The sequence below is a fragment of the Camellia sinensis genome, chromosome 5, assembly GCF_055761805.1.
Source record: "Camellia sinensis isolate YWXY chromosome 5, ASM5576180v1, whole genome shotgun sequence".
NCBI lineage: Eukaryota > Viridiplantae > Streptophyta > Magnoliopsida > Ericales > Theaceae > Camellia > Camellia sinensis.
In genome coordinates, this window is record NC_138965.1 from 158,306,328 (window position 1) to 158,450,506 (window position 144,179).

Here is a 144,179-nt window from a genome sequence, read left to right on the forward strand (position 1 = left end):
GTTCCATAAGGAACCTCCAATACCGGGCAGCTAACATATACCACATAATATTAAGAGTCACGAGTACATATAAGAGGTTGAACACTTAATCAGTATACAGCATGTAGCATTTCAGAAAACAAAACTTATTTCGTGACACAGGACATGGATACAGTTGCACACGACTTTACTGTAGTAGTAATCACACTACTTATATCAAGTACTTATTGGGGTTATAGATTGCACTGGCCCCATTTCATAAGTAATTTCCCCCGTTAAGTTACAGAGATTCAATTCATTCACTTCTGAGTCATTCATCTGGTCTTTGTTCAATTTGTCCCCAATTCGGTAATCCATCACAGTCAGTCCAGTTCATTCAGGAGTTATTGGAAACATAAGGCGAATTTGTACATTACTCCCATTACAGTAGGCAGGGTTCTGAAGTAATCATTCACATACTATTCATCAGTTTCAGTTCTTACAGATTCGATCATACTACGTATTAATACGGAAGCAGTCATACTGATTTCATATACTTCCAGATAGTGAGGGTTTATAATCAAGACTAGTTTGCTGTCAACAAATCCCATCAGTTCTGAAGTACGGTAATCGCCAAAACAATCATTCCCTAATCAAACAAGTTCATAGTTATATGGTAATACCGGGTGATTAATCACATGGCATGTACCCAGTTTTCCCCATATTGGAAACAAATCAGGTAATAGCTCTCAATAAGAGTTTTCTCAAGTCGATGAAAGTTCGACTAGGTCATTTCAGATACAAGTTCTGTCCAATCATAATAAGTAAGAGTTCAAAGCACAAGCATCAAACAGAAGTTCTATTAGTTACACAAAGGGTTTCATCAACCCACGGTTCTATCAGATCAGATCAGGTAGCAGTTTCATTCTTATCATTTCCAGATGAGGTACAGAAGTTCATACTCCAGTCATTTCAGTACATAGTCAATAGTTTCGCAATTAGTCTGAGTCCATTTATTGTCAAACTTACATCAGGGTCTGGTATCATTATAATTCATATCGAAGCAGTACAGATCATATACAACGTGTTCCTCCCATTAAGTTTACAGGCAATGCAGTTATTCACATCGAGAGGTAAACATCACAGTCAGTATAGCAACTTCCAAATAAATCTTTCATATAGGCATATGGCATACAGTAATACATTACGCGAGATTCTCGGACACATAATAGGGAGTTACCCTACGAGGGTTCCAAATCAGTCATACAGTCACTAGAGCATAGGCTAGCAGGTCTATTCAAACAGGCATGTCAATTTTCCACAATCACGATTCACAGTCAAGAGTTTATTAGTCGGGGTCTTTATTCAGTCATACAATTCTGGAGTCATAGTCCCAATGGTTAAGTTATCGACAAATTATATACCAATCAGTCCGAGCAAAGGTACAGTCATATATGTGCACTTTCAGAGTCTACTAATATTCCCAATACGGATTCACAAGTTCAATGTACAATACACAATAGTTTTCCCCAGATACGATAGTTAAGGTAGAAAGTCATAAGTCTACCCAGTCTAGTAACATCCTTAAGCAAAGGTATGCGAACATGTACATGAGTTCAAACAGTTTTCATAGTGTAGGTAATTGTTAACATAAGGCGTTACGGTATTGTACATAGTCCGCATCAAATAGTAAATCTTGAAAGATTCATTAACCACAGTCCATTCCTGACAGTCCTAATCGTATTACAAGCATGGGAACATATGTACAGGTGTGAGTCTAAAATCAATTATCTTGTGAGCATTCGTTCGCAAATTCATACGCAGTAGTTCATCTTTACAAACTAATATGGGTTCTTAATTTCAGAAGTCTCATACACAAACAGTTCACGTATATAATTCGAGTTCAAGGGTCCGTTCATTCAATGATGTCCGTCAATATATAACAGTTCAGTCCGAATCATAGCTGTACAGATTTCTCGAATTACAGTCAGTCATAAGGTGTTCCCACGTTCAACAGTTCTAGCACAGTTCAAAAGGTCATGCTTAATAGTTCACATTCAGTTGTTGCAATACGATACAAGGACCTAACTCAGCAAGTTCTCGCTGTTCACAAGTACTAACAATTCTCATAGCATAGGGTTCATAATTTCAGTAATTCAGTTGGTTCCGTCAGTATATTCACAGTCTTATCGGATTAAGGAATGTACGATTCCCACACAAATGTTCGTATAGGCAATTACACATAGTTAAGGTAATACCCGCGTCAGTCATTTCAGGGTTCCGAGCATTCTCTGGAGCTAGGGTCTAGATTTAGACTTAATGTCGTTCGGTTGAGTTCGTGGGCAAGATTTAGGCAAGTGTCCTTCCTGTCCACGTCTAAAGCAAGTTTTCGACAGGCGGTGGCAACGCCCCAATGTTATTTCCCACAATCGGTACAGATAGGTATATCATTGGTCAAGGCTATTGCCCGAGGTTTTCCATTCACAGTGGTCATTTTCACTTTCTGTTACTTCCGTTTCATTCTTTCTGATTCGGTTGACGATGTTGATTTGGATATTTCAATGCTGCTATGTTGTCTCAGGCATTAATACTCTATCCAGGACATCTACATGCTTTGTTGGGTTTTAGCACGTCAATTCAATCAAACACATCTAGGTCACGCCCACCTTCAATTCTTTTCTATTCTTTTGTAGACAGTATCTAACATGTGGGGTGCCTATCGAATTAGCTGGGTAAATTTTACCTCGTATTCGACCAGCGTCTTATCACCTTACTCAAGTTGTTCAAACTTGGATACTTCCCTATCTTGGATGCATTGAGGGAAAGTATTTTTCGAAGAACACTTCACCTATTTTCTCAGTTTCTGAACCCAGGCCTCAGTTTTAGTGGTTCAGTACTTCCCAGAAATTTCGGTGGTTTCAGTTTGTTGGGTTTCTCTATCAGTGTCATCAGTTCATATTCAGTTGGTTCAGGCACATATGTCTGCCTTTATTATCTCAGATTTTCGATTAAGGCTTCAATCATTCATTCTAGCCTATTAATCCTCAGATCAGAAGATTCAGTTTCGTTCACAATCCTCGCCCTTTCCCTTGTTTACACACAACAGGGTGATTATCAATCCAGGAGAGGTTCTTACTGACTTCACGTTTTATTTCATATCAGACGTGTGTATGCTTTCAATTCAACTCAGGTACGGTCACATGACCCTTTACTACCACACGTCCATAATCACATGGATTCCATATTCGGTATTAACATTCACATTGCATGTTATACCACTTAACTTCTTTAAGTATGCATATAGGTTGCGTTCATTTCACCATAGACAGTGCGGTAATCATAAGCATAGACAGTTGCATACTTAAATACATTAACACATTTATTCAAATCATGGCCACACACTTCTCATGTTCATGCAATGTCCTAATTACTTTTCTAGGACATCCCATAGCTCACTTGGACACGTGTGTGCAGTATAACTCGTGGTTAAGTATTGCTCTGATACCACTCTGTCACGACCCAAACCCGGCCCTATGGGTTTAGCACCGTAACCGGCCAGTAATCCGAGATTACCGAAGGCCTGCCTAATAGTAAACCAGTAAAACAGAGTACAGGGCCTGGCGGAAGCCAATATAGTAAATGAACAATGTCCAATGAGCTGTGACAGTCTACACATACATGTACAATCATTCAGAACATGGATCTAATCCCTATTAAACGGTACAGTAACAGTCTATACAGTCTATACAGTAAACAAAACAGTTACAGGGACAGACGGGGAATATTAAAACACCCCAAAGCCGAAGCTTGAACGGCTTAGAACCTCACAGTGAGGCACAGTGGTTGGCTGACAAAACAAAAGCTTGCCTGACGCTCCTAGCAGCGGTCCAGTGCCTGAACACCTACATATATATATGAGCAGTGAGCTAAAGCCCAGTGAATAACATAATGTGTAAAGGGTTATGAATGAATGCCTTTTCAAAATTTAAACAGTTCATTGATTCAGTATATCGGTCAGTCAGTTTGTGGCTCATATTGATGCCGTAACAGTCATTTAGGAATCATAGTAATCGTACATGGCACATCCGTTAGCAGTACTAGTAGCAGTGTCAGTACAGTAGCAGTACAGTAGCAGTAACGGTAACAATATAGTAATAGTACAGTAACAGTACAGTAGCAGTAACAGTAACAGCAACAGTAGCCGTACAGTAGCAGTACAGTAGCAGTAACAGTAACAGTAACAGTAGCCATACAGTAGCAATACAATAGCAGTAACAGTAACAGTAGCCGTACAGTAGCAGTAGCAGTAACAGTAACAGTAACAGTAACAGTAACAGTAACAGTAGCATTTTAGAAAACAGTACAGTTCTTATGGACTCAAGAGGTGTCTCGCACGGACTCTAGAGGTGGCTCACTCTGTAGCACTTAGTTCCGTGCAGCACTTTGCTCCAAGTTTCACAGATTATAACAGTCATATGTGGTACATCCAATAGCTAAACAGTACAGTAGGTCTTAACAGACCAGGTCTTAATAGACCAAACAGTGAATGATGGCCATCATATCAGTAAACAGTAGTGGTTCCAACATGGGAACCGACAGAGATCTCTGTAACAGTAGCTGTCAGTAACAGTAGTTGCTAAGGATGCCACAATACAGTTCAGAATATAGGTCATACATTCATTCATTCAGTTAACAATACCGTTCAGAAACAATTCAGTTTAATTGTTCAGAAGATAATCATTTTGAACATATCTTTACACAAATGTTACTCACAGAGTTCTGGGCTATAGTAAGCTAGAGCGTCTCCTCGGAAGTCAACCCTACACAGTCAACAGATCGAACACACACTAAGCTACACAGTTGGGAAAGATAATAACTTAACCCCTAATTTGCCTTGGTGTGTTCTACATCTATGTCCTCATTAAGATGTCTTAAACTAGGCCTAAGAATGCCTAGAATGGGAAGAGGATGCAAAGATGCACTCAGAAAGCATTTTCAGAAAATCAGAGCTCCCGCTCGAGCGTGGGTTTCCCCGCTCGAGCGGACATACTGACAAAGGTCTCCGCTCAAGCGTACATTAATCCGCTCGAGCAGACTGTAAAACAGTGCAAGATGCTGGGAGCTCGAATTCCCCGCTCGAGCTTTACTTTCCCCGCTCGAGCGGGAGGCCAAAATCTGGAAAATCCAGATTTGAACTCCAATGCTCAAATCAAGTTTCAATGCATCAAATTCGATCCTTTTGGGCTAATTTTCTGGAAAACACTTCAAAACTCATAATATAACATGTTTCAAAGATCAATTTGAGAAATCAAAGCCCAAAGGTAGTTCAATTAAACATGATTTCAAACCAAGTTTCAAGAACAACAATTCACATGTGACATGCACGGCTTTAATCAACAAAGCTCCAAAGTAAGTTCAAATGAGTCTAAACTTCCAAAAACATGATGAATTCATGATCTACTCTCAAGACATGAACATGCATGTGAGGAATTATGAACTACAACCTCAAAACTTAGCGATATAAACATGCATGCAACAATTAAGCTTCAATTCAACATTAAGAGGCCAATTCCTGACTCAACTCTTCAATTAACATGGAACATGCAAAAACTAGCTTGAATACAAGAATGAGAAGATAAAATCCTTACCTAAGTCTTATACATCAAGAGTAGAAGCTTAAATATGAAATCTATACTTCAATCCCCTTAATTTCCAAACAAGACCAAGCAAAATGAGATGAAATCCAACTCTCTCCCTTATCTCTCTCTCTCTAGTCGGCAAAGGCAAGGAATAAGCTGAGCAAATGTGTACTTAAGTGTATACTAAGGCTCAAAGGTTGATCATGTAGTGGGCCACTAGAGTGGCAAGTTAGTAAATAAGTCAAACTATGGAATTGGCTCGTTTAATCTACTTTAATCATACCTAATCAGTTTTCAGATAATTACACTATAAAATCACATAAATTATGATGATCATGAAACACTAATCGGTTTCTGGTTCGGCCGCCGATAAGGCCTTCAATTCGCAATTTAAACATTAAAACATGAACAGATAGTTCGACAGTCAAACAGATAGACATGCATTTAAACAGATACCGTCGATCGATTAGTTTCAGAATTCAGTCAGTCTCAGTTTAGCAATAATCAGTGATAGTATCAGTAATCAATGGTCAATCAGTGATCAGTGATGAGAGTTGTTACATGTGGGGACTAACTCTCCTCCCTCATTCTCAACAACAGTGATGCCCGATTTTTTGGGCACCACTTGTGTGGGACTCACCCACTTGTTATCTGAGATGGGGTATATGATACCCGCATCTAACAATTTCAAAACCTCCTTCTTCACCACCTCTTTCATGTTAGGATTCAGTCTCCGTTGCATTTCGCGAGAAGGTTTGGTATCCTTCTCTAGGTGTATATAATGCATGCACATGAAGGGATCTATCCCTTTGAAATCAGGCACTGGCCACCCTATAGCACTCCGATGTGCCACGAGAACAGTCATTAACTGAATCTCCTGCTCCGCAGTCAAGTCAAATGCAATGATAACTGGTAAAGTCTCCTGGGGCCCTAAAAATGCATACTTGAGTGTGACCGGAAGTGACTTCAACTCAAGTGTAGGTGGTGTGACCAAAGATGGTGCGGCAGGCTCTCTCGACAGAGGAGGAAGTGACTCAAACCGGGCTTTCCATGGAGGAAAATCCGGTGTAGAAGAAGAATTAAGCAAGACATTCACATCCTCAACTAACCCATCTATATCAAAATTTTCAAACCCAAAATGAGCTAGACAAGCCTCTAAAGGGTCCTCTACAAGAATGGAGGGCAAAGCCTCCTCGACAATCTCATCCACAACATCCACTAATAAGCACTCCTCTCTCTCGTGAGGTTGTTGTGATGCTTGGAAAACATTAAGTTTCACTTGCATGTTACCAAATGAAACTTCCATAACCCCGGTCCGACAATTAATGCATGCATTGGCCGTAGCCAAGAAAGGTCGACCCAAAATCACCGGGATTTGTTTCCTCGAACTGGCTACCGGTTCCATATCTAAAACCAACAAGTCAACAGGGAAGTAGAACCTATCAACCTTAACTAGCACATCCTCAATCATGCCTCGTGGCACTTTGAGGGACCGGTCGGCCAACTGAAGAATAACAGTAGTGGGCTTCAACTCGCCAAGCCCAAATTCCTCGTACACAGAGTACGGCAACAAATTTACACTAGCTCCTAAATCTAATAAGGCCCTATCAATGAAATGGTCCCCAATAATGCAAGCAATGGTTGGGGCACCTGGGTCCTTAAGCTTAGGAGGTGTGTCATTCAACAAGATGGAGCTTACTTGCTCCGTGAGTAGGACCTTTTGGGACACATGTGTCCTAGATTTTCGCTTTTGCGTACAAAGGTCCTTCAGAAATTTGGCATATGATGGTACTTGCTTAATCGCCTCCAACAGGGAGAGGTTGATTTTTACTTGTTTAAAGACCTCCATCATTGCCTCCATAGATGCCGCCTTCTTATTAAAAGGGGACGGTGTATCAAGGCACTGGGGAAAGGGTGCCTTAGGCACATATGGTGCCTTAGGCTCAAATGAAGTGCTAGGGACTGAGTCATCCCTCTTAAGTGTTTCCCCCTCACCCTTACTCTCATTAGATGAACCACCGTGGTCACCCTTCCTAACTCTAGTTGCATCAGACACAACTGACTGAGGCTCTAGCTCCCTACCACTTCTCAAAGCAACCACCGCCTGCACTTGCTCATGTTGCTTACCATTCCCACCCGAACTCTCTGCCCCATATTGTCCCTTAGGGTTGGCCACAGTTTGACTTGGTAATTTTCCCTCCTCTCTCCGATTCATGTTGTTAGCCATTTGACCCAATTGGGTCTCTATCTTGGCAATAGAGTGAGTGTGGGAGTGAACTATTGGTGCTAACCCTTAAGTTCTGAGAGAACTTCCAACACCTGAGTCTCAAAGGCAGAGTTGCCCTGAGGAACAGGCGGGGGTTGTGGTTGTGGTTGCCGGTATGGTTATGGGGGTCTATAAGGTTGCGGTGGTCGGTAAGATGATTGGTTGGCAAAATTATTGAAATTCTGCCTTGGTGGTGGAGGATTATAAGAAGTGCCTTGTGAAGGGGGTCTCCATGAGAAATTAGGGTAATTCCTCCATCCCGGATTGTATGTGTTGGAGTATGGATCATTACCCGGGTTGGAGAATCCTTGAGCTGCATTTACATGCTCTTGGACTAACTCCGGAAATTGTGATGCCAAAGGGTACTCACTCAAGTCATGAGCAGGGCTTGCACAAATAACACATGCCCTCGTGAAATTGAGGCTGAACTTGTTGGGTAGGGGCATGTCCCGTAGCTAATAATTGGTCCATCTTGCGGGACAGTACCTCTACTTGTTGGGCTAACTCTAGGTTTTGCCCGACCTCATAAATGCCCCCACTTTTCGGGGCTCCAACTACGGGTTGCCGGGCTGCGGAGGCATGGTGAAAGGAATTATCACTTAAGTTCTCAAACAATTGCCATGCCTTGGCATCATTTTTAGACATAAATGTCCCACCACAAGACGAATCCACCATTTGGCGGTGTGGCTCAGTTAAGCCATAATAAAATGTTTGAACAAGTTGCCAATCAGGCACTTGGTGGTGGGGACACTGTTGGAGAAGGTCTCTAAGTCTTTCCCACGTCTCATGGAATTGCTCGCCATCCATTTGAGCAAAGTTTGTGATGGCTCGCCTAAGTTGGTTGGTTTTACCTATGGGAAAGTACTTCTCCAAAAACCGTTGCTGTAATTGGTCCCAAGTTGTGATTGAATTAGCAGGTAAAGAATTTAGCCAGTGTTTGGCTTTTATCCTTTAACGAGAATGGAAACAATCGCAACATTAAGGCTTCATTTGTGAAATTCTGGATCCTCACCGTCGAGCAAATTTTCAGAAATTCATTCAAATGCTTATAAGGATCATCATGACTTAGTCCATGGAATGATGGAAGCATTTGTATGGTGCTGGACTTAATCTCATAATGAGCAACAGTGGTATTAGGTAATTGGATGCATGATGGTGATGTATATGCAGTGGGTGTAAAATAATCCTTAAGTGTCCGGTTGGGCACATTCGGGACATTAGGATCTGCCATCTCTAATGGCTCAATGTATGAATATTCAAGCCTAGGAATATGGGTAGAGGTCCTAAGTCTCCTAAGGGTCCTTTCTAGTTCAAGGTCCAAACTCCACAATTCAGGGCGACAAGAACGACGCCCGTGCATACACTACCCAAACACACACAACAAGTTCCGACGCTGTGCAGTAAGTATGAAAGCAAAATACCAAAGGAAGAAATACTCACAGCAGTTTAACGAAAACGCTTTATTCATCTTGCGGATGCTTGACGTGTAGATGTTGTTTCCAACCTCTGTTTGAGCTTTGACTTTTGTTTTAGCACTTTGGTGCTTTGCTTGTGAGTGTTTGCTTCTGTTTACTCACTTTAGTGCTGCGGTTTTTATTTAAGCTCGGCTGCACTCCGCTTGCACTTCAATAATAGCTCTAATTTCAAACGCTCTGCACACTTAGCAACACCAAAAGCATAAAATCCTAAACTAAAAATTAAAATAAGAATGTAACTTTAAATTAACTAATTTTGCCAGAAGTCCCCGGCAACGGCGCCAAAATTTGGTTGGTCGTTGAACACACCAAATTTTAAATACTAAACTATACCAAATTCAATCAGAATAATGGCAAGTCCAGGTATCGATCCACAGGGACTATTGTGAAATTAAATTAATTCAATCGCAAAATTCCTAAATTAATTTTGATTAAAACGATAAGATTGATTTTATACCTAAACAGCAATTAAATAAAATTGAAGAATTATATTGACAATCAAAATCTAGGGTTTGAGATATTAATTTTCGGGAAAAAATCCTAGGGTAGAGAATTCACCACTAACCACATGAATGAGACTTAACATCAACCATCAATCGCAATTCGGTTTGAATTATCCAATATTTCACAACTACAAGTTTGAAATATTGATCAAGAGGGTTGTTGCATTCAATGTACAAGCACGAATCATCCCGAGTAGTACGAGTCGTTTGCTCTAAACTATGTTAGCAAAACGACCCGTCTTTCATAGCATAACTCGTCTCGTACTTTGAATACAAACACAAAGAATACTAATGTATGGAAAACATTAAACAATCACAGAGAGTAAAATGCTTGAAGAGAAGAACGAAACAATTATTTATAAACTTCTAAAACATCCATACATTCATTTAAACCAAGTTACAATGAAAGCTCGTGAAGAATTCCATTACATGGCTAGGGTTTCATCAAAACCCTAGAAAAGACGACTAGCCACTCATGGAGAAGTGGAAAGAGGAAGAAGATGAAGAAGAAGCCCCCATGGAAGTGTTTTCCAAGCTTTGGTAGTGTCTCCCACTTTGGAACCCTAGCCTCTCTCTATTCTGTATTCAATTTTTCGAACCCTAACTGTGACTGATTTTCTGTCTTTTATTCGGAGCAAAATAGACCAAAAAGTCCGTGCACGCATCCCTAGGTTGGCCGCTCGTGCGGTGGTGTTGGCCGCTCGTGCGGTGGTGGACCACACGTGCGGTGGAACTTGGCCGCACGTGCGGTGGTCTGGTGGACTCGGATTTTTCACGTCTCGCTCGGAGAATCTGATTTCGCGCCCCCTTTTGATTGAATTTTCATATTTCCTGTCAAATCTGTACAAGTGCACGAAACACATCATCTCCACCAAATAAATAAAATTAAAAGACAAGAAATGTATCCTAAGTGGCCTAAATGTGGTACCTTTCGGCCTACATCAAGCCGCTTCATTAATGAGTCCCAGACCACTTGCGGACTCGGAGCTTTCCGGGATCTACGTACCAGAACTATGGGCGTAATGGAGTCCGAACAAAGGACCTGATCCCGAGGACGGTGAATGGAGATAAATTCACTCTTCGGTTAAACTAGCCTATGCCCGGGTAGAGGTGGTATTATCTAGGGGTCCCTGAGACTCGGCAATATTTGCAGCAGGACATTCTCTTGAACTACCCCTGACCCTTCTGCGGCAGGACGTCCTCTGGGACTACCCCTGACCCTTTGGGATGATTGGAGATCATTGGTTAGGTGTGGCTAAGAAAAAGGGTTTGCCGAGAGGTTGATCTCTTCTTCGGGGCTACCCTCATCCTCGGACAAGGTTGTTAGAGAGAATATTTTCCATGTGCCTTGCATATGGGCTCCATCCTACATCATGAGGTGTCTATAAATAGCACCCAACCATAGCTTTACAAGGGAAGGATTTTGGAGAGATAACTCTTGGGAAAGAACTAATTTCCCTTCTCCATTATCAACCTTGAGAGTAAAAGTGAGAGATCCATGGGAGAGCCTTGCCATTATTCTCTCTTTAGCTACTTTGCCTTCTTCTTCACCCAACCTCTTATCTCCATCATCTCTTTACTTTTGTGTTTTTAGTTGAGACTATTGAAGAATTTAAGCTTCTCATCATCTTCTAGAGAATTCGAATTTTTCTTCAAGGATCTTCGAAGATTTTCGAATTTTCCAACGACGTTCTTAAACTCTCTCATACACATTGTAACATCTTATTCCATGTAAAAACATTTTTCACTCAATCAAAAATAGACTAAAGTCAATGGAGCTATCCTATACTTCACTATATCTGCTGTGTTCTTGGTCCAAGACAAGACATGAGCATGTTTCAATTTCGTTTGAACATTTTGTCAAACACGCGTGAGCACAAGGATGGAAATATATATATATATATATATATATAAGTATAAACAAATTTCCTTTGTAATACTTAAAAAGAAACCCAAAATCATTGCACAAACAAGGGAATAGCAACTATTAGCCACAAAGTTTCCAATGGGAACAATTTTTTCTACTGAATTTTTCATTTGAACATATAATCAAACACTTGGTGGGCGATAATTTTAACAATTGTAAAAAAGAAGAATATCACCCGAAAGAAGAACAATATGAAATGTGAACATTCAAACTAATTGATAGAAAAACCAGAAACAGAGCACAAACTCCTCTTTCCTTTGATTTATCCAGTCGAATGTGGGTTTCAATCAATCGATTGAACAAATTTGTAAGCCATCTCATCTGTTCCTTCGATTCAAATCCCCCTATTTTCCTTTGATTTCTGGCTAAAATCATAACTATGACAGGAAAAAAAAAACAAAACAAAAAACAAAGCACAAACTCTGAGTCGTCATCTTCTCTCCTACAGGAATGAAACTGTACTGCAACGAAACACCATCACAAACTCTGTGTCGTCGTCTTCTCTTCTATAGGAACAAAACCCTACCACAACAAAAACAGAGGGAAATATGTATATCATTCTTGTATATAATATATATCAATAATAGATATAAAGGTATAATAGTCTAACAAAAAATATAAATCAGGGAAAAAGGACCTTATGGAATAAAAGTATAAACACATGGGACTAACTAGGTTATAACTTTCCTTTATGGACTTATTGAGATAGAACACCTCTAAATTAAATTTATCAATAAAAAACCCTTTTATTTTTGGTGGTGATAAATCAAATTTTAAGAATAGAAAATGATTATTCATTCAATTTTTCTAGACAATCTCAAATAAATTTCAACCAAACTTAACTCAAAGATTTTTATACATTAAAGATTTGCAAATTTTAAAATAGATTCAAATTTAATTTATTTACATAATCAACACATCTAAAACAAAATTTTATCAAATCAAGCTCCAATAAAAACTCTTAAACTGTGTTTAGATTATGAATTTAGGTAAAAATTTAAAAAAGAAAAAAAGAAAGTTAGTAAAATATAAATACAATCACTCTGTTTATTTCCAGTTTTCAAATTTTATTTTTTTAAAAATTCTACTTTTTCGTTTGTCATATTTTTTCGTTTTCACTGAATTTTTTTAATATTTTAATTAATTTAATTTTTAAACACATCTAACATAAATACACTTAAAAAATATAATATTTATGAAAAAAATATTTAAAAAATTCACTAAATACCAAAAATATAAAAAAAAAATATGAAATTCAATATAATTTTCATATTTTTGTACATTTATTAATTTTTTAAAATATTTTTTCACAAATAATTTACTGTTTAAATACATCTAAGCAAAGTACATCTAAAAAAATATAAAAAATTGCTTAAAATTTAAAAAATATTCACTGAATATAAAAAACAAAAAAACACAATTTTCAAAAAATTAAATTTAGAAAGCTGAAACCAAACACATTGAATATAACTATTTCACACTTTTTTTTTTTTTTTCTTTTTCTATCAAAATCACAATAGAGCACCGCATGCCACATTATACTATATCTATAGGATAGGGCATTGACAAAATAAAAATAAAAGATTAAACGTGCATTATCATCTGGAAGGAATGAATTTTCTTTCGGAGTTCATTTTCTCGATAAAATAGCATGACCTCTGTAATCTTTGAATACCAACCTGATTTAGCCACTAAAACAACAAAAAAAATATTCTGAATCAGAACTACATCTCAAATCATATAGGGTAGGGGCATTTCATGACCAACCAAAACAATTGTACCCACCACCAATCCCCTGAACCCTACAACAAAATGAAAAATATTAAAACATAAAATTGTAACCAAAAAAAAAGAAAAAAAATCTTATTCCCTGGGTTGAAACTATATATATGTTACAAAATCCTCATCAAAAAAGGATTTTTTAACCTACCTACTAAAACTCAACAGTGCTAAAATCCACCGACACCACCAATCAACAAGCGTTTTTTAGCATTGAACTTCCCGAGAGAAACCTAACGCGACTACACTGTTTCAACTTCGCGAGCGCTTCTTGTGTCTTCCCAATCATGAGATCCACGTAAATGGCAGTAACAATTGCTTCTGGGCTATCGGGTATTGACAATAAAGCTTGAAACACAGACCGATGAGCCTGCTCGAGCTCTCCCTGCAAAGCAAAAATTGCAGCTTGGTTTGCATAAAGAGCTCCACGTGCCTCTTCGGGGTTGAGAAACATGACATCTTGTGATTCATCAAGCGAAGAGTTCTTTGAAAACCCGCCATTCAACTCCTCACAATCCAAGTTTTTAATTACTCGCCATTGTTCGCAGTCCTCTTTGCTGTACGGTAATTCAATGTTGTTATCACCGGACAAATAGATCAACAATTGCTCAGCGGCTTCCTTTGGCCGGTTTAGCAAGCAGAGAGACTCGGCTGCATACACGTTGCCTAGAAAAATGTAAATTCTAGAACATTCTGGAAGTTCTAAGAGACATCGTGCCGTTGACAGTGCCTTCAAAGGATTTCCTAATTCCAACTCAATGTATGCCAAGTCAGCAAGAAGAGCTTGCTTGATCATCAGATTCTCTCTTTCACAAATCTCTTCATAATCCGATATCGAGCTCGGTAAAGCGGCATTCGGACCGTTTCCATTTCCACCCTTCTGTTCTTTAGCATCCCCGTTTCCATTGATTTGACCCGTGCCGACCATCAGATTAGATGCCTTGGGATCACCACCAGACCCACTTCTGTAATTAGTATTATTCGACGATGTGACCTCTCCTGATTCGTTTTCCTCCAAGGTGGAACTATGAGGGGAATCAGAATTTGAACACTTCGACTCAGAACGGTTCAACAAGTACAGGGCATTGAACAGACACTGCCGGGCAAGTGACAGCGAGAGATTAGGCTGTTTATCATCACCCAAAAAGCAATCGTCTGTTCCAACAAAATCCACCTTCCCATTACGCGAAACCCCATCTTCCACAGCAAGTTGTCTCCATTTTCCCATTCCGACCACGTGAACTTTAACATCAGATCCATTCAATTGGGCTGGACCGGATTTCAAAAGTCCCTTCTCTAGTGCCATTAGACAACATTCAGCGATTCGGAACCACAGGAGAGGCCGGTTGTAGAAAATTAAACTCGCCTTGTGGAAACAACGAGCGGCAAGTATTGGTTTCCCACAAGCCAAGTACTGAACACCACAGTTGTATATAATTTGGAGTGATTTGTCCTGTGAGAAAGTCGAGAGCTTTAATGGTTTTTCCTTCCGAAGAGATGAACTATTACTCAAAGCCTTGGAAAAGAAGATTGTTGACGTATGATATTTTCCGAGTCGATAATAGATGCACCCCAAATTGTTGTTGTATATGCTTGAAATCCCTATTTCTGTCCGATTACTCGATGCCATCAAGAGCTTGATGGCTTTACGGTAATTTCCACGTGCATACTCAAGCTGGGACTTCAAGAGGAGAGCCATGGAAGAATCTTTCCCCCGTGCTACGTTCATAGCCATAGCCATCTTAACTTCACGCTTTGCTGCCTTGAGGTTCCTAGTGAGAAGCAAAAGCCGAACCCTGTAAAGTTGCAACTTCAATCTCAGATCACTGGTTGAAATTGAATGATCAGCTGGAGTTCTTGAAAGATCATTGGTCGATACGCCTGATGGTCTTGCTAGGTTCTGTCCACTCATGTCGATACTTGAAATTAGGCTTTCGAGATTTTCCTCTGATAAAGTTCTAGAAAAAGGACTTTCTGAGGAATTTGAATTAGCTACTGAATCAGAATTAGAAACATCCGTGGCGTTTGAATTGCTTGGAAGCGAAGAAGATTTCACCACCAGGTTAGAAGATTGTTGTGTCGTGGAGCTTCCATTGTCACTTTGACTGATCAAATTACTGAAACAATAAGCTTTCTCCACATAATTAATTACATCCTGGATAAAAAAGAACCACGACAAAATTATTCCGGTACCTAAGCATAAATTTAAAACATACAAACAGAAAAAAGAATATGTAAAATTTCAATCATGCTGTCAATAAATGTGAAGACTAAAACACTGCATAGAAATTCCAAAAATATGTAAAAAAATAAAAATAATAATCACTATGACGCATTGACCATTGTATAACATGATTATTGAATCTCATACAGGACCAAAAAAATGCACAAAATACTAGTGGGCTTTCAGACCTAATTCAAGCAAAGTAACAATAAGAAATGAAGTCAGAAAAATGAAATGGGTAAACCCTACAGTGTTTGGAACCAAACCCTTTTATTAGAAATGGGATTTCAAAATGGGAAAGGAAAATAACGGAGTTCTAAGGACATCCCTTTACTAATTGGAATTAAAAGGAAAAAATTCCATTTTCTGTTTGGTTTGATGAGGAATTGGAAAGTAAACAAAATTGAAGGCAATGATGCCCCTAGGAGAGACATTAGTTTGTAGAGAAAGACAGAAGAATGGGATTTCAAGATGGTTTTTTTTTTCTTTTTCCCCCTTTCAAATCCCACCAAATCCAAAACCCATTTTAAGTTCCATCCATTCCGAGCATATCAAATGCCATTTTCAACTATAGTTCCACCAAATTCCTTCATCCCAAACACACTAGGCACTAAGTCTACAAAATGGTTACAATTACAAGAGAAAATAGCTTTCCTCAAAGCACAAGAAGTAAATAACCCACAAATGGTTATTTGAGCTTTTGGCACCATAATCCACAATTTACAACAATCCCCACTCATGCACAAAACTGGGCATCCCATAAAATAACTAAAAATAACCACTTCAGCCTTCCAAACAACCAAGCTAAAGGAGAACAACCAGAAAAGTACCCAAAAAAAAAAAAAAAGAGAGTAAAGTAAAGCTATAATGCATCTCTACTTAAAAAGAATTTAAATGAAAAACAATTCACAAGCCCAATCTCTCTCTTTTGAACATGCATTTCAATTGGAAGAACAATCCTCAGCTTACTAAATGAAAAATAACTAATATTTAGCTAAAAAGAAAGTCCAGAATCAAAGAAACAGAAGTCCTCTAAACAGACCAATAGCGGAACTTCACAACTACTACCTTATCCAGCATAGCGTTAAAACATTTCATGCAGAAGGCTTTATTTTGGAGATTTCCATATCAATACAACCTCCCTATATCCCTACATATTCACAATACACATTTTCTGAAAAAAGAATTTAGTTACCATCAACTACCTGTCATGAATATATATACATATATATATAACCACACAATTACCCACCACTCACCCATTTCACATAATTGACCACCAGGTCTCTAAGCTTTAGCAATCAGCTACATCCAAACAGCACTCAAAACCAAAGAAGATGAAACTGCAATTCTTCATTGCTACTCTTAAAAATTTCTTCCAGTCCTTCCCACCCACATGTAACCATATAATGGCTAAAACAATGACACATTGTGACAGAACTTTCCAACTTTACTTTGCCAAAGATGAAAAGAACATTGGAAAGGATCCATATTCAGGCAACCAACCTTCCTTCACAAAGCCAAACATCATTTGCAACAATGTACGAGTCCACAGATAATGCAAAAGAATAGGTAAAATATTCATCCCTTTTGAAAACACAAAATGGAGAGCAGTTCCTGAGGAGGCTGCACCTTCCGTGAGCTAGAATCCAAGCATTTCTCCTCAGTGGGATAATCAGATTATCAAATAATCTTTGCAGTGAAAGAAGAGGATTACTAAGAATTTAGGATAGTCTAAGAAGCATGGACGAGCTCGAAAACACAAACAGGACACAGATATAACACAATACAGACCTGCCAACACGTCGATTTCCAAAAATCTCAAATACAACAAGGCCGATACGACAAACGTTAACAGTAAAAGAAGAGGATTACTACGAAGTCTAAGAAGCACGGACACAAGCATGAAAACAGAAACACGACACAGCTATAACACAATATGGATTGCAAGCACAACAATTTCCAAAAATCCCAGATACAACAAAGCAGGGTACAGCCAGTGTTGTGAAAAGCGCGCCTAGGCGCAAGGCTGATCGAGGCGCAGGCTGTGCGCCTAAACTAGTCCCAGGCGAGGCGTGTTGAAGAAGTCGCACGACTTGAAGCAGGCGAGAGAGGCGCAAGGCTCGCGCCTAGGCGCGATTGATGGTTTATGCCCTAATTCTGATCTAACGACTGTGGTGTGTGTTCGAATGGCTCTAACCACAAAGGATTACAGCTTATATACAATACAACCCAATGCGACTGAAACAAAATCCCTAATATGTGTCGTCTCTTCCTCTCTCGACTTCAATTCGACTTCGACTTGGACTGGGCTACGACTTCGACTTCGACTTTGACATTCTAGGTGCGGTACGACTTCTCCTTCTTCTTCTTCCCCCAATCTATGTCGTCTTTTTTTTTTGTTTTTTTGTTTTTTCCTTTCGGTTTATTCGACTTTGACTCTCTCTCTCTCTCCTCCCTTTCTTCTTCTTCTGCCTTAATCTGTGTCTCTGTTTGTTTTTTTTGTTTTTCTGACTTCTTCAACTTCGATCGTCTCACCCTCTCTCTCTCTCTCCTTCTACTTCTTCTTCTTCGACATTTTCGGGCTCTGCGCCTGAACTGGTCTTTTTTCTTTTTCTTCTCTCCTTCTCTCTTCTTCGCTGATTCCGTCTCTTCTGCTCTGCTCTGTTTTTTTTTTTTTTAATTCAATTATACCTTTGAGTCTTTGTTAGAAAAAAAAAAAAAAATAGAAATACAAAATAAGACTTATCTTATTGATTGATTAACTAAAAAAATACACTAAATTTTTTTTTCAAATAATTAATTAATAATTATTTTTTAAATTGACACATTACATTACATTGTTTTCCATTACATTACATTACACTGAGTGTAATTTTTCATTACATTATTTTCCATTACATAATTTAAATTGACACATTACATTACATGTTTAGTGTTTATGTTTTTGTTTTTATTTTTATTTTATTGAATGTGGATTATTTTATCTTTGAAAATTGAAATGTTATGTAATATGCACTTTCATGGCTTTGAGAATTATTCTATATTTTATCTTGGATCTTGATTACTTTTTATTTTTTAAAAATTGTCTTAATACTATGAATGATTAGTCTATGTTAATTTTTTTATTTTTTACTAAGAATGTGTGCCTTACTTCAATAAAGTCGGCGCCTCGCCTTGCGCCTAGGCCCTGAGACACCTTCAGCGCCTTAGTGCGCCTTAAGCCTTTACAAACACTGGGTACAGCAAATGAATATATATTTTTATACATATCATATACAACAAATATATTTTATAAATCTTTTCACTTGTTATATACATACAATCTTTTCTCTTGGCTTATAAATAGGTAGTTAGGACCTTCAGTAATTAGTTTTAAAGAAATTTTCATATTGTGATTAGAGTTTTAGCACTTAGTATCCCAATTTGGGACTCCCTCTCTAATGACTTCATAACCCTAATTTTGGTTAAATCACACAGTGCTTCTCCAAAGATAGTGGATTGGCAAAAGGCTTTGCAAGTGAATTCACCATGGAGTAGCATCTAGTGTTAATGCACTATAAATATATATATATACATATATATAGAGAGAGAGAGAGAGACGTGCAACAAGATTGAGAAGAGAGGAAAGGTTCTAACCAAAATTCCAAGAAAGGAAAGAAATTAGAGAAATGCACATGTCAAGTACTGTAACCCTGTCTAACAGCACAATAGATTAAGCAAAGGATTCTCCTCCCAAAATAAATAAAATAAAATAAAAAATAAATCTCACCGCTTCAAATAACATGCTCATTTGAGCATGCCTAATGAACTTTAGAAATACAATGATTTTCCCCAGTCGCATAGTTGTCAACCTACCCATTGTGTTACAATACACTTACACTTTTACTACACAACACTAAATAGCGCAAGTAATATCTTTGAGATGCAGTTTATGATTAAACTTGGAAAAGACGACAGATTTGAAAAAGGCACTGCCTCTACGATAGAGTCTCTCGGATCCAAACCCTCTTAAAAGGAATGACGACACCTTGACACCTAAGGCATTGTTTCATTAAGGAAGATTTGATATAGAAATGGGAGGGGTTAGATATCCATTCATCAACCGCTTTATAGTATGGCACCTACTCAGATGGATTTTAGCTTCGTCATCTTCTTTAATGCATATTAGTATTACCAGACAACGCCAATGTCCTACCAATTTACGTTTTGGAACACACTTTCTGAAACATGATACACTTCTGTTCCATAAAATGCTGAATTCAGCCGTCCAAAGAGATTCCAAAATTTATTCCTATTCTCTTAAAAATCTAATAGGAGGAAAACATCAAATATAATGAACTAAGTCTCCATAGAGTGGAGTTTTGGAGGGACATAAAGCTTCCAGAATTATGTTTTACATGATCAATTTACTCAACACATTAACAAGTAGCCAAATTCTAACGGTGTAATTAGTACAAGCCTACTACCCCTAATATCATAGCACATTTTAAAGCATATAGCATACCAAGTTCTTGTTCTCATTCCCGTTACTAGAACATCCATGTTCCAAGTAACACAGATGCAAATACCAGCTATGGACTTACTAGAGCTACTAAGCATCCTAGAATTGGGGGAAGGCGTCTAGACGCCTAAAAGAAGGACAATTAGAAAGATGTGACCAATGAGACACTAGCAAGGTTTTCTTAATTAGTTTTGCAAGGGTCCATATTTACCCTAGCTTCTTTCTCAATGTTTTTTAGTGTTTATTTATATTCTGTTTCTAGGGCAATAAGCATGCATGTGTGCATGGATGGGTGTGTGGAGAAGCCATCGGGTGGTAGCTAACTTCAATATTGTAGCATTGCACCTTTCTTTTTCATCAGTGAAAGGTATAGCTCATCCCTCTTGTCTATACTTCTTCATTGCCTTCATTAATAAATTTTTCTACAAAAGACAATTCATCTTCTACATTTCCATTGTACATGCAACTTTTCTTTCACAATGTTTGTCAGGCTCGCACTTTTAAATTCTCAAAAGAAACAAACTAATAATTAGTAATGATGACTAGAACCAATGACCAAATGCCAAAAAAAAAAAAACCAACCTTCAATCAAGGAGAGACCAATAACACTATCCAGAGTTTGGAATCACCAAAACACTGTCTAGCTTCTTGAAACCAGACTCCAAAGCAATACAAGTGTAAAGCAGGAGTGACCAAAACATAACCCAAACAATTCATAATTTTGTCCATAAATTTTTTTTTTTCCTCACTGTGTTGCCTTATCAAGAAAAGCATTTCCTACTCAAGGAGCTTTTGAATTGGATTGTGTTAGAATAGTTATTTTTGTTCTATTGTTAATCTTTACTTAAGTTGAGGGTACGATGGCCATATTGCAATATTAGGGTTTGTATATATATTTTGCTAATTTACTAATGTAGGGTTGAGCACAACATTATAAGATATATAAAAAATTCCTTCCTCTTCTCTTCTCTCTTCTTCTTCCTAAACCTAAATTTCCTCATTTTACATTCTAACTAATTGGATGTGGGGTTAACACAAAAAAGATGGTTCCAATTTTTGCCCTCAAAGCTAGAGAAGACCAAACAGTTGTGTTGAAGAAAATTGGTATCGTTTTGTGGTTCCAGCCAAATAGAAAAGGTGCTCGCTTTACATATTAGTATAGATATCAAGCTATGAAGCACGTGTACTCCAAAAATGTTGCCGTACAAGTACCGGATACTTACCGGGTACGCGTACACGTACCAGTACAGCTGCACGCGTGGCAAAAACACACCGGGTACATTTTATACAATTTGTAGATGCCTGGTACACCATGGGTACTCCATGGGTTCGTTTTTGGGTAGACAAGGTAAAAAACAAGATTTTCAACAATTATAAGGGTACCTGAGCAATTTTTTCTTGTTAACTTTAAAAAATTAAATAACTTTAGGGTTCTTTTGTAATAATAAAAACATAACACAAATTGAAATTAGGCCTATTGTTTTGATTCAATTCTCTTTGACGAAGAGCACAATCAACAAGTTTGAAGAAAGAACACAGTCCGCAATTGAACTCTTCTTCGAAGACGACAGTGCTAGTCGACGGCAAAACTCGATATTCCAGTGAGTTTCTCTTAGTTCCTCTGCTTCAATTCTTCCTCTTCTTCCTCTTTCTTTGAATTTTTTTCTTCTAGATCTTCTCTCTTTTTTCGCAGCAAATAAGCAGATCTGTCCAACATCTGATTCTTGTTTCTGGTGAATTTTCTTACCTCCTCTTGCAGCCAATCTACTCTTCTTCTTTTTTTTCTTTTTTTGAGAAATAGCCAATCTACTCTTCTTTGATTATCATTTTTTCTGATCTTCCCAACATCTAATTTTTTTTTTTTTCTAATATAGTTTTGTAGCAAACACAATCATAATTATATAAAATAAAAGATAGAAAAATTTAAAATCTAAGAAGAAAAAAGGAAGGAATATTTAAATTTAGGGTTTCATAATTTATCCCAAAAAAAAAAAATTAGGTTCATAATCTGATTCTGATGTATTTATTTCATTGTAATTACTTTCATAATATTCATGGTTTTAATTTATTATTTGAATATTTGAAAAATTATATACTCGAATGAAGTGAAGGAATTCACAAATTATTTTGGTTTTGTAATTTCTCTTTTTAATTATGATATTAAATTTTGATTTGTACGTTGGATGTTTAACTATAAATTATAATAAATAAATAATTGGCGTAGCCCAGTCATACCCATACCCTACTTTTTAAAAAATTTGCCATATCGGCATACCCATATCGTACCCATACCCGTATCCATACCTGCACCCCGTGCTTCCTAGATATCAAGCCTTGTATCATATGAATCAACTATCTAAGATCAAAAATTACTCAATCCACTAACAGTGTTTCTTGATTCTCATTATCCTTAGCAGACTGTACACAATTTGTACTTTCTCATACTTTCTAGAAGGGGTATAGCACCATTTTTTTTTTATATATACATTCTAGAAAGGGTATAGCTTTTGTTTAGTCTAATACACTTTTTCGCATGTGAGGGACCTCATTTGGCATTTGTAATGATATTCTTACCTATAAGATGGAAAATCATAAAAATAAAATAATAATCCTGCAAATTTGTATTTTTTACATCTCCTTGATGCTTAGTTTTCTATAAATTTTTATTTATCAAAAAAAAAAAAAAATTAATAATCCCTGCAACGGAAAAACACCTACAGAACATTTAGACTAGAAAATACATGCAATATATCATATCTACCAATCTCTATTGAAGAGAACAAACAAACACATCCCCACAAATCAGGAAATGTAATACCTTTCCAGCTTGGTCTCTGATTGTACCGAAATCTAAAATTTAATATGATTTAAAAGGATACACGATCCAGATGTCAAAATAGATTTGATTCAAGGTTCAATTATTTTCAAATAAATAAATAAGATATTGTAAAGGTACATTTACATAAAACATGGATATCTATAGTGCACAAGTTACCAGAAAGTTTCCTGATGAAGATTAGCCTCATTAATATCACTCAAATCATAATGTCATAAACTAGATCCAATGGGGAGCAAGCATGTAGCAATTAAACATATGGAACGAAGATTTTTTGTACTACTATTGTAAAGGTACAAGTTTCACAGGTTTTCCCAATTTATTTTGAAAATTTTAAAAAGATATGGAAACTGGACAGGCAGGTTCAACATACATCACTATATGAAAGCTAATAAGAAGAGGGGATAAAAGAGAGCCAATTTTTAAGAAACAAATAACATGTATCTAGTAAAGCTCAATGCTTAATCAATTATATAAGCTGGAGACCATCTATTGAGATCTTAAAAGGAGGAGGATTGTATATATCAGATTCCAAGGAAATATATCTGCCTAGTCCTCTTGAAAGGGTAAAGGTAAATAGATCTTGACACAATTTTGCCTATGCTATGTCCAAAAATCTGGTGATGGAAACCTAGAGAACCAACAGATCATACATCCAGGAGCGATTTTCACGGAGTGAGTGATTTCCATAATTAGACGCGATTTCCGATGGTTTGAGAGAGTTACCTTGAATGTTTCCGGCGAGCGTGGAGGACAGGCCGTGATGACCGATTCTTTTCCTTGGGGGTCGATCCTTTGAGTTTCAGGAGGCATCACTTGACTCCCGAGGCCATCGACAACTAGGGATTGTGGAACGTGGATTAGGTTTACTGCGAGAAGTGTTATTAGTCGGCTTTGAAGTAGTTTGGATTGTGAAGAAGTTACGGGAGGCTTCAAGTCTCATTGGAACCCTATCGTTTCTGGGTCGTTTGGATGGGAATCGTTGGAGTGTGGCAGTTTGGATCCGTGGCGAGGAGGACGGTGGGGCTTCGTTTCAAGTTGTGGCCACATTGGATGTTAAGCGGTTCTAGACTTTTATCCCTGCTTCGGAGTTTGGGGATAGGTGGGAGGGTGTGGCTCTAGTCATCGAGGGTTTTGCCAGGAGAGAGGGTAGGGTTTCGAAGACTGGCGCTATGAACGAGGCATCAGTGGTGCACAAGGCTGTTTAGGTGTAGGACAGAGGTTTGGCTCCCATTGGAGACAATGGCCGGTTGGTTTAGGGCGTGGCGGAGGAGGGGTGGTTTGGTTTGGTTTGTTGAATAGGGCTTTGGTGGGAACTGTGGGACAGGTCTTGGGTGCGTTAAGAAGTATGCCTGGGGACAAGCCCCCGAGGCCGGATGGATTTTCAGTTGCTTTTCTTCAGCATTGTTGGGGTTGGGGTTGGGGTTGGGGTTGGGGTTGGGGGGGGGGGTTCAAATGGGAGGTGTTGGATGTGTTTGAGCAGTTTCATCAAACTGGGCAATTTGAGAGGAGTCTGAATGCAGCTTTTATTGCTTTGATTCCCAAGAAGGGAGGACGGAGGATATCCAAGACTTTCAGCCTATTAGTCTTTTGGGCAGCATTTACAATTTACTGGCCAAGGTTTTGGCTAATAGGCTTCGGGGGGTGTTGGAAGGAGTGGTCTCAGAATCTCAGAATGCTTTTATAGGTGGGCGATAGATTTTGGATGCTGTTTTGGTGGCTAATGAGTGCATGGCTTCGCAGTTTCGGCAAGGGAAATGGGGAATTGTATGCAAGTTGGATATTGAGAAGGCTTATGATAATGTCAATTGGAACTTTCTGTTATACATGTTTGCGAGGTTGGATTTTGGGGCCCAGTGGAGGCGGTGGATACATTTTTATATTTCCACTGTTCGGATGTCAGTGCTGTTTAATGGGACGCGAGTTTTTTCCCCGCTTGGAGAGGTTTAAGCAGGGAGACCCACTGTTCCCATTGCTGTTTATTTTGGTTATGGAGGCATTGAATCGTCTGATTTCTAAGGCGGTCCAAGGAGATTTATTATCGGGTTTTGTGATGGGGGAGAGATCAGCCTCTTTGGTGGTCTCTCATCTATTCTATGCTGATGATAAGTTGATTTTTTGTGATGCAGAGGCTACTCAGATTGGTCACTTGCGATGTATTTTGCCATGTTTTGAGGCAGTGTCTGGGCTGCGGGTTAATTTGTCCAAATTAGAATTGATCCTTGTGGGTCAAGTGGCTAGTTTACCGATGTTGGCAGCCGTTTTGGACTGTAAAGTGGCCAGGTTGCCAGTTTCTTATTTGGGACTTCCCTTGAGGGTTTCTTTTAAGGAGACTCGAGTATGGGATGGGGTAGTGGACAAAGTGCAGCGGCGGTTAGCAGGGTGGAAGCGCCAATACTTGTCCAAAGAGGGGGCAGATTACTTTGATCAAGACTGTTCTTTCCAGCATTCCGACGTACTTTATGTCTGCGCATGTAGTCCCTGTGGGGGTGGCAAAGAGGTTGGAGAAGTTGCAATGGGAGTTTTTGTGGAGTGGGAGTGGGAAGGGTTTTCATTATCATTTGGTGGCTTGGGAGGAGAGGGTTTGTACTTTGAAGGAGGAAGGGTTTGGGTGTGCGAAAATTGGTGGTGTTTAATGGGGCTTTATGAGGTAAATGGTTGTGGCGTTTTGTGGGGGAACGGGACAGGTTACGGAGAAGGTTGGTGGTGGCCAAGTATGGAGAGGAGAGGGGGGGTTGGTGTTCGCAAAGAGTGGCTCAACTTTATGGTCGTAGTTTGTGGAAGGAGATTTGGTTGGAGAGGGCGGAGTTTTGGAAGGGTTCGGTTTAAAGTGGGGGTTGGTGATCGGGTTCATTTCTGGCGAAATCGGTGGTGTGATGGTTTGACTTTGGCCGCCTTGTTTCCTTTGATTTATGCTATTGATGTTGATGGGGAAGAATTGGTTGCTTTGGTTAGGGCGACACACGAGGACTCAATTGTCTGGAATGTTTGTCTTCATCATGATATACAAGATTGGGAGGTAAGACCAATTGGTGGATCTTCTAGGCTTTCTATATGGCTTGCGGAATGGGGGGGATGGGTTGGATTCTTTACTTTGGGATGTCTGGAGCTCTAAAGGTGTTTTCTCCGTGTCTTTATTTTATGGGGTACTTGTAGAGGGTGTTGGTGGTGTGTTTCCTTGGAAATGTATTTGGGCCACGGGTTCTCCTTCTAAGGTCGCTTTCTTTGTTTGGACCACAACTTTGGGACGTATCCTCACTATTGATAATCTTATCCAGCGGCGGCATGTATTGGTGAATTGGTGTTGCCTGTGTTGCAGGGATGCGGAAACGGTAGATCATTTGCTTCTTCATTGCCCAGTTGTGTCCAAACTTTGGAATTTCCTTGTTGCTTTGTTTGGCTTAGTGTGGGTGCAACCGGAGTCTTTACTGGGAGTGTTACAGAGTTGAGGTGGGGCTAGGGTGGGGAAGAGGTGTCGAAAGGCTTGGGTGCTTGCTTCCCATTGTTTGCTTTGGTTGATTTGGTTAAAATGGAATAAGCTAGTGTTTCAGGATAAATGTCATTCCGTTTTATGGTAAGAAAATAGGTTGTTGTTGGTGCTGCATAGTTGGGTTACGGGTACAGTCGATCCCATTGTCTTGGTCTTTGTTGACTTTGTGGAGGATTTGATTAGTTAGTTTTGTTTAGTCCGTTTGTGGGTGGTTTGTTTGTATTCTTTGCATTGTCTTGATGCATTCTAATAAAGTTCTATTATTTATCCAAAAAAAAAAGCTCAATGCTTATCTTTCCATATCATTCTATCAAATGTTCCAGAAACATAATTTCATGCTCCACCCAACTACCTTATGAGAGAGAGAGAGAGAGAGAGAGAGGAATAAATTGGATGACTAAAAATTCAAATCCTAAAACAAAAGTTTGCAACATTTCAGTTAGACTGAAGAGCAATGATTCCCTGTCCAAAAGCACAGAACAATAAACCTCATCCACTCTCTAAATCAGAAGTCTCCTAATAATGGAGCTGTACCAATGGTAGAAAAGGCAAGAGAACGAATATAGCACAAAATGTCAGGCTGAAGACTCAAGACACATCATTTAAAATAATAAATCTCAAGTAAAACTTTGAATGAAGACAATTAGTCAAGCTCCTAGAAATTGAACTTACAACAAATTTCCACGGATCATGGGAAGCTAATGCAGCATCCAGGAACAAAAGGCAAATATGAAGAGCTGTTGCCTGCAAATACATAATTACAAAGACATTACACAGAGGAATTTGAATAACACTGTCTCATCATTGTTTCTTTTTTCTTGGGTGGAGGGTTATAAGGCACCATAGCATAACCCTTGCAGCTTATTCCATCATACCTCATCTATTGGTTCAATCTTTTGATATAAAGAATCAAGAATGGAATAGGCCTTCGCATATTCATGAAGATGAAACCAGGTAACTGCCTGTGTATAGCCATTTTGAAACAAACACCAATCCAAATTAAGCGTCAGAAAAAAAAAAAGGGGGGGGGGGGGGGGGGGGGGGGAAGAAAAGGAATCAAAACCATTACAACAAGCCACCAATAAATTAACTAAACACAGTATCAATTGAACATACTATATTTAACATTGTCAGAGAAGTGTCAAATTCATCGCCATAAACATGTGAACTATTTGCACTGGAAAATTGATGTGCCACACTATTGGTTCCTTTAGATCCCAATGCAATTTTGTTGCCCAAATTGCCAACCGCATCTGCATTTTCGCTGGATGCATCAGCAAGCTCATCACTTCGTTTCTAAATCAAATTAAAGAATATAAAACAAAATGTGAGAACAAAGGAAACCAAATAAAAAATAAACCTTATATTCCAGCACCAAAGAATTTAACACAGCCAAAAGGTAAATGGCATGCATATTATAGCACATATATAAATACCAAATATCAAGAATCTTATCATGCTTGTCAGTGCAAAAAGCTACAAAATTTCGTAGGGAGTAATTAGCTCCTTGTGTCGCGTGTCCATGTCCGTGTTAATCATATCTTTTTTTTATATAAGCATCAATATATCTAGTTAATATCCTTTCCTCTGCAATTACATACTACATACAAAGGAGGTTCCCCCTTTATGGTTCTTTTATTATTAAAAAATATTGAGTTCCTAAATACCATACAGTGTGTTTGATTTGAGTTTTCTGGATTAAGTTTTTTGAAAATTGACTTTTTTGGTTTTCGTGTTTTTTTGTTTTTAGTGAATATTTTTTAAATTTTAAACATTTTTTTTTTACTTTTTTAGATGCACCTTTCTTAGATGTATCTAAAAAGTAAAAAATTTGTAAAAAAATATTCTAAAAAATTAATAAATACATAAAAATACAAAAAATGTACTGAATTCTTATATTTTTTTTTTTGGGTATTTTTGGTATTTATTGAATTTTTAAAAGTTTTTTTTTACAATTTTTTTACTTTTTAGGTGTATTTATGTTAAGTGTGTCTAAAAATAAAAAAAATTGCTTAAAATATTAAAAAAATTCAGTAAAAACAAAAAAACACGAAAAATAAGAAAGTAGAATTTTCTGAAAAGTGTTTTTTAAAAAGTGAAAACAAGCAAGGTGATATGGATTCTTCTTCTTCTTCTTCATTTTTTATTTTTTTATAAAGAAATTTGCATCAATCACCTTATAGCTTCCCCAGTTAAAATATCAAGCAAAAATACATTTGGATTCTCTAATACATTGTTTTAAAAGGCGTGCGCGCGAGGCGCAACAAAGCGCAACTTTGGGCTTCAAACAGGTCGAGGCGAGGTGCAGCGCAATACACAAGGCGCAGCTTAGGCGCTAAGGCGAGAGCTTTTTTTCAAGCCGCGAGGCGCGGTCTTCATGGGCTTTACGTATTTTTCTACTCCAACTGTTGATTAAGTGCTTTTTTTGTGGGCATATCCATAGGGAATCAAAACTCTTCAATATAAAATGACCAAACGTGATCAAAAGAGAGTAGAAAGTGATTAAAAAAAAAAACTTAGGTGAAGAAGATTAAAAAAACGATCAGAAAATGAGAAGACGACACGGCTTTGGCTTCTTCTGTAGGTTTTTATCTTCTTCTCTTCTTCTCTTCTTCTTTGATAAGTTCTCTTGGTGGGTTATTTCTCTGTATCTGTTTTTTCTTCTTCTTTTCTTATTTTCTTCTCTTCTTCTTTTCTTATTTTTTTCTTCTCTTCTTCGATAGGTTCTTTTCACGGGCCTGCCTTTGTTTTTCCTTTGCTTATTTTTCTTCTCTTCTCCTTTTCTTATTTTATACTTCTCTTCTTCTTTTCTTCTCATGCTTCTTCGCCGGGTTATCTTTCTGTTTTTTCTTTTATGTTATGCTTCTGAAACTTGCTTTATGATTTTTGGAATTCGATATAAATTTGTTACATTGAAAAGTTTGCCTAGTTATAGTTTTTCTTTTCTTCTACTACTTGCGAGGCGCAACCCTTGCCTTGCCACGCGCTTAGGCTATAGAAGACCTTATCATCTTGGTGCGCCTAGAGCCTTTTAAAACACTATTGTAATAGCATTGATTCAATTTAAGCTTAGCTCAAATTACTTGATCCAATGACTGCATAAGTTTAATTTAATTCCATAATAGTTGGTTCAACTTTGAATTATCATCATTTTCTATTACAAATTTTTTGGTCATCTTGTTACGTGAGTCTATTAATGATAAAATACGAACTTTTTTTCCCAACAGAACAAATTAAGGCAGTGTTTGGGAAGCTGTGGGGTAGGCTGTTTTACAGTGAGGCTATCCAGCTGGATGCCACTAACAGGTAAAAAGACTATTTTACCCTTCAGTTACACATCCGCCTCATCCCAACCTCAGACCAACCTGCACTTTTTTTTGAACCTAACATGTACTTTTTTTCATTTATTAGAAACAAACTGGGCGGTGGCAGTGTACTAACTGCCCCAGCATTGACTACATCCCTTTTTTTAATTTTTTTGTAGGGACACTTTGGTCATTTTGCATTACACAATCATTTCAAACGCATTTTTTAATACAACAATAACAAAAAAAATTCATCCCATCTTCTCAAACACAAAAACTAAAATAGCCAATTAAAATAGCCAAATAGCCAAAAAGCCTAAAAAATAGCCACTTTCCAAACACCAACTAAGTAGGGGAAATCGCTGTTCAGTGAAGGTTGGGGGGGAAATAAATGAGTTGCACTCCCCACAACTTTTGACTTACACCCCACCACATAATGTAAATTTTTTTTTTCTGCTCCACCTGTGTTGTGATGCATAGGAATATCTTTTTGCTAGGGTTTCCTTGTCTAAAACTTTATAAAACTCCAAATAGTCTAGTTGAATGCTAGATGCTTTAGCAGATGGGCTTATAACTAGCACCAGAAAAGTAACGATAGACTGATGGCTCAAATATAATCGTGTGTCAGCATCACATATACACTTTTTGTATTAATTGTGCTTCTCCCATATCTAATTGCATTAATATCATTCTATCTCCCTTTTTTTAACTTACACATCTTCCTTACCATTCTACCTATGACTATCCCCATCCCCTACCCCAATTTTGTAATTGTTTTGGCCGTACATCAACTTTATATCCTATTTTAATGATTTCCCATGATTCTTCTCCAACTTATCTCCTTCCAAAACTTTCAAGGATATAAATGATAGACTAGTGGAGGACATGATAGAGAAATCAAGGCTCTGTTTGGAAAATTTTTGGAATTGTAATTCCACCTCTCAGTTTGCACGTGGTGTTTGATTGTAAATTTCAAAAATTAATTCCACACCCACTTTTGAAAACTCCTTTCCAGGCGGGAAAATTTGGCTAATCCTGTCGTCCCCCCAGTTGACCGGAATAGTGTAAAATTTTTTTTTTTTTCACACCTGTTATTTTTATATTTTAAATAAAAAATATTTCCAGAATTTTTTTAAAATTTTTTATGAGCTTTGAATAGGATTTTGAGTTGTGTGTTTGATTATGAGTTGTAAGTTTTTTAATTAAATATCATATGTCACATCATTCATTTCAAACTCAATTCAAAACTCTTTTCAAAACTCATAACCAAACAAATTTTCCACACTCAAATCATAATTCCAAAACTCACAAACTCAAAATACAACTCCTATTCTTAAATCATATTTAGAAAACTCTACCAAACGCTACCCAATATATTCCACTACCATGAAGCATTAGCCAGCATTTTAACACATACCTTGACATTATTAAGAACTTCAAGTAACTTCTTGGGATCTGAACAACCGTGTTGAAAGTACCTTGCAATAGCAATATTGTGAAGAATCTGAAAATACATCACACAATTCGGAACATCAAATAATATACAAGACTAAAAGGAACAAACTTTTTTGCCATTTGAGTAAAATAAAAGTTGCATAACTTTTCAAATTTGTAATGCAGTAAAGGGACTTCTAATGTGCTTCAGATCAAAAGACATTATACTTTCAAACAGGATTTTAAATCAAGATCTCTACAATAAAATCAATATTTTTATTATATCAGAAAATAATCTTAAAATATTAAGAGTGCTAGGCATGCATAGACCCTATTCATTCAAAAAATAAAAAGAATGAGAATAAAATATTAAAGTGGGCTAGGCACACACAGACCCTATTCTCTAACTGAAAATTTGACAATACAGATCCTAGGCCCCGTTTGTTTTGGGTTATAGCAAGGGGATTAGGATTACTAGTACCTTGGGATTAGTATATGGGGTGTTTGTTTTGAGAGATAGCCTTGGGACTATTAATACCTTGGGACTAACTAATACTTTGGTATTACTAATATCTTGTTTGTTTTGAGAGATAGGGAGGGTATTACTAATACCCTTGGGGAGGGGATTCATAGTGAGGAGGTAGAGATGGTATTAGAAAAATAGTGAGGGGATTAGAAATTTTTTTATTTTTTTTATTTTTTATATATTGGAAATTTTTTTTAAAATATAATTTTTAATTTTTTATATTTTTTTATTTGTTTTATTATTTTATATAAAAATAATTTAACAATTCCTCACTACTAATCCCCTCACTATCAATCCCCTCACTACTAATCCCCTCACTATCAATCCCCTCACTACTAATCCCCTCACTATCAATCCCCTCACTAACAATCCCCTCATTATTAATCCCCTCACTATCAATCCCCTCCATTCTATCTCTGGAAACAAACGACCCTCACTAACAATCCCCTCACTATTAATCCCCTCACTATCAATCCCCTCCATTCCATCTCTGGAAACAAACGGGGCCCTATTCTCTAACTTCCAAAAACAGCCCCCAATCTCTAACTGAAAAAAAAATGGCAATACCATAATTGTACTGGACTGATCTTGCCTAACCAACTTGCAGTTGTCATAAGTTTATGCTATAAAAAAATTGGCGAAACTAGATTTGTAATGAGTTCAAAGAACGTAGTGCTGTGAATTATGTCATGCAGATATCTTCCTGCTAACTCACTCCAGAGAAGTCAATATCCCCAATTTCAGAGTCACACGGACTCAAACTTAGCAAATATATCACCCACCAATGCCATGACTTACCCTTGGTCTGCAAGTCTAAACAGTTTCAATAAGCTTTCCCAATCTCATCACCTGTCAAAGTTCTGCCTAGTCTAAACAGTTTTAAAATTACAAATATTATCTAAGCATTGTGTTGTGAACCCTAACAACAACAGAATTTACAATATCAATACAATATCCCACAATCATGCTCATCTCCAACCTTTTAAAAATTCCAAGTAAATAAAGATGCAATTTTGCAAAGGAATTGCAAGCTATTCTAACTCATCCAAACCTCAAAGTTTTATATTGAGTATCTAAGAATTACTAAAATACGAATCAACCGAACAGCATTATACAACCATTTCTTCATTTCATTGACTAATTAAACAATACAATCAACACATCAAACAGTTCAGATACTTAAAACGAAAAAGGTTAAAAAAAAATTTAAAAAAAAAGAAGAAGAAGAAGTTACCTTTGGATCGTCATCTTTTATCTGCAAGAGCTGATTCAACAAATCGACGCATTCCAAGAACTTGCCCGAATGAAAGGCTACACTGGCGTCCTTCGCGAGCCCCGCGGTAGCTGACAAAACTCCATCGTCTTCTGCCGCCGCCGACGACGCCGCAACGATTGAATTCGACGAAGAATCCTTCGAATCCATTCACAGATCGACCAATCGAACAACACGAGTATCACCAAACTCAAACGCACTATCAAAATCCAAAAACCCTAACTTTGCTCCAACACTATTATGCCCTAAGTCTCTATCTCTCATTACACACTCGAATTCAGATAGATTGAAGAACAACAACACTTGCATATATATGTATATAGATATATGTATGTATAGATTGCGATGCGTTGATTTTAGAGAGAGAAATTTGGGAAATCTCTCGCTCTTTTTGGACACTTCTTTGAGTATGAGTCTTGAGTGTTGTTGTGTTGCGTGGAGTATGAGTGAGCTGTGTGTTTTATGAGATCAGCCGCGAGTTGTGTGGACTATGTTGAGTTTGATTAATTGAACGGTGATCTATTGGTTGAGGTGGTACGCGAGAGGAATAGAGTAACAGTGAGAGTCATCGAATTTTGAGTAATTTGGGTTGGACCCATTTTCATGATGGTTCGAACACTTTAGCCTGACTGGTGTTGCATCGTGGTTTTTGACCTTTTTTTGATCCCCATTCAAAATTTGAAACTTCAAAATGGTTTTTTTTTATTATTATTATTAATGAAATTGTGAATAAACAAATGTTGATTAAATAGAAATAAAAGGGAAAAATAGTAAATAATTTATAACAAAATTTTATGGAGTGAGGGTCAATATTGAAATTGAATTTTCAAGATTAATATAAATTAGCAATGGAGATTATGTCAATCATCAACACAAACCAAAAGAGATAAGATTTAAATAAATAGTAATGAGTTCAATAGAGAAATGAGAATGAGATCATTTTAGAGTTAGATTTTAAGATTTTTTTATTTTAGATTAAAAAGGCTAACAAAATAAAAACAAATTAATGTATGAAAAAAGTAGGTGTTTGGATTTTTTTTTTTTTTTTTTTTTGACTTTTTAAATTGTATATAAAAATGTGAAAAATTGATGTAATCTAATTACTTTTTGTTTGAAATGTTCATTTTATCATTGGTTTAGTTGTATAGAAAAAGTTAATGTAAGAGTATGTTAGTCTTTTTATATTGGTAGAAGTCAATTTTTTTCTGTTTGGGAAGGGGGTTGGCTTTTTAGCTATTTTAGCCTAGGCTAAAAAGTTTGGTTTGGGAAGAGTTTTTTGACTTTTTGACTTTTTTGACTTTTTTTGTGAAAGAATAATGTAATGATTATGGATTGGATGTGATGTTTTGTTTGTTGTGGTCAAAATAGCATATTTTGTCTTTTATGGTTAAAATAGCCAAAAAAAACTCTTGCCAAACAGATACATGGCAAACATTCTAAATTTTTTTGACTCTTCAATCCTTGTAATCCGAACATAATCTAGAATTGATTTCCAGTGTTCATTGTGAGCAAATTTAATCACAAATGCTCAAAGGAAAAATTGAATTTCAAAAGAAAGAGAGTGTTCATAATTGAGTTTATTTAGCTAATCATAATTAGGCTATTGTTTGGATGTAAATCTTGAAGTGGTTTTGGGAATCTCACTACTGGTAATAAGATTCATATGTCAATTCTATTCAAGCGTTTAGTTTATTCAAGACTTCTGTATGACAAAATAATAAAATAATAAAATTTTAAATGTTATGAATCTAATTATTATTTTTTACTCTTAAATGACTAAAATTTCTCTAAGAATGTGAGATTGTTGTGAGAAGTAGGGAAATTAGATTCCTACTTAGGTGGAGTTTAACAATTGCTATTCTTTGCTTTTTCCAAAAAATCGATACTCTCAGTAATTGTTAAAAAAAAAAAGACTTTTTGAAATAAATAAATAAATAAAATTTACCTCAAGCCAAACATTTTTTTGCTTTTCGACTTATTTCCCAAAGCCAACTTTATTAGCCAACGGCAAACAGTTGTTAAAAATGTGATTCCTTTGCGCTGTATTTGGTTGGGAGATTTGGAAAGGGATTTAGAAAAGGAAAGGAAAAAGGTGTGTGAAACTAGGTGAAATATGGGCATGTTTTATTCACATTTCACCTATCTTTTCTATTTCCCTTTCCAAATCCCTCTTTAAATCTCCCAACCAAACACAGCATTAAAAAATGACACTCACTTATCTATTCTGTTTTGTTTCCAATGCTAGAATCATATTCTCATTCTCCCTCAAATTCCTGTCATCCAAACTAAGCCTTATCGTAACTGTCATCATAAACAAATTCACTTGAAAATTTGAACTAGCAAAACTTCAAAACTAATTTCCTTCATTGTCATAACCCTTTAATAAATACAAAATGGGTTCAAGATGTATATATACATAGAAATCTAATACTTGCTTCTTCAAATAAGCAACAATTTCTGATTTACATACCTAAGCTCCAACCATCATAAACTAGTATCAGATTACACATTCAAGAACCAAATGAAATAACAAACGCAGTCTGATAAAAATTCACTCAGCAACTGTCCTCAGTCCTTTCAGATGAACACCTTCCTCAACCGTGTCAAAAAAAATTCTCTGTTCCGCAAACCATGAGATTATATTCCTGCTTCACGTCCATGGTCCGTAGTTTGATTGACCCTTGAGCACGGACTCGTTACAGCTCTTCACAAAACAGTACCTATTGTTCAAGTTCTTCACCAGACAATTTATCTCTTGTTACAGTTCCTCAACAGACAGCATCCATTGTTCCAGCTCCTCAGCAAACTTTTCATCATCTTTCGGTTCAAAGTTTTCGTCATCATCCTGCTGTTCAAAATGTTCATCGCCTTCCTGTTCAAAGTTCACATCATCTTTCCATTGTCCAAAGTTTTCGTTGTCTTGTGGTTGTTGAGGTCCTTGGTCATCACGGTGGTCCAGCCCCGTTTGCTGACAAAACAATTCTTTCTGGACATTCCAGTCTTGCACAGTCTTCTCCACCACATCTCCGATCAGTCTCTTAGTTTCTGTTATGTGCTTTATGTTTTGGACATCCATGACCTCACTAGCATCTTCAACAGGAAAAACAAGTTGAAAGAGACTACTAATGAACACAATTGACGAAGAGACATTCAACTAAACAAAATAAAAAGTCCAAGTAGGCCAGATGGAAATAACATGCTTGAAACTATCTTGGAAATAGTTTTAAGTTCTAGTTTCAAAACTAATTTACTTGAACTTTTAAAAATATTTATGGTAGAGGTTAACAATGTAACAGATTTTGGGTAATCAAACAAAAAAGCATAATGGAATTGAGCCAAAAATATAATAACGAATAATTTGGATGTTATTAACTCATTCATGAAATATATATCTATATATGCAAACAAAGTATTTTATTTTGTTGAAAACATTTGGATTCAATTTTGAGCTTCCCTTCCTTATCTTTGGTATTGGAGTAAAAGGATTTTTGTCACAATGCCTAGACTAAGTTATTTTTATTTTATTTCTTTTGGTACATATCGTAGTCTGGGGGAAGAGGCCTCAAATCGAAACCTTGACCTCCTAAGCCCCTGAGAAGATAGTCTAGTTGGTCATCGGGTTGCTCCCCACATGCCCAACCCAAGTTCTACTATTGCCGGCCCCCCTGATAGTTGGTCAATGCCTAGGACTTGATTCCCGATCATCAAAAAAAAAAACTGAGCTAGTCCCAGTTGCCCATATTGAGTTAATTACTCATGTCACAAGTCAACAAACTGAAATCAACTAATAAGATCACAAAAGCAAATGGCATTCAGAATGTGAAGAGGAGATTACGTTTGCTTGAAGTCCGCTTGGGCCCACCTATCAGACTGATGTGCATGAGCACCTCATGGCGCATGACGGGTGAACCATTCAGAAATCCACAAGAAACATTATTCTATTTAACCATTCGATAAATTAGAAGAGAGTAGTTGTATCAAGGTACCACTGATGGCTATTTCCCTGGCCGCTGCATATTCTGTTGACATTTTCTTCAAAGCATTGACTTCGAGTTCCATACCCTAGAATATGTGGGACTTGGATTTAGCTCCTTAGGATTGAAGATGAAGATAAATATCAAATCAGATGAAGATTAAAGAGTAAAGAAAAAGTAAAAGCAAAATAAGAAGAGACATTTTGGAGAAAATCCATGGCTAGAGCAAAAGGTTAAAACATGATCTGCTAAGACGAGACGATTACCACAAAATCACTACTTTATCAAATCAAATCATTAATTAAAACTTAGTTTAGGTCAGTTGATTACCACCAAATCACCACTTTACTAGCTAAAATCAACCTCAACAATTTATTGCCAATTTTATTGAAAATTGATCATAAACTGTAGCCACTTTATGCATAATAATACTCTACACAGCTAGTCCTAGAAAAACCATTACAAGTATCACAAAAGCTCCTTATATTTTCATCAAACAATTTGACAAAAGCTCTGCACTAAATTCTTTGAAATAGTAGCAAATATACTATTAAAAACAAGTTTACTACAATAATTCTTCAAAGATTTTGTTTTTACCACTTCTATTGTATTCTTGCCTTGAAATTCTGATAAATCAAAGATATTAATACTAAACTCAACATTCCAACTATTTTCCACTCCATGCCATGTTTGAATCCAAAATTAGTCATTGATTTCTGTTTTCAACATATCACAGATTGCCATAGAACTTACCAGGTCCATGTTGATGAACTGCTCAATCTGTGTATTTGAAAATAACCTGTTGAATGGAAAGAAAGGCAGTGAGCAACTACAAAGCTGGAGGTTTAAAAAATACTAATAATAAAAAGAATCGAGAGCTGAAATATACTTTTTATGGGAAACTTGAATGCGGGCATTCTGTATATCTGTGAGTTCATTTATTCTCTCTGTTACAGAGCCTTCATTTATGTCCAAAAACCCAAAAAGGAACACGTTCCTTTCCAACATCCTTTTGACCAAAGCAGATACTACTTTTATGTTATTTCCTTTCGCATCAACAAGAAGGTTTTTGAGCCTCTTCAGCTCCCCTGTCAAATGGAAATCAAAAGCATGGTTGAAAGAAAAATTAATGAAAAAAAAAAGAAAAAAGAAAAAAAAAAAAGAAGAGGAAACAGGAAGACAGAAACGGCAGATGCACTAGTTATCATATCATGTTCAAGCTTTGTGCTGATTTTGTCATGTGTTGTAAGATCCATATCTCTTAACAGTCGGAAGAAATAGGTCTCAAATATAAGTTACTAATATGAAACACGAAAGGCAGAAAGGTCACAATTGAGGCAATGAGGGAAACATTGATACATATGATTTGGGATGGAGTTGATTTCTGTTGAATAAATGATAATAAATCTCTATATCTGTACCAGTAGAAAATAAAAGATATCAATTTGAAGCACATGAATATATAATTTAGTACCAGCATAGTAGGCAAAAACATCCTAAAGTATATTTGAAAGCCATACAATGAATAACTTGTTTGCAGATCAGAAGAAATTGCTTCATAATCTTGTGAAGAATGATGAGGCAAATAGTGATTGAATAATATTTTGAGGAAAAGAATTGCAAATATACCAATAGAGAGATAAATTTTGAATGGAGGTTTGAATGGTTGAACATCATAGAGGCAGTGAAGGCAATAGAGACCACCCAGTCTATGTGATAAAGTAGCAGTCGAGACCATGTAACCTGGAAATGAGTATATTAACAATGATCAAGAAACTTTCAATCTTCAATATAGAAGAAAAACTCATTAATAATTCTTATAGTTATAATATATAGGATTTAGGTAGAGTGGATAAGAAGGATTTAGGTAGCCAACCCCATTTGATGGGACTTAAGTCTTGGTTTAGTTTGGTTTGGTTTATAATATATAGTTTTAGTACCTTCAAATCAGGTAATGGAAAGGTTACCTCTATTCGACCCTAATCCTTTAAGACTTGTAGCACACTCGGCAAGATAACGAGTTCTTCAGAGATTAAAGGCTATATATATGTGCAACTACACCTACCACTTTATGAAAGAAACTTAATTAAGAAATGCAAAAAGTAAATTGCATAAAATGCAGCCAATAGTCAATGGGGAGATGGCAAGAAATTCCAGGTCGTATTTATGGCATAAAGCAATATCTAACTGAATTGTATAAACCTAACAAACACAAACCAAAAACAACAATATTAGGATAACCATAGCTGTCAATTTGTGTTCCGATGATTCTATATTTTTCATATTGTGCCTTGTGTTTATTGTGAATTATAAGAAACATCACAATGCATGAAATCAATTTAAAAATAAACAATAATTACAACCAAAAGAAAAAAGAAAAACTGATAAGTGAGAAAAGAAATATACAAGTCAAAAGATTTTATCTCACATACCAAAAAAACAAAAGACAAAAATGTTAGGATTAAACACACCTAGAAAATAATCTCACACACACAGAGAAGACAATATTTACGCGGTTCAGCCCAATGCCTACATCCACGGAGCAGAAATGAGAGTTTCACTAAGCCAGAGCAAAACAAAACAAAGGAGGAGAACAACTCTTCTCACTCAACTCACAGCTCTCTCTCTCAAATTTCTAATACAATTCATCCTCTCCCTCCCGTCTCTATTTATACACAAAGAGAGAGAGAGAGAGAGATACCAACCCACCAAAAATTTCTACCTTCTGTAATGGTTAATGGTGAGAATCAACAAAGGCAACAACGTGAAGAGAATGGAGAGTCTTGCAAATGCCCAGCTCAGACTTTCACTTGAGATGAAAGTCCTTATACGCCATCTTTGCATGACTCTCTGCATGCATGCATGGGGTTGGAGCAACAATTCTCCCCCTCCATACCCACATGCATGACTGACTTCTCACTTGAAGCCCATCATTTCGAGTTTCTCTCGAGACCACCTTTGTAAGCATGTCAGTTGGATTCTTATCTGTGTGGATTTTGATTAGTTCCAATAACTACTTTTCCATCACTTCGCGTATCCAATGATACCAAACATCAATGTGCTTTGTGCGAGAATGGTATATAGAATTCTTGCTCAGGTCTATGGCGCTCTGGCTATCACAATGTGCCGTGAACTTTTCTTGCTTTAGTCCCAACTCTTGGAGAAACCGCTTTAACCACAACATTTCTTTCCCAGCTTCTACTGCGGCAATATATTCTACCTCGGTTGTGGATAAAGCAACACACTTCTGCAGCTTAGACTGCCAAGACACAGCTCCCCCTGCGAAAGTGAACAGAAACCCTGACGTAGATTTTCTACCATCAAGATCTCCCGCCATATCTAAATCCGTATAGCCTTCCAAGATTGGTTTAGCATCTCTAAAGCACAAACACATTTTTGCCGTACCCTTGAGGCAACTCAGAATCCACTTGACTCCTTCCCAATGCTCTTTCCCTAGATTGGAAAGAAATCTGCTTGCTACTCCAACAACATGAGCAATATCTGGTCAGGTGGACACCATTGCATTATTTGCATACATCAAGCTCCCTACAGCGGATGAGTAAAGAATAGCTTCCATCTCTTCTCTTTGTTTTGTAGAAGAGGGACAAGAACTCTTGCTCGGCTTGAAATGATTAGCCAGCAGAGTACTGACTGGCTTGGCATCTTTCATGTTGAACTTCTCAATTACCCGTTCAACGTACTTCTCCTATGACAGCCACAACTTCTTGGTTTTCCTGTCACGCACAATTTTCATGCCCAAAATTTACTGTGCAGGGCCTAGGTCCTTTATGTCAAAGGACTGTGATAACTCCTTCTTCAGTGATCTAATTGTTGTGGCATCCTGTCCAACGATCAGCATGTCATCAACATAGAGCAAGAGTATGATAAAGTTTCCACCAGGAAATTTCCTAACATAAACACACTGGTCTGCAGCAGCTCTCTTGTACTTATAACCCACCATAAATGAGTCAAACTTCTTGTACCACTGTGTCGGCGCTTGTTTGAGACCGTAGAGACTCTTCTTCAATCTGCAGACTAAGTTTTCTTTTCCCTTTGACTTCAAAACCTTCTAGTTGCTCCACGTAAATTTCTTCCTTCAGATCACCATGGAGAAATGTTGTCTTCACATCCATCTGTTCAAGTTCCAAATTCAAACTGGTCACTAGTCCCAAAACTACTCGAATGGATGTCATTTTCACAACTGGCAAGAAAATTTCATCAAAATCAATACATTTCTTCTGCCCAAAACCTTTGATAACCAATCGAGTCTTATACTTGACTAGCTTCCCGCTGCCATCTTTTTTCAACTTGAACACCCATTTGTTCTGCAATGCTTTTCGACCCTGGGGAAGTTTTACCAAATCATAAGTCTAGTTTTTCTGCAAGGACTGCATCCCTTCTTGCATAGCCTGCTGCCAGCTACTCTTCTCTTTATGATTCTGAGCTTCTTAGAAACTTTCTGGTTCCCCCTCATCAATAAGCAACATATACTCAGAAGTAGGATATTTTGACGATGGCTTAGGCTCTCTTGTTGATCTTCGTAATTGTGGACCAACAATCTCTAGCGGAGGGGGTTGTGGCTCCCCCTACTCAACACTCTCTTCTTCTGGATCTTCTTCTTCTGGAAATCCATCATGCAACTCTACATCATTGACTGCATGTTGCGGTAGCTCTTCTTCATTAGTGGCATGCTGTGATAGTGTAGGATTGGGAATAATTTCTGAAACATCATCAACTTTGGGTTTGGCTGGTTGCCCAAAGTCTTTTAAGGTCTGGCCTTCTTGAAACACCACATCTCGGCTTCGAATGACCATGTTTTTCGGATCCCACAATCTGTATCCAAATTCTTCATCTCCATAGCCAACAAAGATGCATGGAGTAGCTTTATCATCCAGCTTCTGTCTGTGCTCCTTGGATACATGTGCAAATGCTTTGTACCCAAACACTCTCAAGTGAGAGTAAGAAATCTCCCTTCCAGACCATACTTCTTCTGGAATCTGAAAATTCAGTGGAACGGATGGCGATCTGTTGATCAAATAGCAAGCAACATGAACAACTTCTCCCCAAAATGGCTTTGGCAGCTTTGCCATTTTAAGCATACATCTGACTTTCTCCACAATGGTCCGGTTCATTCTCTCGGCTACACCATTGTGTTGTGGAGTTCCAGGAACAGTCTTCTCATGCCGAATGCCACGAGCAGCACAGTAGGCTTTAAACTTCTTTGACATGTACTTGCTTCCATTGTCTGTTCAGAGACACTTCAGCTTCTTTCCGATCTCCCTTTCCACCATAGCATGGAATGTCTAAAAATGCTGGAACACTTCAGCTTTGGTCTTTAGGACATAAACCCATACCTTCCGTGATGCGTTATCAATAAACGTCAGGAAGTATTTTCTGCCACCCAAAGATTCCACTTCTATGGAACCGCATACATCAAAATATACTCTGCTTAACAACTCTGATTGTTTTCTGGATGATGAGTGGAAAGCGACTCTATGATGCTTCCCATATAAGCAGCTGTCACAAGAATCCAATTTCGCATCTTTGGTAAAGGGAATAAGAGACTTCTTTGCCAAAATCTGCAACCCTTTTTCACTCATGTGACCTAACCTTTTGTGCCACAAATTTGGTGATGCCTCATCTTCTGCTGCGTTGAGGCTATCTGAATTCACCTCCGAATGAGTCTTGTACAGCGTGCCAATTGCCTGTCCTCTGGCTACCACTAGAGATCCATTTTTCAACTTTCATATGCCTTTGCCGAAGTAGTTCTCATAGCCTTGTCGATCTAAGGCTATCCCTGAGATAAGATTCAAGCGTAAATCGGAATATGCCTGACATCTTTCAACACCATCGTGCACCCAACTTTGGTTTGGATGCAAACATCACCAATCCCCATAATCTTCGAAAAACTGGAGTTATCCATCTTCACTCTACCAAAATCTCCAGCTTGGTACGTACTGAAAAACTCCTTTCGAGATGTAGTGTGGTAGGAAGTTGCTATATCTACCACCCACTCGGTGTCGTTGTTTGACATATGGAGGCATTCTTCTTCTTCAACAGAGAATAATGCAATATCCTCTGAGATAGTAACTGCAGTGCTCCCATCTTCGGTCTTTGGCCGTCTATTGCCTTGTTTTTGTTCTCCCTTCAAGGCATAGCAATATTTCTTTATGTGACCATCCTGGCCACAATGGTAACACTTGAACCTTGGCCGACTCATACCTTCTCTGGATTTCTCTCTGTCTTGAGATCTTCCTCTGGTGCATCCCCTACTTTTGCTTCTTCCTCTACCTCTGCCTCTGCCTCTGCCTTTATTTTCTGTGACGATGGCATGGGACTGATCTCCACCCATATCTTTCTTTCTTGCCTCTTCACTGAATAAAGCATCAGTGACCATGTTCGTGGTCAGTCTTCCTTCTGGTGCAGAGTTGATGAGGGACACCACCAACGTCTCCTAACTGTCTGGTAAAGAACTAAGCAGCAAAAGGGCTTGTATCTCATCATCTAACTCCATTTTGACAGTTACCAATTGGTTCACCAGATTTTGAAACTCACTGGTGTGTTCAGCAACAGAGATACCGCCTTTCAGCTTCAAATTCACAAGTCTTCTCATCAGGAGGGCTTTGTTCCAAGCAGTCTTCGACTGATACATGCCTTCTAACTTCGTCCAAAGAGCATAGGCATTAGTTTCCTGGGCGACATAGTGGAAGACACTGTGATCGATCCATTGTCTGATCTGGCCAATGGTTTTTTGATTCTTCTACTTCCAGTCTTCGTCAGTGTTTTTAAAGGCTCAAGGCGCACTAAGACGCCAAAGGTCTCTTGGAGCCTAGGCGCAAGGCGAGGCGCGGGCTTTATTAAAGTAAGGCGCACAGTATTCGTAAAAAATAGAAAAATTAATATAGACTAATCATTCATAGTAGTAAGACAATTTTTTTAAAAATAAAAAGTAATCAAGATTCAAGACAAAATATAGAATAATTCTCAAAGCCATGAAAGTGCATATTACATAACATTCCAATTTTCAAAGATCAAATAATCCACATTCAATAAAATAAAAACATAAACACTAAACATCCAAAACATAAATATCCAACAAATATTAATATATGTCTTAACTTAACAGTTAAAAACATCAATATCAAAAGAAAGGGTAGGTTAGGTCGGTGTCAGTCAATCATCATCCTCAACATCAATGGCAAGCAAACTATCATCTTCTTCTCCATCAGTTGATTTGTATCCCTCAACATCTTCCTCCTCTGTGTCATCTGAGCCCGCTTCCTCTTCATCTATTAATTGAAGTGGAGTCAATGTTGATGGTTTAGATATCCTCGGTTGTGCCTTTGAGCATGAACTTGTTGCTCTACTTGCATGGCTACTTTCTTCTACTCCAAAAGCTCTAGCAACAGTAGCCCACGTCAAGCCATCATCATCATCAAACACAGGCTCATTATCTTCATCTGATTCTCCATCCATCCTCCCAAGCAACCACTTATTGCTTTCATCAATATTTTGCAAAGATATGGGATCAAGAGTGTTGCGCATGTCATACCTAAATCTCAATGTTCTATTGTATTTGACATACACTAAATCATTGAGACGTTGTTGTTCCAATCTATTTCTTTTCTTGCTATGAAGCTGCAAGTATTAAAAAGATATTAAATTCTATATAATGAGAATAAAAAATATTTGAATTCAACAAAAAATTAGTTAGAATGTTAAATACTCATATGTTCGAATACACTCCAATTTCGTTCACAACCCAATGAACTACATGTTAGGCTAAGGACTTTTATAGCAAAAGTTTGCAAGTTTGGAGTATAAGAACCATATGATGCCCACCAATCAGCTGCGATAATCCACTAGTTAGAAATAATTGTTACCGAGTATTAAGTTTTACTAAAAGTATTACTAAAAATAAACTCTATGAGTCTATAATATATTACCTGGTGCTCTTGTATTTCTTTGCCTAATCGCAACAGCCTTGCCAAAAAGACTCTCAGCCTTCATATAAATACTCATCTCATTAGTGATCAAATCTTGAATAGTGACATCGGGACCAACCTTTGCATGCATTCATAAAACCCATTCATCACTTCATGATCTCTTTGCACCTCTAACGCTTTTAGGTAAAAGAATTCTGGGTTAAGAAAATGCGCAGCTGCATGTAAAGGTCGATGCAATTGGACATCCCATCTTTTGTCAATGATTTCGAAGATTTCATTATACTTCTCTTCTTTATGATCAAATGAACTTGCAATGCATTCTTTTGCCCTATCCATTGCCTCATAAATGTATCCCATGTGAGGTTTCTTCTCGGTATCAACCAATCTAAGCACTTTGACAAGAGGACCCGAGACCTTAAGGGCAAACACAATAGTATTCCAAAATGAAGGCATCAACAAAGTTTGTGCCATTCTTTTACCTTGTGGCTCCTTTGCCCATTTGCTTGAGGTCCAGTCTTCGGAGGTGACCATCTTTCTCAAATTGTTTTTTTGTTGATGCATCCTAGACAAAGTCAAAAAAGCGGGTTGCAAATCTAGTTTTTGCAGGCTTGATCAAATTCTTCAAATTTGTATAGCGTCTCATCATGTTTAGCAACGTAGGCCGATTGTAAATGTAGCCATGTACTGCAATACCCCTTTCAAATGTCTTTTTCAATCTAGGTATCTTGAAAATGTCTTCTAACATCAAGTCCAAATAATGAGCAGCACATGGTGTCCAATACAAGTGTTCATACTTAGCTTCCAAAAACCTCCCTATAATGTAACAATAATGAAGAATTATTATTTTCAAGTTTTTAAATTTTAAATACAAAACAAATTATGAGTAAACAATTTTGATGTAAGGAATGAGGAAATATTCTTACCCGCCAACACATTAGCTGCAGCGCTATCAGTGATAACTTGCACGACATTCTCTTTTCCAACTTTCTCCACAAACTTGTCTAGTAATTCAAATAGCTTTTGCCCATCCTTGGAATAGCTAGAAGCATCAACCGACTCAACAAACATGGTTCCTCTTGGACAATTAACTAAAAAATTAATCAATGTCCTTCCTCTCTTATCAGTCCAACCATCAGCCATTATGGAACACCCGTATTTTGCACAATCCTCTTTATGATACTTCATCAAATCTTCAGTATGTTTCACTTCTTTTTTGAGTTGGGTAACCCGCACTTCATGGTAAGTCGGTGGCTTCATACGAGGACCATATTAGCCAATGGCTTCAATCATTGGTCCAAAACTCTCATAATTTACTGCATTGAAAGGGATACCAGCATCATACATCCACCTTGCAAATCTTTGCAGTGCCCGAGCTCTCATTTCTTTTTTGTATGGGTCATTTGCATCAATTTTTGTTTGTTTCCCTTTTGCTTGGTCTCTTCGATTCTTTACCACTGATTCAGGATTGGGTGTGAAGTAAACATCCATAGGCCCTTTTCTCTTTGGCATTTTTGATTTGGATTTGGATTTGGATGAACCTTGGCTACTACTTGTCAACTTGCGGTGTTGATTGACATTGATCTCAACAACATCATCATCTTCATCTTCATCTTCCATGTCCATGTCATCAAAATCAGGCAACATGTTCACTTCTTCTTTTTGTGTCTTTTTTTTGGACATGAACTCTCTAATCTCTTCTCTTACATGAGAAGGACACTTCGGGCAAGCAGTAACATTCCTATAACCTCCCGCAAGGTGTTGTTTCACCCGATAAACACCTCCATTTGATACTTTACCACAAAAATTACACTCAAACTTGTTTAAATTATTCTCCTCCACCAAATGGGCATATTGCCACGCCGGATCTTTTCTATTACTTTCCGATGTCATTTTCTACTTAGTAATAGTACTTACTACACAACACAAAAAATAAATAACAGAAAAACAATTTCAGTATAATGAATGTAATGTATGTTATGTGATGAATTAATTAATGTATGTAATGTATGAATCAATTTTCTATTTTTTTAATTAATGATGAATTAATTAATTAATGTACATTACATTCCATTACATTCATTCCCATGTTACATTATTTTTTCAAAAAAAACTTTGACCAATTTATTAATTCATCACATTAATAAATTGATTATGAATCAATTTATCAATTAATTAATCAACCAATTTTCTATTTTTTTAATCACAACACATTAATCACAACACAATAAATTGATTAATTGATAAATTGATTAATCTTTATTAATCAATTAAATTCTTATTAAATTCTTATTAATCACATTAATCACAACACATACAACACATTAAATTCTTATTAATCACAACACATTAATCTTTTCTAATTAATTAATCAATTTTCTATTTTTTTAATTAACTTATGAATCAATTTATGAATTAATTAATGTTATGATTCAATGTATGCACTGTAATGAATGTATGAATTAATTAACTCATGAATCAATTTTCTATTTTTTTAATTAATGATCAATTAATTTCAGTATAATGATGAATCAATTTTAATAAAATCATAATGGATGTAATGTAATGTATCTATTTTTTTTATTTATGTATGTATGAATTAATTTATTTATTTATATAATAATCATAATGGGTTGAACCAGTGTTGAAAAAACATAAACTCAAATAATTGAAAAAAAAAAAAGAAAAGGAAAAAAAAAAAAAAAAAAGAGGACTGAACCTGCGAAGCCGAAGGAAAAAAAAAAATGAATGTCAAAGTCGAACGACCAGTGTCGAAGACGAAGAAGAAGGAGAAGGGGAGAGAGAGTCGAACCTGCTCAGCCGAAGTCGATCCAGTGTCGCAGTCGAAGTCCAGCTCTTGTGTCGCAGTCATAGTCGCAGACCAAGTCTAGCTCCAGCAGCTCGAAGTCGATTGCGAGGCAAAAGAGGGAGAGACAACTTCGATTAGGGTTAATCTGAGTCCTATTCGGCTGATATGGTACATGAGTTCTGATCCTCTGTGATTTTGAGCCATTCGAAAGGTTCATCTGAGTCGAATCTAAGTCGTTCAATCTGATCTACAGATTAAACGCTCAGTCGCGCCTAGGCGAGGGCCTTGCGCCTCTCTCGCCTTTCTAAAGTCGCGGCTAAGGCGCTCGCCTGGCTCAAGCCGCCTCGCCTGGTACCTGTACAGGCGCAGATGGTGCGCCTCGACTCGCCTTGCGCCTAGGCGCGACTTTGACAACACTAGTCTTCGTCACTTTCTATTACTGGTTTAAGTCCATTAAGCTCAATAGGGTCAAACAAATCTCGGCAATACAAGACATCCTCCATTCTAGGCTTCTAGATTGCATAGTTAGAAGCAGTCAACTTTATCATGGATCCCGAAGTCGACGTTGATTCCTCTATCAACACTTCTCTTTACAGAAAATGATCTTTGTCTGAAAATCAGGCTTCGTTGTTGAGTTCGGATTGGTCAAATTAGCCCGAAAAACACTTCGGATTTCCAAAATAAAGACTGCAAATTTTTGAATTCTGATTTGAAAAATCTGACTATATGGATGTGTCTGGAATATTCCAAATAGTTGGAAAGCACTATTGGATCATAAAAAACGGACTCTGAATGGCTCAGATCAAGCCACAACAGGTTGAACGGTTTAGATCGGCAAAATCCGGTGCGGCTGAGAAGCACCAGATAATTCCTCCGGATTGGCTGACGTCAGCGTGGCATAAGCAGCTCAGCTTGGTGGCGGCTCGGATTGGTCAGCGGCTCTAGTCAACGGCTTGGACGGCTCGGCTTGGTCAGCGGCTCAGATGACGTCAGTGAATGACATCAGATCGTCTGGTGTGCGTGCGTATGGCGCGTGCTTGCGCATGAGATCACGCGTCTTCTGCCTCTGGAGGTGCGTGGGCGCGTTGGCGTGTATAAGAACGGCGTCAGGTGGCACGTGAGGCTTCGTTCAGGCTTCTTTTTTGATGTTGTTTTCACCTCTGTGCTCATCTCGTCGAGTACTTCAACCTGGTGTGATGACAAATGGATTTCGACCACTTTGATTTCTGGGCAATTTTTGAGAATCACACTCTGTTTTTCCGAAAACGCACAAACCGGCTCTGATACCACTTTGTTAGAATCAAACACACCCAGAAAATAATCTCACACACACAGAGAACACAATATTTACGTGGTTCGGCCCAATGCCTACGTCCACAGAGCAAAAATGAGAGTTTCACTAAACCAGAGCAAAACAAAACAGAGGAGGAGAACAACTCTTCTCACTCAACTCACAGCTCTCTCTCTCTCTCAATTCATCCTCTCCCTCCCATCTCTATTTATACACAAAGGGAGAGAGAGAGATACCAACCCACCAAAAATTTCTACCTTCTTTAATGGTTAATGGTGAGAATCAACAAAGGCAACAACGTAAAACGAAGGGAGAGTCTTGCAGATGCCCAGACTTTCACTTGAGGTAGAGGTTGAACGGTTCAAATCGGCAAAATCTGGTGCGGCTGAGAAGCACTAGATAATTCCTCCGGATTGGCTGACGTCAGCGTGGCATCAGCGGCTTGGCTTGGTGGCGGCTCGGATTGGTCAGCGGCTCTAGTCAACGGCTTGGACGGCTCGGCTTGGTCAGCGGCTCAGATGACATCAGCGAATGACATCAGATCGTCTGGTGTGCGTGCGCATGGCACGTGCTTGCGCATGAGATCACGCGTCTTCTTCCTCTAGAGGCGCGTGGGCGTGTTGGCGCGTATAGGAACGGCATCAGGTGGCACGTGAGGCTTCGTTCAGGCTTCTTTTTTGACGCTGCTTTCACCTCTGTGCTCGTCTCGTCGAGTACTTCAACCTGGTGTGATGACAAGTGGATTTCGACCACTTTGATTTTTGGGCAATTTTTGAGAATCACACTCTGTTTTTCCGAAAACGCACAAACCGGCTCTGATACCACTTTGTTAGAATCAAACACACCCAGAAAATAATCTCACACACACAGAGAACACAATATTTACGTGGTTCGGCCCAATGCCTACGTCCACAGAGCAAAAATGAGAGTTTCACTAAACCAGAGCAAAACAAAACAGAGGAGGAGAACAACTCTTCTCACTCAACTCACAGCTCTCTCTCTCTCTCAAATTTCTGATACAATTCATCATCTCCCTCCCATCTCTATTTGTACACAAAAAGAGAGAGAGAGAGATACCAACCCACCAAAAATTTCTACCTTCTTTAATGGTTAATGGTGAGAATCAACAAAGGCAACAACGTGAAAAGAAGGGAGAGTCTTGCAGATGCCCAGCTCAAACTTTCACTTGAGGTGGAGGTCCTTATACGCCATCTTTGCATGACTCTCTACATGCATGCATGGGGCTGGAGCAACAATAAAATCAAAAGATGTTATTTTCAATTACATTGTTATGAACATTTATATTAATCTATGCATTGAATATGAAATTCCTTTTCACTACATTGATTTTTCAAATGCAGACAAACATATATGATACAGTAAAGAGTGTTTCCAACAAAAAACAATATATATGTCGCAATAATCTTTGCAACATATTTTCCAAATTGTGCTACATGTCACTTTTGAGGTTTTTACAACTTTGCTTAGATGCATGTATGTTACATGGATTCGAGTTCAAGTTTCAGGTGCATGTATGTGTCTAGTGTCAAATTAATCTAATTCTCATCCCGGCGGACAACAAAACATGGCTAAATATCATATTTTTCTTCCATTTATTTAGATATGGTAGTATTATTCATAGTTTCATAATACACTCTACCATTAAAACATAATTGTTTGTTATATGTCTAACTTGACATGTCGGACACATCCCATAACCTAACCCAAGTGTCAAATTCTTGACATGGGTACTTCACAAATTCATAAGAGTCCATGTAACAAGGCATAGGTTTTAAGTTTTGTCTTACAAATTTTTTTTTTACAATGTTTTGTCTATAATGGAAAATTCCAATAAGACTTTTAAAATTTTGAGAGAAAAAGGTAAAAATGATAAAGCTCCCTATGAAGGGAATTAATCAACAACAACAACAACCAAAAAACAAAAAAACAAAAAAGAAGAAGAAGAAGAAGAAGAAGAAGAAGTCATAGGAAATTATAATGATGACAAATTCTAAATGATGGGTGGCAGGTTTTACTATAAAAAAGGAAAAACAAAGCAAAAGTACGTGTTTTCTTTGAACTCCAAAGTACATTTGGATGACGGGATGATAAATGCCAATAACATATGCTTACAATAAATTTTCCTCAAGAAAATGCTACAAATGAAGCTGGATGTAACATGTGTACTGTATTGTGTACCATAAATGTATCATAAAACTTGTTCAACTTGGGATACATTTTAGTTGTATGTATCATATTGATGGCAACAATTGGGATAAGTATTTCACAAACATAGAAGACATTATGATGCAAAAAAGTGAAAAAACGTAATAAAAAAAGATAAGTGCACTAGGGACTAAAGTGCATACATTTTTGTGCAGAACATTGGTGAAAAAAATCCACACTGACATAAAACAATATCACAAAGATATTCTCAGCTCCTCTTATAATGCATCTGTTCAGAGGATATTGATTTACATTACCCATCTAACTATACTATTTAAACATACTTAGCCAGATAAAATTTTAAAAAGCTTGATTATATGCAAATATCCAATCAATTGAACTATGCAAGGACATACTGATTGAATGTGCATATAGTGCCTGCATAAAGACAGCCAATTTTGTAGGGCTCGCCTCAAATATGAATGAGAACTTTCTTGAAAGCCATACTCCCTTCATATCAACCAAAGTTGTCAATTTATTCTGCAAGATACCAGAAACTCCACAAGAATTAAACTATGAATGGGGAAAAAGGAATTAAACAAAAATGAAGAGAGAGAACAATGAAGAATAATATGCAAATGGAACTATCAACTACGTGAAATGATACCTCAGCAAACTCATTTATGAGTTCATCAATGTCCAATTTGAATGGTTTGAGATCCATTGCATTGGAGAGATTGTGCTACCTAATTACAAACTGAAAAAATATAAGATGAGGAAAAAATAATTATGGGTTAGCCAAACAATATGTAATAGATGACACCAAGGATGTATTAGAAAATAGGCAATATCGAGAAAACACCCAATTTATTTATTTATTTTTTAAATGGAAATTTGTAGGCATCGAGTGATTGTGTTTTGATCTTGTGTCTCGCATCGGTTAAGCATACTTGACCACGTGACTATAAGCTTTCGTAGCCTTCCTTGCATGCCAGTTTTGAAGAGTGAGTTCTACCCAAAGTCTGTAGCATTGTGGTGGTGAAACGAGAATTCTATGCCCCAATTCAAACCCCGATTTCGATTCTACTATTAAGAATAGCGATTAGAATTGCTAAACTACGTAACTGTTCCACTATAAGGCTCCGTTTGGATCGCAAGGTGAGAAATGAAAAGAAATGATTGTGATATGTCACCTCACCATTTTGTTTTGATGAATAATAAATAAAAGAGGACACATGAATCAATTTATTTTATTTACCTTTTATTTCGAAGGTAATTTAGGTATTATAATTTTTTTTTATTTATAAAATTTTTATAATCATCAATTTTGGTTACTCACCAAATTTCAACCGATATTCATGAGAAACAAAAACAGTTTAAAATATTTCTCATTCTTACAATCTCTTATCATTTTTCAACATGTCTCAAAACTTCAATCACCCAAACAAACAATGAGAAATTTCTCTCTCCATTTCTTTCTTTTTTCATCAAACCCTCTAATATTTACGGGTCTTAAAATATTTTCATAACTATAAATTGCATATAAATCCCAATTCTTACATAACCAACAGAAAAGAATACAGAAAATGAATTTGTTCACACACTTTTGCATTGGGTGAACGATGCATATTTATCCATATACAAAAAGTGTATTGATCACACCTAAATGTGTAAACCTAATCATTTTTCACCAATCAAAAAGTGTGGATTTGAGTGTGTGAACAAAATTAGAGTAAAAAATACAAGGGGAAATCAAGAAACAGCCAAACAGAGTGAAGGAATAATGAGAGAAATCAAATATACTGAATCAAAAATGAGAGTTTGTGCAAACCCTAGAGAGATTCAGAACAAAAAGATGATTAGGAGTCAATACATGCATACCGTTTATATGTCAGAAACGCTTACCCTCCTGCTCAGCTCCATAAACGGCTTAGCGGATTTTAACTGTTTTGTACTTGTTTTACGTGTAAATAAGTTGATTATTGAAAATTAGGCTTCGTTTGAATTAGTTATTTTAGTTTTTTTTTTTTTTTTTTTTTTTTTTTGGACTTTTTACTAAAAAAATGTTAAAAAAAAAAGAGTAAAGATGGTGATGTTATAGTAACTTCTTGATTTTTTAACTAAAATATATGGTTGATAAAGGAGGACATAAACACGTATAGATCCTAATCAATGGACTTATTGTCTAATAGATCCTATGAAAAAAATTTGTCATAAAAAAAATCACTAATTATAAGTTTTAGCGACAATTTATAAAAATTATGACAAAAAAGTCACTAATTGTTAATTTTTAGTAACATATATAAAAAATTGTCACAAAAAAATTATTTTTAGTGACAATTTTACAAAGACTTATTTTCAATAAGACTTTATGAGAATTAAGTCCAACTATTAGGACCTATTGGTAGTTACCCTAAATCTTTGAGACAATTACAACAACAAAAATAAAAATAATAATAATAAAATTAAGATTTAAGTATTTTTAACAAAATAATATTTGGGTTTTTAATTTTATCAATTTAAATTTTTATTTTTGATTTGTTTTTAATTCAAATTATTCAAAAATTTTAATTAGTAAAAAAGACACACAAAAAAAGAAGAAGAGTATTTTGGTTGACTTTCTAATTTTTTATGAGAATGTGTGGAAAAAAATATGAAGAGTTAACTTTTTGACTATTTTAAAATTTGCATACTTGCCTCAAATTTAAGAGAAAGTAATCCTTAATGAGTTGGATTTCTCTCAATTGAACGTCTTTCAGACAAAGTTAATGAGTTCACTACATTTCATATCATTTCAGATGTTTTTTTGTTCAGATTTGAAATAGTCAATGGGCAACAACACACATGTTAAATGACAACTTGTTTCGAACTTATTTTGAAGTAAAAGTGTTTAAGATACACACCTTTTAATCTAAACTTCGTTCAAAACACAAGTGTAAAGATTTTACAACAAATTAATTAAAATTGAGTTTTCAAAAATCTGAAGTGGAGTCCATGATGCTACATTGTCATATGATTTGGAGAGTTGGTATGATATTGTCAAATGGTGGAATTTGAATTGGGTCATCCCTGGCTCTGTGAAGGCAATCTTGCATTGGTGGTCAGGTACAAAATGTAAGTTTCAGGTGAAGAAAATGTGGAAGGTAGTCCCATTAGCTTTGATGTGGTCTGTGTGAAATCTCAGGAATGAGTGTTGGTTTAAAGAGGCAAAGCCCAATTTAACAGAGTTGATTGAGTTGATAAAGGTTAGAGTTGCTATGTGGGCAAAATCAAATTTGAAAGAGTTGAAATACTCATTTCATGATTTAGTCTCTAATCTGGAGTAGGTATGCTATTGTGTAGCAGGGTGTTAACCTCGCTGCTCAGAATGAAGTGAATCTGGTTGCTGTTGCTGCTGCTGCTGGTAGATGCTGTTATGTTTTATTTTCCCTTGGTAGTGCTCAATTAATTCTGCTTGCTGCTGCTGCTAGCGTGGCTAATTGGCATTAGGTGTTGTTAGAGATGGGAAATACAAGTATGAACTGGTAGTAGCTTGAAAATGCAGGGAATGGTGGATCTGGTGCTTGGTTGCTTGTATTTCTGGTTGCTTGCTGTTTGGCTATTTGTGTTGCCTTTTAGCTGCTTGTATTTCTCTCTATCTTGCTCCTCTTTTGGTTGGTTTCTCACCAGGTGTGCAAATTGATGCCAATCTAGTTGGGATAAGTTTGCATACTCTTTTAATTTGTGCACTCACCTCTTCCTTGATGTTTTGGTTGAACTTTTTCTTTGTTCCAATCTTCTCACCAATAAAGTTTGTTTCGGTGATTAAAAAAACAAAAACACAACTAAACAAAACAACAGAATTTGAGAACTGTCCAACCTTTTCAATCCACATATAATGAATTTAAACCAGGAACAACCTATAACCCATGAATAATTTCCATAGAATGGTACAATATGTAAGTTTTCCCTAAACCCACAAAACATCTAAATATAAAGCAGAATGAAGAAACAGAGGATAAATTACAAGTCTGGGAATGACTAAAACGTCACAACCTACCATCATAGCAATGTCGCAACCTGATGAGAACTATTAAAAAAAAACCCTAAATTGGAAATTCCATTTTCACAAGCGCATTCGAAGTTTCCACTGGTTCACACCTGAGCCAATCCTTAGCACATATAAGGGCCTCTAATGTCTCCGGTCGTAAAGAACACCGGTAGCTGTCCATCTCTTTCCGCACCGTATCAAATATCGAGTCCAGAGAAAGAGTGCATACCGGAATCGTCAAAATATCTCGAGCCATCTTCGAGAGTGTTGGGTACTTCGTTTTGTTTATCTTCCACCATCCCAAAACATCAAACTCATGGACACGTGGCAACAAAGACTCCTCCAGATACTGATCCAACTCTGACCTCGACTGTTGGCTCGTCGTCTCCATGATGTACATATCAAAATCCGTGAGTCCAAGCGCATCATTTGAAAAATGTGGGCCTCCATGGGCCTCCTCGTGCCTGATGTTTCCTCCATTTGCTTCTTCCATATAAGTCGGGGTTAGAGGTAGAGGAAGTGCCACATATTCAAGAAAGAGCTCGTGGATTCCCTCATCAACAATTTTGACATACATGGCAGCATTGTCACCGTAGATTTTTGTGAAACTAAATTCAACAAGCTTCATCTTGAACCTTGGATCCATAACCACTGCAATAGCCAAAACTAGGCAGCAATCTTTCCAATATTTATCAAACTTCTCTTGCATTGGTTTTGTCAGGATTTCGATTACGGGATCCTCGCTGACGACTGCACGTGCTAGCTCCAATTGAAGTTTCCATGCCTCATGGAAAAACGTGTTTGTTGTTTGGATGACCGGAGTGGTTAAAATGGTGGTTGTGTCAAAGATGAGTTTCAAGTAAGTGCAGAGAGTCTCTACCTGTTTCCAGACTTCCATAGATGGGGCTTCCTTGTAATCGGGATCAGAGGTATCCAGGCAAGAAAACACTTCCTTCAACTCCGAAGCAGCCACCAACATTTCATACGTTGTGTTCCATCGAGTTGGGTCATCCAGAGAAAGGCTCTTCGTGCTCGGAACTTGAAGTTGTTTCTTCAACTCAACAAATTTTTCTTCATGGGATTCTAATGTCTTCACATACTTCACGCTATCCCGGATTTTTTTGACAGTTTCTTGCCCCGCCGTTAACACTTCTTGGGCTATGGTGCTTATAGTACGAGCAAGGCAATTTCCAACTAACAACTGGCCATTGAGCATTAATGGGTTCTTGATGGCGAGTAAAGCTCGTAGATTATCAATTCCGGCTTCACTTAACGGTTGATTGATAGTAACAGAAAATAATCGACCCTCCATATTCCAATCAGAAAGGCAAGCAGTGACAGCGTGGCTCAAAGCAGAATCTGAATCGGGATATGGTTCCATCACGACATTGAGAATTTTCCGGTGCAACTTCCAATCATGATCAATGAAGTGTCCAGTTAGAAACACGTAGCCCACGTATTGATTTGAATTCCACATGTCAAGTGTAAGGCAGATCCGTCCGGGGATTCCCTCAATTACCCTCTGAAGGCTTTGCTTTTCCCTCAGGAAAGTCGCCACACAATCCCCTTGGACGGTGTTGAAACTCACCATGTCAAACCGGGGCTGAAGGTTTTGGACAAAAGTGACAAAGCCTGGATGTTCAACCATGTGAAGCGGGTAATCGTGCATGATCATCATCCTAGCAATCTCGTGGCGGCAACGGTCTGAATCAAATCCAAAGTAAGTGGAGCCCGCAGTTCGGTAGCGTCGTTTTGGAGTATCAACACCATTCCTGTTTCCGCCCATCTTTGACGGTGCACTGTACGGAGTTAATTGATTCTTCTCTTGGTTTCGGAGGACTACTGGGCACGAGCCCTTGGCAATGTGGCGTTTGAGGTGGCTTGTACCCGCTACTTTTGAACCGTTACTGTATGCAAATGATTGCTTACATTGCTTACAACATGCCCTTCGACATCCAGCACCGATAGTTTCAATATAGAAGTGTTCCCAAACAACGGACTTCTTTTTCCTCCGCTTGTTAGGATGTGTTTCCATGTTGGTCGGTGTTTCTATGTTGGCCAGTGCGTTATTTTCAGTAGGGGTGGTTTCCATCTGATGATGAGAAGTGAGGTCTTGCTACAGGCAGCAAAGCCAATTCCAGATTAATTCCTGTAAAAAAAAATTGATATATTTTGATACTGTAATAGCCGGATTGATCTGACAAAAGAGAAGAAAGGGCACACAAAGGCTAAAAAGAGATTCATTAACCATGACAAGCATGTACTCAAGAGAAAGCCACAAAAAAAAATAGCAGTGTATCTAGAGAAGCCAAGAAAACCAAAATACGAATAAGCATTACGTCTCTGACCAATAATGATGGCATCATTTATATATATATAACGATACAAATAAAGACTGAGAAAAGTGAGTAGGAACTTCAAACCAAGTGGTTCACACAAAAAACCATCCAGAGATACTGACAAGTGCAGCTTACAAGGGAAAAAACTGAAATGCAAACTACTAAAATGGAATTTCAAACGGAATTTTTATTTTTTATTTTTTTTACGGCTTTTCTTGTGATAATCTAAAATTATCAAACAAGCTTTCATGCAGTAAAAATAGTTGTACGACAATTGATAGCATGCTATGGTAATAGACAAATAGGGATGTGTAACCATCCCACTTTCCAAAAAATCCAGAATATAAAAAGGAGAAGGGCAAACTTCACTTTACTCCTGTGGTTTGGGCCATGTGCAGTTTACTCCCTAACGATTGAAAATGACCACATTTAACCCCCACGTGGTTTGTGGACTAAAATGCACCGTTAACATTCCATCCAATTTAACAGTAAGTCTGAAACACGTGGCAAATATAAAGGGGTTAATGCTCATTTTCAAATTTCAAGGAGGGTAAATTGCACATGGAAAAAAGCACAGGGGGTTAAAATGCACTTTGTCTTCCAAACAAATGACAAAAATATAAGGGTATTTTAGTCTTTTTTATTAAATCGTTAACAGGCCTAACGGTGCACTTTAGTCGACAAACCACAAAGGGGTTATGCGGTCATTTTTAAATGTTAAGGGGGTAAACTGCACATGACCCGAACCGGAGGAGGGGGAGGGGGAGGGGGAGGGGGAGGGCAAAGTGAAGTTCGCCCAAAAGATAAAAAGAGTACAAGAAGAACACAAGGAGTCCCCCAAAAGAAATCAAAGTCTCAAACTACGAATTGCACGCAACCCTCTAATCTCTAGAAATCCAAAATAAAAATAAAAATGGAATCCCTTAAAACAGAGAAGAAATGAAAGCCCAAAGAGATGCCAAATGGCACACTCTATCCCATAACTTATCCTCGAAAACCCTAGCATTCCGTTCCAACCACATAACCCAAAAAATTTCAAGCTATGCAATAAAAGTTCTTTGGTGCTTCGGTTGATGAGTAAAAGTCAAATGGGAAACGACTATTGTTGACTTGGTATTAATTACAATGCCTAGATAGATCCTGGACCAGGTTGAAGAGTGCTCAAAATAGTACCTTACGGTTTTCCAAACTAAAATCATTCAACTTCAACTTTACATTTTAAACTCCAATCAAATTTAAGCTACCATATTGTCTTGGAAGTTCATAGTTTACTTCAGAAGATCAGATTCTACGACATAACAATTCATGTCATGCCAATGAGCACTGAAGTGAAAGTTGCAGCAAATACAAATAAGCAGAGAGGAATCTGCCATCTGCAAGGCATGCTATTCTATTATAACTAGCATAAAATAAATAAACAAATAAAATAAAATCTAAATAGTAAACAATGAATTATTCATCGAAGCTACCAACAAGTGGCATGCAAAACCATGAACTAGCAGAGTGTGGCCACCTAAGTAGTTCCCAGATGTTAGGCATTCTCTATCATTGAGTGACACTTGTCATAGGTTATATTTTCTTTTGCAAAGACACTTAAACCTGTGTTTGGATCTTGAATTTGTCAAGGGAAAAATGAATGAATTAGAAGCTATTTATTATTATTATTATTTCACATTTCCTTTCTCTTTTCTTCTCACTCCACAAATCCAAGACTCAAACACAACATTTTCAATTCACAATGAAATTGAAACAATTGATTTACCCTCTCCCTCAACACCTCTCACTAAATCTAGTCTGCACATCAATGTTCGCATCTAATAAGCTACTATTTTTTATTAGTACTTTGCACTAAGTAATGCATTGTTCACCATGATCTCTTTTGATTTTATTTTTCTTCACAGAGACACAAAACCCTAGTCTTAATAAAACACTTTCGATCAATCATTTAAAGACCAAATGGCAAGACTCTTCAATTATACACACATTGATGAAATTCAATAAAACAACATAAGCTCTGTGTGACAGATAACCAAATTCAAATTAAAAAAACTTTCCCTCACCGGTAGATGAGCTTGATTTGAGAAAAACCCATATCACAATAAAAAACAGTCTCTCTAATCAGGATAATTAAAGTTCTAAACCTAACAAGCTCTCATTAAATCATCAATTTCATGACCATTTTAATTCAAAATAAAATTCTCGCTCAGGATTAAGAACACTGTTATCTAAATCAAAGCTTAAAAATTCAACAACAAAATTGCAACAGGAATATGGTCATGCAATCACATGGTCATGGGACTAATTAATCAAAGCTTAAAAATCAACATTAAGAAGTTCAAGGCAATCATGAGACTAATTAATCATATGATCAAGTATATAACACGAATATATATTATAAAAATTCCAATCAAATGAGTCCAAAGAAAAAGCATACAAACTGTCACTTGGATAGAGCTTTTGATTTGAGGAAGGAAACAGGAGGCAATCGAAGCACAGCTTCCTCGGTCTCTATTGGGTCTGATCTCAGTATCTACCAAAACAAGAACAATTATTAGAAATTTGAATGAAGGCAATCAAAACCACTATATCTTACTAGTTAATCACATCAACATTGCGGATGTAGCAAAAATTGAAGCAAAATATGAGTGAATGTGATCTATCCAAGTCACACCAATTTAGAGAACTGACAATTAACAGCAATAACTATGAGTCTAGAGTTAATAAACACATACATGCAACCATAAATTTATGTGTGTACAACTAGATAGATATTATGAAGAGAGAGAAGGGAAGAGAGGGAGAGAAAGAGATTACTGGGTCTTGGAGAAGTGGTTTGGTGTCATCTTTAGCTGGTCGGAAGTGGGGTTTATGCTCTCTATTCACGTCATTTGCGCCATTGTTGGTTTTATTGATCAAAACCTCTGAAGCTTTCATCTTTCACTCTCACATCAAACTAGGGTTCTCTCTCTCATCCTTTTGGTACAGGAAGGGCATTTTCGTTAATTTGAAGAAAGAAAAAGTACTTTTACCATAACAACAATTAAAATAAAATAGACGAAATTCGAGGTATGGGGAGCTTCTATTTGCACGCCACTTCTTTCAATTCACACAAAATTCTGATTTTTCATTTTACTAGTTCACACCACTTTATTCCCGTAATTCCCTCACTATTGATTTTCAAAGCCTAATCCCATCTTCCTAGCCACCTCCTCCCCGCCACCCTTTTTCCAGCCTAGCCCCTCCCCCTCCCCTCCTGTCACCCTCGCCTCTCCGCCACCCCTTCCCCTTTGCTTTGCTCTCCCCTCCCCTCCCCTCCCCTCCCCACCAGTCACCCCCTTTCCTCCACCACCCCCTCCCTCTTGTTCCCTCTTCAACACACCTCACCCCACCTCCTTCAGATCTAACCACCCTTCTCCTCCTCCTAGATCAGGGGGTTCCACAGTGGTGGGGGGGTTGGGGAGGGTGGTGTGGTTGGGAGGAGGTGGCAGTAGACGATAGTGGGTGGGGAAGAAGGATGCGTACTTTTGTCCTTAATGGTAATATGCTTGAGGGACAAAATGGTAAATAAAAAATTTTAGAAAATGGTGTGAACTCAGAATTGTTGCAGTCTGCAAATACAAGCTACCATAAAGATGTTATACAAACTAATTATTTTACTATAAACTAATTATTCTTATGTACTAAAAAAAATTACTTTTGTCGCTAACATTCCCACACACATTCTTAAACAACACTTGACACAAATATGGCAAATCTTACCGTATAAACCAATCAAATTCAACTAAGATACTAGAGGGCCATAGTTGGGTCTAAAGAGACTGTGACAATAAATTAAATTGAATCATTCAAAGGGTGTATGGGCAAAGAAAGCAGGAGTTAAATTATGATAATACCCTACGGTACTAAAAAATTGCTCATCTAAGGCTTCGTTTGGAAAGTTGCTATTTTAGTAGGCTATTTTAGTTTTTGACTATTTTAGTAGGCTAAAATTTTTGTATTTGGGAAGATGATTAGATTTTTTTATGGTTGGATGTGATGCTTGTGAGAGAAAAAGTGAAATGATTATGGGTTTGATGGGATATTTTGTCTTATTAGCTATTTTAGCTTATTTTGTCTTATTAACTATTTTAGCCTAAATTAGGCTATTTTTTTTCTTCCCAAACACCCCCTAATTAAGTGGTGGCTCCAAGAATTTTTAGGGTTGACATTAATTTGATGATGCCTGATTCCAAATTATACACTAGTACCCGTTCTGTAAAAAGATGTGAATTATTGAAGTAGTGCAAACATTTGTATAGATTTAATTTTTGTTTTCACAAAAATAAATAGTACTTTCTTTTTATATATGTTTCTGAAATATTTAAGAAATATTTCCATTTCCAAGCCTCAACTGCATATAGAAATAAACCAGTTTGTGTATGGCCCAGCAACAAAAGCCCATTAAAGCAAGGACATGGGTTAGGGGTAAAACAGGTATTTCAACCATCAATGGGCTAAAAACATTTGCAAACAGAAGCACAGATCTAGGGTTTCATCTACTTTGGGCTCCAAACAAATCTACAGAGACAAACCCAGAACAAACCAAAACCCTAAATCACAACGATCAACTGCAAATTCAAACCCTAAATCACAAAACAATCACATATTACGCTTCAACTCTGTAATAATTTATGACTATTTAAAATAAAAAATAAAAACCAAGGACTTGAAATTTACCCAAAATTTGGATTCTTACTTGCACAATCGGCGATTCTGAGAGAAACCCAGACGCAGATTCGATCTTTTTGTGCATCAACGACGTTCAGCTCCTCTACAACTGCGTGAGATCTAGGGTTTCACAGGAGAGAAAGAGAGAGGGGGGAGAGAGAGAGAGAGAGAATTGGGCTTGAACCCGAGAAGCGTAATTGGACCATTTGGGTATTGGGGTTTGGTTTGATGTTATTGGGAAATTTTGATGAGATAAGATTTTTGGGTGAGAGAGAGAAAAAAAATTAAATAGAATTGGATTGGACCTTGAGGTCCAATTTTTTTTTTTTAATTCTTTTTTTGTGTTGTTGTTAGTTGTTTCGTCATCACATACTTGCATGTGTATACAAGTTATTTATATATATAGAATGTAATGACCACAAGCCCACTTCTAGGGTTTTTTAGACTTTTTAGAGTTTGTGGGCCCACTAGGTGATTCATTTGATAACACTATGCACAATCATAGCCCAATGGTGTGTGTAATTTCAATCTTTGGATTGAATAATGAGAAGAAGAAAAAAAAGGCATATAGCTTTTGGGGATTCAATTAATATTGACTATCATATGGATGTGAATGATTTTTCAAGGGTATTTTTAGGTAATTTTATTTATATTTTAAGTTATTTGTATTAAGGCAAACATATTATCTGTCAAATTAATAAAAATAAAAAAATACCAAACAAGCAAAGAATATACCCACATATAGAAAGTGATTTAGCAAAATAACTTTGGACAGACTTGTGAACATTTTGCAACAATTCATATTGATGAGAAACTGCACCATTTGGGCTCCTAAGGCCCATGGTGTGGAATGTATACTCTCCCATGAATTCAAGATTATGACCCCTTGAGTATTTTTTTTTAAAGTGATTTTAGATTGTATTCAGATTATAAATTTGAAAGGAAAGAAAAATAAATGAAATATAATTATATTTTAATTACTTTTTTTTTCTTTCTGAATTTCTATTTAAATTTATGATTCAAATATAACCTTAGGCTTAGAGTAATTTTTTTGTATGATTGGGGGTTAAAAAGTGAATGACTAGTGTACCCATAATTTTGATAAAATTAAATTTCAATTATATAAAAAAATTTAAAAAATAACTCAAAAAATCTAGACTTGGAACTATTAGGAGGTGTCACATGTGCAACACTCAATGATATTTATTTGACAAAGAAAACACTGTAACTCCTTTGTGACCTACCATATGATAACTCTTGCAAAGATTTAAAGCAGTACAGTCTTATGACCCATTAAGAGCTTGCTTGGGGCTGGTCTAATGACAAACATTATATTTTGGGTGGCTAAATCATAATAATAACTCAAGAGAAAGAAAAAGTGATATTTTTAGGCGGTATTTGGATCATAAATTTAAGTAGGAATTTAAAGAAAAAAAGATAATTTGTGAGAAAGATGTTAATAAAAAATAAATTAATTTTTTTCTCTTTCCCATTTCTATTTCTTTTTTCAAATCCCAATCTAAATTCATGTTTCAAATATAATGCTAATGAATTAGGAAGTCTTGCCACTATAAATACGAGCTCTTTTGTTATTATCCTCCTCTCGATAAAAGGCTGTAAACATTCAAGTTCGATTTGTATGCAATTCGTTAAAAATTTGTTTAAGATCAATTTATTATGTAAGCAAATAAAATTTAAACACATTTTTGAAACTCATTTAAATTTTAAATGAACCAAGTTTGGTCCATATTGTCTAGAAAGCCCTTCCACCGAATGCAAATTAACTTTGGGTTGGAAAAGCTTTCAAAAAATCTAGAATAATGCTAGAATGATCATGTTGATACACCACATTAGGTTTATTATCTCATTTGTCATAATTGCATTGACTAAATAAATTTCACCACTCATATTTATTGCTAATATAGTGATAATATGATACAGTAAACTAAATGCAAAATACATACAAACAGTGGCAGAGCCAAGAAATTAAGGTAGAGGGGGCACTTTATACTTTTAATTTTTTTTGGTGATCAACAATAAAATAATAATAATTTTATGAGCTAAATTTAAGCATAAAAATTTAATTATTTATTATTAAAAGCAACTAATCAAAATTCTATAATAATGCGGAATAACTTGGACACAATAGTAATGTAAGTATGCAATTTGAGCACAAAAAATTACAAATTAAAATTCTTAATTTTAGAAAATAGAAGCAAATCATTTATAGCACAAATCATTATAAAATTTCTATAGTTTTTATTTGATAGAAAAATATTAGAGAGATAGAATTGATTATAAAAATGTGTTTTGAATATAAATTATTAGATAATTCCATAATATTATGTGGTATTGATGACGTGGTGCTTTGGATATAAGAAATCATAACTCACACTAAGTGATTTACCTATTATCTTCTAATTACCTAACAATAATGAGTTACTATGTTACATTTATAAAATTTGACACTATATTATTGATTTAGACTACCACATAAATAACACCATATGGCACTCTAAGAGTACTAAATAAACTACATATTGTGTGTGAACAATGCAACCAAAAAAATAAATAAAAATTTAAAACTGAGGGGTAGCCCTGCAGTGGCGATGATTATTGTAGAATTACTTAAAATTCTAACATGATATTAAAGTTGAGTCTTGAATGGTTTCTTGTGAGCTAAACCTCCATCTCGATATATTTTTGTCGTCTCTCTTATCTCTCTACCAACTTTATATGCTACCAAATCACATACGTAAATGGTGTTAAAGACTTCTACCACATCATTTCTAAGCCACTCAAATTTATTAGCTCATATACTTTAACAATCATCTCCAAGTGAAGGATTTTAGGTTGGATGTATATCTCTAAATTTCTAAGAAAAACAACCCTAATAGAGGCATAATGCAAAACTATATGACTTATATATTAAAGAATTAAATCAAAATGAAATCAGATTCTAGAAGTTCAGAAATGATAATATGTTTGATCATCGGAGCATGAATTGAAACAAATGCGTATACATCCCTCCAAAATCTAGGACATGGGATATACTTTTTTTAAAGTTTCAGATTCAAAATCTCTAAAAATATAAATAATTTTTTAAAGTTAGTACTTAAAAGACTTTACACGGATTTTAATTAAAGCTTCCGTTAATAAACAGGGAGATTGGTGGTACGAATTCATACTGGATTATGAGATTGGTGGTACGAATTCATACTGGATTATAAAAAATATATATTAATGTAAATTGAAGAAGTGAGGAGAGGAGAGAAGGAGTAATTGGGAAAGGAGCAGGACAAAGTTGTGGGTTAAATCAAATTTGGACAAACCCCACTCCAAAAGTGTCGGGGGCATGTGTGTGTTGGTTGGGTTAGTAATTCCAGTGATATACTGACAAATGAGTGCATGAATTCCAATGTACTTGTTTCCTCTTCTTTAAGTTTTCTCTACACCTCCAAAACTCCTTCCTATTCTCTTCTTGGCCTCATATGAGTCCTTTCTCAACCCTCCTGATTCTTCATACTCTTTTCCACTGATAAATTATTCAATATTCTTTGAGTAAAAATATAGCTAATACTTGTAATTAATAGTTATTGATATAAGTTATAAAATGTGTCATGTTTGTATTGCAATTTTAGAAGATAATGGGCTAGTTTGGTACCTCTTTTCACAAAATAAAAATTGATAATTAAAAAGTATAAACTATACCCAATTTTTGGAAAATTAACTTTTTTTTAGATCATTTAAATCATTTCTATTTCATAAATTATAAGAAGAAACTATATTAAACAGGCTGACACAGATTATCAAATCAAAAAGAAAAAGTTATAAACAACTCTATAAACTATACCAAACAATACCAATATATGAAGTATTGGTCAATAAATGAAATGAAATATTGCTCCAAAAATTAAATAATCCTTCTATTCTATTTTTTTTTCTTTCAAATTTTTTGGAGTCCTAATCTTAATTAAAGGCCTTGAACATGCCTAAATTTTGATGATATCAAACATTTAAAAAAAAAAAATTATTCTTAGAGCATCCCCAACAAATGACTTAAAATATCTTTTTGCTATTAGAAGGGGTTGATTCTTTAAAAATCCAACCTCATCGGATCCCTTATATAATCCCTTAAATTTAGGGTTGCTACAAGGGGCCGAATGTCCAGGGGGTTGACCGGCCGAACGTTCGGCCGGATAACCGGTCGGAGGTCTGGGCGGATGACCTCACCTCTGTTTAAGAGAGAGCCTTTGTTCCAGTGAAATCTATAGCTCATAGTAAGGACTAGACATGAAAAATAAGGGCAGAAGACTCAAGAATTGAATTGAAGGAATAAGGGATCAAATTGAAGGAAGGCTAGGGAGGGTTAAGTAGGTTCTGAATTGAACACAGTGGTGTTGTGGTAGGGGTGGAGGTGGTGGTGAGAGAAGAGGGTTGAGGAGTGTAACATTATGGGTCTTTTGTGGGGTGTTGCGAAGAAAGGGGTTTTGCTTGTTGATGGGTTGTTGTTGGAATTGGGTTCATTCACAAATTGGGTTTGCTTGGAATTTTGATGGGTTGGTTTCGATTGGATTGTTGAATGGTTTTGGGTTTGAATTTGGAGGTGTTTTTGGTGAATTGAGTTGAAATTAGAAGAGAGGAGACTGGTTTGTTTTCTGATCTCAAGTTCAGACAACTTTTGATGCATTTACATACAAAGAAAAGTAATTTCTATTCTTCTTCCTTTGCTCAAGTTTTTGTGTATGTATATTGTATACATAAATGTTGTGTATATACAGGTTTGTGTGTGATTATGGATTTCTTTTCTTCTTCTTCTACTCAATTTTATGGTATCTATCTATCTATACTATATATATAATAGAATGTAGTGGTGTTTCCAAAAGCCTTCAAAATGATATTCTAAAATTCTCATAATTTTCAAATATACGTGGTAGCTCTCTTTTTAGTTGATAGTTCATTTCCTCCCCTCTCAAAGACTTTCGGAACAATAAAAACTCCTAGCAAGCCCATCCATAAAAGCGGTAAAAAAAAAAAATCAAGACTTTCACTCTCCCACAACTCCTACAATAGATACATATCCCTCTCCCACGTATATCCCTTTCCCACGTTTTGAGAACAATAAAAACTCCTAACAAACCCATCCATAAAAGTTGTCAAAAAAAAAACCAAACAAAACCTATCCATAAAAAGCTATAAAAAATAAAAAACCAAGACTTTCACTCTCCCACAACTCTTACAATAGATACATGTCCCTCTCCCATGTATATCCCTCTCCCACGTTACTCTCCCACCTCAAACAAATCTAAAAAGAAAAAACACCCATCTATCCATATCCTATAGCAGATAGATATAAAGACTTTCACTCTCCCACAACTCCTACAATAGATACATATCCAATAGATACATATCCCACTCCCACGTTACTCTTCCACCTCAAACAAATCTAAAATATACTTCATTAACTTCCTTCATCAGCAGTGAACACCAGCTGTCCTCGAATTCAGCAGTCCGCCTCTCGATCGAATGCATGTCTCGGTTCTTCTTTTTTTTTTTCTTTTGCTTTACTAATTTATTTTTTGTAATTGTAGTGTGCATGTCTCTATTTTTCTTTTTCTTTTGCTCTGAACATGTCTCTGTTTTTCTTTTTCTTATGCTCTGAAAATTGTAGTGTCTTTGTTCCACCAATTTTGAATTTTTAATGAAGACTCAATAGGATATATATAACCCATTCTTCTCTCCGATTCTATATCTCTCTCCCTCATCTCCATTGAAGAATCTTGTAAACACAAATGTCTCTCATCTGCCCCACTCCATAGAGCTTAATTAAGTGCACATGGCTATTGTTTATGAGGGCAACAAACATGTCCTGTTTCTCTTTTTCTTATGCTTTGAAAATTGTAGTGTCCATGTCTCTGTTTTTATTTTTCTTTTGCTCTAATAATTTTTTTTTTCCCAACCATTTGTGATTTTCTATTTTCATTGTAAAGATTGCAGAAAAAGCAAGTGTAATTTACCCATAACTTTACGTGCAGATTTTAGATCTACATGATTTTAGATCTTTCAAAGAGATTAGTATAGACAAGAAGCTCTGCACAGAAACATTAGAAATCCCAATAAGATCCTATGATCTTTACGTCCAGATGAAACATTAAAAATCCCAATAAGATTGTCCATTTTCAGAGAAAAAAAATATATATATATATATATAGTGTAGACTAGAAGCTCTGCAAAAAAAAAGCTTTTCTAGCCACTGCAAATTTTGAAACCACAAATCTTTTAAGTTTTAAGAGAATTTCAACATAAACAACTTTCAAGCCCATGGAAAAGTATGTTCATCCACCCCATACATGGTGGTTAAGCTAATGTTTCTTTTCATATCCGTTTAAATGGAGTGGAAATTTATAATCAGAAGTTAAACAAATAAAAAAAGAAGTGAAAGTGAACTTTATTTTCTTATATACATTTCACAAGAAAATATTTATACATTTTATTGAGAAAGTTGCAAGGAAATTGGGAGATTATACAAAAGCTGGCTACTTTGATTCCTCAGGTATAATGTCAATTATAAACACGAGATTTTGCTAAAAATGTAAATTATTTTTTGTGATTTAGAAAATTATAAATATTTTCTTATCAACAATTTTTATTTGACATAATTAATTGAGAAAAAGAAATTCTTAACTACTCTCCTATACAGTGATAAAATTGCCTAAATTATTAATTGAAATAAATTTTTGACATCATTGAAAACTGTTAATTGACTTAGTAATTTATTAATAAAAATAACAATTTGTTATAAAATTAGAAATTTTAAGGGGCAAAATGTAATTTTCAGATCCATAGGAGGTAAATTATATTGAAAATTACATTTTAAACAAATCCCATATAATGTATTTATAATTTATCTATATATATATTTCTTAAAAATATAACCAAATGAAAAGCCCAAATATCTCTATGAAAATGGTGAGCAGAGTAATAATTGACCACACAATAGACTTTTTCTTCATAAAGATCCTAACAGCAGCAGTAATCACGACTTAACCAAGGGGTTGTACCTGTGTGGCAATTACTCATTTTGTATTTTTTTTCAAACCATTTGTGATTTTAATTGATTTAACAAAAATCTATAATTATTAAATAAATTAATGAAAAAATATAAAATATAAAAATTACAAATATTTAATGTTTATCACGTTATTTAAAAAAAAGAGCTCAAATATCTGTAACTTAAATAAATTAAAAACATAGATACAGACTAAAAATATTCAATATCTATCACGTTATTTTTTTAAAAAAAAAGAAAAGAAAAAGAAACCCACAATTAAATCAACACTCCTCATAAGGTAATATATCTTCTTCTTTTTTTTTTTTAAAAGTTTGTTTGTATGTAAAAAATGATAACAAAAAAATGTTAAGACTTTTTTATTTTTCCGGTACTTTTTGGAACATTTGGACATGATGAGCGACATATATTGAGTTTTAATTTATCAAATATAGATAGATTTGATTTATGACATTTAGTTTATTATTAGTTTTTTTAGCATAACTACGCCAAAATTGGGCTTTAGCAGCGGTTTTTTACCGCCGTTAAAGGCTGTAAAACCGCCGTTAAAGCCTTTAACAGCGGTTTTGTTACCGCCGTTTATGCGCGTGTCGGAAAAAGTACAACCGTCGTAAAAAGGTAAATTACTGTCGTTAAAAGTTGACCAAAAACGGCGGTAACATAGGACCAAAAACGGCGGTTTTTTACCGCCGTAAATAGGTTCAAATTTTTCAAAAAATAATTCTTTCTTCTTGCACTCCCCAAGTCTTGAACCCTCAACCTCTCATCCACCCACACTAACCACTCTACCATAGCCACTCTTCATGAAATATTCCCTAAATAAATATTTAAACATTACTTTTACTTTATTGTAGATGGTTTCGCCGGAGCTCGCCGGAGCACGCCGGAGTTTCGCCGGCAAAGACCGCCGTCATTAACGGCGGTAATGATTGGGCATTAGCGGCGGTTTTGTTACCGCCGTTAAAAGTGGGCATTAACGGCGGTTTTTTTAACGGCGGTAACAAAACTGCCGTTAATGATACCTTTAACGACGGTTTTCGTTACCGCCGTTAATAGTACTTTTAACGACGGTTTTCGTTATCACCGTTAAAAAAACCGCCGTTAATGTCCTGTTTTGGCGTAGTTATATATGTTTTAGACATTAGGTTTATTGAGAAACATCTTATTTATTGTTAATATATATTATTTCATTAGTTAGAAATCGAGTTTATTGTTTTAAGAAAAATAACTCAATTGGATGATTTAAATATTTTATGAATATTTGCTTTGAAATATTGTCTTCACTTAAGAAATTTGAAAAATGATCTCTATGCATTATGATTATAATTTTATGAGTAAATTTAGAAATTAATGCATTATTAAAAAATTTACACATTATTAATTGTATACATAAATGTTGTGTGTGTAAACCAACACTTTCTCCTTCATTATTTTATTATTAAAAAAATATTTAAATTTAAAAACAATTAAAAAAATTATTTTAATAGAATAGAGAAAGAATAGAGAATTTGATGAGAAAAATAAATAAAAAAATAATTATTTTAATAATATTTTAAGGTAAAATTTAATTACATGCTGAAATGCTCTTAGTTGACTTTTCAAAATAAAAGTACATTATGCCTGCCCTTCCATGTGCATCTTACCAAGTTATTTATTTAGGCTTATTTTAGGAGTAAGTTAAAAACTAATTTTTTAATTTTTTTTTAAATATGTAAAAAAGCAGACCGGATATGTGATCTAAAAAAACTAAAAAATTACCAGTACATTATTTATTTTGAAAATCTATATTGAAGTATTAAATGTAACTTTTATTTATAGTTTATACAACATAATAAGGACCATTCTCAAATAATAATAATAATAATAATAGTAAGGACATTTTATCATTTTGGTCTTTTAAATTTATTTATTTTTTCACTTTAACTTTTTACGTTTCAAATTTTTTTCTAATTTACTCGTAGAGTTAACTTTTGTTCAAAATTAGACAAAAACTTTCACGTTAACTGCCACATAATATAAAAAATATATTATTATATTAGTGTTTGGGTTTGTGTCAAATATGTGAATTATATATAATAAAATATTTTTATGTCACGCAACTGTTAATATGTCATTTTCTGCCTTATTTTGGATATAAGTTAGCTCTTGGAATAAATTCAGAAAAACTTACAACAGAAAATGTCAAAGTGAGAAAAAATAAATTTTAAAAATCAAAGTGAAAAAATAATCGAACTTAAAAGGAATAGAGTGTAATTTACTCTCATAATAACTTAAATAAGTTTAAAAGAAAATCTTAAAATTAACTTTTACTTTTAATTATCAATTTTTTTACTAAAAAGAAGTTACACTAAACTTAATATATATATATATATATATATATATAACTTAAGTGCCCTTAAAAATTATCCATAAATTTACCTTTAACATATATGGTTACATGATCCCTCATTTTATTAGTCACAATTACACTCAGTGTAATTGTTCAAAAATATTTTTAAATTAATGACAAAATTTATAAATCAATAATTAAATTTATAATTTTTTTATTAATTTGTAATATTTTTGTTAAATCTTACTGATGTGTAATTTCCCCTTCATATATTCAGGCTCCGTTTGGCAAGAGCTAAACGGGGTTTTTTTGGCTATTTTAACCACAAAAGACAAAATAGGTTATTTTAGCCACAAAAAATAAAATGTCACATCTAACTCATAATCATTACATTCTTCTCTCACAAAAAAAATCAAAAAAAGTCAAAAAGCCAAAAAACTCTTCCCAAACCAAACATTTTAGCTCAGGCTAAAATAGCTAAAAAATCCAAAAAGCCAAAAAGACAACCCACTTCCCAAACAGAGGCTCACTTCTGTAAATTACTTAATCAATTTAATATTGAAATACATCAATAGATTTTTAACAATTTCATATCTTATATATTATCAAAATATTCAATTTATAATTTTGTTTTAAAACTTTTTAAGGTTTTTTATCATGTCTTTTTTTTTCTCAACAAAAGTTAAAACTAAAATATATATATATATATATATATTTGTGCTAATAAAAAAAAATTGATTAAAAAAATTGGAAAAGCTATCACAATTGAGACCTAAGACATGAAATCAAGTATTTTTGAAGTAAATTGGTTGTGTTTTCATTTTTCAATTTTTTTTTGTTTTTATTTTTTTAAAATCAAAACGCTTGTTTTGGAAAATTATTTTTGGAATTAAAAAAAAAAACTCACTTTCCACAAGCTAGCAAATGCTTGTTTTAAATATTTGAAAACTAATTTTATACAAAAATAAAAACGATGTGTTTTGTCTGTTTGGTTTGATTTTTCAAAAACTATTTTTAGATGAGTTGTCGTTTTATTTTTAGTGATTTTTTTTTTTTGTGGATATTTTAATCAATATAATATATTTTTTAGATACACCTAACCAAGATGCATCTAAAAAGTTAAAAAAAAAATTACTAAAATATTAAAAAAATTACTAAAATAAATGAAAATTTGAAAAAAAAAAAATTGCATATATTTTTGTTCGGATTTTTGCTTGTTTTTAGTGATTTTTTTCATTTTTTAGTTAAATATATATTTTTTTACTTCTTAGATGTATCTAATCTTGATATATCAAAAAATAAAAAAGACTAAAATATAAATTAAAAAAATCAGTTAAAACAAACGAAACTCATTTAAAAATAATTTTTTAAAAATTAAACCAAACAAAAATTTTCATTGTTTTTGTTTATAAAAAAAACAAAGGGGAATTTTATTTTGAAGTCTCTAGTATTAAAATTTTATAGGACAAATGACATGCAATATTTTCATAGTGGCTGGGATCCCTTAACATTTTTCTAGAGAAATTTCGATTCAGGGAGAAATTTCAAACTAGAGAAATATTTTCATAGTGGCTGGGATCTCTCAACATTTTTCCAGAGAAATTTCAATTCAGGGAGAAAATTCAAACTTGGTTTGCTCAATTTCTTTGATTTTTTTTTCTATGTTTTGAAATTTCTCTAGGTTAAAATTTCTCTGATTTGCTCATAAATTTTTCTGTATTTTGAACAATTTTCTCTAATTTACTTACAATTTTCTCTGTGTTTTGACCAATCCAAAAAAAATTAAAACCTAGAGAAAATTGAACTAGTCAAATGATATATGTAACTAGTGAAAATTAAAACCCAGAGAATAATTGAACTAGCCTATTGATATATGTAACCAGAGAAAATTGAACTGGTTTACTGATATATGTAGACTAATGTTATTACCTAAGCATCGTCGTCACAGTAATGGCCATATGCTCTCATCAATCCAAACCTTAATCCTGAGATGCAAGAGCCTCTCTTCTGTCTATTCTTCTTCTTTTTTCACAACCATTCTTATTGAACCCAAACCTATAACCACCTCTGCAAGTCATTCACACCCACAATTGTTGCTAACCTCGGCCCTAGTTTTGACTTCCTGAGCTGCGATGTTGATGGAATCGGCGTTGTCCACCCAGGCCACATCTCTACATCCCACAGCAATTCCTCCAACAAACTCACCAGAGAAGTCATCACCTTTGGCCTCCTGAAACCACCGCGTCACGCAGTCTGACACATTGACAGCGGCACCCTTTCACCGTTGTTGCTTCTGCTACTATTCTTCTTCTTCTTCTTCCAACCTCAATTTGCTGTCAAATCTGTTGAGTTTAGTGCTTTTGAGACCCAACTATTATTGTAGATTTAGTTGTTGCTGCTTTGTTTGTGTATATATATATATATATTTTTTTTCTTGGTGGGTTTGTAAGATAATTCGATGAATATTTAATTCATGATCCAAATTTTGAGGATTTATATAGAGTTTTCAATGGAGGGAGATGAATTTTCCGATCGAGTTTTAGGAGAGTAAGAGATTTGGTGCGAAAAGATAGAGGAGAGAGAATGAGAGAGTGAGTATTATTTATGGGTGTGAGTGAGGGACTTTAGGCTACAAAAATATTATTATGAATCTATTTCATTATTAAAAGTTAGAGACGGATGTTAGACCAATTTTTCTAAAAACAAAAGGCAACCAAAAATTCACATTGTTGACCAATGCCCAGTATTGGACCATAGATAACCAAAATTTTAAAATAAATATATAAATAAATAAAAGCAAAGCAACCTTGTTGTAACTTGTGTCTCTCTCTACTACAGTGTGTGTTGCGCCAAAACATAAAAATCAAAATCAAATTCAAAATTAAAATCATATCAGTAGTAAACTAAGCCTGTGTTTGGCAAGTGGGTTTGCAGGTTTTTTTGGCTATTTTAGTTACAAAAAACAAAATAGGCTATTTTAGTCATAATAAACAAAACATCACATCCAACTCATAATCATTACATTCTTCTCTCACAAAAAAATTCAAAAAAACTAAAAAGCCAAAAAGCCCTTCCCAAACTAAGCTTTTAAGCCCAAGCTAAAATAGCTAAAAAAGTCAAAAAGCCAAAAAGCCAACCCACTTCCAAAATGGAGGCTAAATAAATTTTAATAATTAAGTTATAAACTTTACTATAATTTATTTAAAACCGGACTTAGATTGATTATACAAACCTGATATTTGAATCAAAAAAAATTAAATAAATTCAAAATCTCTTATCAAATAGTATCAATCCAACCCAAACTTGACCCGGCCCGGTGAATGACCCCTCTACCACAAAGCTTCCCCACCAAGAATCCTCTAGAGTGTTTTTTTTTTAAAATTTCTTAAAGTGGTGTATTGTGTGATTGAGATTTAATGCTAAAAAATTGATGTGACTTATTATTAAATCTCAACCAAATAATACACCACTCTAAAAAATTTTAAGAAAAAAAAAACTCTAGAGGATCCTTGCTAAAGCTTCCCACCTCTTGGAAAACAATAATGCTTTTAGGATAATGAAAAAGACTTGTCCTCAATTAGTGATTGCCAGCTAACTTAAACCAAGAAACCCCGCTGACTTCCATGGCCTTTAACTTAACATGCACAGTTTAATTTTTGTTTTTTTAGATAGGGGTGCACAAAATTGAAATTTCAAAGAACACACATTTCAAATTAGTTTTATCTAAAGCAGTAAAATCAATTAAGAGCCCAATTCACACAAAAAATTGGTTGGAAAAAAAATCATAATGTAAATAAATAAATTTTAAATCTATTTAAAATTTATTAATTTTCTGAGCTGATTTTAATGAATTCATATGTACTAAAAAATAAATTAAATTACTATGGTACCGTTTGATTTAGTTTTTAAATTAACATTTGGATAAAAAAAATTAAAAAAATGTTTGATTTATCAATTTTTAAAATTCTTTTCAAAATTATTTTTTTTTCTCTCATCTCTCCTTTTCTTTTCTTTTTTAATAATAAATCAATCAATCACTTTTTCTCTCTCATCTTTCTTCTCTCGAAAAATTATTCATTATCTCAACAGCATTGCTCCACACCATTCATGTTTGGATAACTGTTCAGTTGTCTCTCCAAAGAAAATAAACAAGTACTGGGACCTACTATTTCAACTAATAATACTTAGGTTGGGGCACCACTTAGATTTAGAACTATAAATGAATAGAGTCATTTGTGAACAGACTTGAGCTCGACTCAGTAAGAGTTCGTTCGAATTCGGTTCGTTAATTTTTTTTTTGCTTTCGAACTTGAGTTCGAGCTCATTAAATTTTTAATAAACGAGTCCAAATGCTCTAAAGCTCGACTCGTTAGTTAGCTCATATAATATTTATTAGTTATATATTAAATAATGTAAAAAATATGTATAAAAAATAAGATAAATATGTTATTTATATATTTAAAAAACATAATTGTAAATAATAGTAAATCATAGATAGTACATTTATATAATAGTGATAGTAAATATTAGTAAAGAATAATGTTTGAGAGCCACAATTTTTGTGGCTCAAATGGCTCAAAACTGCCAAAACGACTCGTTTTGGCAGTTTTGAGCCATTTGAGCCACAAAAATTGTGGCCCTCTACCATTGCCCTTTAGTAAAATATTGACTCTTTTTTTTATAGAATGTCTATATATATTGTATATACAATTGTATAACTAAAGTTTTAATTGTAACTTTACTCGCATGTACAAATATGAATTTATAAATTTTTTAGCTCGTTAAGACTTGTGAACAAACTCGAGCTCGAGTCAAGCCGAAGTCAATTCGGCTCGAGCTCGGTTCATTAAATTTTTATAGAGCTAGAGCTCGAGTTCGTTAAAATCTTAATAAATAAGTCCAAACATATGAAACCTCGGTTCGGCTCGGCTAGTTTGCAGCCCTACTTAGATTTTCTCCTGGGGCAATGAATAATTTTTTTTCTTATTCTCTTACATTCTACACATCAATCAATCAAATTTTCTCTCACACTTATCTTTTCAACTAAAAAAAAAATTACAAATCGTCTCCAAAATTATTTTCAAAACTCATAACCAAATAAATTTTTAATTTTTAAAACTTTTTTTAACAACTTATTTTTCAAAATGTAACTCAAAACTCAAAACTCTTTTCAAAAATTAAATAAAACGAATCCATATATTTTCACACATGACAGTATTTTGTTTTTAAATGGAAAGATCAATGCTATGTGATGATTTTATTGTGGATTTTGTCTCGTTTGTCAACTATACATTTTAATTAAAAATTCAAAAAGTTATTATAAGTTATCACATCACTGTTTCTATTTTTTTACATATTTTTTTATAAAAATTTTAAAAATTATTAAAATAACATATTCTCAAAGAAGGCCACATTATGGGACTTTTATTCTTTCTCTATTGATGCTTGTTTTGGGGTTTGCTTATTTATTGAATTTTTTTTTTTTTTGCTTATTTTAGTTTTTAGTAATTTTTTTTTAAATTAGGTTTTTAAATTCAACTCGACAAGACAAACTGTAAAATTATAATTTTAAAAAAAAATAAAAAAAAATTAGAAAAGACAAAAATAAGTAATCTTTTTTTTGCTTATTTTGGATTTTTCTATCTTTTTTTTTGAATTTTTTCAAAAAAAAATATACTTTTTAAATTCATCTCAACAACACGGATCGAAAAACTAAAAAAATTTAACATAATTTTGAAAAAAAAATCACTAAAAACAAAAAATTCAAAAAAATAAAAATGTAACTTTTTTTGAATTGTTAAAAGAGACGTGAATCATTAATAAGTAACCGTCTATTTTTATTTTTGATGTGTGCCAATTTAATTGTCAACGTTACATTAAAAATTTACACACAAGTAATGAGACTCTGGTTTCGTTTAGGATGCAGGTTGATTTTTTAGTTATTTTAATTTAGAGTTAAAAAATTTTATTTGAGATAAGTTTTTTTTGACTTTTATAAAAAAAAAAAATAATTATAGCTTTGATGTAATATTTTATTTTATTTGACTAAAAAATCTATTTTATTTTTTTGCAATTATTTTAACTGAAAAGTCTCATTTTGTGATATGCCAAACGAAGGCTCATAATTAACACAACTCTTATGTTGAAAAATAAAAATGATACTTTCTTCGTTTCAAAATATTAATTTTTTATTTTATTTTTTATTATTTTAAAATATTAGTCTCTTTTCAAAAATTAAATACAAAAATAATATAATTTTTTTTATTTTATCCTTCTTTTAAATTCATTAACAACATAAAAAGTAAAATTATGACATTAATATTTCTCAAAAAATATACTATCAAAGAGTAATTTTAAAAAATTAATTTTTTAAAAATATAATAATTATACTATTAAAAAAAATTAATTTTTTTAAAACAGGCCATTATTTTGAGACGGAATAAATAAATATTATGATATAAGCATGGGATAAATAAAAAAAACAAAATAATTTCATATCAAATCAAATCAAAACAATAATAATGATGCTTAGGCTGATGGAAAAGACTTGCCCTAAATTGGTGATTGCCAGCTAGCTTTAAACCCCACTAACTTTCACGAGCATTAACTTGCACACTGGAACTAATACATCAATATACGTTCAAAAAAAAAAAAACTTGCTTGTTTTCAAAGAGTGATTCACCTGCTTGTTTACAAAAACTTGATTGCTTTAATATTTTTCAAAAAAATATATTATCAAAGAGTGATGCTTGTTTTTATTTTTCAAAAAGTTTTACTTTCTTATTTTTCGTAATTTTTTATTTTTATTGATTTTTTTAAATATCTTGAGCAATTTTTTTACTTTTTAGACACACCTAACATAAATACACTTAAAAAGTAAAAAAAATATAAAAAAAAATCTTTTAAAAATTTACTAAATATCAAAAATACAAAAAAATATAAGAATTCAGTATATTTTTTATATTTTTATGTATTCACTAATTTTTTAAAATATTTTTTCACAAATTTTTTACTTTTTAGATACATCTAAGTAAGGGGCATCTAAAAAAGTAAAAAAAAAAATGTTTAAAATTTAAAAATATTCACTAAAAACAAAAAAACACAAAAACTAAAAAAGTCAATTTTTAAAAAACTTAATTCAGAAAACTCAAACCAAATATTTATGAGCTGTGCTATGTAGCTCGAAAGAGAGGCACCCGAATCCCCTCGAATTCAAAAACGACATCGTTTTGTCGTTTTGAATTTTTTTTTTTTTTCCAATCAGAAAAGAAGAAGAAGAAGAAGAAAGAGGAAGAAGAAGAAGAGAGAGAGAGAGACAGAAAGATCGGAGGCGGAGGCAGAGACAAAGTCGGAGGCGACGGCGGTCGAAGGTAGAGGCGAAGGCGGGGGCTGCGACGAGCTGCTGCGACGATCGGCCAGATCTGCGATCGATCGGCGGCGGCGGAGGCAGAGGAGGGACCCTCTCTCTCTCTCCATTCCCTCTTCTCTTTCTCTCTTTTATCTGTTTCGAGCTGTTCGGAAGGGCAAAAATCGAGAGAAAAATTATTTTTGTATATCTAAATCTCATACACGTAATGATAAGGAAATTATATTAAAATAAAAAAATAAAAATAAAAACTTTGAATTTATTGATATATACATTCCTAATCTCTTTCACATTTCACATAAATAAAGGCTGCAAAACTAATCAATTTATTCAAGTTAAACATATTTTAAAATTTGTTAATATTTTGAACTCCACTTAATAAATTTAAATGTTCTATTATTTTAATACTACCTTTATTATAGGAAATAGCAATGATACATCTTTTTAATTTTAGAACTCTAATTGAGCTTTAATGATGTGGCAGAGAATAAAAAAAAAAATTAAAGCCAAAACATCACATTATAGTAGAATCCGCTCCCATTAGAGTTCATTAGAGCTCCCAATCATTTTTCTATAGGAAAAGGTATGACGGTAATCCATTTACTTTACCTTTTATGTTATTTTAGTTTTTGTATTTTCAATTGACTATTTTAATCTTGAATTTAGATTGTATTGGGAAGTTGGTTAAGAACTGATTTTTTGACCACGTTTATTTGGCGGATTAGGTTAGATGAGATAGTTAGTGAAAAGATTTTTAATATGGAGATTGTTAATAAGGGGATTAAGTAAAAATGTGTTTATTTTGATGATAGCGTGAGAGATAGTTAGTGATGGAATTGTTAAATTATTTTTATATAAAATAAATAAACAAAAATTATTTCTATATTAAAAAATTAAAACAAATATTAAAATAAACAAGTGTACTTGATAAAATTAAATTAAATTAAAAAAAGATTTTTTTAAACATAAAATAGACTCAATTCACTCAATATTTTTTGATCCTATCAAAAATCTAGCTAAGCTAATCCTTTTCTTGAAGGGGATTACTAAGTCCCTCATGCTATTAATCCTCCCTCCCAAATTATCACCAAACAAGGTCTAGGTGAGACCCACACCCATACTAATCCAATCTGCCCCTAACTCCACTAAACAAACATTTGTTTGTTTTTTTTTTTTTTTTGGAAAAAAAATGTGTAAAAAGTAGAGAGATAATGTGATCCAAAATATGTTACTTCAGTCCAATTAATTACAATTCTTAACATTTTTGTATAGAAAATACACATAAATATCACGGGTCATATTTTTAAGAAAAACTTATAAACTATTCAACTCAGTTAATTAAACTCGATCAATTTAATGATAATTTTTCTTAAAAAAACACAACAATATTATTAATTAGGTCAAATTGAAATAAAATTTAAAATTAAAGGTCAAAATTAAGCCAATTAAAAATATAAGAACCTTTCTCAGTTTTTCTATTAGGAGTTGTCTTTTATATAAACAGGGGTTTATGAAATGAGATTAGTAACTATAAAGGTGTAAATATAATTTCTATAATGTTGGGGTGTAAGATGTAATTGGACCAAAACTCAGTAAACGTCAGTGTAATTTACCCTTAATAAAATAAAACTATTAGAATTTGGATCAAACGTCAAAGGACGAAGAAAAAAAAAAAGTGTTTTTTAGTATAGTTTATTGTAAACTAAAAATAGATAATTTAAAAACAAAAATCAAAAGCGCTCCTTATCTAATTTTTAGAATTTAGATTTTTAAGTTAGTTCTAGTTAAGAAGTTATAAACACAAACTGTATCAAATAATATGGTATGAACTTCCAAAATAAATAATAATAATAATTATTATAAATATATCAGGTAAACTACATCAAACAGCCATAAGTCAAGTTTGAACATTTTATTATTATTTTTATTTTGATGAAAAAACATGAGAATTAAAATATTGCACATCAAACAAAAAGTCATTAATATAAAGTATGTCAAAGTATAAAATAAACCCTATAATAAATAAAGAGAACCTCCACTCATGGTTGTTGGTGAAAATACCAGAATGATTATATTTTATTAATAAATAATACAAGAAAATGAGATATAACTAGATCAGGCTGAGACACAGATATCTTGTTTTCTTCAAGGAGATCAAGCCCACTGTGGTAGGAAGAACCCAAATATTGATACAGCAGTTACTAAATTATGACTTGTTCCTTCCAGGATACAACAGCCCGACTACTTGTCGTATGATTCAGGCCAACTCTGTACAAGATGGTGAACCCAAAGCTCCACTAAGAAAAAAACACTCTTCTTTGATTAGTAATCTCTCAAGTATAAAAAATAGTTGATGTAGAAAAAAGTAAAAGAGAGGAACAAATTATAAGCCACTAGGACTTTACAAATTACACAAAATAAATAAATAATAATAATGACCATTAACTCACCACCAACCCCATGACCTTCCAATTAATCTCCATTCATGAACAAACAAAAGGTCACAAAAATAAATGAATCTCCATTCACCAAACAAAATGAGATTCATGAGCAAAACAAAATGTCATAATAAAAAAAAAAATAAAAAAATAAAAGATATTAAAATGGTCCAACAATCCCTCACTCATTTTAATATCAACAAGGATAATAGAGACTACCAAACAAAGATAGATTAGTATGCATCATGAAGGTATGTTCTGCATTGAACCTTCCTTAGTAAAACAACAACCTCTACTCCAGAGTCAATAGTGGTCTCAGAATTGAACTATGACTACTTGGGGGAAATAAAGATTAATGCTCACACATAATAATCTAAGTGTTGACACGAGCTTTTAATAGTCAGCACATTACGGCCTTGTGTCTATCCCAGTTTTTATGAGCATATTTGAGAATAAGCCTTATTATCATAAAAACACCCCCATTTTCATGCTAACATAGGTGAAATCTGTTAAGAATGTTCCTGTAATTTATACATCCCATTCAACAAGAGTTACAGAATTTCATCAAGAGTATAAAAACTCAACCCCCCAACATTACAGGACAAATGCACTTACATTATAGGGATGGATAACAAATATTAAAGAGTGTATTTTTTACAACCACTGTATGATTCGTTTTTCCCATTGAACCTAGTTACAGGATCTCTGATCCCCAAGTTGGGTATCCTCATACATGATTTATGATTTTATAGGCTTCAAACACATCTCCCTTGATGTATTCCAGACCCTATCTTTCGCAAAGGCTTTGGTTAACGGATCCACAAGATTATTACAATATTTTATATAATTCACAGTTATGATGTCATTACTCAAATAGGATCTCAATACTGTGTTTCCTTCGAATAGGTCTAGATTTACTATTATAAAAATGGTTGTTCACTCTACCAATAACAGCATTGCTATCACAACGAATTAACACAAGAGGAATTGGTTTATCCCAAAAAGAGATTTCATGTAACAAATCTCTCAACCAATTCGCTTCCTCACATACTGAAGTTAACACTATAAGCTCAGTTTCCATAGTAGAATTAGCAATAATAGTCTATTTTTTATACTTCCAACATATAGCACCACCACCCTAGGTAAAAATAAAACCCGAGGTGGAGAGAGAATCACATGACAAAATGTTCCAATCGGCGTCACTATATCCCTCAAGTACCGCAGGATACTTGTTATTAAACAAATCATAATTTTTGGTACCAGATAAATATCTCATAATTCTTTACATGGCTAGCCAATAATCTCGACTTGGCTTACTAAGTAAACCTACTAAGTACTCCAACAGCATATACAATGTCAAGTCTAGTACAATCAGTAGCATATCTCAAACTACCAATCATGCTAGCATATTCCTTTTGATTAGTCACTTCTTTTTCATTTGTTATAACAGATAAATGTATGCTTGCACCAAAAGGAGTAGCAACATATTTACAGTTTAGAAAGTTATATTTCTTTAAAATTTTCTCAACATAATGCGATTGATCAAGAAAAATATCATCATTAATCTTGGTAATTTTAATTCCCAAAATAAGACTTCAGTAAGATCTTTCATATCAATGTGACAATTCATTTATAATATGCAAATTAGAGCCAAAGATAAGTAGATCATTCACATATAGACTAATAATCACATGTGCATTCTCATTTTATATTAAAGTGACTATTAAGTATATTTTTAGTCTCATTTATAATGTGCAAATTAGAGCCAAAGATAAGTAAATCATCTACATATAGACTAATAATCACATGTGCATTCTTACAAGTTTTGTAATATATGCACTTATCATATTCATTGGTCTTATAGCCATTGTAAAGCATGTAGGAATCAAATTTCTCATGCCACTATTTAGAAGCTTGTTTTAAACCATAAAGGGATTTAGTTAGCTTATACACCTAGCTTTCTTGGCCAGGCTGCATAAAGCCCCCAGGTTGGTTCATGTAAATCTCCTCATATAGATCTCCATTTAAAAAGCTGTTTTCCCATACATTTGATGAATTTTTAAATCATGAATTGCAGTCATTGTTATTAATAGTCTAATGGATATAACTCTAGTAACCGGATAAAAAGTATCAAAGAAATCAAGATCTCCTTAAAATTGTTGGTGAAAATACCAGAATAATTAATTTTATTGATAAATAATGCAAGAAAATGAGATACAACTAGATCAAGCTGATGCACGAATATTTCGTTTTCTTTAAGGAGATCAAACCCACTGCGGTAGGAAGAACCCAAATACTGATACAGCAGTCACTAAACTATGGCTTGTCCCCTCTAGGATATAACAGTCCGACTACTTGTCGTATGGTTCAGGCCAACTCTGTACAAGATGGTGAATCTAAAGCTCCACCAAGAAAAAAACACCATGTCTTGGTTAGTAATCTTTCAAGTATAAAAAAATAGTTAGTGTAGAAAAGAGTAGAAGAGAGGAACAAATTATAAACCACTAGGACCTTACAAATTACAAAAAAAAAAAAACTAATGACCATTAACTCACCACCAACCCCTTGATCTTCCAATTAATCTCTATTCATGAACAAATAAAATGTCACAAAAACAAATGAATCTCCATTCACTAAACAAAATGAGTTTCATGAACAAGACAAAATAAGATTCATAAACAAGACAAAAAGTCATATTAAAAAATAAAAATAAATAAAAAAAATATATTAAAATGGTCTAACAATGGAAAATATAAGACATATAGGGAGAAAAAATAAGGGTAGGACTTCTCTCATGTTAAGATCTTAACTTGAGAGAACCTGAGGGGCCCATAGGACTTTCTACGAGTCTTATTTTGATAATCTCAACTGTTCATTTTGTAGAGCTCTTAATATATATCATTCATGAAAAAATTTAGATCAATCCGACATTTGTAACATTTTCATTTTATCGTATTTGTCTCTAAAAAGATGAATGGTCTATTTTAAAAATATATTTGTCGTCCATTTTTTCAGAGATAAATGTAATAAAATTAAAAAGTTACGATTGTTATATCAATTTTTTTTTTTTATGAATAATATATATTGAAGACCCTACAAAATAAATGGTTTGGATATTGAAACGAGACTCGTAGTGGGCCCAATAAGGCCCTCAAATTCTCTCATATTAATATTTCAACATGAGAAAAATCCAAACAAAAAAATAAACCTTCACACAAGAAGAAGAAAAAACAACTTGTTGGGCATGTTGGGTGCAACTTATAACCTAAGAACTTATAATAATGAAGCACAAGTCAAATGCACTCCGCTAATTTTTTTGATAATTAATTATTTTCAATTTATTTAATAACTGTAAGTTGAAATTATATTTAATCTGTTTGGTTTTAATTTCTTGAATTTAATTTTTTAAAAATTGAGTTTTTTTATTTTTAGTGAATATTTTTTAAATTTTAAGCAATTTTTTTTTTTTACTTTTTTATATGCACATTACTTAGATATATTTAAATACTAAAATATTTGTGAAAAAATATTTTAAAATTTTAATAAATACACAAAAATAAAAAAAATGTACTGAATTTATATATTTTTTTGAATATTTTTTTGGTATTTAATGTATTTCTATAGACTTTTTCACAAATATTATACTTTTAAGTGTATTTATGTTAGGTGTGTCTAAAAATAATTAAAAAAATTGTTTTAACTATTAAAAAAATTCATTGAAAACATTCAAATATGAAAAATAAAAAGTAAAACTTCTTAAAAATTATTTTCTAAAAACCAAAACCAAACAAATTGATTAAAATTCCATTTCAATTGTTTTTATACATTTTTCACAAAAACCGAAATCAATGACAACTTTTTATAAAAGTTACTTTCCAGCTTTTAACCCACTTTCTCTATAACAAAAAAAAAAAAGAAGTCAAAAAGTCAACTTTTAACTATCTTTTCAAAACACCCTAGGAAAGATGGTTAAAAACTGATGTTTTTGTTATTTTGACTTTTTACCTTTTTTTATGTGAAAGAGAAAGTGGGTTAGATATTTTGAAAAAGTAATTAAAAATTAATTTTTTTGACTTTTTTATTGACTTTGTAACTCTTTTTTTTTTTTATAAAAAAAATAAATTAAAACTAAAAATAACTCTTAACTTGCTTTTCAAAATCGGTCGATTGGACTTTAATTCTTTGCCATTCTTTATCTTCAATGATTATAACTTTTGCCATGTAAGATGTGATATATTTCAAAAATTTCAAAATTTAAGTTAAAGTAAAATAATCTAATAAAAAAAAAAGTTACAGTCAAATAATATTAAATTACTCTTTTTATTTTTTATTATTATTCTATGCTAAAATAAAATTGTTTTATTTTAACTTTAACTTTAAATTGAAATTGTTGAATTATTACAGCTAAATTATTATTATAAAAAAAGAAAGGCAGACATATCCGACAAGGAGACCTGAGTCCCGGAAAGACGGGGTGCATGTCATTTTTACACACGTTACGACGGTGGGGTCCACTTTCCACCTTTCACATGCCTCCATGTGACACCACACCCAAATTCCCCTCATTTCCCATTCATTTTCTACCTTAATTTCGCTTTAATTTCATTTTAGGCCACATAACCAAGTTTTTTCATCACCCCACTCTCATCTGTGATGTGTGTACAACACCTCCCTGTAATATATATGGTTATTTTAGAAAGATGGTTAAAAGTTAAATTTTTAATTTTTTTAAAAAAAATTTGTAAAAAATATGAGAGATGGTGTGACTTAAAATGGATTAAAAATTGAAAGATGACTTTTAAATATCTTTCCATAATAGCCCATAGAGTTTACAGTAATGGTAGGTGACCACAAATTCTGTGGCTCGAATGGCTCGAAACACCAAAAACGACGTCGTTTTGATAGTTTCGGACCATTTGAGCCACAGATTTTGTAGCCCTCAAACATTTTTAATGACCTTTTACAGGAAAATGTACAAAAAAAATAAATAAATAATATAATCCAAAACAGTCGTGCTATGTAGCTTAAATTGGAAGCCCCCGAATGGTCCGAAATCCCAAAACGACGTCGTTTTGGGATTTTTTTTTTCTTTTTTCCTTCTCATTTTGTCTGAAAATGAAGAAGATGAAAAAGAAGAAGAAGAAGGAGAGAAGAAGAAGAAGATCGCTGGTGAACATCATCATCATCAATAACATCTTCTTCATCACATCATCATCCAACATTTTTTTCCCCCCCTTTCAGATCTGGATCTAATAGAAAAAAAAAAAAAATCAACAACAAAATTAACAACAACAACATCTTCATCAGCATCAGCATCAGCATCATCAACACATCATCTTCATCTTCACAGCCAGGAAAAGAGAAAAAAAAAGAGAGAGAAAACAGAAATCGCAAGGGTGCAAGGTCACCGTCGCACCACCGTCGCACCTCCATCACTGTCCACCGTCGCACCCTCCATCACCATTGCTCTGCCCCGCCATCGCCGTCGCCGTCGCCGTCGCCTCTCTCTCTTTGTTTCCCTCTCTGCTCTCCTTCTCTCTCTTGCCCTCCCCTTCTGTTTAGATATAAATGAGAAAAAATTTTGTTTTGCCAAAACGACGTCGTTTGGCATTCGGGGTATTCAAGCTCTCACAGATTCGAGCTTTCGCGCATTTTCTAATCCAAAAAAGATAAAAATATAAAAACCAAACGAGCACATTTGACAGTCACATTTTTTAGGCTTCATGACCAAGTCGTATTTTTTTTTTTTGAGCTGTTATCTATAAGATTTTTTTTTTCTTTAAATTGTGTCAAATTTTTTAATTTTTTCGATCCTTGAGTGTGGTTTCTGAATTATTCTATGTGTTTAGTTTGAATTTTTCACAAAAATTATACTTTTTATGCGTGAGGTGTGTCTAAAAATTTTAAAAATTGCTTAAAATATTAAAAAAATTCAGTAAAAATAAAAACACAAAAAATAAAAAAATAGAATTTTCTGAAAAGTGTTTTTGAAAAACCAAAAACAAGCAAAGTGAATTAGTTTTATTTAGGGTGAAGTACCAATAAGTCTCAAAATGTGATTTTATAAACTGTTTAGTTCTCATTTTGTTCTTGTAAACCCAAAGATCCTATTAAAGTGAAAATTATACAAAAAGGTAGTTACCTACATGCTTGGGTTTAATTTTTTAAGGATAAAAGTGGGTTTCTCCAAATATAAAATTACATATTTGGGCAATCCGCATTATAGAAGTGTTGAATTTTTCATCATTCTGAAACAAATCTCACATTACAAACAAAAACGTAACACTTTAATGTAACTTTCCAATAATATAACACTACAATATAACACATTTAAAAACTCTTTAGTGTACTTTTCCCAAACGCAACAACGTAACACTAAAAAAAAAACTTTTTACTGTATTTTTCTCAAATGTAACACAAAAAAATTTCTTAATATATTTTTTTCCAAACGTAACACTCCAATCAATTAATCCCAAACGTAACATTCAAATATAACACAGAAAAACACTAAAAACTACACGGTATACTTTTTCTAAACGTAACACTCACAATTTGAAATTATACATTTGTCCAAAACTTACTAAAGAATTTTTGTACTCCTTTTAGAATGGTTTGAAAAATCCCACATCCTTTTTTATTTGGAGTGTTACATTGAAGTGTTATGTTTGAGAAAAATATACAAGAATTTTTTTTTGTGTATTACATTAAAGATTTTTTTTTAAAATGCTATATTGGAGTGTTACTTTTAAAAGAAGTATACTAATGAGTTTTTTTGTGTGTTACATTAGAGTGTTACACTAAAGAGTTTTTTTGTATGTTACATTAAAGTGTTACACTAATTAATTTTTTTGGAGTGTTATATTGGAGTGTTACGTTTGAGAAAAGTACACTAAAGAGTTTTTTTATATGTTACATTAGAGTGTTCACTAAGGAGTTTTTTTTTGTTAGTGTTATACTGGAGTGTTACGTTTGAGTATTACATTGGAGTGTTAGAATTTGAAATTATATATTTGTCCAAAATTTACTAAGGAGTTTTTGTACTCCTTTTGACATGTTTGAAGAATCTCGTATCATTTTGGAATGTTTGAAAATTTTCATATTCCAAATTATTTTTGTACTTCTTTTGAAATATTTTCCAAATAAAAAAAATTCTCATACAAAAAATTATCTCAAATTTGATTAAAATAGATTATGTATCTTATCTTTCTAACATAAAAGAAAAAAAGAGAATGAAACATAATAGAAATAAGCGTATAACCGTAAATTCAATTTTTAAATAATATATTAAATTTATCTTTCTAAAATCAATAGGACTAATTGGTCTATAAAAAAATTCTTGAAATTAATTGAATCACCATTTTTTAAAATGGGATTCATAGGTAAACTTTCCTTTTATTTATCTGATTAGTTCATTATTCGATTCAATTATTTCTCTGTTTATTTACTACATTATTAGAGTTAATTTTAATCAAACTAAAAATTTGTTAATTAAGTTAGGGTTTATTTAAATTTGAATTAATTGGTTTTTAAAAAAATCACAAGTCCTATAGGTTCGACTTCGCATTCTTTAAATTTTACTATTGTACATTCGTGCATTTGTGAATATAATTAAAATTAACACATCAAGTTTTTAGTGTAGAAGAATTTAAAAAGTAAAAACAAAAATTTTAAAAAATTCAAAAAAAAAAAAACTCACTATAAACAAAAACAAAAAAAAGTAAATAATTGTTTTTTTGACTATTTTATCTTTATTAGACCATTTTCAAAATTTTTATTATATAGGCCCTGTTTGGTAGGGCTTATTTCTAACTTATTTCAATCTTTAACTTAATTTAAGCTATTTTGATGTGTTTGGTTCAGCTTAATAATACAGCTTATAACTTTTTGTAAGTCAAAAATCAACTTATTCTTTGAGTGGGGGAGGAGAAACTTAATTTATAAGTCAAAAATCAACTTATGTTCACAGTTATAAGCTATAAACTGTTAGACTATAAGTTATAATCATTTTCCCACAGCTCTACCAAACGGGACCATAATTGTAGAGGCACCTCTAAGATTTATAACAATAAAGATGTAAATAAGTTAACTTGAGCAGTAACTTGGTCAAATAATTAAAAAACTTAACAAGCATCAAACTAGTGTCAATCAAACCGATAATGAACTGAACTCAAGTAATTTGATTTTTGTAGGACATATATCTGACTTGAGTCGAGTAATAATATAATTAAATATAGACTTGACAATTTAAGAAGCTTTAAAATGCGTTTGAATTTGATTTTTTATATATCAAATCGATTTTGAATAAATTTTTGACAAGTCAAATAAAAATCAAGTTTGAATAACTTAATTTATATTAAAGTGGAATTGAGAAAATCCAATATTTGTGTTTGGTTTGGAATTTTCAAAACAGTTTTATGATTTTTCAATTTGTATTTATGTATTTTTAGTGATTTTGTAGATATTTTTATCATTCTTTTTTACTTTTTAAATCTATTCTGATATACTTAAAAAGTATAAAATTTGTACTAAATTTTTGTAATTTTTTGTTTTTATATTTGATGAATTTTTTAAATTTTTTTCGCAAATATTATACTTTCTAAGTGTATTTAAATTGTGTATATTTAAATAATAAAAAAAATGGTGTAAATTATTAAAAAAATTCACTAAAAAATGAGAAAAAAAACTCAACAGACAATTTTGGAATTCTCCCTTCCACGTGTCATGCCATCATACATGTTGCAGAGGAGGTGCTAATTTTACTTCACATCAAATTCTAATATTTTAGAGGGAAAAAAATTTATTTACTATATTAACATATTTGACTCTTCTTTACAACAAAAAAAAAAAAAAGAAAAAAAGAAAAAAAAAAGAAAAACAAAGAAAGAAATCCTCTAGAAACTTGTTCTAAATGCTATTTATCGTGATTTTTAGTTTATGCAATGAACAAAATTTTATAAAATCTGTTGAAACTCTGAATTTTGTTTTACCAATTTATATGTGTTTTGGTTTTGATTTTGTAATTAATTTTGATATTTCTAATTTTATTCTTTGATTAATTAAGAGTTAACCCTTATAATAATGCTCATAATAAAAAGAAACAACCAACTTATAAGACGAGAAATAATTAATTTTTACCTTTGATAATAATTGATTTCCTAATCTCCAGAGTAGGAGTGTACAAAAGTCGTCAACTAAGCTAACCCAAATAATTTAGTACAACATATAATTAGTATTAAAATGAAAATTTGATTTTGATAAAGAAAGATTTTAGCAATTAATTATGTAATCTTGGCGTATGTTTCCCCCCCCCCCCCCTTCATGAATAAACGATTAATTACATGATTTGATTTCCTACCTAGATTTAAATAAATCTCTCATATAGTGTCTGTAATTCATCAATACCTTGTGACTACCACCATCTCATGCAAGATTAAAAAAGAATCAAGCTTCATTATTTAGAAAAAAATTGTGTATAAATTTTAATTTTTTTTATTGTACTACATTGTAAATATTCTTATCAATTGAGTAAAAAAAAAAGTAAAATAAAATAAAATAGTGAATTTTAATCCTTTTTATGTTATCACCAATTGATACGTGAGAAAATTCAAGCTTCTTACCCTAGAATGTGTTAGGCAAGATCAGTGCATTTGGTATTATTTTTAATTTTTGTTCCAAAATTTTAAAAAATAAAAATTGATGCAAAAAACTTCCGAGTTTGGTTAAGTTTTTAGAAACAATTTCAAAAACTAGTTTGGTGAAAAAAAAAATAAAAAAACTCATTATTTTCATATTTATCATTGTTTAAGAAGAAAATATTTTTAGAAAATCCAAGAATAATTTTTTTTGTATTTATTTTTTTTTTGTCAAAAAATTAGTAATTTAAAAAAAAATCATATAAAGATTTTGAAACCCCAACTAAACAATTATTTAAATTTTTTTTTTTCTAAAAATACCCATTTTGGGATTTTAAATTGTTTTCTATGTTTTTAAAGGGTAAATTATACTTTGTCCCTTTTATGGTCATTTTTCCACTTTAATCCTTACAATTTATTTTTTCTCACTTTGACTCTTAATATTTCAAGTTTTTCCTAGTTTTATTCTAAAACTAATTTCTGTTAAAAATTAGATTGAAAATATCATATTGCTAGTCATGGCATAATAATATTTTATTATATATAACTCATATATCTGCCATAAATATAATAATATATTTTTATATTATGTGACAGTTGTTATGACATTTTCTATCTAATGTTGAATCAAAATTTAGTTTAAGGAGTAAACTGGGAAAACCTAAAACATAAATGGTCAAAGTGGAAAAAAAAATAACCTTTAAGGGACAAAATGGAGAAGTGGCCAAATATTAAAGGGGCAAAATGTAGTATACGTGTTTTAAAAATTTATTTTGGCACAAAATTGAAAATCTTATGAAAACAATGAAAATTTTCAATTTTTATTTTTATTTTATATTTTTTTGGGTATTTTTTTGGTTGTGTAGGGTATCCTAAGCCAGTTTATGCGCATTAGATTAAGTTCCTACCGTCCGAACAAGCCTTTCGAAACAGAGTTTACGCCCTGTGGTCCGTGGCCCCAAGGTATGCGAGGTATGCGTTTGTTGATTAGGGGATTCGAACTTGAGACTTGGAAGGGAGCAAACCTTCAGACCCCAAGGTATGCGTTTGCAGGTTAGGAGATTTGAACATGAGACTTGAAAGAGAGCAAAGCTTCAGGTCCTAGTCGTCACTTATTAAGCCAACTACTCTGTGGTTATTTTTTTTGGTATTACAAAAACAATAAAAAAGTACTAATTTTAAGAGTTATTTTTAATATGACCTATAAAATAATTTTTTTATTTATTATAAAAATATATAAAAAATAAAAAATATTATAACTTAAATAAGACAATAAATCAATAAATTAATTTTTTAGAAGATATTAATGATGTGTTTAGTTAAAAAGCGAAAAAAATATACCTAATTTCATGTGCTTTTACATACCTAAATACTAATATACAAATGAAACATGACACGCGGGTTGGGGCGAGCTGCGATGGAATTTCAACCTCGTCATTTGAACTGATTTAAGGTGGGACCCATTTATGTACCCCACTAGGGTGTACGGTCACCGTTTGATCCGGGAGGTTGCATCTCAGCCGCATATATTGGGTTGTTTGGGAAATAAAATTTTAGCTTAGGCTAAAGTTTACAAAACGATAATATATATTAAAATAATTAATAAATTAAAATGTCATTACCATATTAAATTTGTAATAATTTTTTTTTTATAAATATCACATTAAATTATAAAAAAATTAATTATTTTTACAAATAAATATTTTTTAACTTATAAAATAATTAAAAATTAAAATAAACTACTAAAATAATAAGTGCAAACAACCACATTGATGATTTTACACAGTATATGTCATTCTTATACTTTCTTAGGTTAATGAGGATCAAACGTACACACTACTCAGCTTTTTAATATGGGAAAAAGAAGGCCCAATATTCTTCTTGGGATTGGTGGTAAAAAGAGGATTATAATTTAGAAAAATGATCCATGAGTGTGACAAATATTTATAAAGAAATAAAAAAAATTAAAATGTAATTATTATTATTATTTTTATATAGAAAAGAATATTCGGTCAATTATTTGATTTATAATTATCGAATTAGAATTCTATAATCTATTTATAATGATTTTATTTTGATAATTTAATAATTTATATTTAAAGATAAAATAAAATTATAGAATATGATTTTAATATTATTTAATATCATTTTTAATTTCAACAGTTGAATTATATACTTTGATAACGTGTTTTATTAGGATAAAAAACACATCAAAATTATTATAAAAAAATCATAATAAAGAAATTTGAATTTCAAAAAGTCTTTAATTTTACTATAAAAACTCCTCATCTCCCCTCCTTACACCTACACTTACATCTCTTGCAGTCTACATTTTCCCTCTCTCCATAGCTCTCGCTCTCAAAATCTTTCTTAGGGTTGGAAGGATTGAGGTATAAAATCATATGGAAGCTTTTAGCTAGTTTGTTTGTCGGGTGTCTACAGATGATCCTCTTTGTATTCTTCCACAGCTTTCTTGAACTGCATCCGATCGCATCATCCTCACTCTTGCAAATTTAGGTATCAAAAGGCCATTCAATCGTTGCAGTTCAATAAAGCTGTGGGAAAATACGGAGAGGGTCAAAAATATTCGATCGGATATGGGTTTGGATTCATTTACTGCTGTTTTGCATGGTAATTTGATCTCTCCCCTTTATATGTCACTTGAATTATTTTTAATTCTTTCAAGAATTGTACCATTAATAGTAGATCTTTGTAGAATTCATGAAAAGTCCATGAATCTATTACTCATACTTTACCTCTCAACCCTAATGGTTTATGAATTTGAGTTTCTGATTTATATGTTTATGTTGTATGTGTGTGATATGATCACTGATCAGTTTCATATTTCTGTGGATATTTCTTTCTAATTGTAGTTTATTTTCTTAGTTTAGTTTCACTACTGATAAGTTATTTTGTCCTTTTTTAGCCACCATTCCTTTCACTTTTGAATCTTGTGATTCAATGGAAGTTAATATTGTGTTAGTGTTGATTTTTTTAATTTTACTTTTAAATAAAAGTATCGGATATGTATTCGAATCGGTGATAGACTCACATATCAGAAAATATTGATATGGATGAGTATCGTTATCCCAAAACGCATCAACTTATATTTAAAACCTGTTTTTGAGATAGTTTTTGTGATTATCATGCCTTAGCTTCTCTTCAGGGAAGCCATCTAATTTCTAATTTAGCTTCTCTCTCTCATACACACAAACATTCAACTCATAGTTCATTTCTTGTCTTCGTCAGTATGTGAACTCATGATTGAACATTGGTCCATGTATGAATCGATCAGAATATCATTGAGAATAGCTATGGTTGATAGAGGGAATATTAAGGACTATTTGGTTGCATTTTTGTTTTCATATTTTTTGTTCTCATTTTCCCCCCCAAAAAAAAAAAAAAAAAAAAAACTTATTTGAAGAGCTATTTCGACCAACTATTTTGCAAAAGAAATTTTTTCTAACAATTCACTCTTAAGAACAAAAAGTTTTCAAATTTTTTAAAATGATTTTCACACAAAAATGAAAACAATGTTGCTCTCAAAGTTTTCATTGTTTTTCAATAATAGTTCCTTTTTCTTCGCTGATCAAAAAAAAAAAAAAAAAGTTTTCATTGTTTTTGTTTCTAAAAAATGAAAGCGAGGAAAATGAAAGTACAACCAAACAAGGCCTTAATTTTAGGTTTTTATTTTCTTGGTTCATTGTTCTAGTATTTTATAATTGGGTATTTTTGATACACACCATTTTGTAGGTTTCCATTGCAGACAAAGTATGAACTGGCATATAAATAAAGATTGCAACATCACCAGTGATGATCTATTCCCATTAGGTAAGCTTGTTCAACATATATTAGAAGAAAAAGCATCATATAATACCCCATGAACACTAATGGGGGTTCTAAATATTCTTTGGAGGTGTACTTGTTTTTTATGTTGGCACAAAATGGGATGAACAATTCCCTATAATTGAATGTTTGATGGACCACTCGGGCAGGCATTTGGAATCCTTACCAACTTAGGGTTTTCAAGTTCTTAAAGCCATTAATATGAAAACTAGGAGGTTAGGTAAAGTTTTCTTTTGCCCGTTCAAAGGAAAAAAAAAAGAAAAGGTAAAGCTTTATTTATTTATTTATTTTTATGAAACGAGAATGATTCGCTACAAAAGATCATATAGAAAATATATTCAGAATGAGATTTTTGAAATTATAAAAACGATAGTGATTGTTTCGATTGAAAATTAAAGGATGATAGTGGTTGTTTCGATTGAAAATTAAAGGATCAAAGTAGTAAGTCTCAATCATTTTGTATAATAATGGGGCCCAGAGCTCTTCTTTAGGTAAATAATGCATCACATTGTTGTTTTCACCTTGGCAAAGAAGATGGGTTAATTCTAAGAACACAAAATATGCACAGAAAATGAAATGCATGATCCAGATTCATCTTAGCGATACCATATTGGATTTGAATATGAATCATATACTTTAAAAAAAAGTTGAAAAAGAAGACTAGTATAAGAAAATAAGGGGTTTTACCCTACAAAGGTAAACACAATTTATGTGGAATGAAAAGTTGAACTAGATCAACTGCAAGGCAACAGTTTGTTTTGTCTTGTTATGGTTTTGAAAGCATTAAGATGAGAGAGATCCCAATGTGTTCTTGTTACCTACTCTTGGTGGTGGTACAAGGAACAAAACTTTTATGATGAATTTGTAAATATTGCACGGTCCAAATTATGTACCCATGACCCCTCTGTCCAAGAACTAAGTTATAGTGTGCCAAAACTGATTTTCCGTACACAGTTTCATTGTCTCATTACAAGAATTCATCTTACACAACTTTGTATAGGTACTAGAAATTCGGGTTCCTATGTATATAGTTCTACTACAAACACAGAAATTAATCACCGAAATAAAGGAAGAATACATACGGATCTACAAGATTTTACGGTATTTGTTGGTAAGGCGCACTTTTAAAATTATGTGTCTAATTTTGTGTTCTTAAACTTATTCGTATGGGTAACGTTAGCTAGATTTATAGAGCTAGCTCTCCTGAACTACCCAAGATGGGTTGCCTATGTTATTATTTAAAAAATATTGCACATATTTGTGTTGTAGGCATTCTGCAGAAACTACCATTACATTTTCTTTTGAATTTTTTTTGCTTTTGCTTTCAGTAAATTTTTTTAAAATTTTTTTTTTGTCACATTGTTGAGTATGTTTTTCACATTAATCGTAAATCTAATGGAGTTAATCAAAATGCTTGACCCTTGAAAGTAAAGCATATAAAAATAAAATAAAAAAGGGAGTTAGTCATTCATTGACAAAATTTTCAGGATCTTTCTCTCTTGGAAGAAAAATATTGAAATGATTGTAAAGTAATGGATTTTTTATGAAATGTTTATTATTATTAGTATATCCTCTATGATCATGTAGGATAATTTAGAAGTTTTACTTTTTATATGCTTTACTTTCAAGGGTCAAGCATTTTGATTTGCAGTGGCATGGTAGGTTTAAAGCTAAACATATGAGATAATTAAGTGATTAAATTAAACTAAAGTTTTTATTTTTTATTTTTAATATGTATCACCTACCACTCATCCAAGTCAAAAAGTTAGGGTTTGTTTGTCTGATAGTTTACTTTTAGGATATAAAAGTAGAAAATTAAAGCTGAGGACTAGACACCTTTGAGCTTGTTAATATTGGTAGAAAGACAGATGGGGGGTGAAAGTGAAAATCAATAGAGGAAAAAAATAAAGAAAGCTTAATGGATCAAACACAATCTTTCTTCTTGATTTTGTTGTCTCAGTACTATCAATGTCGTTTTGTTCATCACATCTGTTTTGTTTTGTTTGTTTTTTTTTTTTTTTTTTGTTTTGTTTTGTTTTTTTTTTTTTTTTGGACTTGGCCAAATACATTGTTCATGACATTATACATGTGAGGAAAATGTTATGTATCATGAATTTGTATCTCGAAAATTGATGCAAAAGTGATGTGTATGGTATGGATTTAAAGGTGCTCATATATTGTGGTCCAAAGATGTGTATTTTAATTTTTCAAAATATGTAGTGTTGTTGAGAGTGAGGATTGCCATTGATTTACTCCGAAAGAAAAATGATTCACAAATATAATTGTTGTACAAAAAACTCATATGACACTGACATTTATTAAATTTTGATCTATAATGGTAGGTGTTTTGGTTTGAAATTAAAAAGGGTCACGGGCAATAACATAATTTTATATAAAAAAAATTATAAAATTATTATGTTTGTATATCATGGAAAACTTCTCATATTTATCCTCTCCCTTTAACATTACCTTTTTTCATATGAATTGAAACTCACAAAATGTCAGTGTCTCTTTATATGATAGAGTTGTATTTGATTATGTGATTAATTTTAATACATATAAAATTTCTACACAAAAAGAAGAACAAACTACATTGACAAACTCTAAGGATAAAAATATAATAACCCCCATAAGTTTAGGTTAAATTATACCGACCTTAATTTTAGTAAGACTAAAGTGATTAAAACTCAAATTAATGATATGTAGACACGTGAATAAATAAGATAAAATATACATTTCAATGTAAAATATATGACAACATCATGTTTTCATCTATGACTAATAAATTATTAATGAAAATGGAGTTTAGTATTATGTGAATTAAAACTTTGTAAAATTTTAAAAGAATTCAATATAATTATGTTAAACTTGTTGAATCGTAAAGGAATTCAATATAATTATATTGACTTTATGGACTTAGTTTAATTTAAAACAAGAAAATGAAGAAGAAGACGATGTGTAGTACTTATATGATAATGTGGATATAGTATATGCAGCATGCATGCTTTCCAGGTTGAATGAAGAAAACTATGTACTTTTGAGAGCAAGTTCTTACTGGTAACTGTTTTAACAGCAAGTTGAAAATTCAAAATCAAAATCATTTTCCTTGTTTCTCAATAATTATTGTTACTTAATTTATTTAAATTATTTTTATCTTATAAGTTGTAGAAAACAATGTATTAGAACACACTTCCACAAATTTTAAAAAAGAAAAAGAGCTATAAACCGCTCCATGAACTGCACTAATCACGGTGACAATTGATTTCCTCTATTTACATTATGAGAAAAAACTAAACACACCAAATTTTTATACAGAAAAGTACCATTTTTTGCAATTATAATTCATAGTGACGCCTTTTTTATTTGAAATTTTTGTATATAAATTCTTTTTGTTTATTCTTTTCTTTTTTTTTTTAATGAAAACTTCAACCAATCTTATGATTAGTTCAAAACCTTAACAAAATATATATGAAAAATAATATATAAACTCACTTTTTAAACTCATTTTATAGATCTAATGTGTAAGTGATATTATTGATTGATTATTAGAGAAGATATAAGCGAGAGTGCTACATTTAATATCCTAATTGATTGCCATACCACTGAGCTTGAAAATTGGATCTAATTTTTAATTTTGAATAGCAATACTCAATATATATATATGGAATTAACAAGAGTGTTACTATTAGCACCTCATCAATTATTTTGAACCCCCCATTTCTTTAGATCCTCATGTATAAATTGTAAAATTCTTAAAATTTCTTTTCTCCTCCCAAATAATACCAAAATTATCATTGCAAAAATATTTCACATATTCAAATGCACATCCCTACACCTTAAAAAGTTTCTCTTCCAAAACCCTCAAAAGTAGAACCTCCCAAAGCTAGTTCAAAAAATTTGTGGTGATTAAGAATTTTTTTCTTTATTTCATTACGAGATTTGTCAATCTATTTGATTTTTTTTTCTATTACTTCTTTTCACACATACAACACAATCCACTTTCATATTTCTCTGATTAGTTTTTTTTTGTCATTCATCTATGGTCTTATTGTACTTGTATGATCTTTGTATGAGCAAAACTGGATAGGATTTCATCCCCCGGTTGATCGGCCGGTCGACCATCCAAGGATGGTCCGACATCATTTGTTTGCCTACTTCTGCTGCTGTTTCGGTTTTCTGTTTCCGAACAAATAAGAAATGTTCGGTTACTTATTCCTAAACAAATAAATAATGTTCGGGCTGTGTTCTTGAATTTCGGTCATATATTCAGGAGTTTAATCTCGAAAAAATGACGAACAATTTTTATTATTTTTTTCATTTTTTTCAAGAAACTTATTCTTACAAGGCTAATATCCTCTAAGGTAAGAATACCATCAAAGCTATGAACCTCTTCTAAACTTTTATTGTTGTACTCCTCTTGTTTCACGGAGTTGTGGTTGCTGAAAAAACTTCCATTCATTATCATTGTCAGATTAGTGTATGTAATCTAATGCTTGCCACCTTGCCGCAGAATATGGCCGCTAAAGGATTTTCAAGATTTTAAGGGTGTGTAAGGTTTGAAGGTAGGATTTGGGAAAGATAGATGGGTAGTGATGGAGGTAAATGCTTTCATAAAGCCTATCTCATGATGTAGTGGGTATGTGGCTTAATTGTGAGATGAGGTGTTCCAAAATTATTGATGTGCTTTTTAGTAATTTCACTTGAGGTTATCATTGTAATAAAAATTAAAAAATAAGGGTCTAAAATAATTGATGGAGTGCTAATAACCGCACTCATAAACAACACTGTGAATCCCATTCAAAATCTTGTTTGGTTGGTAAAAAAATAAATGAAATTAACAATCCTATGGAAGACGGGATTCACAATCCAATCTCATGGGAATGGATATAAAAAGACATTATTACCCCACTTTATAAAAAGAATAAAGGATTAATTACTTAAAAGTCCTATCTACATATTTGGTGGTAGCTTAGGTCCTGTTAAAAAGCTTTTCAACCAGTAAGTCCCATTTACAAGTAAAAAGACGTTTTGCCCTTTAATCCCAAAATTGAGAATGTTCTCAATTTCAAAACTGAGAATGTTCTCAATTTATAATTATCAAAACTAAGAAATTTCTCAATTTTTTTCTAGTATGAACTAAGAATATTATCAAAATTAAGAAATTTATAATTATCAATTTTGAGAAATTTTTCAATTTTTTTCTAATTAAAATTATGATTAAAATTGAGAATATTATAAACTGAGAAAGTTCTCAATTTTAAAAAACCCCACATCTCTCTCTCTCTTTCATGGCAGTGCCATACCTTTCTGTCAGTAAGTTTCTCCAAAGCTTTAGATCCGTTCTCTTTAACATACATCTCTGCCATGGCGAGAAAGCTTCCACTGCGACTAGTCGGCACTCACGACGAAAGCTTCCACTGCGACGAAGCCTTGGGCTACTTCATGATTCGCCTCACCACCAAGTTCTCTGTAGCCGAAATCGTTCGAACCAGAGACCTTAAGGTCACTATCATTCAATTGTTGTGTTTTTATATCAAGTTAGATTGTTTTACCATTCATAATCTTCTTCTTCTCTCTCTCTCTCTCTCTCTCTCTCTCTCTCTCTCTCTCTCTCTCTTTTGTTTTTGTTTTTTCCAAGTGTTGGAAACGCTTCATGCTGTGCTTGATGTTAGAGGAGTGTATGATCCGAGTCGAGATCGCTACGATCATTACCATAAAGGTTTTGAGGAGGTTTTTGGACATGGTTTCACTACTAAGCTTCCAGCAATGAAGCTCCATCAAGGACGTTGATGGAGGACTTGAGGACGGAAGGGAGAGGGAAGGCCACATCAAGCTCGCTTGGAGTTTGTTGGAAGGATAATTTGGTCTATTAAAAATTAATGGGACTTGAAGGAGCAAATAATTTTATTTAGGACTCAATGGAGTATAAGTTCACAAAATAAGACTTGTTTGTAAATGTCCCAAGAATAAAATCACTTTTTACCTACTAATAAAGATTTTTGTATTATTTTACCGATGTAATCTCAAGCAACTAATATTAACCATACAAGTGTATAATCAAACTCAATTTATTCCATATCTCTAATATAATATCATTACACCATTAATCCCACTACTCAAGTAGTGTTTGGTAAAGCTGAAAATTGAAAATTGAAGACTGAATGCTGAATTTTTTAAGTTGAAAAACTGTTTGATAAATATTTAAATGCTGAATTAAAAATAAATTATTTGATATATATAAGATCAAAGTTGAAATTTATTATTTTCAAATTGTATGTTTCAATTTTTACATTGTGATGGTGGTGGTAATGGTACGATGGTTGTGGTGGCCGTGGTGGCGGTAGTGATGGTAGTGGTAGTAAAATGATGGTGGTGCTTATGGTAACAATGATAATGATAATAAATGTGGTGGCATGATGGTGGTGGTTGTGGCGGTGAGGAAAGTGGTAGCGATGGTGGTGGTGGTAGTAGTGAGTTTATAGTAGTGTATATTGATACTTATGTTTATATTTATAAATTCAATCAGAATTAAATAAGATTCATATAATTCAAAATTTTATTAAGCTTTAATTTATATTTTAAGAGGTATTTAAATTTTTAAGTAATATCAATTGTTTTTATCAAACTGACTTAATTGATTATCACTTAATACATTCAGTTTTAAAGGCTGAATCACGTTATCAAACACCCCATCAATATAACTCTTGTTTCTTTCTTTATATTGATGGTATGTGTTGTATTTTCATTATTATAATTGTAATTCATTAAGTTTCATTTTAATGTCAAATATATGAATCAAATCACCAAAACAAAAATAAATCTATCTGTACTCATGTTCATACCCAACTTAATCCAATAATCAAACATGACCCAACCTCCATGAATTTCAATAATTTTGTTTCATTTTTTATTGTGATTACTATGTTTTTATAGTGTGAGTATGTGAAAGGGAAAAAAAAAAGATAATTTAAAAAAAAAATTATATATATATTTTCTAAAAAGTCCATTTCATGGTAGACAAAACACCCATTTTCTCGTTGTTGGGTCACTGTCACACACACCACCGAAGGGCATCATTGTGCAATTTCTATATGATGTTTCGATCCACCAGTGAAGCAATGTACATTATCTACAGGGAATAGATATTTGTACAGAAAATATTCAAAAAATTATTGTATATATAGTAAATGTCACATTTAATATGAATTTGACCCACACAATAACTTTTTTTAAAAAATATTTATATATTTATATATATAAATATAAATATAAATTATGTGTACCTAGCATTGTTGGATGGAGATAGATGTCGGTATATAACAACATGACTCTTTTATTTTCCTCCAACATATTGGGTCGCCATTATGGTATCTTCATGTCTTTTATCATTGTGTTTTTGTTTTTCATTTTTGTTTTTTGAAAGATAAAAAATATTTTATTTGAAGATTTATTTTTTTATGTTGATTATATTTTTGATTCCCAAAATATGGGTCTTATTGATTTCCCAATGTGTATGAAGTGTTTTAATTTGATCCCAACCAAATTCCGATAATAGATGCTATTAAAATTAAGACTAAATGTGTAATTTTGAAAATCAAAATAACACATATCATATAATTTGGGAACCAAAAGTATAAAGTTTAAGTGAATTTCCACATTAATGACACATACCATATATTTTTGGACTATAAGTATAAATTTTTAAGTGAATTTTTTATTCAAAAAAATATGTTTCATTGAAAAATATATTTTGCTTCAAACAAATGGAGCATTAGACGCTTTGGCCCCGTTTGGTGTAGCTGTTGAAACAGCTTATAGATTATAGCTTAACAGATTATAGATTATGACTTTAATCAGAAGTTATTAATCTGTTTGGTGTAACTGTTGGATTATAGATTTAAGTTGCTGAGTAGTGTTTGTTAAATAAATTGTGAAATAGCTTTTTCAATTAATTTTTATTTTTTGTTTGTCTACATTTCTCATAAAAAATAATAATAATAATCTACAGTCCATTTGGGTCTTTTTCTATTTTTAAAAAAATAAAAAATAAAAAAATTTAAGAGTATAACCATAAATTAACATGTCTACAGCAGAAGCTGATAATCAGAAGCAAGGGGCGAGCAGCTTCTCAAAATCAGCTTTTTTGAGTTAAAATAAGCTGTTAGAATCAGAAGCTGTTTGAAATAAGTTTAACCAAACAGTCCAAAATAACTTTTTCAAAGCTAAAAGCCATAAGTTAACTCTAAAAAGCTGAAACAAACACCCCCAATTGTGAAGCTCTGCCAATTTGCTCATGAAATATTCCTCCAAACATTTAAATTGGGGGTAACTGTCAACCACAAAATTCTTTCATCAATTGAATTTGAGACCATGGAATTGTAGCAATTGTGGACATAATCTTATTTTGAGGTGAATCATACAAATTTTTGTATTCGTTTGTTTGATTTAGGTTCCTATTTGACTTTTTTTTTTTCTTTTCTTCATATCTTACCAATTCTAATTAAGTGTATTAATTCCTAACAATCTGATAGGATTGGAGTCAATCTATCGCTTAAGTTTGTCTTGAGGGAGCATATGAGATTCCTCTGTGTGTGGTGTTCCTCCTTGCTAAGCCTATCTATTCGACTCTTCCGCGGGTAAGGACTACCTTAATCACATTTAATGAGAATTGTTACGATTAATCATTCTCTCTCACTTTTTAAATGAGTAAAAAATAATAATAATAAATGAGAGATGCCATTATTAATTGCAGCCATTCTTGCTACACTTCAAGCTCCAATACTTTGCATTCATTATTATTCACTCTTAGCAATAAAGGTGCACCTACCAAAATTTTTCCTACCTAACGTATATATTGGACAACATATGGACCCTGGCCATATGTTGTGAAAAAGAATTTGGATCAATTGTCCATGGCATTACAGAGGGATATATTTATCTCTAGATATTTTGTACACCAAATATTTTTATACGGTGTTTGAAATTTATTTTTGTAGTGATTTTTTTTATTAATTTTCTTTCGTCTTTAGTGAATTTTATTATAAAAAAAAAATCCAATTTTTTAAGTTCTACACGACTAGATGAACAAAAAAAGCAAGATTTTTTTTTATAAAAAAAATCCACTAAAGATAAAAAAGTTAAAAACAATTGATTTTTGTTGGCTTTTTCCTTTTGTCTTTAAGTAAACTTCTTTTGAATTTTTTCAAATATTTATTTATTTTTTTTAATTCTTTTATGTTTTAAATTTTTCTACACTAGACGGGCTGGAAAAAAAAAAAATTTCACACAAATTTTTAAAAAATACTAAAAATAAAAATGTTAAGAATAAATTTTACTTTAACTGGATTCCAAATGATATACTTCAAAAGTTGTGTAGAGAGGCCCTAAATTTTGTAAACTACAGGCTTGGTTCTCTTTTAGGAAGTTGTTATACAAACCCAACTTTTAGACACATTTTCTAAATTTGATAATATGTAAGTGAGATGATTGATTGATAAATAATTAGAGAAAATATAAAAAAAAATTACCTTAGATATTTTAATAGATTAACACATCATTCGGTTTAGACTTTCTTTTAATTTGTAAGGGTATCTAGTGTTTGGTTTGTTATCTTGAAGAAGTTTTTTTTTTTTGTTTTGTTTTGTGTGTTTGTGTGTGTGTAAATTACACCATGTAATTTGTTTATTTTGTCAATTTGATCTATATAGTTTCAATTGCAATAATTTTATCTTCTAAATTTTTATATTATCAATTTAATCCAATTAATAAAATCTGTTAAAATTTTGGGCTGGAATATTAAGCCAAAATGGTTCATTTAAAGGACAAAGGACCCTTTCAAATTGGATGCCAACGTGTCATTACTTTGAAAAGAGCGAATGAATTATATTTCTCATTGATTTCGGTTTAATTTCTTAAAAAAAATGTCATGAATTGGATTAAGTTGGTACAATGTGAAAAATAAAAAATAAAAATTAAAACTATAAGAATCAAATGCAAGAGACACACTATACCAATTGTAAATGTAATTTGTAGTAGTAACTTTAAAGCAAATTTAAGCAACATTTGCTTTTGAAAATAAGAAAATATTTGCATTTCAGAAATGCAAACAGATTGAAAAATGCTATGGATTGTGAAAATCTACTCTAAATTTTAGGAGAAATAACAGTTAAGTGATAAATTCACAAAATAATTTTAAATACATGATAAAGTTTGTAAAATTATTTTTGAATATTGTAAAATTCATCATTAATATATAAATATTTTTTAAAAATTACACTGAAATTAAATTATCTCTAAATTTTACTCCAAAAAATGAATGTATGGGATAGATTTAAAATTAATGATACATGACACATATCATAATATGCAATCCATTAATTTATTTTTTTAATTAATTTTTTAGATAAATTTTATGGAATGGAAGCAACTTCAAGGAAGATTTACTTTTACCAAGGGTCAACTTCATCTTAGTTATTGGTCCAGTACGTAGTCAAGTACACATGCACACATAAATAAAAAATAAAAATAAAAAGTACAAATACATGATATATTTAGGAGAAATTATCATCCAATGCCACTTTTACAAAATTATTATAAGTTAATGAAAAAATTTAAAATTTTAATTATTAATATTTATAAAAAATTTCATTGATTTGTAATTATTTTTTTAAATATACACAGGATTAAAATGTCCCCATTTATTTATTGAGAACTTGCATCCAAATGCATTTGTCATTTCTTTAAAACGTTATAAATTTTAGAAATATTAATAAGTGACTCGAATGATTTGATTGTAGAAAATTAAATTGATTAAACAATTGTTTGTCAAATGATTTGATTACATTTATCTTAAAAATAATAGAGAGTCTATTTTCAAAATTATATTTATCATCTAATTTTATAAAACAAATATGATCTATTTTCGATGTTTGATTAATCTGAATTTCTGTATATATTATTTTCTTGACAGATGCTACAATGGACCCAATGAACTCAATAGTATACCTCCAATTGTATCACCACCTGAAGCCGTTTACATTAAAAAAATTCATGATCATTTCACTCAATTCTCAATATATATCCTTCACATTGACCAATATCGATTCATCACCCTATGTATATTCTTAAAGCAACTACAACATTACTCTTTATTTTTTATTAGTTAAAGTTTAAAAAAAAAAAATTATTCCTTTTTATTTTACCTAACTATTTTTTTATCTGTGTATTTGAATAATACTCTATATTTTACTTGTTTATTTACACAAATTATTTAAAGAGCTTCTCAAAACTCTCCCAATGTAGCTAACTTGATTTTTTTTTTTTTTTTTTAAATGGCTGGTGTAGTAGCTAGCTTGTTGGAGAAAGTAAATGATGCTAGCTATAATAACTAACATGCCTCTTTTAAAGAGCCAATTAGAGATACTTTTAATAATTTTTTGGATGTGTTAGGCAATTTTTTAGTATTTTTTTTTGTTATAGTGAAAGTTTGCTTAGTTTAAAAAAAATGATGCGTTTAGCGATTGTTAATTTTTTTTATTTTTGTTATAGTGAAGCCATGCGTTTAGCAATTTGTGAAAGTTTACACAAATTTGCATAGATTTTTTAAGAAAATATTATTCTTTTATAAAAAATTACTTATTTAGTGAAATCAATCACATTTTTTTATTGGGAGAATTACTTAAAAGTTGGATAGAAGAAAAAAAAAAGTTACACAAATATGGGTGCAAGTCTCACTTGCACCCGTACAACTTTTCACTCGCATTTCTAATATTTTTGTAAGTTTTTTCTCTATCCAACTGTTAAATAATTTTTCTTTTTTTATTATTCTTTTATAGAAATTTTATTTGTATTTAGGTCTCGTTTGGAAACAAATTTTTTTAGTAACTTTTTGATTTTTTTATTAAAATATAACGTAAAAAAAAATTAGGCCTCGTTTGGGAACAGACTAATGTAGTAACTTTTTTTACTATCTGGCTAAAAAAGTAGGTAAAAAAAACTTATATGTTTGAGATGAATTTTTGGCTAAATACGAAAAGATGTGCAAAAAGTAAAGAAAAAAGAGAATTTTTGACTTTTTGATATGAGTTGTTGGTTTTTTGGCTAAAAAGGTAACTTTTTGACTTTTTAGCTAAAAAGGTAAGTCCCCAAACGGGGCCTTAGTATGTTTTGGATGACTTTTTTATTTTTTACGAAAAATTGTGCAAAAAATAATTTTTTTTTAAATTTTTTAATATAAATTATTGACTTTTTAATTTTTTTAGTGATTTTTTTGACTAAAAAAATCACTTGCAAAAACAAGTCCTCAGTGTCATCAATAGAGATCTCACCATGTGGCAATCAGCCAATCAGCATCCACATTGAAACACATCACAGAAGCACAAATGGACATACATGCATGTCAGAAAAAGTCAAGCCTTACCAAAATTACTTTCCTTGTTTTTGAAAACATATATTTAGCATTTTTAACTTATAATTAAAACCATAAAATGCCAAGCCAAGTTATTTTCTAAATTATGGAATGTTGTTCTTTACCTCACTTCAAGATTTTAAAAAATAGTCGTTATCGTTACGTAACATTATTACGTAGTGGTTGTGGTAGTTATTATCACATATTACGTACAATTGCTATAATGGTATAATAGAAATTCACAATTGTAATAGCTGCGATCGTTACGTAAAGACTGTAACAACCATTATATAGTTGCTACAGTACTGTTACGGCTATTTTTTATATCATTATTATTTTTTTTTTTTTTTCCTTCAACTCCATATTTTTCTTGTATGGATTCCTTTGTTTTTAGGATAATTTTTTTTTTTTTATTTTTATGTGCGAGTTTCATTTAACAAAAATTATTTAGTTAAATATTTTAAAAGGGTAAGAGAAAGTAATTAGCAAGTAACAGCTCTCTCTAAGCATCATCTTTATAGGAAAGATAGACAAGAAGGGCTCAGACAGACCAAAAACACTTCTATTCAGACATTGGCCCGTTTGATAGATCTGTAGAAAAGTGATTATAACTTATAACCTAACAACTTATAACTTATAACTGTGAACATAAGCTAATTTTTGACTTATAAATTAAGCTTCTCCTCCCCCACTTAAAGAATAAGTTGATTTTTGACTTACAAAAAGCTATAAGCTGTATTGTTAAGCTGAACCAAACACATCAAAATAACTTAAATTAAGCTAAAAGCTGAAATAAGCTGAAAATAAGTCCTACCAAACAGGGCCATTACTATAATTGATTGGTAATTTGAATTCATTATTATTATTTTTTAAAATATAGGGAGTCGAAGCCTAGACTAGCGAGAGCAGTAGATTGTGAATTAATAGACTTAAATGCTTAATTTTTTAACGAGATGCAAGAATCCTAACCAATTAAACTAATCCCAATTAATTAATTCTTAAATATTTCATGTGTACAGAACTTATACTAGGAAAAATAAATTTAAAGTTATATAATAAAAAAAGAATTTCAAAGTAGTAAACATTAATTCTCTATCTATTCAAGCATTCCAAAAATGATAGGAAATAAATTCACTTTGCCGCTTTAAATTATTATACTTTTGCCACTTTATTTCTTGAACTGTTAATTTAAACAATTATTTATATAAATTATTGACATTAATTCACTTTACTCCGAACTGTTAATAACATTTTTTATGAAATATCACAACTATACGTACATATTTTAATATATTTTTATAGCATTTTGTACCCTGTGCATAGCATAATTTGGTTGTACACAAATGCAATAATTTATTACAATTAGTTGTATTTTGTATTTTGTTGAATATTTTCATAATAATTTGTTGTGTTTTGTTATATTAATATCTGTATATTTGTCTTTCTTTTGGAGAGCAAAGCTAAGAAGTACTTTCAGGCTATTTTTGGATTATAGATTTGGAAAAAGAAAAGAAAAAGCAAGAAAAATAGAGATTTTTTTTTATATTTTATTCACATTATTTTAATTTTATATTTTTTCTTTCTAAATTTTCATCCAAATACAGGCTTAGTGAATCACATGTGTTAGCAGGTATAATATTTTGTCAAAAATATTAATCTCATTTACAATTTAGGATAAAATAAATTAATGTCAATAATTTTAAAAATTAATTATTTATAATTTGTAGGGACAAGGACGGAACTAGGGGAAGACTATGGGGGGCCATGGCCCCTGTTTCTCTAAAAATTATTGTTTGCCATTGAATTTTGAAAATATATATATCATTTTATACATAAAATGGCCCCTAGTATAAAAAAAAATATATGTCATTCGTCTTCCATCTTAAATTCTTTTTCTATTTTACACCAAAAAAACTTCTTCGTCTTATTAGAAATTGTTTCTATGGTATTTAAATTTTTTTATGGATATATAATTTATATATATCATTTTATACATATATGTATGTTTTGTGTATATGGTAAAAAAAATTATTTTCTTTTGGCCCCTCTGATAATGAAATTCTGATTTCGTCCAAATGTAAAAGTTTGTTAATGATTGTATGAGAGAGAGAAAAAAAAATTTAAACATAGTGACAGTTAAAACAATTTTTTCACATAAATGAAGTAGATCACAATGTACAGAAGTAAAAAAACAATAAAAATTCCATTCATATATAAAATTTATTTAAAAAAAGGATAATGTTTGGGAGCTCGAAACATTGTCTCCCCGAATCCCTCTAAGGTTTTTTTTTTTTTTTTTTTTTTTTTTTTTTCCTTCTTCCATTTTCGACCATTTTTCGAGCTCAAACGCAGGGGATGAGGGAGAGGGAGAGAGAGAGAGGGAGAGCGGAGAGGAGAGAGGGAAAGAGAGGGAGAGAAGAGAGAAGAGGGAGACACACACACAAATGGCCCCTGCATTCCGGCCGAGCGGCCGATCGTCGAGTTCGTCCGATCGTCGAGCTCCGCCGATCGTCGCATTCCGGCCGAGCGTCCGCGTCTGCCTTCTTCCTCCGCCCCTGCCTTCTCTTCTTCTTTTTTCTTCTTCTTTCTGCGTCTGATTCTGATTTTCTGATTGAAAAAAAAAAAAAAAAATCAAACGACGAAACGACGTCGTTTTGTAATTAGGGGGATTCGGGAGGGCTCAATTCGAGCTCTCTAGCACTACTCTTAAAAAAATTGATAAGAATACTGCGACATTACTATTACTATAAATAAATTCTTCTTCAATAGTATTTTATTTTGAAATTAAAAGTCCACAAGAAATTATATAATTATGTATAAAAATTATATATGGATTTTTTTATTTGTATAATATTATCTAAAAAAAACAAAAGGCAGACAAGATGAACTATCAATTATTGTTGATGAAGAGGAAAGCTGGGGAATCTTCTCTGCAACACTGCTTCACTTTTCCCTACTTTAATTCAGATGTCCAAATATTTTCAAAAAAACAACAACAATAATAAAAATTTCAAAACATTTATGAAAAATCAAGAAAATATGCAATCAAACAAATATCAGCTGAGTTAAAATATCCCTCATCGTGTCTCAAATTATTTGTCCAGCACACAAAACAAAACAAAAAAATGATAAACTACCAATAGGTCCTAATAGTTGACCTTAATTTCCATAAAATCCTATTGAAAATAAGTCTTGACAAAATTGTCACTAAAAATAATTTTTTTGTAACAATTTTTATATATGTCGCTAAAAATTGACAATTAGTGACTTTTTTTATAACAAATTTTGTTCCATAGGACCTATTAAACAATAAGTCTATTTATTAGAATCTACACGTAAATACCAAAAAAAAAAAAGAGGCTTAAATATAAGTATTCTTGTATAGTTTTTTTTTAAATTTTTTTTTATCAATTAAAATATCTCATTAAGTATTTTTGATTTGTGAAAAAAAATGAAAATTTTGGGATAAAAAAAATAATATTTTTAAGCTCTTATTTTTTGGGCTAAGCAAATAATTTGGAATGGAGGGAGTAACTTTTTAGATAAATTATATATTTTCTCTTGTAATTTGATCTAAATTTCACAAATTCTTATTTTTTTTAAATTTAATAATATTAACACTTTAAGTCAAATTGAATTTGTCATTCTATCCAAATTGTAATTTTTTTTTTGGGTGCTGAATTACGTTTGTAATCCTTAGATAGTTTACCTTTTGTATCAATTTGATCATTCTAATTCTAATTGTACCAATTTTACCTTTGAATTTTTTGTATTGTGTCAATCTAGCATAGTAGTTGATAACATCTTTTTAGTAATTAGACTAAAATCAAGGGACAAAATAGTCTATTATTTACTCTCTTCAAAATGATAGATGAGTTTTTTTCTAATTTGAAATGGTCCATTCATTTTCTAACTCATTCTTGATTTTAATGTGACGCGTCCTAATTCTTATCTAATTTCTTAACGAATGTTGTGAAAAATTAAAGCACAAATTTCATACAATTAAAATTATAAGAAACATATTAATACGGGAATTAAATTACAGGACCCTAGAGTATAATTTACCTTTTTATTTTTTTATTTTTTACTGAGGCATCAAAACTGCATGTTAAAACTACAAAAAAATCGTCTATAATTTGGACAGATAAAGAAATTAAAACCACAGTTGACATTGTAAACGAGGGTCTAAAATGAAATTTGAATAAAATTTTTTAAGAAAAAGTGTAATTTATCCCCTCTTTTTTTAATGTCAGTATTCACCCTTTTTTCTTTCTAAAATGCATGTTTCAAATGTGTGTAGAGCAGTGAATTCACCAACCAAAAAAGAGAGACTCATATATATATATATATATATATATATTTCCGGCAATTTTTGCACCAAATCTTGTAGAATTCAACATAAAATTCATAGAAGCATGAAACCCACATCACAATTGAACATCCAACTCAATTTTTTTCTAAAAGAAACTCCAAGAATTCAGGTGAATTGTGTGAAATTCAAGGTCCTAAACCATTCCAAAACATTTTGATCAAATGGGCTAGAATTATATTTAACAGTAATGAGAAATACCATGATTTCATGCAGATTCGCCAGCAAGATCTTTAGGGCAACAGAAATGCAGGAATCACAGTGGCGGCAAAGAAGTCCTGAACTGCCATGTCTTCCCACAGCTTTCTTGAGCTTCCACAGTTGATCTATTTCTAGAAAACAAAATTAAGAACAATAGATATGGAAGTTCAAGAAAGCTGTGGAAAAGCATGGCAGGACTTGCACAGAATTCTCTTAATTATCCCCTCAGATCTCATCTCATACCCTCTCCTCATGTCTTGCACTGGGGAGAGAGAGAGAGAGAGAGATATGAACCATGCCCATACAAGTTATCTCATGGACCACATTAGCATATATAATCTTTGCACCAGCTTTATAGAGAAGGCAAAGGTGGGGGGTAGGGAGAGAGAGTAATTATTCAGCAGTTTGAGAGTACTGTGCAGTATTGTCACATGGTTTTCTTAATCAATCAGAACATCTCATGGGATTGCTTACATAGTTCTCCAAACCGATCACAGTAAGATTTTTACATATAAAATATGTTAACTCACTTTTGTTAAATAGTTGAGAAGTGAAAAATGAACTGGTTGATGTGTTTTGTGTTTTCTTATTTAGCCAGTATATCACCTAGGCAAATTTTTTTATTTTTTTAATTTTTAATTTTTTTTTTATCAACATATATCACATGGGCAATAACACATGGTTTTTGAGGAGTATTTAATAATTTTCTTACAAATTGATAATGTTCGCTTAAGTAGTTAATAAATAAGGAATAACGTGTACTTTATGATTGATCATTTGTCAAATATCACATGATAGTTTGGATCTACCTAATAAACAAAATTCTATCTGTCATCAATTTAAATTTCAAAATATCCCAAGAGTGAAATAATTGGTGTAAATTTAAAATTTGTGTAATGTGAGCCGCTCTCAAAATGAATGCCATTCCATATAATGTACTTTTTTGGATTGAATAATTTTTCTAAGTATTTGGTAATATTCTTAACCTAATAATTTTTTCTTTGATAAAAAAAAAAAAATTGACTTAAAAAAGTTACTCGAAACTTACCTAAAAAGGAATATGTGGTTTAAATTCAACTCTTATTCTATTTGATGGGATCCACATGCCAGATTACTCTCAATCACAACACTTTTTCTGGATCAGAAGTGATTGAGACCACTAAAAAACATACCACTAATAGCTCTAATAAGCTGGAAAATGTAAAAAAGAAAAAGAAAAAAGAAAGACAACCATCACATCAAGGGGGAGCCACCTCATTAGTATTTTTCCTAGTGCTCCCTTTTTAGTGCTCTCAAGCATTAATCTTTGTAGATAAATTTAAGAAAAATTACATTACAGTAGTGTCAGCAAAAATTAATTACCAATAAATAAAATCATAAATTTTACAACAATGATAGAGACCACTAATTTTGGAGCTTTAAAAAGACCACTAATGCATGGCACTCAATAAAAAAAAGAAAAAAAAATACAATACCAAGGCCAAAACATTAAATTATTCTTGATGGGGCCCACTGCCACATCATTAGTGATAGCACTAATTAGTACTCTCACTCATTTTCCTAAATTTTACTATAAATTTGTAATATTTTTATTTATTTATTTTTTTGGTTTGTTCCCACTGACCAGTAGGTTTCCGCAAATTTTATGAGTCCCCATAAGGTGTTAGAGCAATTACAAGCCGGTTTCAAGGATTAAACTTTTTATTAATAAGTCATTTCCCAACCGTTATCACTATAAAAATATTTAAAAAAATATAATTCATCTCTTTACACTTTTCACATCATATCTCAATACAAATAAAAAATAAATCAAAGCTCAAAAATAAAAATAAAAATATTTCAATTATTTATCAATTTGATAAAATTTTCTAATTTATCAATACCGAATGATTATTGGAATAAGCTTCTCTCCATACCTCATCTCTCCATACCTCTTATTATAGGTTTCATTGTAGATTCGCATTGATAATCTGAACCGTCTATCTTGTAAGCTCCACAATAACGGTCATTCATGCAAAAAATCAATTTGATCAGAAAATTATAAATATAAAAATAAATCGCATTTTGTTTTATAAAATGAATGGCAAATTCAATTAAATTTGAACCATCTATTTTATAAAATAAAATATGATTTGTTCGTATGTTTAGTTGCCCGATGAAATTAATTTTTTGCATGAATGACCTTCATTGCGAGGCCTACTAGGTAGACAGTTCGGATAATCCGAATTAAAACTCATAAAAGGAGTATGGAAACGTATAAAAGAGATAAGATATGAAGGGAAACTTAGCCGATGATCATTTCTTTAAATGCAAAACATAAATTTAAAAAATCTAAAAAAAAAAAAAAAATCTCAAAACTTATGAGTAAATAAGTTCAATTGACAGGACCTGCGGATAATTATCACTCACCACTCCACTTCACTTCACTCACACAAGGCGCATTTTACCCAGATAATGCCTGCTTTAGGTGTGAAGTGCGCAGTGGGGTTGTTACGCCTACGTCAGATGGGTCATGAAAAAAAACAAAATAAACACAAAAATACAAAAGCAAAAACAAAAAAACAAAACAAAAGAAAACAATACAAACTAAACACCAATAAGAAAAAAGAAAAAAAGAAAAAAGAATATATATGAAAGAAAAAAAAAAAAGATAAAAACCATCCCATTCCCATCACATGCATGCCACCATGTGAACATGAGATCTCTTTATTTTTATAAATTGGAAATTGAAGGCATGGGTGTTTATGGTCCCCCGTTATGTTTTTACTTATTTATTATTATTAAATCAAATCCATATTAATATATGTTATCATGGATATAATAAGTGTCCCCAATATTAATTTTTTCCATGCAAGGTGAGTTGTGTGATGCATAGATTAATTTTGAGGCTTCATTTGGCATTACTTTATAGATTAAAAAAATACAAAAAAATAAAATAGAATAAAATAAAATATTACATCTAATCATCTCACTTTTTCTCTCACGAAAATAAAAAAAGTCAAAATCAATCCAAACAAACTTTTTAATTCCAAATTAAAAAAAGTCTCAACTTAAAAAGCCATAGCCAAACCACAACTGATTTGGATTTTGCATAAGTGAACTTTGCAACAAGTTACTTGAACCTTAAAATGGGATTAAAATGGGATTCATGAGAATGTTCACACGCATTAAAAAGAAAAAGTACAGTTAGAATTTGGTGTGCTTACTTCTCCCTTTACTTATGCGAATCATTTATTTGACAGAGTCAACTGAGCAAATCATTTTTATAAAAAAATTATATTAAACAAATATCAGTAGTGATATGATCAAATCATATTTATCTTAAAAAAATTGATGATATATTCTTAAAATCATATTTTTCATCATTTTTATAAGCGAAATATAATCTAATTATGTGATTGTTGATATCCAATCAACTTAATTTTTTAGAAAAATTAAAACCAAAAAAAAAAAAAAAAAAACCCCCTAGAGTTTGACCATTTTGACAAAATAAATCTTGAATTTTTAATTTTATCAATTTAAACTCTAAGTCTTTTATTTTTTTCAATCTAAACTATTTGCCTATGTCCGTTAAGTAAAATCGATGAAAAAATTGATATTTTAATCATTAAACTCTATAAAAATAAATATTTTAGGCATTTTATGTATAGATACATTGAATTTAATGACTAAAATATCATTTTTTTCGTTGATTTTAGTTAACAAAATGAGCATATGGTTTAGATTTAAAATAAATCAAAAGATTAATATTTAAAATGAAAAGTTAAAATTTGTTTTATTAAAAGGGTCCATCCCTAAATTTTTTGGGGTAATTGTCCCTAATTTTTTAACATAGATAAGACAAATATATTCTGATCGTATAACTATTGATATCTAATTAATTTAGTTTTTGTATGAATAATCTACTTCACAACTACTAGCTGAGATAAACCCATAGGCTTTGTTTGGCATCTTGGTTTTGAGCTAAAATAGTCATAAAAAGGCAAAATAAGTTAAAAGTCAATAAGATAAAATGCCACATGCAAACCATAATCATTTTATTTTTTCTCTCATAAAAATCAAAAAAACTAAAAAGCCTATCCTAAACAAAGCTTTTTAGCCTCAAGTTAAAATAGTTAAAAAAATCAAAAAATTAAAAAGTCAACACATATTCCAAAAGAAGGCTATGTTCTAAACATGTCTAGTACAGGTTGTTGAATCTATTGATTTTCACATAATTTTGATCCATGTTCATTGACAATTCAAAATCAATGTCTTCAATCATGGTTTTGGCAAGGCAAACAACCAACAAGCCATTGCTTCTAATTTGAGAGCTTCTCTCTCTAAACTTTTATCCACCTAGGGTTTCAAAGTTTGTGGCTGCCGGCAGTGGGGGAGGGATTTTCCGGCGGCCTCCGGCCTCTTCTCCCCTTCCCTTACCCCTCTCTTGCTCTTTCATTTCCTTACTTTGCTTTTCCATAACTTGGAAGCTTGGCTTTCCATCCTCTCCCTCCTTTTGTGAGGTGTTTTTTCCAGCATCCATCCACTCCGGGAGTGGCCTTCTCGGATCCGCGCCTTCTCTGCTGCCTTCACCACCTCTTCCTCATTGTCTTCTCCATAGCTTGTTTTGCCGACACCGGATTTGCCTCTCTCGCAGCCTTCACTGCCTCTTCTCCGCCTCTCCCACCGCCTGCATCGACTCTTCTCCACCGCCTCTTCATCGTCGTTCTTCTCCACCGCCGGATCCGCCGAAGTCGCTGCCGGATTTGTTTGGGTGTGGGTCTGTTTTGCTTTGTTTTTTTGGTTTAGTCCTAAGTTTTTTTCCCCCTATGGTTTGTGTTGGTTTTGGGTTTGTTTGGTTCTCTTATAGTCCATCTGTGCGATTTGTTAAGCTTACCCTCATTGTGGTTGGGATCTATGATTTTTTTCGGACATGCTCTATTATCGAACTTTTATGATCGGCTTTGCTTCACAGTACGAGCACGAGTACGATATGTACATCTGAATATTTTCATAGTTTTCTTCCTTAGTGCTTCTTCCTTTATTTTCACTTTGTTTGGTGTAAGTTTTGGATTGTTTGGACTCTTGTAAGTGCCGTTTGGCTTTCTTAAATGACATATTTCTTCCGTTAAAAAAAAATCATGGTTTTGGCCAATGGTATTGTAGTTCAATAGCAATTTTCCAACGTGAGAGGTTTGGGGGGTTTTAGTCCTTGCTAGAGATAAGATTGGGCGAAAGTGTTTTAAGTTATTTCTCTCCACTTCAAGGTGATTTGGGAAATTAGTTAAAAGTTGATCTTTTGGCTTTTTTCTAATTTTTTAAATTTTTTTTTATGTATAAAAAATGTGAGATGTAATATGACTCAAAATAAATTAAAAATTAAAAGCTAAAAGCTAACTTTTAGCTAGCTTCCCAAAAGCCTACTGTTATCCATTGTAATTTCACCTGCTTTTCCACTTAAATGTTGTCCTCTCTAATTCTCTTAAAAATAGGGTAGACACGTATTATATTTCGAATCCTTCAAAAAAAAAAAAAAACCATGGTTTTGTGTACACTTTCTTTGAGGGAAATTGAAAGCATTTTATATGCAATCCAAAGTGCACGACTCTATTTTGTTTGCATTACATCTAAATTATGAGATTGAGGAAATGGAAGAGTTTGCATGTCCTCTACTGTGGTAGACATCATCAAACCCAACCCGTCATAAATCATATGCAACTTTTGTTCTTCTTCGACTCTATTTTTTTCCCTTTTTGTACAAAATTTTTTTTTTGGACCATTTTAATTGTTGAATTAGGTTGAGTGAACTTGTGAATATTATGTAATTGAGTGATGAAATTAATAGTCTAGCGGTATCTAATTGGAAAAGTCAGATAAATTGCTTTCATCTGTACATTAATGTGTTGGTAGTTGTTGGTTAGATTAAATTTATGAAATTATATAAAAGTTCTCATTATATAGAAAACACCTTTTGTTATTTTTATAAAATAAAAGTATATAATTTTCAATAATCTAATCTTATGGGATTGGATTGTGATTTCCCAATCCTTATCTATAAAATAGAAATTGAGACATGGGTGTTTATGGTCTCCCAATCCTTATGTTTGTTTGGTTGTTTTTTTAATCAAACCCATATTAATATATGTTATCATTGATATAATAAGTGTTCACAATATGAGTTTTTCCATGCAAGATGTGAGTTGTGATATGCATAGATTAATTTTGCATTTGTTGCCCAAATTCAATTGAATTGTAGGTGAATTTTGCAACAAGATAATTCAGGACACTTAGATGCTAGTATAAAATTTCAAATTCGAGACTACGAAAAGATATTAGCATGTGTTGCAAGTTAATTTTGGTTCGGTTGTATTTTATTTTTGCTTGTTGCATTCAATCTGCAAATGGAATTCATGAAAATATTTATAATTTTTTTTTAGAGAATTCTGTAAATTTGGCTAGAAATGGAAAAATAGGTTCGACTTAAAAAATATGTATATTGATTGATTATTGGAAATTAAGAAAAGGACAAACCAAATGGTAATGGAGGATGAAAGTTGAGGGGTTGAGTTTCTCAAATTAGGGAAATATTATAAGGGTTTATTGGAAATATTATTAGATATAATCTACTATGCAATTATTAGGGTAAATTACGCTCACTTCTCCTGAAATTTAAAAAAAATATATAATAAATTCTATAATTTTGATTTAATTATACTGACGTCCCTTGTGATTTTAATTTATATAACATTGAAATCACTTTTCATCAATAATTTGTTCATTATATAAATAAAACAAATGATGATGTCATCTCTATTACACGAAAATGTATATTTTACTACGTTTATTTTTTATATTTTTATGATATTTGTATTAGTTTTGATCTATTTAATCTTATTTATTAAAAAAAACTTAATATAATTATGTTAAAATTATAAAATTTACTGTATTTTTTCTAAATATAAATATATGACCAACCAGATAGGTCCATTTATTAATGTATGATCAACAAGATAGGTCCTCCCCTGCAATTGGATCAGTCAAAACATCGACAATTAAGGTTCGAACTAAATTTATAACCTTTAAATAGGATAGGTTCTTTTCCGTACCTCTTCATATCTTTCTTGTGGTTTTTAATTCCGCACATGCACTGTTGATCCAAATCGTTTATCTAGTAGAGCTCGCATAAAGGTTATTGATGCAAAAAAATCAACTCTATTTGACAACTGAAAACACAAGATTAAATGTAATTTTATTTTATAAAATTAATGGTTTAAATTTATAATGACATTTGTTGTTCATTTTATAAAATAAAATATAATTTTTTCTGATATATATAATTGTCTAATTAAGCTATTTTTTTGTATAAATAATTTTCATTTGTGTAGATCTTACACTCACATAAAATATTTATTAAAATATTTAATAATTCATTTAAAATCCCGAGCATAACTCAAAAAGATAAAAGTATGAACATGAATTTAATACATTAAATCAACCAGATCGGTCCATTAAATCCTCAGGTACCTCCCCAGCAATTGGAGTCAAGAAATCTACCAATACGGCTCAAAGTAAATTCGCAGCCTAAAAGTGTAGTACAAGTTGTTGAATCTCCATTGATTGCACATGATTCGTCCATTTCAACAACAATTTAATGCCTTCAATCATGATTTTGTAAACATTTTCTTTGGGGGCACTATAAATGTATAGTGCTAAGAATACATGTTCAAAACACAGATTTAGAGATACCTGTATTTTATTCTGTGTTTTGAATTTGTACACTTCGACTTACTATTATAAATGTATAGGAAAAATTACACACGTGTCCTTATAAATTATTTTTATATTAATTTGATTTTATAATTTTTAATATATATATATATATATATATGTTGTATATTTCAACTATGTTTAATTAATGGATTAAATTGAGTGGGATTATAAGTACAGTAAAATTTGAATGATAATATTATTAGTGTGACAATATTAAATTGGAGATATAAGATGTTGGAAAAAATGGTTTTATAGTGATTTTAATGTAAAATTAAAGTAGGTCCCAACCGCTAGTTGAGGTAAGTTCAAGTGAGTCTAGATTCATTGCAATAAGATCTTTACACTACAAAAAAAAAAAAATGACAAAAAATATTGAGAATTGAATAAAAATTGGTCTCATAAAATTGGTCTCATAAATAAAGTATTGAGAAAGGTGTGTAACTACCTATCACACATTAATTATGGAGGAAAATATTGATGGGCATTTAAATCAAGTTTTTGATAAGTGTGTGAGCTATTTGGGGCATCCAAATTTTCCGAATGAAGAAAGTTATAGATAGGCTGGAAGGCTCCTCATCTCTCCTCATTGTTTATAAATAGAGACCACTCTCGTTTGATTTGGTACACAAAATTTCTGTTTTTCTTCCTTACTATACTATAAGTCCGCCTAAATTCTTCTTCCAAGTGTGCAAGAGTGTTGCAATTGTCGAAGTTTGTCGAAACTTTACAGAAAGTTTGTCGAAGTTTGCCGAAACTTTACAAAAGGTGCTTCTGCTTTAGCTGGTTCCGACCGTCGTATCTTGAGAGACAAACATCGACATACCTTCAACACCCACGGTGAGACAGCGAATCTGTTTTAAGGAAACTGTGGTTACATAGGCTTTGATTTACTTCATCGTTTTTATTTATGTTTGTTATGATAATCCATAATATATTTGTTCTATATTTCTGTTAATCAATTTGTAATTTGTAATTTAAATTAGTTCCATTATTTCTTATTTTGTAATATGAATCTGTGGGGACGTATTTTGTGAGGGACAGCACATGGCCAAGGTGACGCCGGAGTGTCAACTGAGGTGCCACATGGCCTGGTTCTGATGCCGAGGTTATCTCGGCTAGGCCGAGGTTATCTGTGAAGATATCGAAATTCGAAATGAGCGGATAAGGGACAAGAGTCCTAGAATAGGGGAGGATCTCAATCTGGATAAAGATAAAGTTCTTACGGAGTTTATCCCTATCTAACTGAGAGTCTAAGATGAACATTGTGCCTGAGTCCATTGAAGTTAGGCCTCTATAGGGATCAGGTCAATGCTGGCTATAAAAGTAGGGCACCCCCGTAGGTCTGAGGTATGTGTGATATACTGTAACCAGTAAGTTCTTTCTTATGAATTAAGCACAATTGGCTATCTTTGAGAGATAATTACTGACTTGATTGTCGGAGTGCCCCAGGGAGACGAACTACCGCCGGATTCTTATATTTCTGTGACAGGTTGTTCGGGCTTAATCTATTTTGCCGGTGCTCTCCTGCTAAGTTTCCCTATTTGGTTGTGTAGTCAAAAATCAACACCCACAATTTGGCACCGTATGTGAGAGCGTAAGGAGAATAGATGGCCAATGACGGACAGAAAGAGAAGATTGGGTACGACATCCCTAGTGGGAGTCGTAAACATGCTGATCCTAAAATGGAGGAGGAGAACCCTAATGAAGGACCATGGGATCAGAATCTAGGAGAGAAAAACGTCAGCTAAGAGGGAGATGCACCGAAGAAAGCAGGCCGAGACAAGTACTATAACGAAAGCAACCTCCAGGTATGGAAAGATAGATGCCTGAGGAGGGACGACAAGATGAAGGGAATAGAAAACAAGTTGGCAGACCTATAATCGGTTGTCAACTTCATGATGCAGAACAACATCATGTAACCACTGTTTCTATTAAAGGACACACCGATTCCAGCAACTAAGAACGATGCCCAGAAAGGGAGGCAGAAAACAGTTCCAGCAATCCTTCAGCATGACAAGGTGAAGGAGTGCTCACACCGGCCTTCGCAGGACGCCGAGAGAGCAGAATCAATGAAAAAAGAGTCTCAAAGGACGCCTCGTACCAAAAGAACGTATGTTAGGGAACATCGGCACGTTCAAGGGAAGGAACTTTGTTTTGACACAGTGAACGAAGAAAAGTCCAAGAGGACTCATAACGATACCAGGAGCAGCGCACTAAAAAGGCTGAAATCCGTTGACAGCCGAACTCCTGGCTGGATTAAGGAGGATTTGAGGGACTACCTCTAGAGGAAGCGGCAGAACGCTGAGCTAACATCCCCGGTCAAGCCGAGAACGCCGTTCTCAGTAGAGTTGGATAAGTTTGAGGTTCCAAAGAGGTTCCATATGCCGAGGTTCCAGATATATGATGGTAAGTCCGATCTGAACTTTCACGTCGGCTTATATTTGAATTCAATGGCATTGTATACCAGGAACGAACCGTTGCTCTGCAAGGTGTTCCCCTCATCCTTTGGGGAAATCTCATTAAATTGGTTTCACAAGTTGCCGAAAGGAACTGTGAAAAATTGGAAAGGCCTGGGTGAGATGTTTGTGGCCAGGTTTGTTACAAGCAAATTGCAGCCGTTGAGGGTAGACTCCCTGATGGCTCTGAAAATTGGCGAGGGTGAAAGCTTCAGGGCTTATGCCAAAAGATATTATGAGGTGTTTAATCGAATACCAAGATGTAACCAGAAGTTGGTGGTCGTGTCTTTTAAAAATGGCCTAGAGGATGACTGCATGCTTCGAAAGTCACTGGTGAAGACTCTGCCAAAGAGTATGAAGGAGGTCATGGCAAGGATCGAGAAATATGCCAGAGCAGAAGTGGATATATCGGGAGTAAAGGCACCGAAGCAGGAAAAGAAAAATGGCTTGCCGAAGCGAGGCCGAGGTAACACTGGATTTAATAGACCAGAAACATGACTAAGGGCTGCACAGGCAGTCACCACTGTGTTCCGGATCCCGATTTATAAAGTTCTAGAAAGGATCACGAACCAGTCGTATTAGAGAGTGCCGAAGAGGATCCTTGGCAAATTTATGGGAAGAAGTCTGGGGAAGCACTATGCCTACCACAATGAAGATGGACACCTGACGTAGGGTTGTAGAGCCCTAAAGTCGCATTTGGAAGATCTGGTCAGACAAGGTCACTCGAGGGACCTAGTAGATAAGGCCAGAACGAGGGAAGAGCAGGTAAGGCTGCCCCAGGCACCGGCAGCACCACCTCCACCAGTACCACAACAGCAAGTAGATGGACCTCGAGTGATCGATGTGATTCACTCGAGGGTCAATGAGAATGAGGTACGTAGAGAGACTCAGAGGGTGAAACACTTACAGTATGTATATCAGGTCCAACAAAAGAGGCCAAGGACAGATGAGTGCCCTGGACCAATGGTGTCCTTTACTGAAGCAAACCTAGACATGGTGCAGCATCCACACAACGATGCTCTGGTAGTAACCCTCAAAATTAGAAAATGCCAGGTAAGGCGCATTCTGATTGACCAAGGCAGCTTTTGTGACATCATGTATGTCAGATGTTACAAGGAGCTCAGCCTTTATCGAGAAAATTTGGAGCAGTCTAACATCCCCATGGTCGGGTTCAATGGAACACCGACATGGCCCCCTAGGAGCAATGAATTTGGAGGTGCAGGCAGGCACCAATAAGGTAGGTACAAAGTTCACAGTAATTGACACCCCCTCCTCTTACAATGTTATCCTAGGGAGGCCATGGTTGCATGCAATGAGGGTTGTTCCTTCAATACTACACCAGTTGTTGCGGTTCCCAACAGATCATGGAATGAGGAGGTCAGAGGGGATCAAGTGCAGGCAAAGAATTGCTCCATGGCAGCAATGAAATTCACCTGTAACATGCGAGAGGCAAAAACAGTAGAAATTGAAGACGAGGACATGGAGGTCCTGGATGATGTCGACAAAGAGCCAGCCGACAAAAGCGAAAAAGTCTTAAAAAAATTTTTGGTCCAACAAGGTAATGAAAAGCGCTATTTCCTTCTCGACTCAGGACTTACCGAAGAGGAGGAAAGGAAGTTAGAGTCATTCTTGTGGGCAAACATAGAGGTGTTTGTCTGAACGCCATATGAGATGCCTGGCATTAACCCCGAGGTCACTTGTCATAGACTAAATGTAGACAAGTCGGCTAAACCTGTCATTTAGCAAGCAAGGAGGCCGACGTTAGTTCATGTGGAGGCAGTAGAGGAGGAAGTGGACAAATTGTTGGAGGCTAGAGCCATTCGGGAGGTAAACTATCCAACTTGGTTGTCAAACATAGTTGTCGTGAAAAAGAAGAATGGGAAGTGGAGGGTCTGCGTGGATTTCACTAGCCTGAATAAGGCTTGTCCCAAAGATAGTTTCCCACTCCCTAAGATCGATCAATTAGTAGATACCACTTCAAGGCATGGAATGATGAGCTCCCTGGACGCTTATAAGGGATACCATCAAATATCAATGTATCTCATCGACGAGGAGAAAACTGCATTTATCACCCTAAAAGGGCTGTATTGCTACAGAGTGATGCCTTTTAGGTTGAAAAATGCAATTCACTACAACAAGTTGGGTCTTGAATGACGAAATTTTTTTGTCTCGAAAGAGCTAATTTCGTCACTATAGATATTTGTGACAAAATATTTTCGTCACCTGTTTCGTCATTGAATGTTTGTCACTAAAAATCACCGCGACGAAAAATAATTTCGTCACCAATGAAATTAGTTCAGTGACGAAATTTTTTGTCAGCAATAAAACTAGATTTCGTCGCCAAAAATTCTCATTTTCGTCACCAAATAATTATTCAGTACTATATTTATAATTTTAGTTGACGAATAAATTTGTCACAAATGTTGATCATTGATGAGGAAATAATTTCGTCATGGTAAGATGTAAAGGTGACAAAATTTTTCGTCTCCAAAAGTTATACATAGGTGACGAAATATATTTTGTCGCAAATATATTTATATACGTGACGAAATACATTTCGTCACCAAACAACAAAATCAATGGAAACTTTCATATATGCGCTGCAATAAATTTTGTCACAAAAAATGTTTATTAACGACGAATAATCACTTTGTCATAATAGCAAATACAAATGACGAAACAAATTCGTCACTAAACTTATTCCATATTTTATATTTTAATTTAAATTATTATTTCACAAATATCCCTGCTTATATCCCAATAGCCTTTTAAATGTACTAAGAAATCCACTAGATACACCACTTTACACAAAAATTCACTAAACAATTTATATTATAAATCAAAATATATCCATCAAACAACTTTAATAATAATCCATTAAGTATAAAAAAAAAAAAACCATCAAAGAAAATCCGAAAATGAACTAACGTAAAGTCCACAAAAAAAAAAAAAAAAAATCAACACTCGATCTTGATTTGCAAGTACAACTAAGTACCAATTCAGGGAAAAAAAAATCATCACTTGATCTTGATTTGAAACGTCATCAAAAACCAATCTGCAAAGAAAATAAACAAGAAAAATATTAACATATTATCAATTACATTGTGTAGACCTCTCTATCCATGTCAATACAAATTGTGTACACAATGAGTCTAGCTTAACAACCAGAAGTTCCTTTGTACATGATAAGTTCCTATTAACCACATCACTAACTTAGAGCAACCGCCACAAATATTATAAGTCGTAATTAATTATATTACATGAATTCAACCAATTATGTAAAACTTTTATCGTTAGACGCCGAAGCATAGGTGACGTAACTTCTTCGTCCACCTGCGAATGCTAAAGTCTGGAAACCTAAAGAGGTGATCATAAAGAGCATTATCAGCATGATTAGGCACATATTTGGCTTGGAAGAACATTAAGAATTCACTAACTGATGCTTGGTTTCAGCAAGAATGAAATTGCTTGTGAAGAAGCATACATGCTTTTCAAACTGTCAAGTGAAGGAACAAAAGAACTTGTTAACATTAACAGACTCACTCATAAAAAGTTGCGATGAAAACATAGAATTTGAATTTGAGAGAGTTGCAGAGAAGTTAGATCAGCAGAGTGTGCACTGTCCTAAATGTAATTCTTCCATTACCAAAGTTGTTCTTCGTAAAAAGACAAGGACTCTTCCTGTTCCTCCTAAGTCATGTAATCTGTTCGGATGCTTCTCCTGCTTCAGCATTTTTATTCCCAAAGGTATAACTTCTGCCCTACCTTCCTACTTGGCTTTGGTTGTGTTTTTGCTTTATTCGTTTTTATTTTTTGTGTTTTCGGAAACAAAGAATGAAACAAAGTGATGGACATTTTGATTTTCAATAAATGAATATGAATATGAATAACTTTTTTCCGAAGACAAAATAGGTTTGCAAATGAATGAAATTCACACAAGATATCATCTGCAATAGATGCAAATCTTTTCTCTATTTTCACCGATGGGAAAATGGTGAATCAGCAGCATGGTAATATGTCATCTGCAACTTCAGTTTTATGATCTCTAACTTGGAAAGTGAAAATTCTCTTTCCTTAACTCCTTTTTTATTGTCTTTTGGTTGGGTCCGCCAAACTAGAATTTTTTTGATCTTTGACTTGGAAAGTGAAAATACATTTTTCTTTCCACTTGTGCTAATTCAAACACAAGAAGCCCTAGGAATTTCATGTAACTAAGAACTACACGAATAGTTCAACTATTACATACTGTTCAAACTTGAAATTTTATCCTTTCACACACTCATTTTCTTCATTTTCTTGACTAATCTGTAGTGCTAGCGTTCATTCCGGGCTACAATGTTGATTAAAGTTAAAAATTTGTTAAGCAGGGAGGTTTTTTGATATATTCCTCATTTTTATGAACAAACAAAATCCTTAGCCAACATCTGCCATAGCTATCATTCCACTTGCTTCACATATGAGACGGCGAATATGGTGATTGGTCAAGAATTTTATCTTATAATAGATTTAAAACAAAGAATTTCATTTTAATAGTAAAATTGAAGATCTTACTGACACTAGATTGAGGGGCTGCCTCCCTCTGTGCCTCTATATCAGCATCAAGTGGCTGTGATTGTTGGATCTCCACATTGTCATGTAAATCCCCATTTGGAACAAAAATTGCCTCGTGCGAAGGTTGAAGAGATAACTGCGCCAATCATTTTTGTGGCATTGGTAAGCCCTAAAAAACATAATACAAAAGCATAAACAATAAATACATAAAAATTGATAAGCAAAAAAATAAAACTGCTTGCATTTTGTTTCCTCAATGGTGCATCATGTGTAGAAGGGATGAGGAGAGCATTGATAATTTATTTTTGCATTATTTGGTGCCTTTGTTTTCACAACATACCATATTTCATATTCAAGCATGGATTGAGTTGCCCCTTTCTCTTGTCCTCAAACGCTGCACAATGACTTCAAGGGATTTGGATCCAATACTAAAGCTCATGCTCTATTGAACTGTGTTATCTATGCATTTTCTGTGATTTGGACAGAACAAACTGCAAGGATATTTGATGATCTAGGAAGGTTGTGGTATAAAGTTTCTTATTTCTCATCTTTTTAGGTGTCAGTGTCCCCTCTTTTCAAGAAGATTCCTTTGTTTTTTATTTGTAGAGATTAGACAGCAGTATGTAAGGTGATTTTGGCTCTCCTTTTACTTTTTCTTTTGTTGGTGAACCCCTGGTCCTCCCTGTTGTACTCTCGCTTTTGTTATGAATAAAGTTCTTTTTGTTGTGCTGATCAAACAAACGGGCTTACAGACCAGCCTAGGACTGGTTCATCCATTATCTCACAACCAATATTCCCTTGTGTAGCTTTTCACCCATTTGATGTTTTTCAGTCAACCATTAATTGGCATGAAAGGGATAGCATAGCAATACAATCATATGTTAACAACTTGAAGAATCAACTGGTATGACAAAATAAACATGAAATTTCATTATTAAAACAAAAAATATGCATTTTGAGCAAAGCAATAGGGTATAACCTAGCTACTGAAGATACATATTAACCAAAGAAACTAGTATAGCTCTCTCTGGAATTCAAACTGCCATATAAACTTGTCCATTAAACATAAAAGATCAGAGATAAAATCATGTCCTGTAATTCTATCATCATACGTTAAGATCCTGAATACTAATTGTAATGTACTACTTACTTGTGAACGAATAAGCTCCCTATAACTAGCAAGCTCACGCAATGCAGCAATGAACTTGGACATGACTGGACCTGGGGCAAAGAAAGCAAAGTAAATTGTTTGTCTTTCGAGTGGTTGAAAGCTTTGCACAACTTACAGACATAAGAAGCTTCACTCAATTTACAGAGAATTTGGAAGCGAGTTCGTTGGGCAAAAGAAACAGGCACTCGGCAACTCAAGTTGGAAATTCTTAATGGTTCATTGATTCAGAAATACCCAGAGCAGATTTTTAAGACAAATAAGAGAAGAATGAGGAGACAACAATAAACCCCAAACATTAAATCGGGGAGAGAAATAATAAAGTCTAAACTACGACAACAGAGCTAAAACCCAATTAGGAACATGACAGAAAAGACGTTGAAGTGGCTTCACAACTAAAATAGTTGAATTTGTTTGAACCTTATGCATGTCTAAGGTTTCCTCTGTCTTTTCTATTCTTAGCAACGAGGATTACCAAGGGAATAATGTGAATGTGAACAGCTCATGCTTGAGCTTTGGTATGTTCGTATGGTATGGCGAGCATTGCTAGAATTAAGGATAGGCAGTTGTGATAGATTAATTCGACCGTCACACCTGAGGTCATATAGATAGCTAAATGTTACAGAAGGTGAAATATTTCAGACTAAAATTTTCTTATCTGTATTATGACACTGCAGAATGCTCTCTGGTGCATTTTGCAGGTTTTTTGCAAATTAGCCAAAAGTTAGTTACCATCCTAAGAGCACCTAATATAATTATTTCCTCCAAATCTCAAGGGAGGTCATTGTTATTTACCCTATAAGAAATTACATTAATCAATAATGTATCTAACCTTTTTTTTTTTTTTGGCAGACAACTTGTCCTCTAGACAATTTCAAACTCCAATCACACATCCTACAAAAGTCTGTCCTACTGAGTCTTGGGAAAGGTCAAATACTATCCTATAATAAGATGAGATAACAGCAAGAAGATTGTTCACATTTGAACAAAGCTGCAGAGCCATGGTGAGTGAAAAGTTTGACATAGTTCGAATGCAAAGGTTCAAGACAATTTTTGCATAACATTTAGAGAAACAAATGTTGAAAAGTTGTGAATTATACCTTTGTTAACTTTCTAAACTTAAATTTTAAAATGTAATCTCCACAGAAATAAGCATTGTCACAGTAATTATTCAGACACAAGCTAAGCAATATCAAATTTAACCCCAGAATTGATTCATACAAATACAGGGGCTCCTTAAGATACGAACATTAATAAACAAGTAAGCATATTTCTTTAGATCATTCAATAAGTACACCATCAGCCTGAATTTCTTGCCTAATTTCTGAAAATTAGTTTCGAAAATTAGGGAAAACATTAATTCTGAAAATTAGGAAAAATAGAGATAGAAAAATAGAGAAATTGAGTGAGAGAGAGACGGAGAGAGGGAGAGAGAGAGAGAGAGGACCCACACCTGATGAAAGAGAACACACAGTAATAAAGGAGATACAACGTCTGTGGCGACACTGAAGGAGGAGAACATGGACGTCGGCAGCGGCGCTGGAGAAGAACACACTGAAGGGGTGCTGGAGAAGAACACGCAGCACTTGTGTTTTGTTTTGAGATGGAAAGAGAGAGAGAGAGAGAGAGAGAGAGATTGAGAGGAAAATCGATTCGTCAATGAACAAAACACGCAGAACTTGTGTTTTGTTTTGATTGATAGGAAAACTGATCCAAAAAAAAAAAAGAAAAAAAGAAAGATAATAGACTATTTTTTTTCATTACTGCAATATGTCAAAATTTTTCTTTTAAAATTAGTGATAAAATAATTTTCTCACTAAAAGTCCTGAAAATATTAAAAATTATTAATGACGAAAATATATTTCTCACCAAATGGTCTTAAAATATTTAAAATCTAGTTTTTCAAAAAAAAAAAAAAAAAATTATTGGTGACGCAAATATATTCCTCATTAATAATTTTTTAATTGGTGAAAAAAAAATTCTCACCAAAAGTTTCAAAATTTTGGTGCCATCAAACAAATTAGTGGGAAAAATTGCAATGACAAAACTTAATTTTTTTCTCACCTAAAAACAAGTATTTATTGACGGAAATAAATTTCATTACCTATTATTTTTATTTTTTTTATTATATGTGACAAAATTTATAATTCCTCATAGATTATTCTTATTTAGTAACAAAATTTGTTTTCTTCACTAATTTTTGTCACCATACCAAAACAAAGAATAAGAGAAAGAGAAAGAGATACCAGAAAAAGAGCAAAGAGAAATCACATACCAAATCGGTGAGCGAAGAAGATGCGGCGGTTACCGGCAAGGCTACTAGTGGCAGCGGCGATCGGTAAGGCTAATAGAGACGATGATGATGGCGATCGGCGTGGTGGAGAAGCAAGAGGTAAGACAAACCAATACCCTATTTTGAGAGAGAGAAAGAGAGAAATGATAAACAGAAAAAGGAGTAAAGAAATTAATAACCTTTTTTTTTAATTGCTGCTCAATATATCAAAAATTTCCCACCAAAATTGGTGACAATATTATTTCCTCACCAAAAGATCTCAAAAATATTAAAACATTTTGGTGACGAAAATATATTCCTCACAAACAATTATACAATTAGTGACAAATATTTTTCTCACCAAAAGTCCCAAAATTTTGGCACCACCCCAAAAAAAATTAGCGGAAAATTTTTTGGTGACGAAACTTAATTTTCCTTACTTAAAATGAAGTATTTATTGACGAAAATGAATTTTGTCACCTATCATTTTTATTTTTTTATTATATGTGACAAAATTTATAAATTCCTCACAAATTATTTTTATTTAGTGACAAAATTTATTTTCTTCACTAGTTTTCGTCACCATAGATTACTTTTGTTGTAGTGATTGCAACCTACTAGAGATTGGTGACCGTGATTGTAGACGTCCCCGAACGTTCCGGGAGGGAATTCCTCGTTTTGTTCATTGGGCTCACTACAGTTCAGGATTCAATGTCACAGTCCTGTATCTAATCTCGCAGAGTGCAATGCAAGACCGATGAATCATCAAAGAGTCCAGATTCGGCAAATCGTTTTGAAAACAGATTTTTAGAAAGAAGTGCCAAACATGGACTACTTTGTCAGATACAGAGTCGCCACCTAAATATTTATTTTGGGAGATTTAGGAAACCCTGACTCGTGCCTAAGGCCACGTGTTCGTCATCGCCAAAGTTGCCTCGGCTCGGGAACTTGGGTACGATTGGGGAAGGTCAGCTATAAGCACCCCCGCTCGCCCGATCAAAGATCGGTCTCTACTAAGCATGATATCTTATTTTTGAAAACACATGTGCTCTTATTTCGGTTATTTAACCTAGAATTACTGTAATGACCCCAAAATGCGTATAGAAAGTCATCCTTATTTAATTAGGGGTTAATGTGTTTTAATTCAACTATATCTATCGGAATTAAAGAATTATCTGCTGAGTTATGGCGACCTTTATTGTATCGGCTTGAAATTTTTTTTACCCTCCGCTCGAGCATGGGCTCATTTTTGACATTCTTAATAGTGTATTTGGAATGTTCTTACCTTATTTTAGGGTATTGTTTGAGGTGGTGGTATGATGGTAAAGTAAGATTGGACCAACGAATTTAATTCGAATAGTTAACCTATGATCAGCCGTCACTCATTTGTCCTTTTCTTTTTCCACACTTTGAATTTAAATGTGAGGTTAGAACCATTGGAAAGCTTATTTCCGGGGCTTCAATTTGGACACGAGAACGACCTAGAACGGAGTCCCGATGAGAGAGTTATACCCGTTTGAAGTTTTCACATCTGTGCTGGAAGCAGAGCCGCACGTGCGGGGAATAGCGCCGCACGTGCGGTCTGTGCGGGACAACAGCTCTAAAAACGGGATTTTTGGACCATTTCTTGCAATTTCTTTTCCTTTCTTCTTCTCCCCTCTTCCATGTCCGAAACCCTAGCTTCCAAAACCTTGATTTCCTCCACTTTTATCAACAAATCCTCCATGGATCTTGTATCAAGGATGGAGAACAAGAAAGGGTTAACATTTCCAACCGATTGAATTTCGAAATTGAGGTGGAATCTCATCCAAGCTCGCTCCTTTGTTTGTTCTTCGAGGTAGGGGTTCTAGATCTCCTCAATACTTACATCTATGGATAGATTTATGGTAACTTCATTATATTAATGCAAAAATCTTCATTTTTATCATCTAGGGCATATTATGAGATTTGGGGATTTAGAGTTTGAGATGTTGGAAGTTAAATTGGTGGGTTAAAATGATGAATTGTGAATCCTAGGTGTAGAATCATTGGGAAAATTGGAATTAAAAGTGGTGATTTAAGAAGTGTGAATTTTTGTTAAAAATCCTCATTTTTCTTGAAACCCTAGGTTGATTAATGATGATACCCAATAATTTGGCCCAAATTGAAACTAGAATAGTGAAATTGAGGTATTGAATTATATGTGTTCAAGTTTAATTAGAATTTGGAAATGTTTGAAAATTATGTTTAAAATTTGCGAATGAACTTTGTTATGAATATTGGAATTCATGCTAGCATGTGAAGGGAAAATTGGGGAAATAATCTATTAATGGTATGAATGATATGAACTTGGTTTTGGAATGTTGAAATGGGATTCAAAGGTTTATTTCGAATTATGTTAAGTTACAAATGGTGTTGATGAACTAAATGTTGACTTTTGTTGAAGTTATGTTGTGTTGAATAATGCTGACTTGAATGGTGATGTACTATGATAAATGATGTTTGAATTACGTGAATTGTGTAGGGTCAGCTACAGGGGCGGACCAAGCACCTGAACGCAGTGAGTAGTAGTACTTTGATGTACCTTTAACCGTTAATAATTATTATTATTGATGTTATGATCTTCGTCATAAGAATTATGTTGATATGTATGCTATGTATGCTATGTGAGAAACATTGTGAACTCATGGAAACATCAAAGAAGTTGTGAAGTTATGTATGCTATGTGAGACACATTGTGAAATTATGGGAACATCAAAAGATTTGTGAAATTATGAATATTTGTGAAATATGAAGTTATGTGGCCAAGGGCCATTTGTGAATTATGAATCTATGTGGCCAAAGGCCATTTGTGAAATATGAAGTTATGTGACCAAGGGCCATTTGTGAAGATCAAGCCTATGTGGCCAAGGGCCGACTTGTGACTTATGAAGCTATGAGGCCAAGGGCCAAACTTGTGAACTTGTGAATCCAAAGGGCCGAAGGCCGATGTGATAAGTTGTGAATCTATGAAACCCAAAGGCTATTGTGAATATGAGAACCTCTCAGGCCAAGGGCCAAACTGTGAAATTGTGAAACCGATAAAGTCATCTGTAATCTAATGAAAATGTGCTTACTTTTCATTACTAATTATCAGGAATGTCCTGTTAACTTTACGTTAATTATGTCAACTCATGGGAATAATGTAACGGTTACCATTAGGACTCTGTTAATTACAAGGCAAGGCAACTATGTTAACATATAAGAATGATTAAACAAAGGTATATGCTATTGATTAATAGAGCACGTAAAGTAAGTCATTTACCCAAAAGAATTTATGTTCATTCTTGAATGATGGATTCTGAGTAAATATAAGAGTAGCTATGTGCATCCATATGAATTGAAGTTATTTTGCTATGATGCTTATAAATTGGAAGTTATTCAGAATCTACGTTATAAGTGTAAAGTTTAGAATCATTGTGTGACCCTCATAAGAATGTGAATTAGTCTCTCATTGTTAAGCGTACGATAATGACATGATACAACAAGAAATACTCTAGTTATGATATGTTCCGTTCGAATTAATAAATGATGTTCAAGTATGTTTCAGGCATGTTTCCATATGTTACAAGTTCAAGGATGATACAAGTTCTTTGTTTCAAGGGCTTCATGCCAACTTTTCAAGGGCCTTAGTGCCATATGTTTCAAGGGCTTATAGCCACCATGTTTATGTTGCAAGATTGAACCTAAGGCCATTATGTACGTAGCACAGAATCAGACTAACTATGTGAACTCTACATCTTTAAATGCATTGCTCTGTGTTATGTTTCAAGTTAAGCATCGTTTTATTTATGTATTACTATTCACTGAGTCCGACTCACTCTCTGTTATGTCTGTTTCTGTAGGTCACCAATCAGATGGTCAGTACTAGCCATGACGCTGCTTTCTTTTGTTAACCTTCGTGTGTCTAGGCACTATACACAGTCATTGATTTTGTTAAGCTGATAAGATGTTAGTTTGCTTTTTGAATGTCTATCTAAGAGTGATGTATATAGCTCTCATGTTTTTGTATATGCCCAATAATAGGGCTGGGTCTGTATATATGTATGTATATAATCGATGTTCAGGTGTATGTTTTAGATTTTATTTGTTTGTTAAAAGTTTGTGATCCTGGCATGATAGTAGTAGCTCGATGGAGTTTGTTTCCAGTGTCAAATTTTAATATTTAGTGCTTCCGTTCAGGCCCTATATATATAGATATAAAACAAGTTAAGTGTCCGTTTCTGAAGTGGTCATGCCCAAACTTCTAGGGGCGGGTTTGGGGTGTGACAATTACTATGTGATGCGCACAGCATACAAGTATAGACTGGATTGCCTAAGTTGGAACAAAGCATCGCATATCCGTTTGTTTTGGAAAATAGATTGAGGTTTGCTACTCGCAAGTAGGCTAAAACACGGGTTTCGACGAATTATTCCAATTCAAGCAACCCAACCTTCACCCACAGGCATTTAGGCAGGTATATCATATAAGCAGTTAGTCTCATGGCAAGCATGCTTTCATGTTAACACTCACATACATGCAAGATGTTAAAGTATAAACACTCACAGTGTACTCCGAGCCAAAACAAAAACTAGTTAGTAATCAATGCATGATCCCAGTTCATGTTAAGATGGCTAATGCAACACATGCAAAATGCAACTAAGATAGGCTCGGCTATTCTAAGATGGCATGTGAGATGCTACAACTAACACGTATTCAACTTGGAATTGAAATACAATGCAGTTAGTATGATGCGCCGAGCCCGGTGCATGCAAGACATATGAATGATGCAAACATGCATAGTATAAGGATGCTAATTGAAATATGCCCTAATACTAACCATCATAAGCGGTTCAATAAAAATGAGAAAGACGTGGGGTTAGAAGACATGCATCACACATACGCACACTTATTACAAAATTGCCCTCTCTCAGAGGGTCCGAATAAATAATACAAACCGAATAAATAACAGCTACAACTAATTATTACACAATTCTTAACTAATTAAACAAATTAATTAAGCTATGAAAAATAGTAAAACAGCCTCGGGAAGAGGGATGAATGCAAGCTTGGTCGGCTTCGCCTGGAAATCCATTGCCATGCCTCATGTTGCCTCTGTTTGCACTGTTTTGTTCCTCTGAAAATTGCACAAGTCTCCAGAACACTTCTGATCCACCTCATGGATGCTGTGAGAGGCCATCGGCCAAGAGGAGTGGCCATCGGCCACTGGAAAATGGTCATCGACCAGTTGTGAGGATATCGGCTAAGTATGGTTAGTTGGTCGGCGCTGAAAGAAGTCGACCGGCTATTTTTTCTTACAGAACCCTATTTTGCACAAACAGAGCATGGCAATGCATTTACCAGACAATGTTTGCACAACCACACTCCCTATCATGTTTAAGACTCTAGGGAGTGTAGTTCTTCAACCCTCGGACCATCAATCATGCATTTCAATGCATGATGGCCAAAGAAGCCAAGTGTGCAACTCAATATGGAATGAAATGCACAAAGCACATAAAGGGCCCTAACCTCTATCATGATTGATCAAGAGGCAAGGGATGCATGCTCAATGCTATGCAACCTAAGCATACAAACAAACTAATGCAAAATGAGTATGTTAGCAAGCAATATGCAATAGGCATACAACCTAAATATGCAAACGTGCAACCTAGTATACACAATGCTATGGACTATATGGCACACACAATGCTATATGAACTATGGCATGCTCAATGCAACTAACCATCTAACATACACAATGCAAAGAGTGACATGGCATACACAATGCTAACAACATAACCTGCACAACACATTGTAACATGGCATACACAATGCAAGATGGACTTAAACTAAAATGAATGGGCCTCAGCTACACTCAAATCAGTGGCCAAACATGATGAAAACAAAGCAATGACACACATGCAAACATGCAAGAATGCAATGGACCAAACCTAGGGCATAACATGCAACTCTACCAAGGCATGGCAGGGATGAAATATAGCGTACAATATGACTTTTTCCAGCTTTGAAATGACATGCAAGATGGTCCCGAAACATGCAAACACCTCAGTATATGCATGCGATGGACCTCAAAACTCAAAGTCAAGCATGGATATTGAACTACAGGCATGCAAAACAAGTATCATTCGACCATGAGACCCAAAAACAGAGCTAAGTCAGTCCAAAACATACACAAAATCAGTTTAAGGCAAGGCCAAAATATGCTAGGAAAGGCGGCCAAAACATCATGCAAACAAGCTAGTGAACTATGACTTACACTACAACTATATGAAGCATGTGAAGGACTACCAAACTAGCCAAAAACAGAAACAAGGCATGCCAAAATATGACCCAAAACCCACTGGAACTCAGTTAACACGTGCTAGAATGAGGTGCTCCTTTGAAAGGCTATGCAAGGGGTTACTCTACACATGTAAGATAGACATCAAAAATGGCAAAATCACCTCTGGACAGAGGTTATGAGGGCCCTAAAAATCATCAACAAGGGCCTGAAAGGGGGCTGGGAAGCATGCAAGTAAAGGCTCCTTTGAAAGGCCATGAAGAGGGTTACTCCACACATGCAAGATGGACACTTAACATGGCAAAACCACATCTGGACAGAGGTCATGCAGGTCATAAAACTCACAAATAATAGCCTGAAACATGGCTTGAAAACATACAAATAGGGGCTCCTTTGTAAGGCCAAGAAAGCTAGTAAACAAGACAAGGGGTGAGAGTATCACCCCTCTCTGATTTTGATGCTCAAAAACACATAATAACCACTGAAAATCTGTTGGATTTCAGTGGTCAAAAGGGCCAACAAAGCTCAACACAAAAGCCCTAATGCATGGCTCAAAACAAAGAGAAATGAAGCATGCAAAGGGGGTAGGTGACCCCCAACAGAAAAGAGGTCTTAAACAAACATGTTAAGAAACTTAAAATGAGACTTTTTTCAGTTTATGACAAAGCCCAAATATGCTTGCAAATGGAGCTAAGATGTGAAGCAAAATAATGCTTAAAAGGGGGAAATGAGTGTTACCCTTGTAGAGAAGACCTCCAGCAGCTTCTGGACCAAAGTAGCAAACCTTCAACCTCTGAAAACCAGCTCCAAGGTGCTTGGATGGATGGTGGAAGGGTTAAGCTAAGGGCTGGTGTGCAAAGGGCCAAGAACTATGGAGTATTTGAGCACAAAAAAGAGAGATATAGAGAGGTGTATATTGTATGCCCTAGAAGCAAAGTCTGTGTCACGACCCAAACCCGCCCCTATGGGTTTAGCACCGTAACCGGCCAGTAATCTGAGATTACCGAAGTCCTGCTTAACAGTAATACAATAATACAGAGTACAAGGGCTGGCGAAAGCCAATACAGTAAATAAACAATGTCCAATGAGCTGTGATAATCTGTATGCAAAAAGACTTTTCATTCAAATACAGTCAGACAAAACAGTATGTACATATATACGATCGTTCAGTCAGGGACCTAATCCCTATTAAACAGTACAGTACAGTAAACAAAACAGTTACAGAGACAGAAGGGGGAACTAAACACCCCTAAGCCATAACTTGATAGGCTCGGGACCTCGCATTGAGGCACATAGGTTGGCTCGACAAAACTGGAGTTTACCCCGACGCTCCTAGCTGTGGTCTGGTGCCTGTACACCTACATATGTATATGAGCAGTGAGCTAAAGCCAAATGAATAATACAATGCGTAAAGGGGTTAAGAATGAATGTCCTTACAGTAATGAAAACAGTTCATTAAATCAGTATTTCAGTCGTTCAGTCAGTACAGTCATATATGGTACATCCATTAGCATAACAGTACAGTAAACAGTAGGTCTTAAAAGACCGAGCAGTAAATGATGGCCATCAATCAGTAACAGTAGTGGTTCCAACAAGGGAACCGACAGAGATCTTTGTAACAGTAACAGTAAACAGTAGGTGTTAAGGATGCCACAATACAGTTCAGAATATAGGACATACATTCATTCAATTAACAGTATCAGTTCAGAAAGCAGTACAGTTCAATTGTTCAGAAGATAATCATTTTGAACATATCTTTACACAGTTGTTACTCACAGAGTTCTGGACTACAGTAAAGCTAGAGCGCGTCCCCCGTCGCCAACCCTACACAATTACAGATTGAACACACACAAAGCTACACAGTTGGGAAAGATAACAACTTAATCCCGAATTTGCCTCGGTGTGGTTCTATATCTATATCCTCAATAAGATGTCTTAAACTAGGCCTAAGAATGCCTAGAATAAGATGAGGATGTAAAGATGTACTTTAAAAGCATTTTCAGACCTTTCAGAAAACAGGGGTCACGCTCGAGCGTAGGTTACTCCGCTCGAGCGTATCATTACCTGCTCGAGCGTTCTGCAAAACAGCCAAAAGTGCTGGATAGGCGAAAATCACGCTCGATTGGGCGCTCGACACCCGCTCGAGCATGAGACACAATGTCTTGCTCGAGCGTCAATTATTCCGCTCGAGTGGAATTCAAAACAGAACAAAATGCTGGGAGCACGATTTCCACGCTCGAGCGCCAGTCACCCCACTCGAGCGTGAGTCCAAATTCTGGAAATTCCAGATTTGAACCTTAAGCTCAAAACCAAGTTTTAAACTATAAATTTCGATCCTCTTGGGTCAATTTTCCAGAAAACACATCAAAACTCATACTTTAACATGATTCAAAGCTCAATTTGTAAAATCAAAGCCCAAGGGTGTTTAAAATAAATCCAATTCAAACCAATTTCCATGAATATGAAGAACGTGCAAACATGCATGAATTTAAACACTTCAAAGCTTCAAATGCTAGCTTGATTGAGCCAATTCTTTCTAAAAACATGATGAAATCATGGACTACTCTTAAAACATGGACATGCATGTGAGGAATGTGAACTACAACCTCAAAACTTCAATATATATACATGCATGCAACAATTAAGCTTCAACACAACAATTTGAGCCATAAGTTGGCTCTAGTCTTCAACCTAGGTCTAAACCATGCAAGAAACAATTTAAACACAAGAATGAGAAGATGAATTTCTACCTTAAGTCTTCAATTCAAGGAAGGGAAGCTCAAATATGCAATTTCTTCTTCAATTTCCAAGCAATTCACAAGCAAAAGTGAGATGAAATCAACTCTTCAAGTCTCTCTCTCTCTTTATGGTCGGCAATAACAAAGAGAATGGCTGATGAATTGTGTGCCTAAGTATATAATAAGGCTCAAATATGTGTAAGAAAGTGGCCACTAAGGGGGTAGTTTGGTAAATAAGCTTAACTCTCTTGATTACTCAATTTAATCTAATTAAATCATACCAAATCACATTTTAACTAAATATGCCATAAAATCGCATTAATTCTACTGATAATGAAACACTAATCAATTTCTGGTTCGGCCGCCGATAAGGCCTTCAGTTTGCAATTTAACCATAAGAACATGAACAGATAATCAAACAGTCAAACAGATAAATGCACAATTAAACAGATATACTCAGTCAATTCAGTTCTGGATTTCAGTCAGTCAGTTCAGTATTTCAATCAGTTCAATTACCAATCATAATCAGTCTCAGTTTAGCAGTAATCAATAGTTAATCGGTAAACAGTGGTGAGGGTTATTACAGTCTGAACCCTTGCAATGGAGAGGGAGGACTTCCTTTATAGACCAAGGAGACCAAAGCTTCTCCAAGAAGCCAAGAAGCAAGGCCAAAGATCCTCTATACACGTGTATGGAGGATCCGGTCTGTGCCCTCCAACTGGCACAGCTGGCATCCATTTAGTCTGTAGAATACGCAGGAAGGCCGCCGGCTAGCAAAATTGGTCAGCCGGCTACTATAAATGGTCGGCCTGCTACTTATTTGGTCAGCCGGCAAGAAAAATCTGCTCTGCAGGTCCAACTTCAAATGGGCATAACTCCTTCATATGAACTCCTTTTCAGGTCATTCTTGTGTCCAAATTGAAGCCCCAGAAGTAAGCTTTCCAATGGCACCATCCTTGTATCAAAATTCTAACTGGTGAAGGTTGCTTAGTTTCGGTCCAACCGGGATGATGCCCAACTTCAACCAATCATATCTTCCCCATCGGGACTCGGCCTTAGGAGATTCTTGAGTGCAAAACGAAGCCCCGAAAGTATTATTTCCAACGGTGGTGGCCTCATAGCTTAACTTCGAGTGCATAGACAGATAAGCCTGATTTAGCGAGGGCCGCCTGACTCTCTTTTAGCGATTCATGCCCAACTTTTTTCTCAACTAAGTTTCTTCTCTCCACTCCTCTTTTCTTCAACTCCGAACCTCTGAACAAGGTGTTTTGAAAGATTTTTCAAATACTTCATCTCTCTTTCATTCATTTCCACTTTGTCCTTGCTCGGTTTACCGAAAAGCGCATTATTTGACAAAATGCGAGCCTCGAAACATCGTAAGAACTTTATTTGAAAAATATTTTGAAAGAGAGGATTTTAAGATCCAAAATCTTTTGGAGGTTTGGATTTGACGCTCTCCTTGCCAAAGAAACCGACCTTTTGCATAGCATAGCCTGCACATCTTTCACCACCAAAGAAAACTATCAGTAGCGCCCAAGTCTTAAAGGCGGTAAAAAATGGGGTGTTTATAGTGATGTTTAGATATCTGATTAGCAAAATAGTGGAAATGTACATTGATGACATGGTCGTAAAGGCCAAAAAACCTGAGAATCACCTGGTCGACTTAAAAGTAGTTTTTAATATCCTTAGAACATATCGGCTCCGACCCAATGCTTCGAAATGCACATTTGGAGTTGGGTTAGGTAAGTTCCTGGGATACTTGGTCACCAGAAGGGGCATCGAGGCAAGCCTAGATCAAATCAAGGCTATTCTCGACTTGAAAAGCCTGACATCGGCAAAACAGGTACAGATGTTGACTGGAAGGGTCGCAGCCCTGAATAGATTTATAAGCAGAAGTTCAGATAAGTGTAGACCATTTTTTAGTTCGTTGAAATTGGCCACAAATTTTTTGTGGACAGAGGAATACGAAATCGCCTTGGCTGGCTTGAAAAAGTACCTGACAACAGCTCAAGTTCTGTAAAATCCAGTACCTGGAGGGGAGCTATTCTTGTACTTGGCCATTTCAGAGAACGCAGTGAGTGCAGTGATAATCAGAGAAGAGAAGGGAGAACAAATGACAGTATACTATGTGAGTAAAAGCCTAGCAAGCATAGAGACTAGGTACTTACCCCTGGAGAAACTAACACTGGCCTTAGTGATGGCTTCCAAAAAATTGAATCATTATTTCCAAGCCCACAAGATTGTGGTGTTGACTGAGCATCCCTTAAAGTCCTTGTTGCAGCAAGGAGATTTGACAGGCAGGGTAGCTAGATGGGCAGTGGTATTAGGCCAATATGACTTAGAGTTTAGGCCCATAACGGTAATCAAAGGCCATATTCTGGTCTACTTTGTGGCCGAGTTCACACCTGGTGCCATCCCACGTCGGGCTCCAGTGAGCCGTGGCTTAGGGTGTCCAGGGGAATAAGAAGAGACCCAACTAGGAATGAAAAACCACACAACAGAGTAGAAGAAAGAAGAAAAATCCAAGCCCTGCGATATTTACATCGACGACTCCTTCTGCCTGTTTATTGATGGGAGTTTAAACCGTCAAGGAGCGGGGGCAAGAGTGGTGTTGGTATCACCAGATAGGCGAATGTTGGAACAGTCTATCCGTTTGGGGTTTAAAGCCTCAAACAATGAAGCAGAATATGAGGTACTAATCACAGAGTTGAAGTTAACAGCAGCAATGGAAGCCGACAAGGTGGTAGTCTTCTATGACTCCCAACTTATTGTGAACCAGACAATAGGCGAATATGTAGCCTGAGATGAAAGAATGATAGCCTATGTCAAAGAAGTTGTTAAATTACTAGCCTTGTTTCAGGATTGCCGACTACAGCAGGTTAACTGAGATAACAATAGCCATGCCGATGCCTTGGCTAACCTAGCTAGTGCAATGAAATCAGGGGAGGCAACGACAATAATGGTTGATTATTTGTCAGGCCCAAGTATGGAACCACTAATCATAATGTATGAAGCAATGTGTGTGGAGATGGGTCCAAGTTGGATGGATGCAATAGTGATGTTTCCTAGGGACGACAAGCTACTAGATGATTGCAAAGAGGCGCATAAGACCAGACTGAAGTCGGCAAGGTTTAGCATAACAGCAGAAGAACATCTCTACAGAAGGTCTTTTACGAGTCCCCTTTTGAGGTGTGTGCATCCTTTTCAGGTTGAAGACTTCTTGTATGAAATACATGAAGGGGTATGAGGAAGCCATGTTGGGGGCAAATCACTTGCTCATAGGGCCATTACTCAGGGGTACTGGTAGCCCTACATACAGAAGGATACTGAAGCCTACGTCAGAAAGTGTGAGAAGTGTCAGAAGTTTGCATCTTTGATACATCAACTAGTCGTAGATTTGAACCCAGTAACCAGCCATTGGCCATTTGCCCAGTGGGGCATGGACCTAGTTAGACAACTGTCCCAAGCAACTGGGCAAATGAAGTTTCTGCTGGTAGCAACTGATTACTTCACAAAGTGAGTAGAAGCTGAACCCCTTGCGAAGATTCGAGATATTGATGTGAAGAACTTCATATAGAAGAACACCATCACCAGGTTTGGGATCCCAAGGGCAATAGCAAACAATGGTACATAGTTTGACAGTAAGTTGATCAAAAGCTTTTGTGCAAAGTACAAAATCAAGAACTACTACTCTACTTCAATTTTCCCTTAGAGTAATGGTCAGGCAGAAGCATCCAATAAGACTATCTTAGATGGGATCAAAAAGAGGCTGGAAGCAACAAAAGAAAAATAGGTGGAGGAGTTTCCCAATGTACTCTAGGCATATCGGACTACGCTGAGAAGATCAACTGAGAAGTCGTCATTTGCCATAGCTTATGGCACTGAAGTAGTTATCCCACTAGAAGTCGGTATTCCAGGGATCAGAACCCAGTGAGTGGAAAATGGTACTAATGAGGCATTTCTAGCTTGAGATCTAGACCTATTAGAGGAGAAAAGAGAGAGAGCAGCCATTCGACTGGGGGCATACCAGCAACAACTTGTTAAGGCTTACAATAAGAAGGTCAACTCAAGAGAGTTCAAAGTAGGTGACCTCGTGCTGAGGAAAGTGGTCGGCAACAAGAAGGATCCTAAGGAGGGCAAGCTAGGCCCAAATTGGGAGGGGCCTTATAGAATCATCTCAGTCGCCAGCAATAGGGCATATCGGCTTGAGGATAGTGATGGCAAAGAGTTGCCGAGACCCTGGAACACTTGCAACTTGAATTTTTTCTATCACTAGATTTTTGTCTTTCAAAAGTTTATGTCATATTTTTATTAGCCGAAATAATAATAAAATTTTAGTTTGATTTTTATAAAATTTGTGTGATAGGACTGACCAGTCCTATGGCGATGTTTCTGAACGAAACATGATGAATAACTTAGACTTATTAAATGGCAAAGTTGAATTATATTTGCACATGATAGAGTTGAACTAAGTTAGCGATGTTTCTGAATGAAACATGGCGAATAACTTAGACTTATTATATGACAGAGTTGAATTATACTTGCATATGATAGAGTTGAACTAAGTTGGCGATGTTTCTGAAGGAAACATGACGAATAATTTAGATTTATTATATGGCAGAGTTAAATTATACTTGCATATAATAGAGTTGAACTAAGTTGGCGATGTTTTTGAACGAAACATGACAAATAACTTAGACTTATTATATGACAGAGTTGAATTATACTTGTATATAATAGAGTTGAACTAAGTTGGCAATGTTTTTGAACGAAACATGACAAATAACTTAGACTTATTATATGACAGAGTTGAATTATACTTGCATATGATAGAGTTGAACTAAGTTGGTGATATTTTTGAATGAAACATGAAGAATAACTTAGACTTATTA

The 144,179-nt window shown here is 33.8% G+C and overlaps 4 protein-coding genes and 1 long non-coding RNA gene across 19 annotated transcripts; 1 reads left to right on the forward strand and 4 right to left on the reverse strand.

The window, feature by feature from the left end:
* Window positions 1-13,401: 13,401 nt before the first annotated feature.
* On the reverse strand, window positions 13,402-33,625 carry LOC114290367 (uncharacterized). The gene is made up of 6 exons (XM_028234251.2): window positions 33,101-33,625; window positions 31,324-31,410; window positions 27,718-27,897; window positions 27,477-27,563; window positions 27,274-27,345; window positions 13,402-15,702 (listed from the first exon to the last, which is right to left on the reverse strand). The coding sequence occupies exons 1-6, from the start codon at window positions 33,287-33,289 to the stop codon at window positions 13,741-13,743; spliced, it is 2,577 nt and encodes an 858-aa protein (XP_028090052.2). The 5' UTR covers window positions 33,290-33,625; the 3' UTR covers window positions 13,402-13,740.
* A 1,851-nt stretch (window positions 33,626-35,476) lies between these two features.
* LOC114290386 (uncharacterized) lies at window positions 35,477-53,276 on the reverse strand. Of its 10 annotated transcripts, none has more exons than XM_028234273.2 (8): window positions 53,228-53,276; window positions 51,990-52,079; window positions 51,739-51,862; window positions 38,743-38,856; window positions 38,003-38,201; window positions 37,867-37,912; window positions 37,126-37,201; window positions 35,477-36,229 (listed from the first exon to the last, which is right to left on the reverse strand). In XM_028234273.2, exons 2-8 carry the CDS (start codon window positions 52,044-52,046, stop codon window positions 35,898-35,900), a joined length of 948 nt encoding a protein of 315 aa, XP_028090074.2. In that variant the 5' UTR covers window positions 52,047-52,079; window positions 53,228-53,276; the 3' UTR covers window positions 35,477-35,897. The 10 variants fall into 10 exon arrangements, with proteins under 10 accessions (XP_028090074.2, XP_028090067.2, XP_028090082.2 ...); XM_028234266.2 differs by having other exon boundaries at window positions 53,204-53,270; XM_028234281.2 differs by having other exon boundaries at window positions 51,990-52,068; window positions 53,204-53,262.
* Window positions 53,277-55,164: 1,888 nt separating this feature from the next.
* Window positions 55,165-62,567, reverse strand: LOC114290414 (zinc finger BED domain-containing protein DAYSLEEPER). 3 transcript variants are annotated; one of them, XM_028234327.2, is made up of 3 exons: window positions 62,427-62,567; window positions 60,130-60,221; window positions 55,165-57,501 (listed from the first exon to the last, which is right to left on the reverse strand). In XM_028234327.2, exon 3 carries the CDS (start codon window positions 57,442-57,444, stop codon window positions 55,408-55,410), a length of 2,037 nt encoding a protein of 678 aa, XP_028090128.2. In that variant the 5' UTR covers window positions 57,445-57,501; window positions 60,130-60,221; window positions 62,427-62,567; the 3' UTR covers window positions 55,165-55,407. The 3 variants fall into 3 exon arrangements, with proteins under 3 accessions (XP_028090128.2, XP_028090124.2, XP_082726383.1); XM_028234323.2 differs by having other exon boundaries at window positions 60,126-60,221; XM_082870257.1 differs by having other exon boundaries at window positions 60,126-60,221; window positions 62,408-62,530.
* Window positions 62,568-93,538: 30,971 nt separating this feature from the next.
* On the forward strand, window positions 93,539-100,507 carry LOC114290426 (uncharacterized). 3 transcript variants are annotated; one of them, XR_014330379.1, is made up of 4 exons: window positions 93,539-93,863; window positions 94,986-95,063; window positions 99,589-99,676; window positions 100,374-100,507. It is a non-coding gene; the product is annotated as an uncharacterized LOC114290426 (long non-coding RNA). The 3 variants fall into 3 exon arrangements; XR_003639001.2 differs by lacking the exon at window positions 100,374-100,507 and having other exon boundaries at window positions 99,589-99,774; XR_014330380.1 differs by lacking the exons at window positions 99,589-99,676; window positions 100,374-100,507 and having other exon boundaries at window positions 94,986-95,341.
* Window positions 100,508-125,089: 24,582 nt separating this feature from the next.
* On the reverse strand, window positions 125,090-129,638 carry LOC145790941 (uncharacterized). Of its 2 annotated transcripts, XM_082870258.1 has the most exons (5): window positions 129,432-129,638; window positions 127,961-128,031; window positions 126,811-126,946; window positions 125,549-125,616; window positions 125,090-125,312 (listed from the first exon to the last, which is right to left on the reverse strand). In XM_082870258.1, exons 2-5 carry the CDS (start codon window positions 128,021-128,023, stop codon window positions 125,277-125,279), a joined length of 303 nt encoding a protein of 100 aa, XP_082726384.1. In that variant the 5' UTR covers window positions 128,024-128,031; window positions 129,432-129,638; the 3' UTR covers window positions 125,090-125,276. The 2 variants fall into 2 exon arrangements, 1 of the variants encoding a protein (XP_082726384.1); XR_014330382.1 differs by lacking the exon at window positions 125,090-125,312 and having other exon boundaries at window positions 125,548-125,616; window positions 126,811-126,979.
* Window positions 129,639-144,179: the final 14,541 nt, after the last annotated feature.

What these genes read in the sequence shown, in the direction of transcription:
- LOC114290367 (XM_028234251.2), bottom strand. Translation starts at nt 33,289, where the DNA reads ATGGATTCGAAGGATTCTTCGTCGAATTCAATCGTTGCGGCGTCGTCG. An exon ending in AAGTTCTTAATAATGTCAAG is followed by an intron (nt 27,898 to 31,323) that starts GTATGTGTTAAA and finishes AATTTGATTTAG; the next exon opens with AAACGAAGTGATGAGCTTGC. An exon ending in ATGATCCGTGGAAATTTGTT is followed by an intron (nt 15,703 to 27,273) that starts GTAAGTTCAATT and finishes TTTTTTATCCAG; the next exon opens with GATGTAATTAATTATGTGGA.
- LOC114290386 (XM_028234273.2), bottom strand. Translation starts at nt 52,046, where the DNA reads ATGGATCTCAAACCATTCAAATTGGACATTGATGAACTCATAAATGAG. An exon ending in ACTATATGCACATTCAATCA is followed by an intron (nt 38,857 to 51,738) that starts GTATGTCCTTGC and finishes ACTCATTTCCAG; the next exon opens with GTTACATGGTCTCGACTGCT. An exon ending in CAAAATTTATCTCTCTATTG is followed by an intron (nt 38,202 to 38,742) that starts GTATATTTGCAA and finishes TCCATTTGACAG; the next exon opens with GGGAGCTGAAGAGGCTCAAA.
- LOC114290414 (XM_028234327.2), bottom strand. Translation starts at nt 57,444, where the DNA reads ATGGAAACCACCCCTACTGAAAATAACGCACTGGCCAACATAGAAACA.
- LOC145790941 (XM_082870258.1), bottom strand. Translation starts at nt 128,023, where the DNA reads ATGTCCAAGTTCATTGCTGCATTGCGTGAGCTTGCTAGTTATAGGGAG. An exon ending in AGCCCCTCAATCTAGTGTCA is followed by an intron (nt 125,617 to 126,810) that starts GTAAGATCTTCA and finishes TCACCTCTTTAG; the next exon opens with GTTTCCAGACTTTAGCATTC. An exon ending in ATGCTTCGGCGTCTAACGAT is followed by an intron (nt 125,313 to 125,548) that starts AAAAGTTTTACA and finishes TTCTTTGCAGAT; the next exon opens with TGGTTTTTGATGACGTTTCA.